The 143,632-nt window shown below is 43.6% G+C and overlaps 4 protein-coding genes across 5 annotated transcripts; 2 read left to right on the forward strand and 2 right to left on the reverse strand.

The window, feature by feature from the left end:
- Nucleotides 1-448: 448 nt before the first annotated feature.
- MTMR10 (myotubularin related protein 10) lies at nucleotides 449-45,467 on the forward strand. 2 transcript variants are annotated; one of them, XM_082842457.1, is made up of 16 exons: nucleotides 449-603; nucleotides 1,145-1,205; nucleotides 11,658-11,794; nucleotides 13,583-13,655; nucleotides 14,445-14,587; nucleotides 20,906-20,996; nucleotides 27,171-27,354; nucleotides 29,285-29,372; nucleotides 29,454-29,542; nucleotides 31,910-32,040; nucleotides 33,150-33,219; nucleotides 33,821-33,891; nucleotides 37,819-37,988; nucleotides 39,093-39,263; nucleotides 40,505-40,687; nucleotides 41,775-45,467. In XM_082842457.1, exons 1-16 carry the CDS (start codon nucleotides 544-546, stop codon nucleotides 42,369-42,371), a joined length of 2,319 nt encoding a protein of 772 aa, XP_082698583.1. In that variant the 5' UTR covers nucleotides 449-543; the 3' UTR covers nucleotides 42,372-45,467. The 2 variants fall into 2 exon arrangements, with proteins under 2 accessions (XP_082698583.1, XP_082698584.1); XM_082842458.1 differs by lacking the exons at nucleotides 449-603; nucleotides 1,145-1,205; nucleotides 11,658-11,794; nucleotides 13,583-13,655; nucleotides 14,445-14,587 and adding an exon at nucleotides 15,230-16,290.
- Nucleotides 45,468-45,861: 394 nt separating this feature from the next.
- FAN1 (FANCD2 and FANCI associated nuclease 1) lies at nucleotides 45,862-73,725 on the reverse strand. The gene is made up of 13 exons (XM_082844491.1): nucleotides 72,323-73,725; nucleotides 69,627-69,767; nucleotides 66,538-66,739; nucleotides 64,747-64,980; nucleotides 60,362-60,493; nucleotides 59,616-59,724; nucleotides 58,389-58,508; nucleotides 54,910-55,074; nucleotides 54,311-54,458; nucleotides 50,555-50,658; nucleotides 49,825-50,019; nucleotides 49,088-49,216; nucleotides 45,862-46,406 (listed from the first exon to the last, which is right to left on the reverse strand). Exons 1-13 carry the CDS (start codon nucleotides 73,575-73,577, stop codon nucleotides 46,269-46,271), a joined length of 3,072 nt encoding a protein of 1,023 aa, XP_082700617.1. The 5' UTR covers nucleotides 73,578-73,725; the 3' UTR covers nucleotides 45,862-46,268.
- An 18,827-nt stretch (nucleotides 73,726-92,552) lies between these two features.
- Nucleotides 92,553-108,763, reverse strand: MPHOSPH10 (M-phase phosphoprotein 10). Its single transcript, XM_082851026.1, has 11 exons — nucleotides 108,664-108,763; nucleotides 106,131-106,809; nucleotides 105,425-105,579; nucleotides 104,727-104,898; nucleotides 102,368-102,509; nucleotides 101,433-101,500; nucleotides 99,854-99,991; nucleotides 97,258-97,368; nucleotides 94,401-94,508; nucleotides 93,134-93,364; nucleotides 92,553-92,775 (listed from the first exon to the last, which is right to left on the reverse strand). Exons 1-11 carry the CDS (start codon nucleotides 108,750-108,752, stop codon nucleotides 92,626-92,628), a joined length of 2,043 nt encoding a protein of 680 aa, XP_082707152.1. The 5' UTR covers nucleotides 108,753-108,763; the 3' UTR covers nucleotides 92,553-92,625.
- Nucleotides 108,764-109,289: 526 nt separating this feature from the next.
- Nucleotides 109,290-134,990, forward strand: MCEE (methylmalonyl-CoA epimerase). The gene is made up of 3 exons (XM_082851104.1): nucleotides 109,290-109,349; nucleotides 117,699-118,036; nucleotides 134,618-134,990. Exons 1-3 carry the CDS (start codon nucleotides 109,310-109,312, stop codon nucleotides 134,768-134,770), a joined length of 531 nt encoding a protein of 176 aa, XP_082707230.1. The 5' UTR covers nucleotides 109,290-109,309; the 3' UTR covers nucleotides 134,771-134,990.
- Nucleotides 134,991-143,632: the final 8,642 nt, after the last annotated feature.

Below are 143,632 nucleotides of genomic sequence, written 5' to 3' on the forward strand. Positions count from 1 at the left end.
GCCTCCCGAGACCCCTATGACCCCCGCCGGCCGCCGTAGGTCCCTGCTGGCCGCTGAGACCCCTCCTCGGGCCGCCTCCCGCGGCTCCTCTGACCCCCGCGGGCCGCCGTACGTCCCCGCGGACCGTTGTGGACCCTGCCGGCCGCCATAGCAGTGCTCCCACCCTCGCCCGGACCGGCCTTTCAAGATGGCTCCCGCGCCCCGCTCCCCCCCGGCGCTCTCGCTGAGGGCCGGGCAGCGGCGCAAGGCGCCAGCCTCGCGTTCCGACTCCCGCGCGGCCTAGAGGCCGGCAGCGGCCGGCCGCCGGCCTGCGCGCTCCGTCTCTCGGGGCGGGGCGGCACGCCGGGCCCCTTCCGGGGATGGGCCCGGGCTCCTCCCCGCTCGGGCGGGCGCTCAGCCGTGTCCACGCCCGTCAGCCCGCCCGGCCCGGCTGGCCGCAGACCGAGCCCGGGCGGCCGCGCGGGGAGCTCTCAGCCAGCGGGCGTCGGGAGGCGGATCCCGGGCCCCGACCGGGACGGGCCGAGCCGAGCAGGCGGCGGCACCATGTTCTCGCTCAAGCCGCCCAGACCCACGTTCAGGTCCTACCTCCTGCCGCCGCCCCAGGTAAACAGCCGTCTCCCCGCGGCGCCCTCTCCTCGCGTTTCCGGGGAGCCGAGCACGGGCAGGCCCAGGAGACTGCCCCGTCCCCCGTCCCCCGGACCCCGGCGCGGAGAAGCCGCCTTCCCGGGAACCCCGCCGGCTCGGTGGAAACTTGCAAAACTCCGCCGCAGCCGTTCTCGGCTCCGAGACGGGACTCCAGGGAGCGATCGGAGTTGGGATTTATTTAGCCCTTCGCCTGGCGACGGTCCCCGTCGTGACCGCCGGCAGGATCGCATCGCCTGTGGGCACTTAGTGGAAGGGGTTACTTACCTGTCGTAAATGTGAACACCTGGAAGCGGCACTGGCGGTTGTAGTATTTTTATGGCCAGACTCTCAATTCCATCACGAGCAGATCCTTACAAGAGTTCGGTAAAAATGTGTAAGAATTTAAGTGGGGGGAATACGTGGCTGTCGCCTGTGTCATCACCTAGAAAATAAAATTTGCTTTTATCTCTCAGGCGGGAAAAAAGTTTTGATTTTGATTTGTTTTGCTGATGTATTTCAGACTGACGATAATATTAATTCAGAACCGAAGATTAAAAAACTGGAGCCTGTTCTTTTGCCAGGTAAACATGAGTGTTCTAACAGATACTTTAGTAATGTGTTTTGGCCTAAGATTATTCCACCAGCTAGTACCATGTGGTTAACTTTCCTCATTTACTTTAAACTTTAGCCACTTAAAAATCTAACGACTGAGGATGGAAAAAAAAAAGGATTGGTTAGAACTAAAGGACAGCAACAAAAAGTAATGATTAATTGGTGTTTGTCCTTGAAAACTTAAGCATCGTAGAAAACTGTCAAGAATACCACTACCTTATTTCCTTTTCGTCTCCTGAAATGGTCTTTTTTAAAGCGATCATGAATTGCTTAGGTGGTGAAAGGACTTTTTGCCCTTCTTGTCCATCTGCAATTTCATGCATTCATGGTTAATAATCAGATCACATTTCAATAGTATAAAAAGCGACTTTTATTATGTCTGGGTCTCTATACCAATAACAAAGCTTAGTGAACTTTGAATTACTTACTTGGCAATTGTTTTTTGAAGGTGTCAGCTGTGTTTGCAAATCTTGTTTCAATTTAGAATAGGGCTTCCCAGCAGAGACACTATAGACGTTTTGGGCCTGATAATTCTTTGTTGTAGGTTTGTCCTGTGCATTGCAGGATGTTTAGCAGCATCCCTGGCCTCTACTCCCTAGATGTCAGGAGCACCACCTCCTCTACCTCCTACTTGTGGGAACCAGAATGTCTCCAGACATTGCCAAACCCTTTTGTTAGGGGGTGGGGGGAACCCTAGGGGCAAAATTTTCCCCCTGTGGAGAAGCACTGGTTTAGAACAAAATTGACGTTAGAAGACCTTAGAGGTAGAGGTAGGAATTGATGGTAAATTGGAGATTAGTTTTAAAGCGTATAATGCATTTATTTGATTGGTATTTTGAGTTGTCTAATAATTATATAACAGCTAGGAAGTCAGTTGTTTAATCTGATTATTAGGGAAAGTAGCCAGGAAAGCCTGTTTTAAACATGAAATATAATCAAATACCAGTTTGTGTGACTACTATCAATATTTTAAAATCTCAATTGTTACTTAATGCTAAATCTGATAAAATGATTAGAACTCTATAGGTAGTAATTGAACAAATAGGGTAACTTAAAATTTTGTGCTTTAAAATTTTAAATATTAAGTAGGAACAAACAAATTTAAAACATAAACCTATGGTTCCCTATTATAGATGTTAACTCTTAAAATTGTTTTAAACTTTATTTGGGGAGTTAGTTATAACTATTTTCCCTTTATTTTGTTAATGCTTTTTAGCCAAACAGTATGTACTAAATAATCCTTTGTACTTGTCCTGGAAGTGAACAATAGAATTAATAAGTAACCTTTGCTCCCTGTGTGTGCTCTGTTTTGGTCTTAGTCACTCCAGGCATTTAAACAACCCAGCGGCAAACAGTGCTGTTCCTGAATGAGTGCCTGTGAGCTATTGAACTTTGGGTCCTTTTACCCTGAACAGGCCCTGGTCTTTGATTCCCCCCTTCTGATATTTGATTTGATTTGACACTAATAAACCACATGGTCTTAGCTACAAATGATAGTGCTTGATTTTCTTTAGTTAACTTCTATATTTAAGCTTTGCTTGTGAAATTGTTACAAATATCAGTAAGCTCAAAGAACTTTACATTGAGGGATTATCTTTTCTATAGAATTAACTAAAAACTTACCTTTCTGTTAAAAAGTCAGCGTTTTCTGGGGAAGTTGTAAACCCATTTCCTGACTGTCAGTGGTTTACTTGTCTTAGAAATCATAGCTAAGTCTGGATCCCCTGACCCGTGGTAGCTTTTCTTCATTGGCTCTGTGTGTGCATACGTGATGGCTTTGGCCCCCAGCATTCTGTTTGCACCTAACCTATTCCTCACAGAACATTTAGTCAATGCTAAATTAGTGTGTCTTTGCCCTCCTTCCCCACCCCTTCTGTTCTTACCTTCCCATCCTGGTCTTCCCATTCTTTCTGTCTGACCAACCCCCCCCCCCCCCCCCCCCCCCGTCATGGTCTCTGTGCCCTGCTTCCCCTCTAACCTCACCAACTCCCACCAGAACCTCTGTTGCTCCCTTTTCAGCCTGTGAAATCTGAAGACAAGTGGAGAGTAACTGAAGCATTGGTGATCTATAAGACCTGGGCTGCACTAGGGCTTTGCCTAAGAGGGCTTCATAATATAGTTCTGGCCTTCATTATAGTCAGAAACCAAGAGAAAACTTGGCCAAGTCACCTGCGGCTTTGCACAGACCCGCGAAACAAGGAAGTAATTGTTCAGAGGTATAGTGTTGGATGTTATGCTTTGGCAAAATGCCTTGGGTTCAAGGATATCCTACTTCAGTTGCCCAAAGTTTGAACTTTTAATTCAATAAGCAGATGAAAATTGAAACACAAAATCAATTGTTTATTTGCAGTTACCAAGTGCTCTGTTGAACTTAACGAGGCTGAATTTAAAATGATCTTCAGCTTTTATTAAACAAAGAAAACAGAAGAAATTGACTAGGAATTTAATTTAGATTGTGGTTTATGTTAGTAATATTCAGCTTGCCTGGTTCATGAAACTCCTTGAGATGGAGATTGTATCTAATTCAGTTTTGTGGTACCCAGTGTCCAGCATAGTGCATCGAGATGTTGGTTGAGTGAATGACAGTGAAAGGACCCCTCAGACCAGCTGCTTAAATTGTTCCCGTAGCCATGCGTGTGCGCGCACATACACAGACAAACAGACCAACTCTCAGGTTTAGGAGGAAGGGGAAGACTCTTACTTTATGCCATGTGTCTTGCTCTCTCCCAAAGCCACACTTCTCAAGAAAATTGTACCTGAGCCTAGAACTGAAATACAGTGCTCTGTCAAAGCACCTGGCCTTTGCCTAGGCTTTCTCTTCATCTTCCTGTCATTACCTGAATCTCATTCTTTGACGATTGTGTTGTGTGTGTAAAATCACCCCAGTCCTTTTGAAAAGAGGGAGAGTATGAATTCTAAACTGTGTATGTGTGTGTGTGTTCCAGCATATGTTTGTGAGAACAGGTGTTGCCACACTAAGCTTGTGTCTGTTTGGGTAGCTGCTGGGCTGGTGGATCCGTTCACTGAGTCTGTGAGCACCTCCTGGGTTCCTGGCTTCATGCTAGCTGGGAAGGTGCTGGAGGAGGAGTGGGCTTGAATTGCAGCAGGGATGGGGTTAAGCTCCATGCTGCCTGTGGACAAGGCAGAAGACTGTGACCTGGACCAGTGGTTCCCAGATTCTAGTCATGGCCTGGCTGACATCAGATCTGGATGAAGTTTTTATCAGCCCTTGGTCAAATTGAGAAAATTAAGAAAAATGCAGGTTTTTTCCATAAAGCTAAATTGATTTGCTTTAAATTCTGAGATTATGTCCTTCCAGCTTCTTTGGTGTAGATATGTTCTTCTAGTAGTAGCTGTGACTTTAAAAAAGTTTTTAAGTTAGCTCTTGTGTAGGTTCCCTGAATTATTTTTGTAGTATACCTGTTTTGTGGAATCTGAACTGGAAATCACTCCATGAAATTATTGTAATATTATAGGTACAATTTAATGAACACTCACACAGAGAACATCAGTTGCTTTATCTGCCTGGAGTCTTTCCACCATCTTCTGAGAAATGCACCCTCTCTCTTCTGACAAATTCTCCTTCCCCATCTCCACCCAGCCTGGGGTTCTCGTGTGGCCAGCAAAGATGATAACCCACCCCCAGACTGCTAGCGTGAGCACAGGTTTGCCTCTGGATGTTTTCAGATTGGTACTGAGGAAAGAGATCCTTTTCTATAGCGCCATCCGTGGCTGAAGCACCAGCAGACTTGTCCAAAAGAATGACGTCACGTGTTGAGAGCGGCAGAGGCAGAACACCGAGGGAGAGTTCTGATGGTCCCATTTTCCTTGAAGTCCAGCTGACACCAGAGCCACAGAATATTTCTTTTTGCCAGGCTAGTTCCGGGCATGTTTCTTACACTTTCAACTAAGATCCTTAACTAATATATGATATAGCTTACAGGTTACTCCTCATGACAGCCCTGTCAGGAAGGTACCAGTTTATCTTCCTTTGACAGGTGAGAAAACTATACAAGTCATAGAGGTTAAGTAACTTGTCTAGTGTTGCCCAGCAAGCAAGGGCAGAGCCAGGATTAGGAGCCTGACTCCCAGGCTGTGTCTTTAACCACTAAGCAGCAGGGCCTGCCTGACTGTGCTGACACCAGGGTCCAGATTTATGCTTTGGGATTGGATAGCCGGTGGGTTGGATGTCGTCCTAGAGGGAGTGCTCTAGGTGAGGTAAAAAGAGCTCTGTCCTCGGCTCTGCCCTTTCCACAGCAGACAGATTTGACCCAGCTTGACAAGCAACTTTCAAACGATTTCAGCTGCCAGAAAATGGAATGTCTCGGGAGTCAGTGGACTTCCTGTCTCTGGCCGAGCTGAGCAGAGGCTGGTGGAATGCCAACGGCTTTGTCGTGAGGGGATGAGATTTGCAGCGAGTGGGGCTTGGTGGGCTTTCTCTCTCCTCTCTCTCTCTGGGACATGATTTTTTTTTTTTAGTATTTATTTATTTATTTTGGCTGCACTGGGTCTCAGTTGCGGCACACGGTATCTTCATTGCGACATGTACACGGGATCTAGTTCCCGACCAGGGACTGAACTCGGGTCCCCTGCATTGGGAGCACAGAGTCTTACCCAGTGGACCACGAGGGAGGTCCCTGGGACGTGATCATTTTAGGGATCTGTGGGGTGGGAGGGGGACGGCCTGAAGTGCTGTGGCCACGGCCTGAGTTGATGGTTGAGTGGGTACTGACTGCTCATTCCATACTGCTTGGTAGAGGGGGAGCAGCCGAAGAAGAGGGCTCCTGCCCTGAGTCTCAGTTCACTGGCAAGTGCTTCAGTGGAGGAGAGCCGAGGTTGTGCAGGCTTGGAGGAAGGGCACCTGAGCCGCATTTGGGGAGGGCCTGGCAGTCGGGAGAGGATTTGTGCTCTGCCCCGTGGTGCCCGCTAAGACTCAGCCTCTGTGCACAGGCGAGGGTCGGCTCGGCCCTCCCTCTTCCATCTGCAGTGCCAGCAGCACTTCCATTAGGAGATTAACTAGTAGATCGATAATGAATGCGCTGATTGTCCGAGTCTTTTGTAATCAGATCAGAAAAGGATACGACCTAGGGCCATCCGGAAAATGAAAATAGTCATTGTTGGGCAGCTGTCTTGTTTATTGCTTTTTTTTTTTTTTTACATGTTCACTGTTTGGACCATTTATGTTCTACTGTCCTCTACCTCACTGTACGTCTTATTTCCTCAACTAGATTGTGAACCCCTTAAAGCAGACTGTCTCTTTCAGGTGTTTTTTGTTTTGGTTTGGTTTTTTGTAGATAGGCTTTAGAGATCCTTGTAGACTGAATTTCGTAGTATTTTAACTCTTAGATACCCTGCTTTTGAAAGACAGAAGGCCTTGTAACTGCTCCTTGGAACCATGAACGGTTTATCCAACTGCGGTGTCTTAGCATTGGGTCTGTGCCTCACCTGGACAACCTTCTTCTGAGCGTTTGGAGCTGTCCATTCCTCCAGCGCCTGTTAGAGGACCTCAGGTCACCTCCTTACTCCTGACCTTGCAGCTCCTGCTCAGAAACTCTTCGTGAATCCCCTTAAGGAAAATCCTGCTTAAACCAAAAATAAAATCCAAAGTCTGTAACCTCTGTAGTTTGCTGACACTCACCTTGCTGACCTCTTGCACTGTTTCCCAATGTTGATATCTGCTTCACTCAGACCCAGATGCCTTTTTCCTTATTCAGGCCTTTGTTTTTGTGATCATGTGTTCTCTCTGTCTTAACCCTCATCTGCCTTCAAGATTTTCCTCTGGTTTCTTCCTGAGGTCTGCACTGCTGACCTTCCTCCAGCCCCCATCGTGGGTAGCTCTTACTGGACGTGGTACTTGATTCCATGCTTTTTTGTATCATGCGTGACCCTGTGAGTACCAGGAGCGGCCTCCGATGTCTTGTGCTCAACTTGTACAGAGTTTCAGCTTCCCTTAGTAACTGTTAGGCCACTTTAATTCCTGAAGTTCGCTGCAGCTCAGGTGACACTTGGACTACCCTGGCTTTAATGTTGGAAGTCCTGCACGCCAGGAATCCCCAGTCCCAGGCTGTCTGGGATGGTCACTCACTGAATGTAAAGCCACAGACTGAGCTATGCCTGGGCCTCTGCACATTCCGTAAGTTAGCTACTGTGTACAGTGAGGCTTTGTCTTAAACTATTTTTCAAGCTAAAATTTATGGGAAAAATTATTTTAATTCATCAAACATGTATTGACTTTCTAAATGTGTAAGGTATTATGAAAGATAATGTGACATAATTTTTGGTTCTCAGGGAGTTAAAAACTTCCCTAGCTATACCATTTAGAGACTTATTAATTTTAATTATATTTCCTTTCTTATTTATCTTTACAGATGAAAGGGTCTTGAGAAAACAAACTTTGATGATTTGTTGATTCCTTCCCAGGTTATAGTAGAACGTCTTGGCCCATCATCTTCTAATTTAGACAATTTTTTCTCTGGTGCTTTTTGCATACCCTGCACTGAAGCTCGCTTCCTGCTTTTTCTTTCGTGCGGCTCCTATCGCTTCCTGCCCGTGGTGTGCTGGCAAGTGCCCGGTGCTGAGGGTCCTCCCACATGGCTGGCAGCACACTGCCCTCCTGCCGGAAAAGCCCAGGAGGACAGTCTCTGGGAGCTTTGAAGCTTCAGTTCTAAGTTTCCTCCTCAAGGTCACTAATTTAAAATGTAGCAAGAACCGTCTGGGCGCTCTTCTGTTTCTGCATCTGTCCCCTCTGGGAAGAGGCGCTCTGAATCCCCTGTTTCTCTCCCGCCTGTGAGCTGGTTTCCCGGCCCGCAGGACTGCAGTTCGTGCCTGGCAGTAGCTGAGGACAGTTCCTACCCAGGGTTTCCACTTTTTTTATAAAGTATGAGCAGAGAGCCGTGCTGCATGATCCATGTATTTTAGAGAATGGTTCCATGTGAACAAAATTTAGTGTCGTCAACTAAAACTCAAGCCAGGTTAACTTGGTGCTTATTTTATTACATGCTTATGATAATAAGAAGTCCCAGTTCAGCATCTCCCCGGAAATGCCCTCCTTTTCTTCTTTCCCTCCATCCCACCCTACTTCTTTCTATCCCCCAGGCCCATTTCCACTGTCCACTAAGAAAGCTATGTAACAGTTTTCCTTCAAAGACCATAACCCAGTGGGTCCCTATTTTACTGTTGTTGCTGTTGTTTCGTATATTTCTTGTCCATCTTCTTTTCTTTAGTAGTTTTATTTTTAAATAAACTTGGATTTGTAAAAGGGTACAGATAGTTAACACATACTCTTCACCCAGCTTCCCCTAATGTTACTATCTTATAACCTCGATAAATTTAGCTGAACTAAGAAACTAACAGTACTGTTAACTAAGCTGCAAGTTTTATTGACATTTCCCTAGTTTTTTCACTAATGGCCATTATTTTAGCGCCCCTGCCAGGACACCATGTCTCCCTAGTCTCCAGCCTGTGACAGTTTCTCTGTCTTTACTGATGGATGATGAATTCTTTCATCTTGGCTCCTCTATCCTTTTGAAATGTCCTCTCTCTCTTTCTCTCTCTCTCTTTCTCTCTGTCTCTGTCTCTCTTTCTCTCCCCCACCCCCATTCCCCCCTCTCTTTTTCCCTTCCCTACTTTCTGGCATTCTGGAACTATCAGAAGCTCCAGATTCAGTATGTCTTTCCTCTGCCCCAGCCCTGGAGTCAAACATTTCTCCACTGAGTCCTGGTTCATTTTATTGGAGAATGGTATTTAAATACCAAGATCTGAGTGCCGAATGTGGTTTGTTACTGGAGGCGTTTTCAGGAGACAGAGTAGAAAATGAACACATGCACACTAAGCCATGTATGCACACACCTCCCTTTGTTTCTTTACCTCTCCATCTTTGTATATATTAAGATATACCTGAGTTTATACCGATGTCTCAGACTCTAATCTAGCCCCACAGAGTTCCTTCACAGATTTGTGCTTAATTTTGCTTTTTTATGATGGAGAATGGGGAGCAGAGCAGTTAGGCCTGGATTTCAGCTTTACTTCTGCTGAGTGCTGCGGCTCATTGGTGAGAAAGGAATCTTTTGACCTGACTGTGGCAGACACATTCTGGGGGAAGGTTGTTGGTCCTCAGTGCTGCTGAGCAGGCCTCCCAAGCTCTGAGGGCACTGTACCATTGCAGGTGGAAAGTGCCTTTCCTCTGACAGGATATGCCTGAGTACTTCTTCCAAGGCTTGTTTCACATAATGTTAAGAGTTGTCACTTAAGCGACCATCTCTAGCACAGAGCTGGGCAAGCTTTTCCTGTCAAGTCCCAGACAGTAAATGTTTGAGACTTTTCAGGCCGTGAGGTCTCTGGTTGCAAGCACTTAGCTCTGCCTTTGTCCTGTGGAAGCAGTCATAGACGGTACACAAATGAATGTGCATGGATAGGTTTCAGTAAAGCTTTATTTACAAAAACCAGGGGGCTGCATGTGGGTTGGCCAAGCCCTGGACCCATTAAATGCCTTCTCCTCCTTTCATCTTTGTCACATTCTCGCTGCCTTTGTGGACTGGATATGTTACATTTGTGCCCTTGGGAAGAGAGTCGGGTTGGTGGAGAAGAGCTGCCCAAGCACGTGCATCATAAACGTGGTTGGCTGACGGCACTAGTGTGGCCGTGTGTCCTGTCCCACAAGCCCTCCATCTCTTCCTTCCCACTGGTAGATTTTGCAGCTCTCTGTGCGTGTGGTAGGCGAGCAGGGGTGGCTCTGGGACAGTTTTCTGACTTCATGTGCATTCACCCGCCAGCACTTATCTCCTGACCCTCTTGGCGCGTGGCCGTGTTACGTCACTGGTTTCTGTCTGTCTGGAACCACTCCTGCTCCATTGGTGGTGCTGGTCTGGTGAACCTGGAGTAGTGAAGTGGTTCATTCACTCGGGTGTTCAGCACTCATTGACCAGGCCCCTGCCCCATGCTGAGCCTTTGCCTTGCAACTAAAATGTCAGCATCAGAGAAAAACCAGTCCATTTTTGACCCTCATGGGGCATGTGATCCTGAGGGTGAGACAGGCAGTGGTTTTGAAATATGTAGAGTATGCATAATTGCACCTGTGGTCATTGCTGGGAATTACAGGTAAATGATGCTGTGATTGAGGGAGTTAATCTAGGCACGGAGAGTTTTTAAGGCATTCCTGAGAAAGCGATTGGGCTGAGGCAGAAGGAAAGCACATTCCAGGAAATGGGCACAGCATGTGCGAAGACCCCATAGATCTTTGCAGTCCGGCCCCTGAGAGGGACTAAAAGGCCAGTGTGGCTGGAGAGGGAGAATGAGAACAGCGGCGGGGCTCAGGGTGCGGGGGGTGGTGGGGAGGAGGGCGGGAGGCTACGTGGAGGAGGCTTGTCTGCAGAAGAGACAATTACTCCATTGGTCTGAGCCGAGAATTTGACATGGGCACGTTTGAATTTAATCCTCAGGTAAATGTTAGGGTTCTGTTCTTAAAACTCGTCTTGTACGTTTAAGAACTTTGAATAAAAGTTATTTTTGCAGTTCAAATTTATTATAACATTTTATGTAAGAGAGAGGATTGTTTTGAGACTCTAGTTGCTCTCTGTGAATTGGTGGGTGTTTGGGGCTTGTCAGCAATGGTTCTGTCCATCACTATTAGAGGTGTTTGTACTGACAGAAATAGGCAAAGTAGCACAGTACCCTAACTCTTCTACCATGGACCCTAGAGAATGATTACTTAAAAATGTCCCTGGGTCTGGTTGCATTTTAGAACTTGTAATTAAGGATTAATGATGACCAAGCTTTAAATCAATTGCAGAAAATTATTCTCTTCAAAGAACATTAAAACTTTTGTTTCAGTTTCTTATATTTATTTATTTAGTCTTCCATTTTAACTCTAAAACTATATTTTAAAGTTTTATTGCCAACTAAGTTATAATGTGAGTGCAGAGGGAAATTCAATTTGTCTTTATGGAATGTATGTTAAAATAAATAGATTGCATTATTAATTTTGAGGTTAATACTGCATTGTTTCTCATACTGAATTGTCTTAGGAAGGAATCTAAGATATCGGTTTGGGAGATCAAGTCACATGTTAATAAAATACAAATACCCCATCAAGTAATACTCTGAAGGAGACAGTGCAGCTTATTTCTTCTCCAGGGCGCCTTTCGGTAAATAAATAATGAGAGACAGCATGGCATAGTAAAGAATGCAGACTCCAGCTCAACCCTTCTGGTTGAACCATCTCAGACCCTTAAGCTCTTTGTGCCTCAGTTTCTGTATCTTACAAATGGAGCACGATGCCCCATTGTGACTGTTACCGATGTGAGGTCCTGGTTCAGTGTTTCTTCTTATCATCATCATGAAATCTTCCTTCTAGGTCACACAGCGACTGTTGACATTTTTGGTGTGGTTGTAGCTCACACAATGATATGTTTCTTTTTGTAAAGGAGAAATTGTCGTAAATGAAGTCAATTTTGTGAGAAAATGCATCGCATCGGACACAAGTCAATACGATTTGTGGGGAAAACTGATATGCAGTAACTTCAAAATTTCCTTTATTACGGATAATCCAATGCCATTACAGGTGTGTTTGATTTGTATGCTGTTTAATCGTATCAGGGCTTTTGACTCTGAGCAGTATGTATTATCAATATTATATAAAGCACAGATATGGGAAAATTATAATAAAATTACTAATAAGTGATTAATATAAGTTTGGGAATGTATTATATTAAAATTCAAAATAAAGTTTAAGGAGAATGTTGAGACTTGAGGAGTATAATTAGTGAGATGGTTTTAAGTCACATTGCTGTGTTTATCCTCTGTGATCTTTGCTTATATATCCTTTTCAATAAAGGAGTTATTCTTTCCTTCTAAATATTTTAACCTATCTATAAAAACAAAGGTATCCTTTTTTACTACTCATAAAGAGAAAAAATTATATAGCAAATAATTTCATAGATGCTGCACATTTTACATATTTTATAGTATCTTTAACTAGTATTTTTCCAAAAAAGTCAAATTCTCATTTCAAATTTCTAGTAGTTAGAATGAAGAAAAATATTGATAAAGTTTTTCTTTAATAACCCTCTTGCTATTTTATATTCTTACTGGAAAACAACAGTTCCGTATAATTTGAGTTTTCAAAAAGTCAGTCATGGGCTTCCCTGGTGGCGCAGTGGTTGAGAGTCCACCTGCCGATGCAAGGGACACGGGTTCGTGCCCCGGTCCGGGAAGATCCCACATGCCGCGGAGCACCTGGGCCCGTGAGCCATGGCTGCTGAGCCTGCGTGTCCGGAGCCTGTGCTCTGCAACGGGAGAGGCCACACAGTGAGAGCCCCGCGTACAGAAATAAATAAATAAATAAATAAATAAATAAAGTTATTCGTTTGCCTAACTTAAAAATCCTGGACTTTCCCTCAACAACTATTTTGTGTTTTGATTTGTAAAGTGTTATATATACACTTTTACTCCCTAGACCTTTATTTGTAATAGTAATATTTGGATGTTAACTCTAAACTTTTGACTGAAGCATGTAACTATGGATAAGTGTATTTCAATCTATTGCAATCTGTAGGTATATTGAGACTAAATTTAAGGCATTTACAGATACCCAGTATGTAGAGACACAGCTTATTTGTCTGTAAACTTGGGTTTTTCCTTTTATTTTTGGCTTTATTTCAATCTTTGGCTCCAGATTTCACTATAATTGAGACCCATGTACCTGGAATAGCTTAAATCCAATACCACTAATAGGAAAAATAAACCAGTGTCCTACCAACAGAAGGTTAATAGCATCAACAATGTCCTTAGTCTGAAAGTGTGTATAAGAAATGGGTTTAAAAAATAAGCTGCAGTTTGACTAAAGATTTTTATTTTGAGTAGACTTTCTGCTGTAAAAAGTTATTTTCTGCTCTAAAATCTCCATTGTGAAACTCAAGCCATGATTTTACCCATTAAAATCTGATGACTTTCGAGCCCCTTTTTTATACTATTTTAGTGACAGTTTAACCAGAACTAGGTATGCAAGTGTTTGCCTGTGAAGTGATTGACAGTATAATATCACATATCCTGTATGTTATAATGACATTGTTGTATATAACTTGACCTAATTTTATTGTTGAAGTGTGGGAAGAAAGGTGGAGAGAATGTGAACACAGTATGTGTTTCTCTCTTCCTCCCCTTACTTTCCTACTGAAGTGTGTTCTGTGATAACTATAGCCTTAGAATTGTCATAGCTGCACAGGCAAAAGCTTTTGTTCTTTTTAGAGATGGTTGTTGCAATTTCTTATCACACCTAAAAGTAAGGCTCATATTACCATCGTGAAGTTATTGGGAAAATAATTAACATGAATGTATTTTTTTATTTCAGAAATTCCATTATAGAAACCTTCTTCTTGGTGAACATGATGTCCCTTTAACATGTATTGAGCAAATAGTCACAGGTATGTTTTATTCTTCACTCAGCCCCTAAAAGCTGGTTCTACTCGGGAATTCTTGCTTGAAGAGTTACACCTCTCAAATACTTGGGCTGGAGTTTTATTTCTGTAGGTTTTTTACTTTTTCCCTTTTTTTTTTTTTGAGTCCCAGGAAAATTAATCAGTAAATTATTTTTAAATGGAGATATAAAATATATGGCTTTTAAAAAATATTTATTTATTTATTTATTTATTTATGGCTGCATTGGGTCTTCGTTGCTGCGTGCAGGCTTTCTCTAGTTGCAGTGAGCGGGGGCTAGCTACTCTTTGTTGCGGTGTGCAGGCTTCACATTGCAGTGGCTTCTCTTGTTGCGGAGCACGGGCTCTAGGTGCACGGGCTTCAGTAGTTGTGGCACGTGGGCAAAGTTGCTCCATGAAATGTGGGATCTTCCTGGACCAGGGATTGAACCTGTGTCCTCTGCATTGGCAGGCGGATTCTTAACCACTGCACCACCAGGGAAGTCCCAAAATATATGACTTTTTATATTTTCTAGTATTTGTCCTCTTTTTAATTAAAATTTTAATCATTAAATATAGATGGTGGTGGTTTTGTGCAAAGAAATATCTTTAATATCATCCAAAGTAAAGTTAAAACTGATCCCCCAAAGTTCTAGGAATTATACACAAATATGAAAGATTCTAGAGAAGCAGTACTAAGTGGTGAGTGACCTTCCGATTGTTTTCAGTAAGAATTTGTTAAAGTGTACTAAAGAGTGAATATCAAGAAAGGAATTTTTTTATTTTTTTATTTTTTAGTAAATGACCACAAAAGGAAGCAGAAAGTCCTGGGCCCAAACCAGAAGCTGAAATTTAATCCAACAGAGTTAATTATTTACTGTAAAGATTTCAGAATTGTGAGATTTCGCTTTGATGAATCAGGTCCTGAAAGTGCCAAAAAGGTAATCCTGTTAAGTTTTATCATTGGTTTTGCACTATATTTACCAGTTGCAGTTCTGTATGGAAGTTCTCATTTCTCAATTGCTCAGTTTTTTGTTTTTTGGTTTTTTTAGGGGAAGTTATTTGATATCTCCTTATGTAAAGTCAAAGCCAGGAACGTTAATAGAACTGTTTCCTTGGACTAGTTTATGACTGCTTTAAAGTATTCTATGTAATTTTTTAATCAGCTCCTAAAATATGAAAAGCTGTCATGCATATCTTTTACATTAAGACCATTACCAGCCGTTTTTTTTCTTGGTTAAAAAGATTGAAAAGATGGTGATGTATTGTAATTGAGGTTTGTAAGACTTTTAATTCAGTACCTCAGAGCTTTATCAATAAACTAAAAGCTATACTTAGGTTACATAAGGGTTAGGTAAATGTGTAGTTATAGGAGGGGTCTAATAAATATTAGTGCTTTAGAGAAATTTTAGTGAATTAATTTGATATTCCACACAGGCGGCTGAAAGCTAGGGACTTTTTAATTGGGTTGTTTTTCCCCTGCCTTCCGGGGAATGTTTATTGCAAACTCGTGGAGTAACATTCAAGGGCAGAAATTCCTCCTTCTTTGATTCCAGATTTTGGGTTTAGCAGAGGAGTGAAGCTGGTGGTCCTAAAGCCCCCCGGGCCAGTCTGTGGTTCAGCAAATGCAGAGAATAGTAACAGAATCTCCAGAAGCCTGCTCTCATGTATCGGGAATAGAGGAACGATGAGGGAGCTTTTGTGCCACCAAAAAGGGGTGCATTTGTTTTCCATGGTCAGTAGACTTACTGCAGTAAATTTTCTGTTGATATCAAAATGTGGCTGTCAGAAAGATCTTAAGGCAGCTGTCTTCTTATGGTTTGGTGAGGAGGTGATAGATTTATTTTTAGAACCAGAGTCAACAGTTTCTTTATAGGAGGGCAAACACGAAATGAATGTCTGAAAATGTCTGACCATTGCAGCTAGGCTATGTAGCAGAATGGTGGTGGGATCTGTGGCTAAACATTTTCAGGTAGAGTGTGTATAACTACTTTCTTCATGCTGCAGGATGGGAAATTCAGCAGATAACTTTTAAGACTACTTTTAGCCATTCAATTCTGCAGTTGGTGATTTTGGCATTTTACTAACTTGAGATGCCTATTCTTATGTAGAAAGACTTTAGAATTAATTAGGTAGTAGACTGTGTATAAAATAGTTTAGCCAAGTTACTTTCTTGAACTCAGATATAGTTGTAATTTCATCAGAGCATCAGGAATCTGCTTGTGAAAACGTTACCTTCAGGATGTGTATCATTTCAAGAACAGGGACACCATGGAACTTAGGAGATGGGGTTAGGACACGGTATTTTTAAAATAAGAAATTGATACAGTGGCCCAATATTCTTTTAGAAAGTTGATATCTCTCCCATTTTCTCCTCTATTTTTCAGATGACAGTATTTCAGTCATTGCAAAGCATAATTATCTGGCTCGTTCTTGCACCATCTAGAGTACTTGTTGGTCATGTTTGATGTGTGAGGCAGTACACTAAGTTTAGTTGAGGAGATAAAGCATGAACAAATGAAAACAACAGTACAAAGTAGCAGCATAAAAGATGTTCCCACATAAATGATTAGCTTCCAAATGAATGAAACACATAACAAGTGCTGTGGAAATTCAGAATATCCCTTCCCTGTTGTTGCTGCTGGTAAGTGCTATAGGGGGCCTCATTGAACCGTCTACTCAAAACAGGCTAGGCTGGTCCAATTTTTTATGCCCTTTCCCAAGGCCAGGTTTCTGGCAAAAATTCTTTCCCCACTGTTGTAAAATATCAAAAGCAGTTACCTCAGACCCAAAAGAAATACTCTCTTTGTATTTGTACAATCATAAGGGGGGAAATACAGAAAAGAAACAGTGGCATTAAGAATATAAATGGAGAAATTTTTCCCTGATTTACATGTTTTCAAACACAAAGGGTTAAGTCATGTATGGCTGCCAAAGCTTAACGGCTTCATGAGTTAAAAACAAAAATTCTAGCACACCGTGTTATTTCAAGTGAAAGTTTTCATCTAAAATTAGGTAACAATTGGGGAATTACAGCTTGATTCTCCCTCCTGGAAATTTTGAATGCTAAATTTTCTCTGGAAATGCTTTGATTTTTGTGAATTGTTTTAAAATGACGAGATGCATGTTCAGAGTTCTCTGGTGGGTAAACCATTGATTATTTTTGGAAATACTGAAAGCAGTTATATTCCTATTTGAATTAATGAAATCTCGGAATGCTAAATTGGTTCACATTTTGTTAAATATTGCTCTAAAGCCTTCTGGTAATCTAGCTGGTGTTTCCTGAGTAGTATTATGACAAAATTAGATGACATTCATCCTCATTATTCTTGGATTGTAAATAAGGATTTTTGGGAAAGGTCTATGTAAAGAAAAAAGGAATTTGGATATCTAGAATTGGACATCTGGCCTCAAAGCAACTTTGAGCCACCATTTCCTTTTGAAGAACCTTTGCTGAGGGGCAAAAGATTGTTTTTAATGATTTATCACTTACATAAAAAATATATAAAAGATGGTAAGTGAAATATATGCCCCTTGTCTCCACTTCATTCTCAAATTAGTTGGCTCTGATGAACCACTTGTTCAGGCATAGTTTCTAGAAATAAAAATTCAACTCATCTATTTAAAGAACAAGTTGGCCTTTCCTGAATTGCCATTTTTGCCTTTAATCTGAGACTTACTCCTCGGTGGCTTTCAGACCACAGAAATACAGGAAACCAGTTTTGTTTGCCCACGTGCCAGCACTGGCTGTGTGTTAATCTTCTCCAGTGCTGTGCCCCCAGCTGGTCTGGGAGGAGAAACCACCAACCGTGGGTACTTCTGGCTTCTGTCCAGACAAGAATATCAGCCTTGGTACAAAAATCACCTCAAAAGTAGTTTACTTTTTTTTCCTCCAATTAAATATTTACCATAATTTAATGGCTTTAATAAAGATTTTCTTCATTTTCTCTGATAGCCAGGCCAAATGAACTATTTCAGGGGCAGTTTTTAAAGATGTAGAGAGAGGTTTTTCTGAAATTTTTTCAACACTTAGGGAGTACATTGTAAAATTAGAATAATTTTACATGAAAATGAGACCTACTTTTTTAAGTCAAACTCTTAGTGATGGAATCTAGGAATGTGGGTGTAGGCTTTTTAAATAGTGTGTACAAAAAAGCTCAAGGAAGAGGACTTCTGGGAAAAAGCTCAAGGAAGAGGACTCCTGGCTTTCTTGATCTTCTCAGAGTGTCCTGCAGTGACAACAGGAATGTAACCCGGATGACACAAGTTGTGTGTACCTTTGTCAGGGTTCCTAGAGGTACCCCGTACTGAGGTTACCTGAGCTAAGTCCTACACACTTGTGGTTACACTGCTAAACAACAGCTATAGTTCAGGCTGTGTCCCCTTCCCCCCCAAAATCAACCATTGTGCAAGTGATTAAACTGAGTTGCTTTCACATTATTACAGTATTTATAGTCTTCTTTAAATGTGGATGCCATTAAATAAGCTCATTTGTTTCCTAACCTTTATAAATGTGAGGTTGTGCTATTTTAAGGGCTTTTTAGAAATGGGCTACGTTGGGTTTTGCCTAGCAGATAGGCTTTGTGGCCATAAAAAACATATTCCATCATCAGTGATGTGTGCATTTCTTTTGTGTAAACAAGGCCCATGACTGCTTTCTGAATGTCTCAGAGAAAGTGATATCTAGTATTATTGAATTGGAGCATTTTCCTGACTATATTAGTAACTTATTTTGTGAACTAGTCTTTTTAGTGCAGCAGCTGTTAAGCACAAAGACCCTCCAGAAAGCTACTGATGAGATGGCAGAAATGCAGGGGTCTTCAGGGCTTCCTCAGATCTGTGCAGAGAGACCTCTCCTGGTCTCCTTCTCTAAATTATTAACCTGCTCTCTTCTTCCCTCACTGTAACACTGTACATCCTCTTCCCTGCTGGATTTATTTTCCCCTTTGGCACTTATCATTGTCTAATTTACTGTAGTCTTTCCTGTTTCTCTGGTTTAGTGTCTGTCTTCCCCACTAGAATGTAAGCTTAATGAGAACGGGATTTGTGTCTGTTTGTTCACTCCCGCATCCGTAGGACTTAGGACATGGTGGCGGCTCTGTAAATACCTGGTGAAGGAAGGAGACCTGGTGCCTGCCCTTGAGTAATTGAACTTTGTGGTAGAAGTAAAACAAAGAACCTATGTCCTCCTTTTTATCCACTCTCATGACTATTGGGTGAAGACCTGGAAAGTACCGCTCCATAAGCACAGTTAACTGAAGAGATGCTTTCTATTGGAACTAATGTTATTCAGAGAGAACGGGAGGGTTTCCACAGTCAATACTGTGCAGTTGGCTCAGTCTGGGAAGGCTGGTGAGGACAGACACAGCGTGGTTGGCTAAGCAGCGGGGAAGGGTTTCTCGAGCAGAGTGTGGCCGAGGGGATGGCTAGGACTGAGTGAGACACGATATGTGCTTCTAGACCAGGGACGGCTGAGGGGTGGTGGGGAGGGCACGGGATGGCTGGTAGAGGAGAGCTGGTTTGGTGAAGAATCTAGAATAAGAAGGTTTAATTTAGTATGCAGGTATCTGGGAACCACAGCAGATTATACGGAGAACAAAGTTGTTGGTCAAAATTTGATCTTTGGAAGAGAACCCTTAAGTGTTGTTGATTTTTATTTATTTATTTATTTTTTAAGAATGTAGGGAAACCCACAAAGATGCCGTAAGGCGAGTATGGCTTAAGGTTGTGACTATGATGGTGTAGAAAAATGGGACAGAAATGAAAAAGAATCTTGAGGGAAGTGCAACAAAGCTTATAAACTAAATATGGTGCCCAGAGGAACAGGAAGTGATGAGGACTTTTTCAAGGTGTAGATTTCAGTAGTTTGCTGCTGGAAGAAGTGCTTTAAAGACTGTTGAGCAGGTAGGGGATGGGAATGTAGGTCACTGTCTCCTAAATTTCCTCGGTGGGACTCTCATAGAAAGCTCTCCCATAGGCATTACATAAGTTTCAAGGAGCTTTCTTTGTTGTTGTTGTTGTTGTTTTTAGTCAAAACTAAAACTAATGATAACTCTGTTCTCTTAGATGTATGTTTCAATTTAGTAAGACAGGAAACATTTATTCTATCGAAGACTCTTAAAATATATTTTAAACAAGCAACTGACACATACTTAACCAGTCAATAGAATTTGCATCAACCCACCCCAGACACCGCTAATTTGACATGGACTAACAATTAACTAAACTTCTTGCTTGCTCACTGTTAAAAGTATATCATTCTGGCTTAATGCTTTTTCTTCTAAATGATGCTTAATCTTTTGAAGTAAGAACATCTATTATTCTCTCCTTGCATATGTCTTCAGTTTCTTCTGTCTTCTTTGCTCATTTAAGAGTGTTTTCTCCCATGGTCTAGTCCAGGGCTTTATGGGCACAGAGCACTATCTTTCATTCTTTCCAACAGCAGTAGAGGGTAATCGCAGCCATGTTTCCACACGTGGCCTCCTCCCGAGGCCAGGTGTATGCTAAGGTTATTCATCCTCACCGCAGCCTAGGTATTATCTTCATTGTACAGGTGCGCAGATCGAGGCTCCAAGAGATGAGTTGACTTCACACAGGTTACATGGCAGGTGCTTGGTAGAGCTGGGATTCAAGCCCTGATCTGTTGGATTCCAAAGCCCACACTTTTTCCACCATAGGCATAGTCTCAAACCATTTTATTTAAACACAGTTTTTTTGATGTACCTCTTTGAGCCGCCCATGTACCTCTGGATTTCTTACTAATTTTTTTTTGTAAGAAAAAATTGTAGCTTTTCTATTAAGTTTAGATTTTTAATGCATGAGGTAAGAACATTAAAAGTTCATACCTAACAGTAAGCCTTCCAAATTGATGGTATTAAATCATTATAGTCCATAAAAAATGAAACTTCTCTTTTTCTTTTTTTTAGGAGTGGATATGTCACTGCCTTTTTGGAGAATGCTTCATTAGTTTTCAAGTTTTGTTTATCTGAATAAAAGTACATTCCTGTTAAAATTCAACTCAGCAAACACTTACTGAATACTTAGCATGTAGTCACTAAAGATTAAACAGTGTCATGGGGCACAACAATGAATGAAATCCCTGGCATTAAGGAGCTCTTTCACACTCTAGGTCAATAGGAAAACATGGAAATAAGTCTATAATCCCTGCCCCAGATGACGCTCCCACACTCAAGGCCTTATTGTACATTTCATTTAACTAAGTGTGTTGAAATCAATTCTAAATGTAGAATTTTTCCTAGGTATGCCTTGCAATAGCTCATTATTCCCAGCCAACAGACCTCCAGCTACTCTTTGCATTTGAATATGTTGGGAAAAAATACCACAATTCAGGTAAATATGAAAATATTAACTATTGTGACTAACTTTACATTGTCTAAATTTTATTCTTATGTTTTATGAGACGCCTCCAAGTACATGAGCTTTAATGATTGTAGAGTTATTAGCTTCATAACTGTTAGAGAAGTAAGCACTATATACTAAAAGAGATAACATTTGTCAGATAACATTTAAAAAGTGACGGGGAAGAACCTATAAGCAACTGTAAACACAGGCTTATGAGAATCATGTTAAGTATTTTGCCTGTAGTCACTGCCTTGTATTTTATGATGAAGGAAGATACCTCTCCCTCCCCGCCTGTTAGTTGGTAACTTGAGTTAAAGTAATCTTATCTTTTAAGAAAACTGGCAGAAAATTAAAAGATATTTGAAACTCATGATCTTTTTTGGTAAGGTGTGATTTCATGCAGAAGCTGAAATGGCTAAACTTTTTAGTGGACTTCATTAAGATTGTCAAAATATTGATTTTATATTTCTGAATAAGATTCATGAAAGGAAGATGAGCATTCATCCAAAAGACAAGTGTATTTTAAACGGTTTTTATAAAAGTGAATAGTTCTGTACACGTATATGTCAGTGATGACATCACCAAGGAATATTCCAAGTGATCGTGTAATTCTGTGCATTCTTTTTATATACAAAGAATTGTAATTTTGATCAACCAATTTTCTTTTTTTTTAACCTCATAAAAGGCTAGAGAAAAAGCAATGAGGTCATGTCTGACATTAGCTCCTCGTAGGTTAGTGACCACATGTCCATTTGCCTGCTGGATCATGTGCTCTCCCAGTCTTCAAGGGAGAGAGATGACTCAGCTACACGTTTATAGTGAAAGGGCCGTTCACTCCAGCCAGCATGGTCTGGACGGGCAGCCTGTAAATTACTAATTTTACTGGTCCTTTACATTTTGTTACCTCAGAACATATATAGTAATTTAAATAATCTGTATAATAAAAGTATATTCCAGTATCACTGTATTGTAAATTCATTAAAATGTAGGAACAATACACAGTATCTGCAGGTGCATATGGTATAAGTACACTGTAAACGCCACAGAGATGATATGCAAAGGTCATAGCTTTTATCTTATGGTACTAACAGAAATGGGGTAACGAAATACTTATAATTTAATTTTTCTTATCACAGTGCAACTAATTGTAACCTAGCCTTGAACAATACAACTAATTTTTAAAGTTCATTTCTTAACATAAAGAAAATTCACTTATTGTCCGAAAATAAAGTATTGTAGATCCGCACTAGTAGCTAGGCAAACGTTCCTTTGGCGCATCTTCAGCTGCAGACCGTGATCATCAGGGTTATCCTCAACAGGACTCTCACCCAGAGTTGTGAGAGAGTAACTGAGAGAAAGCTTCAAGGGGCACAAGAGTCGTAGGAGAGCCTTTGATTCCCACTTGCATTTGTTGATGATCAAAACCAATTCTGGATGATACCTTTTTCCTAGTAGATGATACCTTTTTCCAGTCCAGGGTACAGACCCATGAGTTCTGCACAATGTTCAGCAAGTACAGGGAACTTCATTATGTGTTTGGTGACGTGATGCCTGCTTCAGTTACTTCTCACGGTTGTCTTCATCCGTTCCTCGTGGGCATCTCTGGGTTGATAGCAGTTTATTCAGTCCATAGCTTTCCTACTACTGGTTTCCTTATTCCCGTCAGTCACTTCTCTGTATCTTCTCATATGTAGCTTGTGGAGAAAATAACGATTGATAAGTAACACTTAAAATATTCAGGAACACTTTTATATTGCATCCTTCAGACTCCTCCTCCTTGACAGTCACTTCATAAACATAACACTTGGCCAAAGTTTTGTTAAGATTCCTCATAGGGTAACATCCTTTCATATCCTTCCATGCTGTTGCAGAAGCATAAACTGCACCTTTAAGAGCAAAAGAAGCCTGAAATTTCCACACACTGCAGTCAGAATTCATTAATTTGTGAGTGAAAGAGGCCCAATAATCCACTCTTGAACTTCTGGATGACACCTTGATTCATTGGCTGGATTAAAGAAGTCCTTTTTGCAGGCAGGTAGGTGACAAAGCTGTTTCCACAAATAAGATGTGAAGCTAGAGGATGTCCCCTGCAATTGTCTAAGAATCTGGCCTTAGGCCTTCTGAGGTTTTCTTTCATGTTCGGCATCACTTGAGTGAAAAGCCAGTCATCCAGGTTCTTCTGCGAGGATCCTGAAGTATGGGGGATGCCCAGCACCCACAGGCTTCGGGACGCTCCACACGCTGACACTGTAGGCGGCACTGGCACAGACAGGAACGATGGTTCTATTTTTGCTCTTTTAACTTGAAAGAAACCACGAGGATGCTGTTTTCACCAGTTAGCTTATTATTGGACAAATAATGTCCCCAAAATACAGATCCATCTTTGTTATAAAATTGATAAGATGTCAGATTATACTTCTGGACTAAAGAATTGAAAACCTCAGGTTACCTGCAGCCTCAGTGTTGGCAGCTCCACTGCATGACAGACACCTGCTTGCAGATGCGGTGACATAATCTCAAGGTGCAGTGTAGGCTCACAGCAGAAGATGGACATTTTCAGTGACGTTATTTTACTTCGTAATTTTATCCTTTTTTTTAAACATGGGTCTTAGTAGTAGGTTTTCCTTTAGATGCTTATTTGAAAACCACTTACAGAGGACAAAATCCATTTGAAATAGTGTAGAAATTTTTAAAGTTTGTTGCTTGTCAGTTTTTTTAATATTTACAGTGTAGCTGTAAATGGTTGTGATTGGTCCTCGTGTCTCGGGAATAGGAGTACACCAGCCTTGTGCACCGGAATCCCTGGGGGAGCTTTTAGAAAGACAGCCATGCCGGCCCCACCCCAGGCCCATAAAGTCCAAATCTCCTGTCCGAACCACTTTGTTGGCTCCGCTCTCTTGAACTTCTTAATGATCGCAGTTCTGTTTTTCCCTTCTTCACCCTTCTTTGTGACTTCTCATTTCTGCAGTGTCATCAAAGCGATAGGCTTTCTTTTCATTTGTTGACAACTTTTATTGTCTTTACTGTTGCTTGAGGCCATTCTAAATATGGAGGGGGCTAGTTAAGTGGAAACTCTAAGATCATTTCAACTCGATCTAGGATTAGACTTGTGAACTGTGTCACAGAAGATAATGACGGTCAGGAGGGCTGACCTTGTTTCATTTTCAGTTGGCTGAGGAGGGGTGTCCTGAAACCTCAGTCAGGTAACCGTCAGGGGAGCCAGATCTTCCTAAGACAACTGGCTTGGCCAGTCTGTTGCTGCAGCCCCTGTTAGTAATCCACTAGTAGAGCAGGCCACAGGCATCGGGCCTCTGGGACCTTCTGAAAAGCATTAAAATTTCCAGACTTTCTAATGGCAGATTGGGTACCTGCTACACATTCCATAATAAGCTCTCACTGAAGATGTTGAGTATATCAGAAATCTGGTCCTGGTTGCTGAGAAATGGACAGGTTCTACACAAGTAAAACTTGTGAAATAGCAAACAGTACTAGAGCTTGTAGTTGCTCTCACTTTGTGTTCAGAAAAATTCACCTATTGTTAGTTAGATCTTGAGACTTTATATGTTTTGCCAGAGGACCAATCTTGTAAACAGTGAGCATGTTCTCAGCCTAGCTTCCTAAGTCTGTAACCTCAGAACACTGAAAAGTATGCAGGTCTGGACTCCCAGCTAGGGCTGAGCTGCCAAGTATTTACATAGCTCTTTACAAAGTTCTAGTGTGTTTTGGTGGTGGTGGTCATTGCATGGCAGGGACCTCTGTGCAATGTTGAATAGTAATGATGGTAGCAGGTAGTGTTTCTGCTCCTGGTTCTAACAAGGATGATGTTTGCTGCGTGTTTCTGATAAGTACCCTTTATCAAGTGAAGGAAATTCCCTTTTATTCCCAATTTGATAAATTTTTCTGTATTTTATATCATGAGCACGTGTTGGACTCTATCAAATGTTTTTCTGCACTTGCGAGGGTTTTTTCCCCTTTAATTTGGTCATATGATGAATTCCTTAGGTTTTCTAGTATTGGCTAGCTGCTGTGGTTTTTGGTGCTCTGCTACACAGCGTGTGAAATGGGAATTGCCTGGAAGTTCCACGCAGGTTCCGTGTTCTGGAGAGATCACAAGTCCCAAGTTCCCCAGCACGTCCTCTGGTGGTGGTTACTCCAGAGCAGGCACTGAGACAGAGTGGCCCACCAGAATACGGGCTTAGAAGTGGCATTTTCATTTTTAACAAGCTCTGTTAAAATCAGAATCATCATAATTATAATTCTGATGCCACTTAAAGGATAAAATGCAAAAGTGCTAGCCCGGCACCTGAGACCCTTTATAATCTAGAGTAGCGCCGTCCAGTAATGGGAATGTTCTGTCACCTGCATCGTCCAGTAGAGAAGCCACTGGCCACATGTGGCCATTGAGCACTTTAATGTGCCTGGTGCAACTGAGGAACTGATTTTAAAATCTTTGTTTAATTTAAATTTCAGTTGAAATTTAAGCAGCACGTGTGGCTGGTGGTTCCTGTCTGGTGCAGCATGGGTTGAGAGGCTAGGCCCCGTCGCATTTCCCAGCCTCCCTTCCGCCACCTCTGGCACCCTTACTGTGCTCGCTGTAGTTCATTACTCGGTGCTGTGCCGTCCTTCCGCATGTCTTACCTCCCGCTCTGCCTAGCACGCCCGTCTCCTCCTCACCAGCCACCTGCGAGCATTTGGATTGGCTGGTTCCTCAGGACTCTGCTCAGAGCTGCTCGGGTCGGAGACCTTCCCGTCCCAGCCTGCAGCCCCAGCCACAGTGGGCTTCCCTCTCCGCCCGCATCGCTCTCGTCCACCCGGCGCGCTGTCACCAGCGCCTCAAAGTAGGGGTGAAATCTTAGCTCGCTTGTCAGTTTTCAGGCCTTAGCACGTGGTAGGTTCTCAGAAAATACCTGTTTTGCACCAGGTTTAGTAAATAGTCCACGGGAACGGGCGTGGCATGCTGAGGGGACGAAGAAGGGTTTTCACGGCTGCAGGGGGATGGGAGTTCGGCAGTAACGGGCAGGAACTTTAGTTACAGGGCAGGTCTGCGAGGGCTCTTTAAGAGAAGCTGTTTAGGTTTGCTGGATTCAGTTGGAAATGAGTATGATTGCACAGTTGGGGGCAAGGTTAGCGTCCTGAAAGCCTGATTTCAGGAAGTGTGTCCTGTGGCAGCTGCAGGCTGGTCTGAGTGCAGCAGAACATCGGTCGGGCTGTCAGCTGAGAGACTGGCCGTGGTTGCAGCCTGCACAGGGAGACCCTGGGCCAGGAGAGGGATGGCGTCTGTCACCCAGATCCGGCTGCCTGTGGGGACACCTTCTTTCTCTGTGGTCACTCTGAGGCCCTCCTGAGGCTGTGCGCATGCTCCCAGCAGGTGGCCGTGCCTCTCAAGTGGAGAAGGCTCCTTGCTAAGGAAGGTCAAGTCCAGGCCCCCTGCTGAGTCTCCAGTGGACTGGCACTCTGGTGGAGGCTAAGGAATCTATGTCACCTTATCAAAGAAAAATCATGTAGATATAGGAGACCAAGAATGTCATAGCGAGTCATACATAGAGAAGGGTTAAGAAGTAAACACTGGAAAGATGAAAGATTCGGACAGCTTGAGAATGGAGTTGATTGTTGGATGCGTTTATTTTTCCAGGCAAAATGTGGGGAGAAAACTAGCAGTGACTTGGATTTACGCCATAGCTTGGGGTAGGGAGTTGAGGGACGCTTGTGAATGGTGTCCGTAAACCGGTAGGGATAGGAGACAATTGGAAGTTAAGGAGGAAACGTGAGCAGCAGGCATCGGTCACCCTTTCAGGAGGTGGCCAGTAAAAGGGAGGGGAACTGTGTAGCGTAGTAGCGAGAGTGGTCTAGTGTGGTCACGTGAAAGCCCTTTCAAAGCCAAGTTTGCCCGTTTGTGAGTGAAGGCGTTGAAGGCAGAGCCAGCGGAAGGACAGGGTATCGAAGGTGCTGCAGGGTGGGGACGAGCTGGACGAGGACGGGACACAGTGGGCTGTCCTGCGGGGGGGCCGCCCCTTGCCCAGGACGGCCGGAAGGGGTAGGGGGGCTTTGGAGATACCGGAGACAAACAGGGAAGAGGTGCCACATTGCAGTGTGTTTGTGACAGGAGGCACAGAGAGGAGAGGGAATTTGAAGCAGAATTAATACTATTGCTTTTTCTTACAGCCAGCAAAGCTAATGGAATACCCTCAGGAGGTGGAGGCGGCGGTGGCATTGGAGTTGGGGGTGGCAGCAGCCAAAAAACTCCTCTGTTTGAAACTTACTCTGACTGGGACAGAGAAGTCAAGAGGACAGGTGCCTCCGGGTGGAGAGTTTGTTCCATTAACGAGGGCTACATGATATCCACCTGGTAAGTCCAGCTTTGACAGTGTTGTTCATGGCTGGGAGTGACTTCTTAGGAGTAATCATCAAACTCTGCTGTCATTGATAACTTTCAAGTATGGCTAATGGAATATTTATTTTTAATAATGTTTTAATGAATATTTTGTTTTTAAAGATAAGGACTTTTTTTTAAAACATAATTGCAATGTCAATATCCATTGAAAGAAATTGATAATTCCAGTAGTATTGTCAATCATCCAGTCAGTGTTTATTTGCGTTCGTATCTTGTACGTGTCTTTTACGGTTGGTTTGTTCAGATCAGGGTCACATTGAACTTGCATGATCTGTCTCAGGCTTTTTAATCTATGATAGTCTCCTTCCATCCCTCTTTTTTACTTGCCTTTTTTTTTGTTGTTGACAAAACTAGGTCAAATGTTCTGTGGACTTTTTCCCTTTCTAGATATTTCTGGGTTTATCACTGTGGTGTCCTTTAATGTGTTCCTCTGTCTACTGTATCTGAAATGTTAGCTAGCTCTAGGGGCTTAAATAATTACAGCTGACCTTTGAACAACACGGATTTGAACAGCGTGGGTCCACTTCCACACAGATATTTTTTTTAACGGTAAATACTACAGTACTGCAGGATCCCCGTTGGTTGAATCTGCAGGTGCGGAACCACGGGTGTGGAAGAAGCACATACCAACTATAAGTTGTATGCAGATTTTCGGCTGCGCAGAGGGTCTGCACACCTAACCCTGGCATTGTTCAGTGGTCAGTTGTAATTAGATTCAGTTCCAGGTTTGAGGCAAGAACGCTTCCTCAGGTGGGCTGGGCACCCCCTGTGGCATCATGGGGGCTCCAGGCATCATTGTGACGCTGACTGACCTGTGGGCCCCACGGCAGTCAGCCTGCTCCACCCAGTGCTAAGTTCCCCTTTTATAGAATGGGTTTAGCTGCCCAAAATGGTTATTCATTAGCAGTGAGGATCATTGCCCAGATCCATTATTTATTGAGGATTGCTATTGTCATATTCCAGTTCTATCGAACTCTTCTCTCAGCAGCTCTTTAGTACCTGAAATACAGTTTGTATGAGGAAGGCAGTATCAATGTTTACTTTTTCCCCTTTACTTAACCAGTTTTCAGAAGGAGCTGTTTCCTAGAATCCTCCAAAAGTGACCAGAAAATTGTTTTTTAATTTTTTACTTGTTTAATATTGTTTAGTATTCAGATTTGGGGGATGTTTTGTTTTAATGTCATTCAGGTCCTCCTTAGTTTTTTCAGATAAGCAGTGTTGTGAACAAAGTACGAGGACCTTCTAGGAGTGCAGGCTTGGGAGCACACGGCTTGAGTCTTCCTCTGCCTCCCCTTGAATTTGAACTTTGTGGCCAGCGTGCATTATGTGTTGAGAAGCCTGTGACAGGGCCTGCCTCTGTCCCCTACCTGGCCATGTGAGCAGAGGAAGGAAAAGAGATGTCTTCAGGTGCAGTGAGCTTGACTGGTAGTAACCGCTCTCTAACCCACATCCCGGAGTCCACCTGCCTTTGGGAGATGGGAAACAGAGAAGGGGGAGATGAGAAGGGGGTGGAAGCTTCTCGGGAGATTTGTGGGCTTGGTTTGGTTTGGTGTGGTGTGCCTGGTATCTCCTACCCATAGCCTGTCGAGAGAACGATGATGGACATGTTTTTCAGAAATTGCATATGTTTGATTAATAGTCATTCTGGAAAATATTTCAGATGCTTCCTTTGGATTGTTCCCCTGCTATGAGTATAACGACTGTGTTAATTGAGCACCTCGCACGTGTTTTAGACTGAGATGTCTAGGCTCATCAGTGGCACCCACGGTGCCCACTGCACGGCCACTGAGTAGGGTGCACGTTAATTAAATGTGGGGTCTGCAGAGCACGCTTATCCTGCCTGAAGCACAGGCTCTTACATTACGATTCGTGTTTTCCTCTCCAGCCTTCCAGAGTACTTTGTAGTGCCAAGTTCTTTAGCAGACCAAGATCTAAAGATCTTCTCCCATTCTTTTGTTGGAAGAAGGATGCCAGTAAGTGATATCTGTTGGATTTCATTAATACTATTGTCCATTTTTCCACCCAGTTAAGTAAAGGCTCTACTTCTCTCCTAGTTCTGGTGCTGGAGCCACTCGAATGGCAGTGCTCTTGTGCGCACGGCCCTCATAAAAGACATGCTGCAGCAGAGGAAGATCGACCAGAGGTGAGCGGGACACAATCCTTGGTACTTGGGCATCTTTCGTTGTCATAGCGAAGTACAGTAACCTCCTGACTAGCTAAAGATAGCTGGGAAGCACTGTGTGTTCCATACAAGAATTACTGTGGAGAAAATTGAATATATTAAAATTAACATTTAAGTTATATTAAATGTAATTTAATACTTTGTCTTATAAGACACTTGAAGGTCTTACGTTGCTGACACTTTTCTATAATGTTGCTTCTAATGAACTTTCAAAGTGCAGTGATTTCCAGTTGAGACACTTGAGGACAAATCAGATTTTTCGTGTAGTTCAACATGTCCTAGGTCTGCCAAGTCACGATAACTAAAAGTGGTGTAATTGGCTACCGTGAGCAAGTTTGTCGTCATCTGCCGAAGTCCCCAGTGACCTCCGTGTTGGTGAAGCAGGAGGCCTTTTTCAGGCGTCCTCACACAGTGGGCACCGCTGTTGGCCAGGCTCTCCCCGGGCCCCGGCTTCTGCCCCCCTCCACCTCCTGAAGCTCCTCGTCCCCGCTGCACTCCATGCCCCTGCCAGCCCGTCCTCCTGTCTCCAGGCACGACAGAGCTTGTCTCAGGCCACCTCCCCTTCCCATTCCATATTCCCTTCTGAAAGAAGTTCATCTGCATCAGTGGCTTTAGTGACTGTCAGATTTGTATCTCCAACCTAAGTTGACACTTTCCACGTGGAGGTCTCAAAGTCCCTTTAAATTCATGTTCAAAACCAAACTCAAGTATATGGGCACCACGCACCCCCTGCCCCCACCCCAACCCCAGCCTGCTCTCAGGAACCGAGGAGTCATCCTGATGCCTGTCTTTCACTTCCCTTCACGTCCAGTCCGTCGTCAGATTCTGTCCTTCACTTTTCAGAAACCTTACCCCTCTCCTTCCACCCCAGCTCCACCTCTGCCAGTGTGTTGGAGGGGCCTCATCCTTCCTCCCGTGTCTCATCCAGGACCATGCCCTGTCCCTTCTGGGCTCCGGCCGCCCTGGGGTTTTGCTGGTCTTTGGTATCTCCTGACTTTGGCTGTGCTGCCCCCTCCTCCTGGACCACCTTCTTCATGCTAGTCAATGAGCACTCCGCACACACACAACCACACACACACACCCTGCCACACACACACACCCTGCCACACACACACACACACACACACACACACACCCATCGCTTGGTACTCGCTCGTTTTCTGCACCTGCATTCAGACATCACTTCCTTAAGATAAGCCTTCCCCTGTCTCCCAAATTAGATCTGGCCTCAAGTTACACATTCGCTATATCACTATAATTTTCTTCTTAACACTTATTTTGGTTTCTCATTGTACGTGTGTGTTACAGTTTGATTACTGCCTGTCCTTACGCGACCGTGAGGTGACAGAACTGTGTCTGTTTTGCACACCATTGTTCAGCTATATTCAGCACCCAGGAAATACCTGCAATTGAATATTTATTCAATACTTGTCCAATAAATGAGGAACAAAGGAAAAGATCTTAGAAAACAGGCTCAGAGAGCCTCAGAAATTGTGTATCACAGTCTGTTATTGGGACAGCCAGGTCGTCCGTTTTTTCCACAGTGCCATAACTGACAGCCACATTTGCTGAAGCAAATAACTATCAAGTGACCCTCAAATGACCCTTCAGTTTTCTGGAGAGGGTGACTGCAGTCCCACAGGTCCGTATTCTCTCGTGGATTTAAATTTCGCTTTAATCACGTTAGTGATTAATGTCCATTCTGTCCTACCTTGTCCTGCCTTGTGGACATGTCGCTGATTAAGTGCTCCGTCAGGCTGCAACACGGTTAACTAGAAAACCTTAGAACCGGTGGCAGTTTTAATTATTTAACTTAAGCGAAGAATTACTTTAATTCCCTTTGTTTTTTCAGCTATTCTATTCTTTGTAACTAGGACAGATTCTCTTTGTTGTCCAACCTCATCTCCACCCTTTTTCCCTCAGACACGTCACCATCGCCCCACTGGCCCTCGCTAGGTTTCTCCAACAGCCAGGCTTCTGTTCTACCACAGGATCTTTGCACTAGCAGCTCCTCTGCCTGGAACACTGTCCCCCGTCTTTGCACAGCTCCTGGCCATTTGGGCTTCAGCTCCGGTATCATCGTCACGGAGGAGCGTTTTCTCACCACGTGACCCGAGCTAACCTGCATCCACTCTGTTCCATCACCCTCAGCGTTCACCACGGCCTGTCGTCTCTCCTCTATCCCCCTCCCCCCACCAAGAGCACAGACTGCATGTCCCTCTCTCTGTCCCCAGCCCTCCGAGCAGTGCCTGGGCTCACAGCAAGCACTCAAAAAATATGTTTTGAATACATGAATGAGTAGTGACTCAAGGATTTTGTCTTTATTAGGATTTGTAATGCCATAACTAAAAGTCATCCGCAGAGGAGTGATGTCTACAAATCAGATTTGGATAAAACCTTGCCCAATATCCAAGAAATACAGGCGGCTTTTGTAAAACTTAAGCAACTGTGTGTTAATGGTAACTTCATTTCTATTTTATATATATGTAAATAATGAATGGGTGATTATATGAGGCATGTCAGGAAAAGTGACATTACTTAAAAATTTAGAAATAGGTATATATTTAAGTAGAGGCTCGCTGAAATATTTGTACAAATTACTATTGTATGAGAATGTCAGGAGCTCTTAGAAAATGAAGTTTAAGCTGCTTTTAGTTTTGTAGGAAAAGTGTACCAATTAAGTCACTTTCAGATCATGAAAGGTCTGGTAGGATGCTTCTGTAAAAGTGTCTGCTCAGTAGAACAGCCTACTACCTCACAGACAAACTTACGAAGACCTTAATGTATTCAGTTATATTTTGAGATACGTGACTTGACATGAATTTCAAACAGAGCCATGTTATAATCTGTGCAGCCTCAGAGTTCCCATATGTCTGTTAGAGCAGATGCTTATGGGGTGCTTTCGATGTACCCTGGAGGGATGACTCACTTGAAAGCACCTTTGGTGTGAAGTGTGCACAGAGAGAGAGCCCCTTGTCACCAGGCGGCAGGACTGGCGCCGCCTTGGAAGGAGAGCTGGGAGGGGGTGTGCTTAAGAAACACGGTGACTGTGTCTTTCAGCCGCCCCGTGAGCAGCATGTGGCTGAAGCGTGAGGCGAGGGGCACCTCGAGACAGGCCAGGACAGGCCCCACCAGGAAGCGGCCCCGTTTCCTGCAGGGGGCAGCCACCAGGACATGAGAACCGGACGCTGGCAGCAGGGAGGGAGGCAGGGGCAGGCCTACAGTGAGGAAGCTGAGGAGGGGGCCGGGGTCACCTAAGCGCTTGCTTAGGGGGCGGAGGCCGGCAGACTCTCCAAGCTTTCCCCGGGAGAGCCACAGGGAAGGAGATGGAGGTCTGGGGAACGCTTTGTTTTGTTTCTTATAGAATTGTGACGTGCCTTAAATGTTTTTATGACTAAATGCAAAGGCGTAACACTTTCTTAAAGCCAGCTTTTAAATGTTAAAAACTGATGTATCACCTAGCTCTCAATTTGATCATGAAAAATAAGCTTAAGAAGCCTGAAAGTGTTACATGCCTGTATATATGTGCGTGTGTATAATTATATATGTATCATTATATTAATTACAGAACCATTTGAAGAAACTGAAGAGAAATGGCTGTCTTCACTGGAAAATACACGGTGGTTAGAATATGTAAGGTGTGTACAATTGCTTTCCTTTTCTCTTAACTTATTTTGAAATAATTATCGAGTCACAGGAGGTGCAAAAGTATTACAGAGCCATGCACTCCTCACCAGCCCCCCGGTGGCAACGGCTTACATAAGTAGACTATGGTTATCAAACCGGGAAACCGACAGTAGTACAAACTACAGTTCTTATCCAGTCTCCCCAGTTTATACGTGCTCTCATGTGTGTTTCTGTGCAGTTTTACCGTGTGTAGATTCACGTGACCACCAGCACAGGCAGGATGCAGAGCTGCTCCGTCACCAAGGCTCCCACCCCCAGCCCCAGCATTTCCATCCCCGTCCCCTGGGAACCACTGATCTCTTCCCCGTCTCTATAGTTTGGTGATGTCAAGAATGTTATGTAAATCAACAAAGGTTAATGAATTTCCCTGATATAAAAATCAAACTGTACTCTGTTGATGAATCGTATAAATACTGAAGAAATTCCAAAAGGTTATAGAGAATATAAACATGTATTGTGAAAGATCAGATTTGCTTGACTTCACGTACTTTAAAAAATATATTCGTGGTGGAAATTTGGTTTTTAACAGTATTTTTCCGTTTCTCTTTCCAGGGCATTCCTTAAACATTCAGCAGAACTTGTGTATATGCTGGAAAGCAAGCGTCTGTCTGTAGTCTTACAAGGTAATTCATTACTGACAACACTGGTCCCCCGGCCAGCCATCTTGACTGGAGATCCACACCCAAGTAATTACATGCGTCTTAGCCATCTCCTACTTACTGCATGCCACCAGATAGATACACTACAGATCCCGCACATTATTAAACAGTGGCACAAAGACCTCAGACAGAAGAACAGAAAGGAGTCAGACTTTTTGCCCTGTGTTAAATCTGCCTTCCTGTATTATGGCAAGGGTGGGTCACTTCCCTCATTGGATTCAGACAGAGTGTTAATCTCAGCAGAGCATCCTTTCTCTCTAATCTTGCTGTCTTTCTGATTCATACAAATTTTAGTTGAAATGCCTCTGGCTCATGCTAGATTGTGACTTTAAAGAAACAGTTTGGTATCAAGAAATGGACTGAACTGAGTAGCCAGCAATGTGAATTTTGTCTAGTGTTTGGTAGGAGTAGATGGCAATTAAAAAAAAAAAAATCTTTCAGTTAAGCAAAGAATAATTGTATATTAAATAACTTTACAGCTAATAGCATTTTTAAGCTTACGGATAAAGTTTAATAAACCACAAGCTACCTGATTTTATAATATATTCATGCATAGTTCATGAATATGCTGTGCTACTGAAGCTTACAGAAGTAGTTTTACCAACTGTCAAATTCAACTGACTTTAACAAAGTAAAGTGACAAGCCTTAGGGGGAAAAGAAGAAGAGTAAGTCACTGTTCCCAGTAATCCTTAGCTCATGCCGGCAGCACGTATGTAATTCACAGACGCATGGAGAGCCAGCCATTGAGAACCCGCACCTCTCGCAGCCAGTGGTGTTCTCATCCTGTTCCAAGACGCTACTTAGCACACTTCTTCATGCATTTGTTGCCATGTAACATACCTCAGAAGCGATACTGAGCCTGCACTTTACTAACACTTTATTTTAGAATGTGTTTTCTAAACAGTTTATTGAGGTATAGTGTACATACTATAAAATGCACCTGTTCTGAATGTGCAATTCAGTAATTTTTAGTAAACGGAGTCCAGTTTTAGAAATTTTCCATCACCCCGAAAAGATTCCTTGTGTCCCAACCCCAGGCAACCACTAATCTGCTTTCTGTCTCTCTAGATTTGCTTTTTCTGGAAGTTTCATATAAATGGAATCATGTAGTATGTGGTCTTTTGCCTCTGGCTTCTTTCATTTCACATACGTGTTTTTGAAGTTCGTTCACGTAGCATGTCTCAGCAGTTTGCTCCTTTTTATTTCTGAGTAGTGTACCATTGTTGTAAATACCACATTTTATTTATCCATTTACTTGTTGGTGGACATTTGGATTGCTTCCACTTTCTGGCTGTTATGAATTATGCTGCTTTTAACATTCACATAAATGTCTTTGTGGGGACATCTGTTTTTCTTTATTTTGGGTAGATACCTAGAAGTAGAACTGTTGAGTTATATGGTACGTTTATGTTCAGCTTTGTAAGAAACTGCCAAAGTGTGTTCTAAAGTGACTGTACCCAATTCCCCTTCCCCTCAGCAGTGTGTGAGGGTTTGTTTCTGCACTTCATCGTCTACTGTTAGGAGTGCCGTCATTCTAGTAAGTGTGAAGTGGGAGTTCATTGCAATTTTTATGTTCATTTCCCTAATGCATACCATGTGCTGATTGGCCGTTCGTGTATCGACTTTGGTGAAATACCAGATCTTTTGTCTATTCTTCGGTTAGGTTGCTTTATCATTGAGTTCAAAGAATTCTTTACAATTCTAGATACAGGTTCTTTGTATCTTTGTAAGATTTGCAAATATTTTCTCCTAGTCTGTGGTTTATCTTTTCACTTTCTTGATGACTTTTGAAGCACAAATTTTGAAATTTTGACGAAGTCCAATTTATCCATTTTTTCTTTTATGAATCATGTCTTTGGTGTTATATGTAAGAACTCTTTGCCTAATTCAAGGTTACGAAGACTTTCTCCCATGTTTTATTCTGTAAACATTTTATAGTTTTAGCTCTTACATTTAGGCCTATGATTCACTTTGAATGAATTTTTGTGTATAATGTGAGGTAAAGGTCTATATTCATTTTTTTTGCATGTGTGTTTATTGCATTGTCCCAGCAGCATTTATTGAAAAGACTGTTCTTTCTCTATTGACATGCCTTGGCAAAGGTCTGCTGACCGGCTCTTTATTTTTGGACTCTCAGTTTTATTCCATTAATCTGTATGTCTGTCCGTACGCCAGTACCACATTATCTTGAGTGCTGTAGCTTTAGAGTATGTTTTGAAATTAGGACATGTAAGTCCTCCAACTTTGTTTTCAAATTGTTTTGCTAATTCTAGGTCCTTTGCATTTCTGTATAACTTGTAGGATCAGCAAAAAATCCTATTGGGATTTTGACAGGAATATGTTGAACCTGTAGATTGGGGAGAATGCCATCTTAACAGTATTCAGTCTGCCAATCCATGAATATCTCCATTTATTTGGGTTTTCTCTCACGTCATGTCAGCAATGTTTTATAAGTTTTTAGTGTACAACTCTGGCACTTATTTTGTTAAATCTCCCTGTAAGTATTTTCCTTTTGATGCTATTGTGAATACAGTTGTTTTCTTAATTTCAAGTTTTTTGTGTACTCCTTGTGATTGTGTATAGAATTCCGGCAACCTTAACTAAACTCATTCATTAGTTCTAGTAGTCGTTTGTGGATTCTTTAGGGTTTTTTTTACGTACATACACGTGTTGTCTGCAGACACAGTTATTGCTTTTTCCTCTCCAATCTGGATGCCTTGGATTTCTTTTTCCTGCCTAAGTTCCCTGTGTAAGCTTCCAGGACAATGTGCAGTAGAAGTGACAAGAGCAAACGTCCTTGTCTTGTTGCCCATCTTAGGAGGAAAGCATCCAGGCTTTCACTAATAAGAATGATGTTAGTTGTAGGTTTTTGTAGATTCCTCTTATCGGGTTGATATTCCCTTCTATTCCTAGTTTGCTAAGAGTTTTTATCCAGAATGAATGTTGGATTTTCATCACACAGATGCTTTTTATTCATCTAATGAGATGATTGTGTTATTTTTGTCCTTATTTTTTTATTACGGTGTGTTAGATGTTAAACCAACGTTGCATTCTTAGGATAAATTCTTGCATTCCTGAGATAATTTGGCTTGCTTATACTTTGTTGATGACTTTTATATCTAATCATAAGGGATATTATTTGATAGTTTTCTTCTGATTTCTTTGACTGGCTTTGATATCAGAGAATTACTGGCCTCATTAAAAAGGACACCAGCTACAAAAGATGCAAGGGAAATATTTGCCACCATTTTGGATGGTGGTGGACAGTTCCATTTCTCTCATTCACCTCTGAGTCACCATATGAAGCTGTCAGTAGAAAGACTGCATGATATTTAATATCCTTGGCGCAGAAATAGAATGGGCTCTGGAAAGATTTCTACCACAAATCAAGTAAATGTAAAAAGTGTGAGAGAGGACTTCCCTGGTGGCGCAGTGGTTGAGAGTCCGCCTGCCGATGCAGGGGACACGGGTTCGTGCCCCGGTTTGGGAGGATCCCACATGCCGCGGAGCGGCTGGGCCCATGAGTCATGGCCGCTGAGCCTGCGCATCCGGAGCCTGTGCTCCGCAACGGGAGAGGCCACAACAGTGAGAGGCCCGCATACCGCAAAAAAAAAAAAAAGTGTGAGAGATATGCTTCTAATTATCTAGAAAACATTCAAATATAAAAAGCCACCTCCTCATTAAACATTACTTTAGTTGATCTAAATCTTGATCTAAATCTAAAAGTTTATAATGTTTTAGAGTGGCTGGGCCTGAATAAAATTTCCTAACATGGGTGATTTTGAAGGCCGCCCAGGCACAGAACACTGAAGTATATACTTTGCCTCTCCATCCTTTCTCTCTTAGCATTTTTCTACGTACTAATCATTTTCTTTCCATCTTATTGACAGAGGAGGAGGGAAGAGACTTGAGCTGTATTGTAGCTTCTCTTGTTCAAGTGATGCTGGATCCCTATTTTAGGACAATCACTGGATTTCAGAGTCTGATACAGAAAGAGTGGGTCATGGCAGGATATCCATTCCTGGACAGATGCAACCACTTAAAGAGATCGGAGAAAGAGGTAACAAAACCTTCATGCCTATTATCAGTCCTTCAGTGTGCACAGGATAAAACCTTTCGTTATATGAAGAGATGCTCCATCCGTAAAGAGATGAGGAGACTTTTTACATCTTAGCTTCTTGGGCCAAGACTGACTCATGGATTAGAGTCCAAGTTGAGGTACTTATGAAGATTCTCATAACTATATAGATAAAACTCTTTAAAAGTTGCCTGTTGAATTTCTCTAAGTTGAAAACTGCTTGAAGAAATGCTGCATTAACTCTTCTGCAAGCAGACAAGGAGCATGTTAGATATTTTGAAAAATCAGCTTTGGAATATCATAGTTTCTTAAAATGGGGCACGTACGTTAAGAATGGCAAGTTGAGGGGGCATCTTTGTAAGAGCTGCGGGGTTGGTGGCTGCATGGGGTCCTAGTGGAGCTGTGACAGGCCCTGCAGGTGTCTTGTGGTCAGGGTGGCTCCCGAGAGCACACTTTGACTCGTGCTGTCTCATGTAAAACAGTCTCTGTCATCTGAGGAAACCTCAACAGTGAATGCTTCACTTCTGAAACGCTAGGACTCGGGGAAGCACTGGGCAGGAGGCAGTAGCTGTCACAGTGGCTGTTGTAAGCTGCTGTACTTGGGGGTGCACCACGTGACCCCGAGGCCACGCCAGCTGTTTTCTGAAACTCCGAGAAGGTTTCCGGACACTGAGTCTGCAGGGTCCACCAAAGAGTTGTTTCTTGGTCTTGGGGTTTTGTGGTTTTTTGTTTTGTTTTAAACATTCTAAAGAATTGTTTCCAGGATCAGCTGGAACACGTGAAACAAGTATTTCACTGTCCCCCATTCACATGGCCACACCCTGCCCGTCTGTTGACTTTGCCACTTCAGCTTGGTGGACTTGGTGGGCAGAGGAGGGCTGTGATGTGTCTCAGACCAGCCTAGTTCTTAGGTTAGACATGGCCGTCTAATGTGCTCACGTACCCTTCGATCAGCTTCGGAGCCAAGTGCTCAGGCCTCGCTGTTTTCTTATTAATCTCTTCCTTCATATCAGCAAGAGGTTTGGAAATAGATGTGAACACTGAAGGGCAGCATTGAGTAATCCCGTTTCAACGTGTGTCCGCCAGGCTCCCGTGTTCCTGCTGTTCCTGGACGCCACGTGGCAGCTGCAGGAGCAGTGCCCAGCGGCTTTCGAGTTCTCCGAGACCTACCTGGCGGTGCTGCACGACAGCACCCGTGTGGCCCTGTTCGGCACCTTCCTCTTCAACTCCCCGCACCAGCGCGTGCAGCAGAGCTCGGTGAGTGGCGCCCGCCGTGGCCAGGATGAACTGCTTTATTGAGATAGCATTGAAGTACAATCAGCTGTGTGTTTAAACTGTCTTAGCTACCATTTTATGCGGTCATTTCTGAAGGAATTATTTATAGATGGTTAAAAATCCAGGAACTTGAACTTGTTTCATTTTTATCAGTGAGCATTTTATGTATTTCTCTCTGATGTTTATTGTTCATAGTAAGCCAACTGAAAGATGTAAATCGTTTTAACTGCTGTAAATGTCATGCTTTTGTATTTATATTTTCACATTTGGGCTGTCTGAATGGGTAATGGATAAGATCCTGTTTGAGGACATTTGTTTCCTAGGTCAGCAGAATAAAAGTTGTACAAAGCAAATTATTTTTCTTCAAGAGTCCTGTGGAGAAGAATTTGAGAGAGGAAATGTAGGCGTGACGTGAGACTGCGGTTCTCTCAGGGCGCTGCTTACTGGATGTGCTTAGACCCTCATGCCGCGTGGCAGTCACCTTTACGTTAGGACCATTGGTTTCTAGTCCCAATTCCTTGACTGAGAGGAAGAACCATGAGTAAGGAGGGTCTCAAGCCAAACATGAAACTATCTAGAGCTTCTGGTTGCCCCTGGTGGAACCTTCCGGAACCACAAGTTCTGTCTCACCCACATTTGGAGCAATGAGTATAGCCGACAACTGCTGCAGTGGCCACTGAGGGAGACGGAAAGGACAGCTCTCGTGGGCCTTCAGGAAGACTTTGGTGGGAGGGGGGCTGCCCTCACAGTGAGCTGTGGGATCCTCAGGCCCGGGTCTGGGAAGGTGCTGAGGCTGGATTCCTCATCCATGAAACCGCTCCATCAAATCACTAGTAGAGCAGACATTCTGTGAGCTGAAGCATCATGAGGAGCATCCTGAAGAAATGCGTTGTTCAGGATTGGGGGTGTGGACGTATAAGGAGATGGATTTATTCAGGCCGTGGCACCAGGGAGAACTCCATTCACGAGTCATACTCACCAACACACTCATTGTCCAGGGGCCCAGCTCCCCTCTCGGTGCAGGGGTCCACGCGCTCCTCCGCGTGAGGCGCCAGGAATGTCTGTTCTCGGGAAGCGGAGCATGCTGCTCCAGTGGGATTGGAGGCGCTTTCGTTCAGACAAGCTCATTTGTATGATGATGAATGACCGTCAGAAATGAACTTACTCTGAGAAAATCTTAGTTTGGCATCTTTTCACAAATGTTCAAATATTTTATTTTGCAGGAATTTGCTATAAGCAAAAATATCCAATTGGGTGATGAAAAGGGTTTAAAATTCCCTTCAGTTTGGGACTGGTCTCTTCAGTTTACAGCAAAGGATCGCACCCTTTTCCACAACCCCTTTTACATTGGAAAGAGCACGCCTTGTGTACAAAACGGTTCTGTGAAGTCTTTTAAACGGACAAAGGTAAGTTACAGAAATGCACTAACAGTAAAAAACCTGGTATTTGCTCACACATAACCCAAAACATCTTTTTCAGAACAGAGTATTAAAAGTCCAGTCACTTCCCCTGACAGCATTGCCAGTGTAGGTTTGGAGGGGTCATTCACTTCCTCACTCAGATGACCCCACCCCGACTTTTCGTCTCGCTGTCTGAGGCCCACACAGCCCTGGTCGTCATCTCAAGAGTCAGCAGTTGCAGCCCTATATCCAGGGCCCTGCTCCTGAAGCCCGTCCACTCAGCCTGTTCTAGAATCAGCAGGTCTAGCTTTTTTCTGACCAGAAATCTTAGAAACTCACACTTCAGCAAATTATACGCAGACCTTGTTTTACTGCACTTGCTTTATTGCACTTTGCAGATACTGCATTTTTTACAAATTGAAGGTTTGTGCAAACCTGGCGTTGAGTTCGTCCGTCGGTGCCATCTTTGCAGCAGCGTTTGCTCACTTTGTCTCTGTGCCACATTTTGGTAATTCTCACAATATTTCAAGTTTTTTCATTATTATTTTATTAGTGATGGTGATCTTTGATCAGTGATCTTTGACATTGCTATTGAAAAAAGATAACTCACTGAGGGCTCAGATGATGGTTCACATTTTTTAGCAATAAAGTGCTTAAATTAAGGTATGTACATAGTTTTTTTTAGACATAATGCTATTGCACACTTAATAGATTACCATATATTGGAAACGTAACTTACATATGCCCTGGGAAACCAGAAACTTCGTGTGACTTGCTTTATTGCGATACTCGCTTTACTCCGGTGTCTAGAACCGAACCCACTGTATCTCTGAGGTCTGCCTATAATGAAGAGGATATATCTCCCCCCACCCCCATGCAGGCTACAGCCTAGGCAGAATCAAGGCCTAAAAGTGTTAAACTCCAGTGGAGGAGGATTGGAATAAGTATCACCAGGGAAGGAACAAAACATTCTTTAGGTTGAAATTCTACCAGTTTTTCCTAATACCGAGTTTATATTTACCATTACACTTCTACTGTCTTTCTAAAAAGGGAAGCTCCAGGAAAATAATGCTAAAATCTCTCTTCTGTACAGAAAAGCTACAGCTCCACACTAAGAGGAATGCCAAGTTCCTTAAAGAATGGAATCATCAGTGACCAAGAGTTACTTCCCAGGAGAAATTCATTAATATTAAAAGTAAAGCCAGACCCCCCTGAGCAGAGCGACAGCCAGGACAGGGGTGCGGAGCAGTACTTCCGAGAGTGGTTCTCCAAGCCTGCCGACCTGCACGGGGTGATTCTGCCGCTTCTGTCCGGAATGCACATCAAACTGTGGAAACTCTGCTACTTCCGCTGGGTCCCTGAGGCCCAGATCCAGCGCGGGGGCTTCATCACGGCCTTCCACAAGGTCTCCCTGCTGGCGGACGAGGTGGACGTGCTGAGCAGGGCGCTGCGGCAGCCCCAGGGCAGCCCCCCGGAAGCCCCCTGCCCTGAGCTGGCCCAGAGCAGGGTGTACTTCCGCGCTGGCAGCCCGCACGACGCCCCGGGGACGCCGGACTTCCTCTCCTCCTCGTTCCCCTTTTCCCCAGTGGGCAATCTGTGCAGACGGAGCATTTCAGGGACACCGCTAGGCAAGTTTTTAAGTGGGGCCAAAATATGGTTATCTACTGAGACACTAGCAAATGAAGACTGAGGCGGAGTGGCTTTCTGAACATCGTGAGGGAGTGAGAGACCTTCTCCTCTGAAGTAAAACTGCCGGCCGAGGCATTTGAAGCTCTAATCGTTCTATACGTTAAGAATAACAGTTGAAATTTGCACTAATACTTTAAAACATGTTGAATTATGCTTCCTTCACAATATTTTGAAAAGATAGGCATAACTTTGTTATTTATGTCCTCTTTCTATCATTCTAGGTCTGGCTCATTTTTAGATCATTTGCAGGCAGACATTCCCATGATCTTATTACTGTGGTCAAACTAATCAGGTTTTGTCTGCGACATTTATTGTCTACATCCATTTTTCCAACCACCTCCTAAAGGTTCCCTGATCCTCAGTTGGATTAGCAGCCCAGAGAAGCAGACATCAGGAGAGTTAAGAAATTAGTGTTTGGTATATTTTCAAGGAGCATCCAGTGAACCCCAGTGGGCGTTAGTAGGTATTTGTGTATTTATCTGGTCACTTTCTATTATCTCTAGTTGAGCTCACCTGAGAGTTGTGTGTTCTCACACTGTAATTTATTTTAGATCACTTTGGGACCGTAGATCACTGTGTTTTAAAATCATGAGTTTCCTTAGGACTAACTTTAAAATGATATGCACTGTTGACTTTAAAAGCATTTACTATAGATAATTAAATTTAGAAGTGCCTTTGACATTAATATTAAGATATGAAGAACACAGAGTAAAACAATTTCTTTTTTAAATTAGGGTGTCAAAGTCCCACTGCACATTGGAAAGAGGCTGGTCACACTCGGCATTGTACCGACAGCCAGGAGTCCCCAGAGGCACACATCCCTCTGAAAGTCACCGAACACAGTGGGTCTGAGGCAGGGTCCAGGTCGGGGCGGCAGCATCACTGACACCCACCCTCAAAGTAGAGGCCCCGTCACAGTCCAGTGGGGAGCACTCCCGGGGCACTTTGCCTTGGAAGTCAGTGATGAGGTCTTGAGTCAGGTCACCTGAGTGCACAGTGCTTAGGAAGGGAGGACAGGAGACTAACAACGGACTTCTCTCAAAATACTGCCACTGTAAAACGGTGAGAGCACCCCCCCCCCCCAACCCATGACAGGTGTTCAGAGGCACAGACAGAGGTGTGCTCTCGTCTCAAATTCCCGTTTTCAGGTTGTGTCACAAGAGCCGAGCCAAAGCTGTGGGCCAGAGCTGGAGCTTACTGTGGCCATGCTGGTCACAGCCTCCCCAACACCCCTGACTTCTGTGTAAAAGATGGATGTTTTCAATGTGGCTGTTTTTAGAGTTTCTGAAACTGCCATCTTAAGCTTTTTAAAAAACGTTTATAGTAAAGTATCTAGTTAGCTTATGTCCTTTTTTAAAACGATTTTTTTCAAAACAGTGTGTTTTACCTTTATATGTAACAAATAGATGTTTCTATTTGAATTATTTGCCTTTTAAAAATGGTTGGATAATGTCTCTGAACTTACAGGGACAGAAGTTCCTATGCAGTCTTAGGAAATCCATTGTGTGGATAAGCCCAGTGTTTTGCCAACTTGTCTAGAAAGTAAGGGCTTTCTTAGTTTATATAAATAGCACTGTTGCCATTAAACATTTTACAGTCCTTGATTAGAAACCAGCTCCGGTCCCCTGAAAACCCCACAGCATATCCTGCCACTGGAAGTGTAATAATTCTTCTTCCTTTTTCATTAGGCTGCTTTTTTATTATTACAAATTGTTCTAAATTTGTTAGTTTTTTGGGGTTGAGCATTTACTTCTTTATAGCTTTCTTCCCTCTCACATTTATTTTAACCCTTTTAGTAATTTTTTTTGGTTAACTTGCAAGTTTAAAAATGATTAGGTACTATTAATACTGTTTTAAAATAGAAAATGTGCATATTTTTGTACGATAATCAAATGTAGTACAGTATAGTTTTTTGTTTTATTTTTGCTGAACAGTTGTTATATAATGATTATTGTGCTACAGTTTTATCGTGCATAATATGAAAAACAACTATTACAGCCTTGAGTCCTGGCCCCTGCAGAGCTGCCTGGCACCACTCCTGGCACGGAGGACGTGTGGGGACAGAGTCCAAATGTGGTTCTGGACGCGGACACGGAGCCTGTGCTGACAGAGGGCCACACAGGCGTCAGGCAGCTCCGGACTCGCTAGGATCGGACTTAAAGGTGTACCATGTCTTACTGTTTTGTGATGGAAACCAGTTTTAAAACCAAAAATTTCTAACTTTATTTAAGAAAGTATATTAATCTGTGCTAACAGAGGGTGAAAAGTATTCAAGGCGTCCTTCAACAAAATCTGCTTGCTGTAGCAGTAACCTCAAGCAGTTAAAACTTGAGAGAAAATGAAAACCTTTGTGCCTAAAATTGACTATGACTTGGGTTAAAGTAGGATGTGCATGAAGGTGAGAGACCCTGCTTTTCAGCAGTGGTGAATGTGAAGGAAGTGTTGACTGCTAATAAAATTTCCACAGGAATCACTGCCTTCGTTGTCAATACGAGTCCCCTGCAAGAACACAGAGCATCAGGAAGCGAGGGTGTTTTCTTCAGCCGTGCTTGTGTGTCGTCCACCCGATGCTCTGCCTGCTGTAAAGCAAGGCAGAGATGGGTAACGTTTCTAACCTCAGTGCACAGCTGGCTGTTGTCACGGCCATGTGGGTGTCCTTCCATTTAACAAATTAAAAAGCTGGGGAGCACCATTTCCTTAAGAAGGTCTTGGAACTAGTCTCTGGGAGCGGGAGCCTGGCCCGCCATGCCTGGGCCTACCGTTCTGATGAACCCCTTCCTGCGTCCACCTTCCCCGGCCCAAGGCTCTTCCAACAGTGACGGGCAGCCCTGTACCTGCACACCTTGGCGATGCCGCAGGTCAGTTCCAGAGCCCCACAATAAAGCAAGGATCTCGATAAGGCAAGTCACGTGAATTTGCTGGCTTTCCAGTGCATATAGAAGTTATATTTCCACTATACTGTAGTCTTTTAAATGTGCAGTAGCATTATGTCTAAAAAAAGTGTTCTTACCTTGAAGTATTTTAAAATACTGTCCTGCTAAAATATACGAACCACCATCTGAGCCTTCAGCAAGTCATACCATAACAAATATAATGATGATGAAGAAGTTTAAAATATTGTGAGAATTACCCAAATGTGACTCTAGACCTGGAGTGAGCAAATACTGCTGGAAAAATGGTGCTGATAGACTCGCTCGACACAGGGCTGCCCCAGACCTTCGATTTATACAACGCGGTATCTGCAAAGCACAATAAAATGAGATCTGTAATGTATACAGGAAGTTGCCTCTAGTCGTTAGGGACGTTCCCAAGGAGGACGACGAAAAGGGACAACTGCCTTTGATAACAGCTGTCCCTCCCTTTGGTGACACAGGCCCAACGAGAGCAAGCACTGACAGAAATAATAAGGAAGTTAATGAGAATTTGTTTCTTAATTCCTAAAAAAATCAGAGTTTCATCTGTTTATGCCCTTGGATAATCACAGAACAAGAATTGTAGCAGCCAAATGTGTAAGGGCAGTATAGAAAAACATAGATAAATTAAGGAATCTCCATTTCCAATATACTTTTTAGAAAGACACATTGTGTATGCTCCTTTATAAAAGACACAAAGCTGTGAATCATCTCCTTTTGGGGGGGGGGGGTTCCAGCTTTCCTGTAAGTCAGATGCATCTAGCTCCTGAAACGGCCACCAAGGTTTTGACCTTTTTAAAAGTTCATTACCTGCTGTATGGAATCAGTGAGTGTCCTGAAGCCAATACCAAGGTTTGTGATACACAGACACTGTACAGTGATGAGTCCTTACACTGCCAGGTTTATTACGACAACAACAAAATTAAATAAGATGTAGTGACACTTGACGCTTCTGACGCTCTCAGATGCTCCCAAGCCCACGGCTCTCAGTTGGGGCCCCTGCTCTTGGCTCCGACTGCAGCCACATGGCAGACCTCCACGTCCGCCCCCAGCCGGTGCAGCTCATCCAGCCAGATCATCTGCTTTTGCGAAAGACGGTCACTGGGGCCCTTCACTTCCACCAGCTGGGAGACAGAAGGGTCATTCAGGTAAGCTACGGTCGTTTCCACTGACAACTATTTAGATGGCGTATCCTCTATGCTGCTGTACTTACATGTGTATAGCAACTAAACATACACATATGAAATTCAATGAGAAAGTTTCCTTTTCTGTAGAAACTAGACAGTTCACAGAGAATTAGGAAATCGATTCGTAATACAGCAGTTGAAAAATAGTTGTAAAGCACACACTGCACTGTTACTCTCCTGCTTAACACGCCTCAATCACTTTTTGTTAGGTCTGCAATTAAACCCAAACTTCTTGCCATGACCTACAAAACTGTGTAATCTGGCGCCTGCCAACCACACCAAAGGCTTCCTCTCAGTTTGCGAGACAGACAACATCTGCCCAACCAAAGGGTAGACATTCATCACGCTTGCTGTTCCCACCGCCTAGGACACGTCTCCCTGTTCTTCACGTGTCTGACGTCTTCTCCTTCCGTGCTCAGCTTAAATTCATCTCTAAGAAGGGTCCTTCCTATGCACTTCTTCATGGTGTTTATCACAAGATAAAAACTGCTCATTACATATCAGCTCCATGAAAGCGTAACTGTCAGTTTTGTCCACTGCAGATCACCAACATTCAAAACAAAGCAATAAAAACTATCCAAAATGAAGTATAGAAAAAAAATTTTTAATGAAGAGAGCATTTCAGCAACCTAAGACTAGTTTAATTAGAGTCCCCAAAGAGAAGAAGACAGAGAAAAATATTTGAAGAAATAATGGCCAAAAATTTTTCAAATTTGATGGAAACTAAACCCAAAGATCCAAGAAGCTCAGTGAACCCCAAGCACAGAACCATAAAGAACACAACCCTAAGAAACATCATAACTAAATTGCATAATCAGTGAAAAAATGAATCTCTTAAAAGCAGCCAGAATTTTTAAAAGCCAGAGGGGAAAGACTACTGATTTCTCGTTGAAAACAATACAAGCTAGACAACAGTGGACCAATATTTTAAGGTACTGAAAAAAAACTGTCAACAGAATTCTTTGCCCAGAAAAAAATATCTTTCAAAAACAAAGACTTAAAGTCTTAAAATATCAATATATGAAACCTAAATAATTCATTACTAGCAGACCTCCATTTCCAGAAATGTTAAAGGAAGTTCTTCAGTCAAGAAGAGAATGATAGTACATGGAAATCTGGATCTATATAAAGGAATAACAAACATTAGAATTTGTATCTACATGAGTAAATATACAGAGTCAGTCAGCTGTAGAAAGCAAAAATAATGTGCCACAGGGTTTATAACATGTCGAGGTATAATGTATGAACACAGCACAAAGGCTGGGAGAGGAGATATAAAAATATACTGTTGTTATGTGCATAAAAATATACTGTTGTTATGTGCATGATAAATGAAGATCCCACGTGCCGTGGAGCAACTAAGCCCATTCGCCACAACTACTGAGCCTGTGCTCTAGAGCCTGCGAGCCACAACTACTGAGCCCGAGTGCTGCAGCTACTGAAGCCTTCACACCTAGAGCCCATGCTCCACAACAAGAGAAGCCACCGCAATAAGAAGCCTGCACACTGCAACAAAGAGTAGCCCCCACTTGCCACAACTAGAGAAGCCTACACGCAGCTATGAAGACCCAATGCAGCCAAAAATAAACAAAATAAACTTATAAGTGTATCCTTTAAAAAAAAAAAATAGATGACAGGTTTAAAGCCAAACATGAATAACATGAAATGTAAATGTTCCAAATACCCAATTAAAAGGCAGAGGTTGTCAAATTAGATTAAAAAGTAAGACCCAGGTAAATGCTGCCTACAAGAATATATAAGAAACTCAAATATAAAGAAAAAATATGTTAAATGTAAGAGAACAGAAAAAGTATCACATTAAACTAACCAAAAGAAAGCTGGAGTGGCTATATATCAGTTCAACTTCAGAGCAAAGAACGCAGGAATAAAGGAAGGTCATTTCATAATGATAAAGAGTTCATTTCATCAAGACACGACAACCCTAGGTTTATACATCGAATAATATATGAAGCAAACATTGATACAACTGCAAGGGAGAAAGAACCAAATCCACAATTACAGTCAGAGACGTCATACGACACTGGAAGCATGATTCATTAAAGAACAGAGCAGTTCTCAGAAAGGACTTGCACCAGAGGTTTCTTTCATCTCAAAACTCAATAATAAGGAAGCCACCAGCCTGTGATGGGCAGCAGGGTGAGGCAAGGGAGGCATCCAGCCTACAACACGTGAGGAAGTGCTCACTCCTGGAGCTTAGAAGACAGCTCCCAACCGTCCTGGCCGCCTGGAGCTCACACCTGCAAAATCTCCACCCCTGAGCGTGGACTTGCTGCTAACAGTGGACACAGCAAAAGCAACGGAACTTCACTGCCAAGATCAGCTGCTAAGAGACTGACTTCCGTCTTGCTCACACCCTGGCCCTTCTCACTCACCTGCTCGGATGAAATACGCTGCCATCGGGGGAGCTGCCTGCAGAGAGGCCCACATGCCAGCACCGAGGGCACCTCTGCCAACAGCCACCGAACAACCCCAGCCCTCAGTCCAGCAGCCTTCAAGGGATTCGGCCTTGTCAACCACCATGCTAGAAATGCCTAGATTGTGGCATTAAGTTGATCATTAAAGTTACCAACATGACTTTCCATTCTGGCTCAACTGACCTTAACGTGGTGACTTTGGGAGCTCCACACCACCAGGTCAGGGAGGCCCCCTCGGCAGTGTCGGAAGTCCATGGCCAGGCGCCGGCACACACCACTGAGGATGGGGCCCCCCAGGCAGGACACAAGATCCTGGACACGAAACACAGGGACAGTCAGCCCTTCCCCGGGACGGAGACCCTGAAGCGCCCCCAGTGACTGTGAGATGGGGCAGGGACTCCATGTGTCATTCAGCAGAGATGCGTCCAGGAACACCAAGTGCCCTGCTGCTGCTTGTGCTGGGGCTCCAGAGCCAAGGGCTAAAATGCCCCCGGCAAGCTCTGGGGACCACTTCTCCTTGGGTCAGTTACCAAGCTTCTGCCCGGTCGGAAACATCCGGGGAGCAGCTAAGGAAGAGGGAATTTGGGGTAAGCACTCAGGAATGTGACAGTGATGACCCTCAGAGGCCAGCAGTCACAGGACAGGGATGGTGTCCGCCCTCCAGGGGCCACAGGCCAGGCCAAGGGAAGCTGCCAACCAAATGGGCAGAAGGCATAAGGGGGGCTTGTTCAGGCTTGTGATTGTTCCTTCAGTAACAGAGGCCTGTGGGCTGGGGTACCACACGTACACACAGACACGTACGTGTGTGCGTGCATATATACCCACACACATACACGTGCATGTAGGCATGCGTGTGTGTGTTTTGTTACAGTTGCCAAAAGGACACCCTGCATCAAGGAATCCTGCCTGCAGACCGTCACCTGGGCTTGCTGAAGAGAAGCAAAGCGATCCCAGCTGACAAGGGAGGCCACCCTGCCTTCCTGGGCCTGCCACGCGGCTGCCACCCAGGCCCGCAGGCTCTCCGCGGAGGCACCGTGAATCTGCCGCAGCCGGGTCTCGATGGCCGGTGCTCTGCTGGCGAAGAAGCTGTCCGTGCAGAGGTCCAGCGGGGCCGCCTGTGTGCAGGGAAAATAAGCTCACACTGTGCCTGGGGAGGCCGGAGTCATGAGAAGAGTCGAGATCAAATTTGGAAACTGGCCAATCTGATGAAGTTGACACATTCTTTTTCTCAAAAGACATGTAAAAATTACCTAAGTAATCTGATATAAAAGCAACTTATTACACTGGGTTTTTTAGAGTAATAATTTGCAAAAGGAGCTTTTAGGTTAAACTGGTGGAACGCTTAGCCGGCACATGTGACAAAGCATATGGGAGCACCTGGGCCCACCTGGGTGAAGCTGAAGAAACTTACACTAAATGTTTCAAACGGAATGATTCCAGTAAAGTAGGCTTAAAGTTTAAAACTTAACATACTCACATTTTTAATTGTATGAATCACATTTTAAAATTAAAAGCTATTCTTATGGTGGAATTAGCACCAGGATCCAAAAGAGGGGCAGGTTTCTGATGGCTGCAGAGGCGGGGCACCCAGGCGGGAGTGACTCACGCGCGTGCAGAAGTGTCTGCTGCCTGAAAACGTGCCATGATTACCTGGTAGGCGTTTCTGAAGGCGTCTGGTATCCCGTCCATGAAGATGACATCCCATAGGAGGAGGCCGTACAGCGTGCTGAAGGTGGACCCTTCCCCGTGAATCCCTGAGACAAAGTCACACACACACAAGAAAAATCCATTTCTTCTGTTTTTTAAAAACCACTACCATATCCTACTGCCTACTCAATTTGAAGAAAATAGCAGATATTTTACATTCAAACGCAAATGCTGTTTTTGTTCCATTCCTAGGTCATTTTTTTACATTATGTTGCTTATATGCAGAAGCCTTGTTTAAAGGCAAAAAATCTTAGTAATCATGAGAAAATTCAAATGCACATTTTGGAGCTAGAGTGGAAAAACCTAAGGAACACGTTTAAAAATAAAAGCAGATTCCCTCCTCAGGCTCTGGGGGTTCCATTCGGTGGGTTCGGAGGCGGGGGCATCCCCTGAGGGGCTCTGGGGCAGGGGGCCCCTCGGCCTCACTTGGAAAAGCCCTCTGGGAAGGAGTCTGAGCGCCCTGGGAGCCTGTGCCCTCTGACCCCATTCGCCTCCTCCACCCAGTACTCCTCTGCCTCGGCCTGGACACCGTGCCCAGGGTTTCTAAGACTTGGGGTTTTATAGAAAGCTTCCGCGTCAGAGACCACCCAGTCCAGACGCCCCCTTCACCCCACATCCAGACCACACGATGGGGCGGTGACCTCAGAGGCCAGGCCCAGCCCCAGCCCCAGGCCGTGTGAACGGCAGAGCAGGGTCCGCAGGGCCGGAACCTCCCGGAGAGAGCCGAGCCCCACCTGGCCCCTCAGCACACCTGACGCCGGCGCCCCCTGAACAGGCTGTGGCATCTCTCCGGCCAGTGGGCCCCAGGCATCGCACATGAGGTCAGAGGCAGCACAGGTCCCATCAAGGCCCACTGGAGGCAGCCCTGGCCCACCTCCCCATCCAGGCTGCGCTGTGCGCCCCCTCAGCTGGCCCCTGCCCCGCAGGCCGTCCTCCGCTATCCGCTCGGGCCGCCAGCTGAAGCCTCGCCCTGGAGCCCTGCACCCTGCCGGGCCCAAGGGAGGCAAGCCTGGCTTTCCACCCTGGACAGCAGCATCCCTGAACCCTGAGCCGTCGGCGTGCGTTGGTGCTGTTAAGTCCAATCATTTGGGGAGATCCTTATGAGGAACTCTGAAAGAAACTTCCCCAGAGGGTCTGAGGTTGCCCTCACACCAAACCTTCTCCAGAGGAAAGACCCACAGCAGGGTTCTGCTCAGGTTCACTGCATCAATTTTAATAAAGGAAAAAAATATTTTATAAAAAAATTGATATTCCAGAATCGGAACTGTCCGTCCGTCTTTCAAGCTCATGGCTAAACTGAAAGCATTCGCTGCGTGCGGCTCACAGCCGGCAGCCGCCTGCCCAGGGCCTGCTCCTCCTCCCTTGACGCCGGGTTACAGGGCTCCCGCCACCGCCGCGGGGACCGATCCTGCATTCTGTTCTTTTATTCCTAACCCTCCGGGTCTCCTGTATCTCTGTCCTGACTGGCGTGTGCACTTCGTCCTCAGTAGCATCACCTTCCCGGTAAGTGATACAGACATCACACAGGTTCATCTTAACCATCACCTTGGACACGCAGCAGAGAGAGGCCCGTGTGTTACGAGGTCCCCTCCTCGTTTTGTGTCCTCACTCATCTGAATGATCACATCACACGCCAGTGAAATGATGTCCTGATGTCCTGAAGACACCTGAGTGTTCTTCAACCTAGTGACCCTTCAGCACAGACATGGGGGGGGGGTCTGGCCTGGACATGTGGACCGAACCCGTGGGCCCCCTGGGAGTAACCACAGGAGCCAAGGTCTGGGGTCTGCTTCCAACATTAGGGGGGACGGCGGATGGAGGAGGGCTGGGTGAAGCAGGAGGCGCGGGGAGCTCGGCACACCTCTCTGCTTTCCCATAAAGGCATGTTCCGCAGCTTCCATGATATTAATAACAAGTTATTTTTTAAAAAAGGCTAAAGCCCCCCCGCCCCAGTCCCTCCAAGGTAACCGCCCAGCCGCCGTCGTCGTCGCCCTGACGGGCAGCTGCAGCTTCCTCTGCGGTTCCCTCACGGTTTTTATGTTACTTTTCTATTCAGTACATTCACTAAGGACAGAGACTGACCAGTTCCTTTTACCAATTCTAAGGCAAATTCTCACGGTCTTTTCTTTAGTCTGGCCTTAGACAAAGCACTGAATTTGCAGCTCCTTCTCCAAGGCCAAAATGGAAGAAAGAAAAGGGAAGAGGGCTCACGGGGACACACAGAAGCCGAGCCACCTCCAGTGGACGGAGGGACAAGCAGACGATCTTAACACAGCTCTGTGCTGCTCTCAGGTGAGCAGGCCCGCGGGTGACGACCCTGAGAACCCAGCGCAGGCCCCACACGCGTGGACAGATGGGCGCGGCCCCTCCACTGTGTCTGGACACCGGTGCCTGGGCTGCTGACAGCACACAGGCCGTCACACACGAGTCACCACACGTCTTACTCAGGTGTTTCTCAAATGGCCAGGCCCAGCTCCCGAACGTGGACCCCTTGCCCTTGGCGTCTCCTGGCTGAGACCCGCATGCCGGGGACGTCCCCAGGATGGCCCCGGGGGCTGGGAGGGGGGCTGGGGGCTGCTCCCAGCTCTCAGAGGGGACAAAGGACACACAGGCCTGGGAGGAAGCGAGGAACAGGATCCAGGTCCGGGCCCGTCCTGGCTGGCCTGCCGCATCCCCTCCCCGGCCAGCGATGCTTATCACCTCCCAGAGGCTCCAGTGCCTCTGCCAGCCGCGGGGTCTCTCCCTCCGGCGCCTTATTCCCCGAGCAGCAGAGACGCCGGGTGCCCTCTCCAGCCCTCCTCCCCTCCCCTCGATGGCCAGTGGGAGTCCTCAGCTCCCAGTTCCTGGAACCAGGCAGAATTAATTCCCACTTGGGCTCTACACGGTTCAGAAAACGGCTTCTGAGTGAAACCTACAAAGTCTGAACAAAGAGGATGCCAAGCAGCCCAGAAAGAAGAGAACCAGGGGCACCTGGTCCTGGTCCCTCTGCACATCTGGCCTGAGACACAGAGAGCATCTCATCAGCGGCTCAAAGAGCAAAGCCCCACTCACCCCTGAGGGGCCTCAGACCACCTGCCCTGCAGCCGTACACGCCCTTGCACACACACCCCCCACACACACACCCCCAAACAGACACAGCAGCGCGGTTCAGCGGGAACCAGCAGTGTTTCTCTCTTGCGAGGTCACGTCCATCATTTCACTCTGAGGCCTCAGCTCCCAGGAGACGCAGCAGAGCGGGCGCGGCTGGAGGGGCGGGTGATCGCACACGTCTCTTGGGAAGGAAGATGGGAAAAGCTCCAATTCTTACTGACATTTGCTCTCCTCCCTCACATGGGCTAGAGAGCTCATTTTACAAGGAATTTGACCCACAACTCTTCCAACCATGTCTCTGGTCCCAGGCGTGACGTCCTGGCAGGGCTTGGCCCTCCATCCTCTTCACGCCACCCACCCCCCCAGACTGCCGGGTCCTCTTGGAAGCAGCCTGGCCCCGGCTGCCCTCCTCTGACCAGCTGGCTATCGGCAGCATCTCGTGGTCCTCTGCCCCGTCCTGTCCCCCTGCCTGACACAAGCTCTGAGGGTAACCCGGCCTCCCTTGCTCCTCGTGTCCCCCCAGAAGGCGCCGCCCTCACGGGTGGCAGGTGCGGACACTGCCTGTGGGGCGGGACACCACCCACTGTGGCCACACAGTCCCAGCGTTACCCTGGTCGAAGCCACAGCGTCTGTAATGGGCCAGCGCCAGCTCCTCCACAGAGCACAGGACGGTGGCAGGGGCGGTCCCCCCAGCCTCCAGCACGAAGACAGACTTGCCTGGCCCAGACTGCGGGCAGAGCCGGCCCGTGACGGTCACCTGCGGGGGGGGGGGGGGGCAAGGGGAGGACCACCATTAGCTTTCCTCCTGCTCCAGCCCTGCACACCCGGCTCTGCTACCCCAAGGACACACTGTCCTCCGCCCCCGAAAGGCCACCCATCCTCAGCGCAGTGCCAGGCCATGTGACCCGCACCTTGGTGCCCATGAGGACGCAGGTCACAGCCTGGCCCTCTGCTCTCTGAGGCCCTGACCAGGCAGGCGGACCTGGAAAGGCTGTGAGCTGCTGACTCAGGAGTTTACAGAGTCACAGCCCCTGCCGGCCCAGCCTCCCAACACCCAGGTAAGGACGGGGGTGAGGCCAGGTCGCTGCCCACAGCAAGCCAGAGGGTCTTTGGAGTCGACAAGAAACACGCGCTGAAAACCTCTCTAAGGCTGTGTTCAGGAATAAAAACAAGAATTCATCCCAAGTGCCCCAAGAATATTTACTTACATGTTTGACGTCACCCACAGTGACTTCTGGGAGCTGACGGAAGAGGTGCGCGTACTTCTGGCAGCTGGGAGAGGCCCGCAGGCGCACGGCCCTCTGATACAGCGAGAGGCGGTGGCCTGTCCGCACGTCCGGATCCGCCAGCCCTGCTGTGATGCACTTGATGGCCTAGCAAAGAGCACGGTGCCTGTCAGCGTCCTGAAGTCCCCGTGCAGCATCCCCTCGTTTCATGTGACGGGAAACCCCACTGTTAATTAATCATTCATTTTGCTAATTAGTGGTGGGCAAAGCAGCCCTTCCAGAGACAAGGACATTCCCTTAGGTCCCATGCCGAGCGCAGAAGCAGCACAGACCTCGATGCAAATGTCTGGGGCACAAGCAGCCGTGCTCCAGACACTATGTCCTGGCCACACGTGTGGACACAGCCTATCTCAGCTGCCACACCCTCAGGAGACGGAGGAGGCTGGGGAGAGGGACCTGGTCCGGGGCGCGCTCGGGGCACCATCCAGGGGCTCGGTATGCAGAGCAGGCACCTCTAGGGCAGAAGCCCGGCCGTCTGACCACCTCCCAGTCCCAGGGAGCCTCATTTATAGGGAGAAGAATCTTAGGTTTGAGGGAGTTATGCATTTTCTAAGGTTATTCAGGGCTGGACAAATAAACAAAAATACTGAAAACTACATGGGATACTACTTCACACCCACTAGGATGACTGTACTCAGAAAAATGGACAATAAAAAGTGTCGGCGGGGATGTGGGAGAAATTGGAGCCCTTGTGCTTTGCTGGCAACAATGGAAAAACGATCCAAATACTGTGAAAAACGGTTCGGCAGTTCCTCACAAAGTCATACACGGAATTACCACGTGACCCAGCAACCTCACGTCCAGGTACACGCCCACCACGACTGAAAGCAGAGTTTCAAACAGATATTTATACACAGTAGTGCTATTCACAACAGCCAAAAAGTGGGAACAACCCAAGTGTCCATCTACAGATGAAGGATCAACACAACGTGGTCCGTTTACACAATGGAGTATTATTCAGCCTTGAAAGGCAAGGACACTGACACCTGCTACAACATGGATGAGCCTTGAGGACGTTATGCTACTGAAATAAGCCAGGCACCAAAGGACAAAGATTCCATGATTCCACTTCTGGGTATTTCATGGAAGCACCCAGAACAGGCAGATTCCTAGAGACAGAAGCAGACTAGAGGTAACCAGGAACCGGGGCAGGAGGGAACAGGAGTAACTGTTTCACAGGAGCAGAGTTTCTGTTTGGAGGATGAAAAATTTGGGGAACAGACAGTGATGATGTTTGAACAACACGGTTTTGAACTGCTCGGGTCCACATACGCACAGATTTCTTCCAATAAAGACTGCAGCACTGCACGGTCCACAGTTGGTTGGATCTGCAGACACAGGACCTCAGAAATGGAGGGCCAACTACAAAGTTATCCGTGGATTTCTCACTGTGCGGGGGCAGGGGGGCTCGGCGCCCCGATCCCCGAGTTGTTCAAGGATCAGCTGTATAATTAACGCCACTGAACTGTATACCTAGAGATGGTTAAACTGCAAGTTTTCTTTGTTATATATATTTACTACAATAAAAGAATAAAAAGTTTTTAAAAAGCCCTGAAAATCAGTGAAGATCAGGCCATCAGAGCCGGGTCCAGAGGAATCAAGCAGAGAATGAGGCGGGGCTGCCGCCAGCTCTGTAGCCCCGTGGGAGCCGGGCTGGCCGCAGGGAGGGGCGGCCTCGGGCTCAGCCTGGCCTGGCCGGCTGGCTGCTGGGCACCTGCAGGCATGAGCCTCTGCTGGGCTGGCAGGTGCCCTCCCTGGAGACTGATGTAGAGAAGGGAAGGAACCGTGACAAAGTAACAGGGGTTATGAGCATGGCCGGGAAGATTCTTGGGAAAAGGCAAAAAGGAACCAGGATTTTCCATCTGTCTCAAAGATAACCTCGGAGTATGAATGAACGCTCCTATCAGCAGACCCGAGCAAGGGGAAAGTCTATCAACTCTTTGGAACCTTTATTTCAATGAAAGAGACAGGCAGCGCGCACACACCCTCTGTCCACGCTGGGTGAGGGGCCACCAGAGGCCTCTCCTGCCCTGTCAGCCCGAGTCAGCGCCAGGCGGGGGCACCACACCCGCCTCCGGGAGAGGAAACAGCTCTCCCGGCTGGAAGCACTTGAGGTAACAAGGCACCTTTTCAGGTTAAGGCAGTAAAAATAGTATGTCATCGTCCACCACCGCGGTCAAATTTTCCAGCTCTCCATCATCCTGATTCACTTGACCTGCCCCTGGAGAAACAAAAGCTCCCAGAGCCGTAGTGCCCTCTGCTCAATGCAGACACGAGGTTGGCAGGGACAGGGGACCGCAGGTGGCCACACAGAGGGCCACTGTCGCCACCTCGGGAGGCCCCGCCCTGCTGGCTGCAGCAGCTGACAGCCAACGCTGTCCTCGGACTCACAAGGTCCCCGCCACAGAGAAGGCAGAGCCTGGAAGGGAAGGCGCCCGCCCTGCTGAGTCAGACACCACGTCGCACGGTGGGAGGAACGCCTTCCATCCATCTTTCTCCCAGGAGGCCCCGGGCAACGAGTGAATACAACCACCATTTCCAAAACTGTGTGGAGGCGGACACATCTAACCCTCCAGCTCCCTCCACCCCTAGAACTTCATCCCTGAATCCCGACACGATCCTGCTGCCGACACACCCACCAACCCCACTGTCACCCCCATATTCGCGCCCCTGCTACTTCTTCTGGGGTTGGAAGAACACAGACAAAGAAGGATGTTTAAGAAATCAACGTTCTAAATCAACCATAGTCCAATATAAAATAAAAATTTAAAAAAAAAAGAAACCAGGGGCTTCCCTGGTGGCACAGTGGTTAAGAATCCGGCTGCTGGTAGGTTCTCCCTGGTCTATCAGGAAATCGGCCAGCTGTATTTGCAGTGCCCCTCGCTAACTCTGCTCTTTGTTCTCAATAAACTCACTCTCATCTAAAAAAAAAAAAAAGAATCCGCCTGCCAGTGCAGGGGACACAGGTTCGAGCCCTGGTCTGGGAAGATCCCTCATGCCATGGAGCAACTAAGCCCATGTGCCACAACTACACTGCGCTCTAGAGCTCACGAGCCACAGCTACTGAGCCCACGCGCCTAGAGCCTGTGCTCTGCAACAAGAGAAGCCACCGCAACGAGAAGCCCACGCACCACAAGGAAGAGCAGCCCCCGCTCACCATAACTAGAGAAAGCCCACGCATAGCAACGAAGACCCAACACAGTCAAAAATTTAAAAATTAATTAATTTAAAAAAAAAGAAACCGATGTTCTAAATCAACCATAGCCCAGTATAAAATAAAAGTTAAGAAAAAAGAAATCCACGTTCTAATTACATTTAGATTTTTAAGGTATTAACAGTTTGCTATATTTTTAAATGTATGCCAAACTGAACAAAGGCTGGGCGGCTCCGCAGCTGAGTACCGGCTCCAGGCGCTTCAGGTGCTGGTGCAAGTTGAGAGCCAGCCGGTCCCACCACCGGCCTCTGCTGTCAGGACAGTACACTTTCTGGGACAAAAGGTTTTCAAGCTCCTTGACGGCTTCCTGTGGCAACAACAAGGGATGCGCATTAGACACCTACACACCAAGAGTCTGCCATTATACTGAGTAGTCAGGAAAATTGTCAAAGTATATCTATACAGCATCCCTCTGCATTCTAAAGTAAGGCTCAGGACCCGGACTGCCAAGTGGGGCCCTGGGACGTCCCTCGGGAGTGGCCTGAGCTCCGGAGGCGCCCCATGCTTCTCAGCAGGCCCCCCACCACCTTGTGCAGCTCGGCACTCTCTGCAAACCAGGTCGGCAGCATAGGCCAGACATGGTCAGACTCTGGGCAGGAGCAGTGGCTGCAGGCCCATGTGCATCTGGGAACCCAGCCGGTCACAGGGCCGAGGCTGTGACGGGCAGGGTCAGGACAGGAACAAGGGGGTCTTCACCCAAACACCCGACCTCAACAGGGGGACTTTCTGGTAGGTTTACTGGTCACGCTTCATGTTCATCTTTGGTGGTTCCCGGATCTCTTTGAAGGATCTAACGCATCTCCCGAGAAAAGGCACAAACCCCATAGACACACTCGCAGATTCCCCGAAGCCAACCCCACAGGGCCTCTGGGGCGGGTCCACAGACCCCTCGTGGGGGACCCACTGGCCCAGCCCTAGCACATTCTCTTTGTAAAACACCATGTTTCAATTACACAAGTGTCAACACAACAGAAGCTCACTCCAGCAATCTCACAACGTTTAATACAAGGAGGGATACGACTGAACTTCTCATTCGTGATTATAAATTATTTCCAGACCATCCACTACTGCTGCCAGGGAAACACAAGCAGAGGTGAGGTTTCTGCCTCAGGGGTTTGGGGAGACCCTCCCTGTCACACAGGGGGTTCTGACGGCGGCTAAGCTCCGGCTGCAGAGACCATCAGCGGCTCCCTGCGGAGCTCTGACCGTCACCTGGCCATCCTGGCGCACAGGCGTCAGCTCACAGCTGGCGGAACAGCAGGTCGCCCTCGGCCGTCTTCCTACCGACCAGGAGATGGCAGGTGCCCACGGGAAGCAGGCCCTCGTCGCATCGCCGTGTGCTGACCAAGTACTTGGGAGAAGTCAAGAGCCAGCCCCCTCGCTAAGAGCCGGGGGCGGGGGCTTGTGCACTCACCTGGTACATGTGAAGTCTCTGCAGTATTTCAACGGTTCGGGACAAAATCCTCGTATAAACCCAACCAACGGTAAAACACCGGAGAAAGAGTGGCAATTTCTCGTGGTATCTAGAACAAAGACGTACGCCAGCAGTTTAGTGCTTTGTTTATGTGTTGTAAGACAATCACAAGAAGTGACAGAGCAGACTGAATTCCTACCTTTTAAGAAGATATATTCGGAACACTGCCTGTCGTGTGCAGTTTTCTACACCACAAATCTACGCTCTCACAGCCACCCTTCCGAGGTCCCCCAGAAAGCGGTGTGAAATGAGGGCTGGAGGTCAGCAAACGCCCACCCTCGGGCCAGACACAGGGCCCCACCTGATTTTATACAAACCCAGCGTATATATACAAACCAAACGTGATTTCCACGTTTCTAAATGGTTAAAATAAGTCAAAAGGAGAAAAATAGTCTGTGGCCTGTGAAAATTACATGAAACTCACATTTCGGTGTCAGCAAACACACCTGCATTGGGACAGCCCCGCCCACTCGCTGGCGGGGGGGGGGATGCGGGCGCGCTCACAGCAGGACAGCAGAGGCCAGTGAGCATGTGGCTGGCAGAGCCTGACCACTGCCTAGCTGGCCCTCCACGGAAGAGGCTACCAACCTCTGTCCGACAGGAACCCAAGTCCCTTAGTTGTTCTAAGCAGTTAGAACAACTCGGCTAGACAGTAAACTTTGACAGGGACCCGAGAACCACTTCACCTCAGGGACGGGTGGCCTTTCAGTCCGTCCCAATCCTGCTTTGCACACCGAGCGAGCTCCCTGGCTTCCTCCCAGGCCCCGCTGGCCATCGCGGTGGAGATGTCGTTCAGCATGTGCGCGGCCGTTGCGTACCTGCAGGAGGCGGGGGGGCCAGGCCATCCAAGCTTCAGGGGTGAACGAGCACTGACACACAAAATTCCACATCCTGTCCACCACATCTAACTCTGCTTTTGAAAATACGAGCGTTACATTTTACCTCAGTAATAATTTGACGTATTACCCCACGGGAGTGGCCTAGAAAAACTCAGACAGGCTACCCAACCGGAAAGATGAAAACATTCACACCGCACTAGTACATAACACATCCCATTATATGCATGTAACACTGACCCGCGCTTCCTTTCTGACTTTTGATGCTCATTCATTCAGCAATCTGGCAACCTTGTAAACAGGTAACTGACTTCAGAATTACACACAAGCGTAGGTTTGGTCATTTAACCATTGAGCCAGAGGCAGACAGAGTGATGCTGCCCGAGCTAAGAGAACTATTGGGGATTTTCAAAAATAACCTCAGGGACAGTCTTTGGGAGACGGCAATGCTGAAGTGTTATGAACACACTTCAGTGAAGAAAGACAACTTGTCAGTTGCACCTGAGACATTCGCCCCATCAGTTCTCTAACACTTCGAGGGCACAGTCATTGTGTTCTGGACGCACACTTAAAAGAAAAAGCATGCACGAGCCATATGTGCAAATACTATCACATAAGAGTGAAAGATAGATGTAGAACTGAATCACTTTGCTGCACAGCAAAAATTAACATTGTAAGTCAACTATACTTGAATAAAATAACTTTTTTTAAAAAAAGAGTAAAAGAAATGGCCTCTACATATAAAAATTTGCTCATGAACTCTTCGATCTAACTCTCTTATAATGTGCAACTGGACAATTCTAAGGTCGATAAGAAAAGAGAAACAGGGAGAGGGTGCCCGGAGGTTGGCCCACCCGGCAGGAGTGCCCTCCCGCCCACCTGAACCAAGCCCCCTCTTCACGAGCCCATTGAGCCCAGCGCCAGCCCCATGGTGCCGCCATCGCCGCCTGCACGGTCACCAGCCCTCCCTCCCGTCTCCCAAACCTCCCCCCCAACCCCCGCGCTGCCAAGAACAGCATCCCTCCTGCACCCCGATCTCTGTCTCCTGCCCTCCGTACACCTGGCTGAGAGCACGGCTTCCCCGCAGCCCCCCTCGAGCAGGGACAGCTCTCCTCACTCAGGGCCCAGACGGATGGAAGCATCCTCCTCCCTCCCACCTCCGCCTCCAAATCCTCCTTTCCTCCTTGAAAGCCCCCACCTCCGAAGCCCACGCCTCCTCCTTGTGGGCACCTGCCAGCGCCCCCCACCCCTGTCCCTGTCCCCTCTGCCTTGGTCTCCCTGGGTCTCCCGCCACGATGGCCACGACTTCAGAATTCTCCACCACCTTCCTCCCTGATAACACGATTCTCCAACCTCTTCTCAGCCACCCACATGCCCGTGACCACTGAGACCTTCTGTCCCCAATGGACCGAGTCACCCTCAAGATGCTGACTTCAAGCATCTCCTCCACTGATCCCCGCCCCCAATCCTTCCAGCTCGTTCACTGCTGACAGCAGCTCCCCACCTTCACCAAGGCCCCACCTCCAGCACGGTCCCTGTCCCAGCCATAGCGCCTCCTGTCCTGCAGGCCCACAGACCACGCCTGGGGAAGAACACACACCGGCCACAGCCCCACCCTGGTCGGGGTGCCCTGGCCGCTCACTCCTCTGGGCCTGCACCAACTCCCCGAATCGTGCTGAAGACAATCGCAGAGCCAGGCCGGCTGGTTTCGGCACGTGCTCACACACCTCGGCCCAGCCCTGCTCGAGGGGTCCCCAGCCTCCACCATGGCAGCCTCAACCCTGCCCACATCCCAGTCCTCCCGCCGGTGCTCCGGGGCCCAGGAGGTCCCCTCCTCCTCCTCCACTGACTGCCTCTCCCTTTCTATGGGTTTATCTACACGTGCACGTGCACAAACACACACACACGAGTATCTCCTACCCTGAAGACACCAGGGAACTAGACCGCCCTGCCGTCGCAGGCCGCCACAGCAGGGGCTGCTTCTCCGAAGCCCAGTGGGCCATCCCACTCGACCTCACTGCCCTTCCTCCGGGCGTTCAATCGAGCCCCATCCTGATACACCTTCTTCTTCTCCGGGTCCGCCCACCACACACACCCCTGGTTCCCTGCCGCCGCCCATGTGCTGCCCAGCCCCTGGGCGCTGGCTGCCAAGCTCCTTCCTCCTCTTCTCCCTCAGGGACCTCATCCCCGGCCACGTGCTGGTGACTCCAGTTCCTCCCCAGGCCGAGCTCCGTCCTGGGCTCCTGACGGCACGCCCAGTACCACACGGGGCAGCTTCAGTCATGGGGCTGGGGGCATCCCCCCACGGCATCCCAGCCCACCCCCCCACGTCCCCCATCTCATCTGATGGCGCCACCACCCACACCAAAACTCACTCCTTTCCTCCCCAACATCTCGCACGTTCACTTCTCTACAATGCCCGCCACTGCCAGCCCAGCCAACACCTCCATCCGGACCACCAATGCTCAATTAGTCTCCTGCCGCCCCCCAGCCGCCACTCCACGGGACACTTTTGTAAAACGTGCACCAGATCCCTTGCCTGCCTAAACCCCTTCCCGAGCTCCCCATCCAGCGGATATGACCCAGTCGGCTCACCGGGGCTCTGAGGCCCAGCGTCCCCTGACCTGCGGTCCTGCCCAACCTCCCCTTCACAAGGCCCCTGAGGTTCCGGCCAGAGGTCAGCAAGCTCTCTCCTGCCCACGGAGCCTGGGCGCGGGCACCCAGACCCCTGCAGGACCGGCTCCTCCTCATTCTCAAGCCTCAATTCCAACCTTTCGGGGACACTCTCTGCCTCGCACTATCTACACAGGACTTCTCCAGCCTGCCCCGCAGTTATCATATTATTCTGTTTTCTTTCCTGTCTTCCCCAGTAAAGCGTAACCCCACGGCGGCAAAGACCCTATCTGTTCACACTGCAACTCCACCACCTGGCACGTAATAGGTACTCAACACTCAACCCATGGGCACTGAATAAATGAGAAAAGAAAAGAAAGGATCAATTATTTCAAGTACCAAGGTGGTGGGAAAGGTTCCTCAGGCCAGGTGTCACACTACTGGTGTTGTATAATCACCCTTCCTGAAGTCACTTCAACCAGATTTCATTTCCGTGCTACAGCCCTCTGCATAACAAAAGAATGTTGACTTATTTTTAACATTTATAGGATACTACTTTCTAAAAAAAAGACATGATGGTTTATTTTTTCTCCCTAGCCTCCCCACTTCTGAACTTGTCAACCATGGTTTTGTCAACCATAGAACTGAAAAGCAACCTCCCTTAGATACGCGGTAATGATGACAATTCTACCACTAAGATGCACTGAGCAATCCCCACAGGCCAGGCTCTAAGCACGCTTCACATATCAGCACAGATCTGTGGGAATGTACTATTATCTCCCCATTTTGCAGATGAGTAAACTGAGGCACAGAGTAGCTTCATGGTTCATTAGAGAGACTGGAACCTGGCTTCAGAGTTCTCACCAAAGAGAACAGCACCAAGTCACTAAAAACAAAGATGTAAAAGGACATGAGACAAAAGAAAGCACAGTCAGAAGAAATATTCTTACTAGAAGATTTGACTAAAAAAGTTATTCTAACTGAACACAAATAGGATATTGAATTTCCTGATAACTATGGCAAAATGGGCTAAAATCAGTTTATACTGACCCTGTTTTGATACAATAATCTCAAGAGTTTATTTTTTAAAGCACATACTAGACAATACTTAAACAACTTTCCTAAAATCAAATATCAGAATCAATTTCTGCTAAATTTGAGTCATAAACCTTAAATCAAGAATCAAAAGTGAGGACTTCCCTGGTGGCACAGTGCTTAAGAATCTGCCTGCCAATGCAGGGGACACAGGTTCGAGCCCTGGCCCGGGAAGATTCCCACAGGCCGCGGAGCAACGAAGCCCGTGCACCACAACTGCTGAGCCTGCGCTCTAGAGCCCGTGAGCCACAATTACTGAATCCCGTGTGCCTAGGGCCTGTGCTCTGCAACAAGAGAGGCCCGCGCACCGCAACGAACAGTAGCCCCCGCTTGCCAAAACTAGAGAAAGCCCACGCGCAGCAACAAAGACCCAACACAGACAAAAGTTTAAAAATAAATAAATTTTTTAAAACAACGATTTTGGCTATGAACTCATGTTTCTGTTGTGGATGGCAAAAAATAATAACAAAGCCTTCTACATAAATTTTAAAATACACAGATTTCATAGAGAGCAAACACGCCCTTACCTGATGAGATCCTCTCTATCCTGGAAGATTTGGGTTTTCCGACTGACGGTATACCTGGGAAACTCCATGCGGCCAAGGTTGACCAGCAGTACCGTAGAAAGCTGGCCCTGCCCGCCACAGGCCGCCTCCTCCTCTTCCACCTCGTGGGTCAGTGAAAACAGCAGCAGGACCCGGGAGAACACAGCCCGGGGGTCTCTACACACTCTCAGAGACTGTCCCGCCCAGTCTTTAGCTCTGAAAAATACATGATATGGAAATAACTCTCTGGCTTTTAAGCATTTGGATGTCAGATTTCACAAATTATTTCAAGCTAAACAGCATGCATTATTCTAAGCCTGAAGCAAATCTCCCACCTCCAACTGTGTGACTTAAAGCATTTCTTAACCTCTCTGGGGCTCAAAGCCCCACCTAGGAACACGGTGAGGATTAGATGAAATTGTATCTGCAAATGATTTCACGCACTGTTTGCCTCAATAAAAGAGCAGGATAGGGTATACGCTGGTCCTGAACATGTGAAATACCAGGAAAACTCATGAAAGTGTTATCTATTTGACACTAGCAATTCTCAAATCTTGACTCCAGTGACACTTGAGATGAAATAATAGGTATTTATGTAGAACGTCGCTACCAAAGGCTCTTGGTAAGGCGGCATGTTAAGCCCAGGGCCCTCCGGCTCCAACAACTGCAACACCACACACGGCAGGGTTTCGCTATTGACATCCGGGCCGTGTAACTCTTTCCTGGGGGTGGGATGCCCAGGCTGTGAACTAGAGGATGCTCAGCTGCATCCCTGGCCTCCGTTCACTAAATGCCTGTAGCACCCACTACCCACCTTAGTCAGGACAATGAAAACGACTCCAGACGATGCCGGGTGTCCCCTGGAGGGCACAGTCACCCCCAGCTGAGAGCCACTGGTCTAGTGGAGGACCTCACACTTTCCTACCAGCCCAAAAGCCATTAAGTCAAAAGCAGAGTGGCATCCCAGGGGTGTGCGGAGATCAGTGCCACCGCCAGAGCCGAGAGGACACAGGGGTGGGATTCCCATCACACCACCATTTACTTGAGGACCATTCACCGACAGAGACTGCCAGAAAACACCCTCCGCCTCCATCTCCATGCAGAGTCCCGAGGAGGTCCAGGGGACCGACATTCCAAACTCCTATAAGAACAGTAGTTAAAACTGCATTTTTCTTGAATAATAAAATATTAGAATTTGCCAAGGGCCTAGTGCCTCTAATCTCTTGCCTCCTGATTTTTCTTGGTCCTAGAAATCAGTGTGGTATTTTAAGAATTAGGAATAATAAAGCAAGAAAGAATCCAGTCTTTATAATAATGGTTCACCGCCTTCTCAACCTAACTGCAATTGAAAAAAACAATTACAATCTGAAAACACGTACCACCCATCATAAGAGTTAATATGTGCTATCAGGACTTTCCTGGTAGTGCAGTGGTTAAGAATCCACCTGCCAATGCAGGGGACATGGGTTCAAGCCCTGGTCCGGGAAGATCCCACATGCCATGGAGCAGCTAAGCCCGTGCGCCACAACTACTGAGTCCTGCGCTCTAGAGTCCACGAGCCACAACTACTGAGTCCTCATGCCACAACTACTGAAGCCCGTGCACCTAGAGCCCGCACACCGCAACAAAGAGCAGGCCCCGCTCTCAGCAACTAGAGAAAGCCCATGCGCAGCAACGAAGACCCAACGCAGCTTAAAAATAAATAAAAATAAATAAATTAAATACGTGCTATCAACATTTCAAATGTTTTTACTATAACAATAGCCACAAAACCTTTTCAAAATCACTGCACCAATGCCAGGCTGATTCTTGCGCCAAGTGCAGACTGAAGGCTGTTTGGCCAATTTGAGAAACGCATTCACCAGCTGCTGCTTCTGCCCATTGGGATTCACCAAGTGGAAGGTCTTTGCCAGGGCTTTCAGTTCCGGAGCAGAAAGGAGCTCGAGCACCTCAGACAGTTCTTGCAACTCAGACTCTGAAATATTAAAAAAAAAAAAAAATTTAAAAGTAGTTTTAAATAAGCTTACTGTTTTCTAGATTTATTTACTTTAAGAAGAAAATTCACATGCAAATAAAATGAAATGCTACTGTAGAAATTTTAGTTTGCCAAACTGATTGTTAAAAACTATGGAAGGGCTTCCCTGGTGGTGCAGTGGTTGAGAGTCCGCCTGCCGATGCAGGGGACGTGGGTTCGTGCCCCGGTCTGGGAAGATCCCACATGCCGCGGAGCGGCTGGGCCCGTGAGCCATGGCCGCTGAGCCTGTGCGTCCGGAGCCTGTGCTCTGCAATGGGAGAGGCCACGACAGTGAGAGGCCCATGTACCGCAAAAAAAAAAAAAAAAAAAAAAACTATGGAAAACAGATATTTCACAAAGGCTATAAAACAACAGAACTTCTCAAAGAAAATCTGAATAAAATAAAGACCCACATGGATAGCCACTGGTACATCGCTCACAACAGAACCTACGGCTGGGCCTCTCCAGAGCAGGTCAGAGTCAACTGTTCATCAGCTGTCCTCTCTCCACACAGGCCCGGGGCTGAGAAGACTTTCATGGGGTCACTTGCTCGGCACACATGTGTGCATCACACTATTAGGGGACCCAGACAGCAAGCCTGACCCCCGGGATGCAGCTGAATCAGAGCCGGCTGGTCTCTGCCTTCACTGCATCCACAGCTTAGGGCAGGGCCATCTTCCTCCAGGCAGCAAGTCCTCACTGGGTGTACACTGCCTGCCAGGTAGCACCTGCCCAGGGCATACAGTGAACAAGCTGCATCTGTGCCCACAGGGAGCTTACCTCCTAGCATAATAAATATGTCAGGGGTGACAACTGCTACAAAGAAACACAAAGCTGGCAGCAACATGGACGGACCTAGAGATGATCATATTAAGCGAAGTAAGTCAGAAAGAGAAAGACGATTACCATATATCACTTATATGTGGAATCTAAAATATGACACAAATGAACATATCTATGAAACAGAAACAGAATCACAGACATAGGGAACAGACGTGTGGTTGCCAAGGGGGAGGGGGGTGGGAGGGATGGATTGGGAGTTTGGGATTAGCAGATGCAAACTATTATATATAGGAGGGATGAAAAACAAGGTCCTACTGCATAGCACGGGGAACTATATTCCATATCCTGTGATAAACCATAAGGAGAAGAATATAAAAAGAATACATATATGTATAACAAGCACTTTGCTGTACAGCAGAAATTAACACAACACTGTAAATCAACTATACTTCAATAAAATTTTTTTAAATAAATAAATAAAAGGAGGAAGAATGAACTAGGAAAAAAGAAGAAAGAAAAGCAAAGCTGGGCAAGGCAAAATGGACTGGCGGGAGGTGGCCATATTTGACACTAGGTGGTCATGCAAGTCCCTGACAAGGTGACACGGAGCAGAGCTGGATGACATGAGGGGGTCAGCCGAGTGGGAGCAGGCACAGGCTCTGAAAGAAGGGTGCACTCAGCCAGAGCACCCAGGGAGCAGAGTGAGGGGACGGCCAGGGCTACACCCCACTGGGCTGTGCAGACCACGGTGGGACCTGGGCAGGACTGAGGGCAGCGTTAGGCCACTGGGGTTCTGCTTTTGTTGCTTAACTGTCATTTAAAGGTAAGTCAAGGCTCAGGGCTACCCTGGTGGAGCAGTGGTTAAGAATCCACCTGCCAATGCAGGGAACACGGGTTCGAGCCCTGGTCCGGGAAGATCCCACATGCTGTAGAGCAACTAAGCCCACAAGCCACAACTACTGAGTCTGCGCTCCAGAGCCCGCGAGCCAACGAATAGTAGCTCCCGCTCGCCGCAACTAGAGAAAGTCCGCCTGCAGCAACAAAGACCCAACGCAGCCATAAATAAATAAATAAATACATTTATTAAAAAATAAATAAAGGTAAGTCAAGGCTCACCTGGCTTGCCTGTTAACACCTGTAGATTTCTGGAACCTGCACCTAATCTTCCGGGTCAGGTGAGGACACAAGTTCTCCAGTGCCCCTGATGGCCTGATGGGAGGGAACCTGGGGTCCCGCTGCCTGATCCCTTACAAGCCCTCACATCCACGGAGCCTCCAGGCCTCTCCCCCAAGGCTCCCCACTCCCCGCAGCCAGGCCCACCACGTCACCCTAACTGCACTTACTTACTGCTCTGCACTACAAACTCTGCCGCACAGAAACCGTCTGGCTTTGGCTTGATTCCCCTATTTCAGTCTAAACTGTGAACAACTTGAACCCAGGACTCACATCTTTCATCCTCCTTATACCCACGTTTCCAGTACAATATTGTACTCAACACATGTAGGGACCTAGTGAAAGCTACTGATGAGACCACCAAGGTTACCTCATATTCACATGGGCTTAAATCAGTGAAACAATTCCTGAGACAATCAACCTGCAAATTATAAGAGCTGCCTGTGTATGCATGGGGGGCAAATTAAGGTTTTAGAGGCGATACTAGCTTCAAACAAACCAGCTTTGTTCCATCATAAAGATGAGAAAACTGGGTAAGATGAGTCAAGCTCCTGCTGGAAGGAGAGCCAGGAGGGATGAGTTTCCCCTGTGGACCCAGACACCCATCTATCCCTAGGTGACTTTACGGGACTAAGCCTGGGACCATCAGAACACAGCAGCAGGCAATCTTTTGTTATCCTAGGAGTCTTAACTCAGGCTGAGGATGGCTTTAACAACACATGAATAATTTGTTGTCCTAAGAAGATTCAAAACTCAATTTAAAAAGACACACACAATTACTATTTACCAGGCACCAGTCAGGAGATGACACCAAACTAACATCACCCTCATTCTGCAGAAACTGGATTCCCTACGTCGGATTTTCAATTTGGTTCCCCTGGACAAACCGTACCCGTCTGCAGGAAGCCTGCATGCGTCAACTCTCTAACCACCGGGGTTAAGTCAGCGGAGATCTCTTCATATTCCAGTTTGTTCATCTTAATCCAGCCGAATTTACGTTGAAAAAGTCTGACATATAACTTCTGACCGCTAGCTGCAACAAAGTTGACAAAAATAGTGAAAAACCTTCTATTTCTTCTCGAAAACATATACTATAATTTACTTTTGTAAACTGAGGTGAGTAAAACAGGCTGTTAGAAATACACAGAGGCTGACTCAACGGATCTTCCAAGAAAATCGTTTTCTTCCTTAGGAAGACGTAACTTATTTCAAACACAGAGTCCCGTGGCGATGTCTCCATGACCTGTATGCCTGTCACTGCAGGACAGGAGAAGCATGAGGACGCAAAGCCAGCCCTGCCCCCCCAGTTGTGCAAGTATTTGGAACTGAGACTCCCTTTTCTCTTCTATTATAAAAAGGAGGGGGGGGGTGGGCAGTAATACCATCTTCCCAAAGTTGGTGAAAAGATTAAACACGATGAGGTATTCAATAATTAGTGTATAAACCATAAAAAAAGTTCCAAAGTTGGTAATGATTATAGGCCATTTAAAAACCTAAGACCCGGGTTCCCCACTTTCTAGCCAACATTTCTACTCCCTCAAGAGAAACCCCCCAGGGTTCCCGTTATTTTGTTCTCTCCTTTCGGTTTAATATGCATTATTCTATTTTTGGCTGAAAATCATCTGAAAAGAATTTTCCAAAAAAAGTCTAGCTTTGGTGGGGTGGCCATCTCTAAGGCAGTGATCTCCACCAAGCTACTTAATTAATCTGGTCTCAAGTTTTCCTATTACCCAAATTATCTTTAAATTTCTAACTCTAAAATGGTATGGGGACTTCCCTGGCGGTCCAGTGGTTAAGACTCCACACTTCCACTGCAGGGGGCGTGGATTCGATCCCTGGTCGGGGAACTGAGATCCTGTATGCTGCATGGCGCAGCTGAAAATTTTTAAAAATAAAATAAAATGGTATGACTGTATTTGTTGCATCTTCAACATTTATTTCCCTTTTTTCTTTAAAGAGGCAAAATCGACTTGCAGTAGTTATTTTTACAACAGAGACACTGCAGATGATTCTCTGTGGAGAGCAAGCCACAAGAATCTGCAGAACTTACACTAGGAAACTGCTCCTACTTCTCAATCATACTGAAGCCAGGGGCCACCAGCTATTCAAACAATTGCTCACATGAATGCAAGCAGCACCCAACCAAAGATCTGTGACCACCCCGGATACGACAGTCAGTGGGGGTCATTCACACCCACATCGGGGGAGGCCAGTGCAAGTAGAGATGGAAGCTGTGTGGACACTTTATAAACTGTGCAAAGGGCTTCCCTGGTGGCACAGTGGTTAAGAATCCACCTGCTAACGCAGGGGACATGGGTTCGAGCCCTGGTCCAGGAGGATCCCACATGCCGCGGAGCAACTAAGCCCGTGCACCACAACTGCTGAGCCCGCAAGCCACAACTGCTGAAGCCCACGCGCCTGGAGCCTGTGCTCGTCAACAAGAGAAGCCACCGCAATGAGAAGCCCGCGCACCCCAATGAACAGTAATCCCCGCTCGCTGCAACTAGAGAAAGCCCACGCGAAGCAACGAAGACCCAATGCAACCAAAAATAAATTTATAAAAAAGAAAAAAAAAAAGAAAAGAAAAAAATTTTTTTTATTATGTTAAAAAAAAAAGAACTGTGCAGAGAAGTATCACCCACATGTTAAAAACTAACACAAGCAGAGCCATAGTTTCCTTGTGTGAATGTAAAACCGAAGCCTTTCTCTTAACCATTATTGGTAACACTCAGGATTTCTTTTTTTTACTCTACTGGGACTCAGGCCTGCTACTATTACTAGAGGTCAGCGTGGCCCCCAAGTAAGCTTTTCCTACTCAGGAGGTACTCAGTGGCACAGAGCCATCAAGGCCCTTTGGATGAGCAGCCATCAAGGGCCGGGTGGGGGGGGGGAGGGGGGGTGGCGCTCTTGCTCCAAACCTGCGCTATTGGCTCACAGCCACCGCCGGCTGCCAAGGAGCTGAGGCATGTTTTTAAACGTACTAATTTACAAAATTTAAAAAGACCAAAAAAGTTTTTAATGTACCAATTTAGCTTGAAAGTCTCCACTTCCTGCACACCCTGACTTTAAAAGGTAGAGTCCAGGCAACTAAAATATTGTTGGAGGAAAAAAATATGCCTGAGTATACCTTGGTTTGTTTTTTCCCTGTATTTTATTTTCACTTTTGAGGAAATGGCCTGCAAAAACAACAAAACCACCTAACAGTCAGCTTGATTACGTGCCCGAAATGCAAAGTACACTTTCCTAAATCACACTGTATTTTTTTTTTCTAATCTGGGAAAGGTTGTTTTACAACCATCAAATATACAAAAACAGGACAAAGAGCTGCTTCCAATACAACCAAAGTACAGCTTGTAAGGATGATACTGCAGAAGCAGACATCACCAGGCCCAAAAATCTTGTCTCTTTTACAGGCATATCTTTCTCTAGATGAACTCTCATTGGCTGTGGGGCCCATGAGTACTCCCAGGGGACTCCCAAAACCACACTGACTGCTTGTGGTCATGAGATTCCTGCCTATCACATCTCAGACCAAATCAGGGCAGCAAAGGGGAAACAAAGCCTCGAAAGCAAACAGGTTCAAGATACCTGATAATTGATGAAATTTAGTTATAATGCCCTTCTCGTGCTCATCAAAGAGCATCCTGTCTTCTTCATTCTCAAACACGGCTTTCAGCACCACGAGGAAACTCCGAAGGTAGTAAGGATGGTCCGGTGGTGCTGGACTTGTCACACGGGAAACATCACAGCTTGACCCCTGCTCCAAAGGAGTTCGGTCAGTGCTTTCATTCTTTAAGCCACTGCCACCTTCTGGAGGAAGTGCTTGGCTGTCACTCCATATCGAAGCATCGTGTGTAGAATCATGAGATTTTGCCTCCCAGTGTGATGACTGGGTTGGAGCTTGTGAAACAAAAGTCATTTTTACCTCTTCACAACCACCTGCTTCACAGTTTTCAACACCTTTATCATCTGTTCCTTTGATACTCTCCTGCTTTGCAAGATGGTCCTCTGAAGCAGACTTTAATTTATGTCCAAGAGTTAAATTTGGTGAAAGTAACACGGGAGCATTATCTGAGAAGGTGGGGGTGAGAGTTGACCTCCCACATTCCTGTGCAGCCGTTAGGCCTTCAGCTTGCACCATTGTAGAGCCTCCCACGATATGTTCGGGAGTGCCTGGTTCCTCCAGAGAATTACAGGCAAACATGTTTTCCTTTTGAGAACTATTCTCCAAAAGCTGATCCTGGCCTTCCATCTCTGAACACTGACCCACCAGGCTCCTAACCCCTGTGGACGAGAAACTCTGTGGACTCTGATTGGCGAATCCCTCATTCTTACCTATTGATCTTTTAGCCTTTATGTATCTTCTGGACAATTTAGATGACAGGCTTCCCAGAGGGATGACTTTCACATTACGATGTCTCAGCCCATCTTGATTTCTGCACACTGCGTCATCATTACTCTTAAAATAGGGGCTGGTCTGCTGTTTTATGCCCATTTTTGCTGAATCACTTTGGCCAGGGGTTAAATTCATCTTTGATGGTGACGACTTCTCTGGCGTTACATCTTCTAAGGCAATATTGGTCAAATCTACTGTGGACACATTTGAACTTAAGTCAGCATGCCCAGGGTCAGCTGGAGTGATGTCACCGTTGTTAGCACACATTTCATCAAGGTGACGGTTTAGGTCATATCTTGGCACCATTTTACTACAAATGGGGCAGGCAAGTTTAACAGGTGGTACATTGTTAAAAAACGCAATAATAGAGTTAGATTCATTTTTTTTAGTTTTGCTGCTTGATAAACTTCGAGGTCTTTTTCTTGAGGATTTCCCTACAGACATCATGAGTATTAGAAAAGCTGGGTGTTTCAAGTAGTAAAACACAAGAAATCAGCAGGGAAAGATAGCAATGATTTACTTTTACTCCCCTGAATTGAAATGATAAAAAGTAGGATTCTATTGGACTTCATGTTATTCATTTAGTCAGTTTCTTCTCCCTACAAAATAAAACGCATGTGGATTAATAGCATTTTATGAATTCCACAACACAGGGGGTAAGCTCTAAAACGTGCAATGGCAGAATCCCATGGGATGAGAAAAACCCTGCGCTTGGAACATAAGACCAAGGCCTACTCTCAGCTGTCCACGCGACCTCAAGTGTGTCCCTTAGCCGAGAAATGACATGGGGATAAGTTCTAAGACTTTAAGATCGAATATCAGCCGTTTTAAAAAGGGAACATCTGACTATGCCAGGTTCTTTCTTAAAAGCACCGCATCATTAACTTTTTCCAGGAGAGAGAATGCCTATGCCGCCCTCACAGGCCTGCACAAAGAATCGCCCAAAGTCTCGGGCATCTGTCCAATGCTTGGACGCCCCCCCGCCCCCGCCGTCCCCCCGCAGCTCTGGCCGCCGAAACTAAGGCTCGGACTCAGCCACGCCCGCCCTCCCCGCGGGGCCGCGACCGCACACCTGGGATGCGCACCTGGGATGTGCACCTGGGGCTCCGCCGCCGGCTCGGCTGACCTCCTCCCGCCCCCTCCCTCCCTTCCTCCCCCCCTTTCCCCCCTTTCTGTCCCCGCCCCCACCCCCTCCCGGCCTCAACGCCCCGAGCCGCCAGCTCTCCCCACCTCCCGCCCAGCGCCCGCGACCCCGGCCCGGCCGCCCCACGCGTCCTACCTGCTCCGCGCGCCAGGCATTCCCAGCCGATCCCCGCGGCTCGACCGCCACAGGCTCAGTCAGAGGAGGCTCGAGCGATCGATCGCCCCTCCCCCCCACTTTAAAGGCATCCCGGGTCCAGGGAGGCTTACCTGGTGGAGGTCAACCGAGACTCTGCCCCGCCTACCCTCCGCACCTGGGGGAGGCGGGCCGCCGGGAACGCTGGTCGGGGTGCATTTGGAGTCCGAGGAAACCGGCCTCCTGGGAGGAGACACAGGCGTGGACTCGCCTTAGCCGGAAAGCGCGTGCTGGGGTTCCCGGAGGAGATGCCGTTCGCCGCCTGAAGCAGTAAATTTAAACATAAATGTTTCCTTTGCAATAGATGCCCATAACCTCAAGAGCAAAGAAATAGATCAAGAACAAGGACCTACTGTGTAGCAGAGGGAACTATATTCAATATTATCTTGAAATAACCTATAATGGGAAAGAATCTGAAAAAGTATATATACTTTTATACATACTTATATATATATATACATATAAAATCACTTTGCAGTACACCTGAAACATTGTAAATCAACTATACTTCAATTAAAAAATAATAAAAGAATGATAAAATGTAGTCAGGTAATTAGGGAGTGGTGAGTTTGGATATTTCTTACATTAAAATGTAGTTTTATTTGTGTTAATATAGTTTAATATAGCCAGGTTACATAATTTAAAATAAGCGCCATGGGGCTTCCCTGGTGGCGCAGTGGTTGAGAGTCCGCCTGCCGATGCAGGGGACGCGGGTTAGTGCCCCGGTCCGGGAAGATCCCACATACCGCGGAGCGGCTGGGCCCGCGAGTCATGGCCGCTGAGCCTGCGCGTCCGGAGCCTGTGCTCCACAACGGGAGAGGCTACAGCAGTGAGGGGCCCGCGTACCGCAAAAATAAATAAATAAAATAAGGGCTATGTTTAACAACGGCAAAATTACTGAAAGTTTATCAGTCAGCGCTTGAGTGCTGATGTCAGCTGGTTCCAGCACCCCCTGACGGTGACCCGGATGGAAGCTTCCTGAGCGCGGGGCGCCTGTCTATGGTCCTTTACCACCGCCTGCAGCAGCGGCCAGCACTGTGTGATTACCCCATAAATATGTGTCAAATGAATGCATGAATAAATGAGCAAACCAAAGAGAAAATGGACGTGAACAGGGAATTCATCGACAAATATGTATTGAGTGCCTCCCTCGTGCCAGGTAATGTCCTTGGCTCTGAAAATATGGCCGTGAACAGAATGAGGACTGGGGGGGAAATCCTGCCTTCATGGAGAATTCATTCTGATGGAGGAAGATAGAGAAAAAACAAAATATATGTAAATTATGTAGAGAGTTTAAAAGGCGAGTACTGATTAAATAAAATTCCTATTTTATGGCAAGATGAGAAAAATTTAAACATAAATGTTTCCTTTGCCCATTTGGGCCTCTGCATTAGTATTGTGTATTCTGCGTCTGCATTAATCAGACCTCCTTAGGAGATAACATTCCTTTTTTTTTTTTTTTTTTTTTTCTTTTTTTAACATCTTTATTGGAGTATAATTGCTTTACAATGGTATGTTAGTTTCAGCTTCACAACAAAATGAATCAATTATATATATATACATATATTCCCATATCTCTTCCCGCTAGCGTCTCCCTCCCTCCCACCCTCCCTATCCCCCCCCTCCAGGCGGTCACAAAGCACCGAGCTGATCTCCCTGTGCTATGCGGCTGCTTCCCACTAGCTATCTACCTTACGTTTGGTAGTGTATATATGTCCATGCCTCTTTATCGCTTTGTCACCGTTTACCCTTCCCCCTCCCCATAGCCTCAAGTCCATTCTCTAGTAAGTCTGTGTCTTTATTCCTGTTTCACCCCTAGGTTTTTCATGACATTTTTTTTTTTAAATTCCATATATATGTGTTAGCATACGGTATTTGTCTCTCTCTTTCTGACTTACTTCACTCTGTATGACAGACTCTAGGTCTATCCACCTCATTACAAATAGCTCAATTTCGTCTCTTTTTATGGCTGAGTAATATTCCATTGTATATATGTGCCACATCTTCTTTATCCATTCATCCGATGATGGACACTTAGGTTGTTTCCATCTCTGGGCTATTGTAAATAGAGCTGCAATGAACATTTTGGTACATGACTCTTTTTGAATTATGGTTTTCTCAGGGTATATGCCCAGTAGTGGGATTGCTGGGTCATATGGTAGTTCTATTTGTAGCTTTTTAAGGAACCTCCATACTGTTCTCCACAGTGGCTGTATCAATTTACATTCCCACCAACAGTGTAAGAGGGTTCCCTTTTCTCCACACCCTCTCCAGCATTTATTGTTTCTAGATTTTTTGATGATGGCCATTCTGACTGGTGTGAGATGATATCTCATTGTAGTTTTGATTTGCATTTCTCTCATGATTAGTGATGTTGAGCATTCTTTCATGTGTTTGTTGGCACTCTGTATATCTTCTTTGGAGAAATGTCTATTTAGGTCTTCTGCCCATTTTTGGATTGGGTTGTTTGTTTTTTTGTTATTAAGCTGCATGAGCTGCTTATAAATTTTGGAGATCAATCCTTTGTCAGTTGCTTCATTTGCAAATATTTTCTCCCATTCTGAGGGTTGTCTTTTGGTCTTCTTTATGGTTTCCTTTGCTGCGCAAAAGCTTTTAAGTTTCATTAGGTCCCATTTGTTTATTCTTGTTTTTATTTCCATTTCTCTAGGAGGTGGGTCAAAAAGGACCTTGCTGTGATTTATGTCATAGAGTGTTCTGCCTATGTTTTCCTCTAAGAGTTTGATAGTTTCTGGCCTTACATTTAGGTCTTTAATCCATTTTGAGCTTATTTTTGTGTACGGTGTTAGGGAGTGATCTAATTTCATACTTTTACATGTAGCTGTCCAGTTTTCCCAGCACCACTTATTGAATAGGCTGTCCTTTCTCCACTGTACATTTCTGCCTCCTTTGTCAAAGATAAGGTGACCATATGTGCGTGGGTTTATCTCTGGGCTTTCTATCCTGTTCCATTGATCTATCTTTCTGTTTTTGTGCCAGTACCATACCGTCTTGATAACTGTAGCTTTGTAGTATAGTCTGAAGTCTGGGAGCCTGATTCCTCCAGTTCCTTCTTTCGTTCTCAAGATTGCTTTGGCTATTCGGGGTCTTTTGTGTTTCCATACAAATTGCGAAATTTTTTGTTCTAGTTCTGTGAAAAATGCCAGTGGTAGTTTGATAGGGATTGCATTGAATCTATAGATTGCTTTCGGTAGTAGAGTCATTTTCACAATGTTGATTCTTCCAATCCAAGAACATGGTATATCTCTCCATCTATTTGTATCATCTTTAATTTCTTTCATCAGTGTCTTATAATTTTCTGCATACAGATCTTTTGTCTCCTTAGGTAGGTTTATTCCTAGATATTTTATTCTTTTTGTTGCAATGGTAAATGGGAGTGTTTTCTTGATTTCACTTTCAGATTTTTCATCATTAGTATATAGGAATGCCAGAGATTTCTGTGCATTAATTTTGTATCCTGCCACTTTACCAAATTCATTGATTAGCTCTAGTAGTTTTCTGGTAGCATCTTTAGGGTTCTCTATGTATAGGATCATGTCATCTGCAAACAGTGACAGCTTTACTTCTTCTTTTCCGATTTGGATTCCTTTTATTTCCTTTTCTTCTCTGATTGCTGTGGCTAAAACTTCCAAAACTATGTTGAATAAGAGTGGTGAGAGTGGGCAACCTTGTCTTGTTCCTGATCTTAGTGGAAATGCTTTCAGTTTTTCACCATTGAGGATGATGTTTGCTGTGGGCTTGTCATATATGGCCTTTATTATGTTGAGGAAAGTTCCCTCTATGCCTACTTTCTGCAGGGTTTTTATCATAAATGGGTGTTGAATTTTGTCAAAAGCTTTCTCTGCATCTATTGAGATGATCATATGGTTTTTCTCCTTCAGTTTGTTAATATGGTTTATCACATTGATAGATTTGCGTATATTGAAGAATCCTTGCATTCCTGGAATAAACCCCACTTGATCATGGTGTATGATCTTTTTAATGTGCTGTTGGATTCTGTTTGCTAGTATTTTGTTGAGGATTTTTGCATCTATGTTCATCAGTGATATTGGCCTGTAGTTTTCTTTCTTTGTGACATCCTTGTCTGGTTTTGGTATCAAGGTGATGGTGGCCTCGTAGAAGGAGTTTGGGAGTGGTCCTCCCTCTGCTATATTTTGGAAGAGTTTGAGAAGAATAGGTGTTAGCTCTTCTCTAAATGTTTGATAGAATTCGCCTGTGAAGCCATCTGGTCCTGGGCTTTTCTTTGTTGGAAGATTTTTAATCAGAGTTTCAATTTCAGTGCTTGTGATTGGTCTGTTCATATTTTCTATTTCTTCCTGATTCAGTCTTGGCAGGTTGTGCCTTTCTAAGAATTTGTCCATTTCTTCCAGATTGTCCATTTTATTGGCATAGAGTTGCTTGTAGTAATCTCTCATGATCTCTTTTATTTCTGCAGTGTCAGTTGTTACCTCTCCTTTTTCATTTCTAATTCTATTGATTTGGGTCTTCTCCCTTTTTTTCTTGATGAGTCTGGCTAGTGGTTTATCTATTTTGTTTATCTTCTCAAAGAACCAGCTTTTAGTTTTATTGATCTTTGCTATTGTTTCCTTCATTTCTTTTTCATTTATTTCTGATCTGATTTTTATGATTTCTTTCCTTCTGCTAGCTTTGGGGTTTTTTTGTTCTTCTTTCTCTAATTGCTTTAGGTGCAAGGTTAGGTTGTTTATTCGAGATGCTTCCTGCTTCTTAAGGTGGGCTTGTATTGCTATAAACTTCCCCCTTAGAACTGCTTTTGCTGCATCCCACAGGTTTTGGGTCGTTGTGTCTCCATTGTCATTTGTTTCTAGGTATTTTTTGATTTCCTCTTTGATTTCTTCAGTGATATCTTCATTATTAAGTAGTGTATTGTTTAGCCTCCATGTGTTTGTATTTTTTACAGATCTTTTCCTGTAATTGATATCTAGTCTCATGGCGTTGTGGTCAGAAAAGATACTTGATACAATTTCAATTTTCTTAAATTTACCAAGGCTTGATTTGTGACCCAAGATATGATCTATCCTGGAGAATGTTCCATGAGCACTTGAGAAAAATGTGTATTCTGTTGTTTTTGGATGGAATGTCCTATAAATATCAATTAACTCCATCTCGTTTAATGTATCATTTAAAGCTTGTGTTTCCTTATTTATTTTCATTTTGGATGATCTGTCCATTGGTGAAAGTGGGGTGTTAAAGTCCCCTACTATGAATGTGTTACTGTCGATTTCCCCTTTTATGGTTGTCAGTATTTGCCTTATGTATTGAGGTGCACCTATGTTGGGTGCATAAATATTTACAATTGTTATATCTTCCTCTTGGATTGATCCCTTGATCATTATGTAGTGTCCTTCTTTGTCTCTTCTAATAGTCTTTGTTTTAAAGTCTATTTTGTCTGATATGAGAATTGCTACTCCAGCTTTCTTTTGGTTTCCACTTGCATGAAATACCTTTTTCCATCCCCTTACTTTCAGTCTGTATGTGTCTCTAGGTCTGAAGTGGGTCTCTTGTAGACAGCAAATATATGGGTCTTGTTTTTGTATCCATTCAGCCAATCTGTGTCTTTTGGTGGGAGCATTTAGTCCATTTACATTTAAGGTAATTATCGATATGTGTGTTCCTATTCCCATTTTCTTCATTGTTTTGGGTTTGTTATTGTAGGTCCTTTCCTTCTTTTGTGTTTCTTGCCTAGAGAAGTTCCTTTAGCAGTTGTTGTAGAGCTGGTTTGGTGGTGCTGAACTCTCTCAGCTTTTGCTTGTCTGTAAAGGTTTTAATTTCTCCATCAAATCTGAATGAGATCCTTGCTGGGTAGAGTAATCTTGGTTGCAGGTTTTTCTCCTTCAACACTTTCAATATGTCCTGCCACTCCCTTCTGGCTTGCAGAGTTTCTGCTGAAAGATCAGCTGTTAACCTTATGGGGATTCCCTTGTGTGTTATTTGTTGTTTTTCCCTTGCTGCTTTTAATATGTTTTCTTTGTATTTAATTTTTGACAGTTTGATTAATATGTGTCTTGGCGTATTTCTCCTTGGATTTATCCTGTATGGGACTCTCTGTGCTTCCTGGACTTGATTAACTATTTCCTTTCCCATATTAGGGAAGTTTTCAACTATAATCTCTTCAAATATTTTCTCAGTCCCTTTCTTTTTCTCTTCTTCTTCTGGAACCCCTATAATTCGAATGTTGGTGTGTTTAATGTTGTCCCAGAGGTCTCTGAGACTGTCCTCAGTTCTTTTCATTCTTTTTTCTTTATTCTGCTCTGCAGTAGTTATTTCCACTATTTTATCTTCCAGGTCACTTATCCGTTCTTCTGCCTCAGTTATTCTGCTATTGATCCCATCTAGAGTACTTTTAATTTCATTTATTGTGTTGTTCATCGTTGCTTGTTTCATCTTTAGTTCTTCTAGGTCCTTGTTAACTGATTCTTGCAATTTGTCCATTCTATTGTCCATTCTATCTCCAAGATTTCGGATCAACCTTACTATCATTATTCTGAATTCTTTTTCAGGTAGACTGCCTATTTCCTCTTCATTTGTTAGGTCTGGTGGGTTTTTATCTTGCTCCTTCATCTGCTGTGTGTTTTTCTGTCTTTTCATTTTGCTTATCTTACTGTGTTTGGGGTCTCCTTTTTTTTTTTTTGCAGGCTGAAGGTTCGTAGTTCCTGTTGTTTTTTGAGTCTGTCCCCAGTGGCTAAGGTTGGTTCAGTGGGTTGTGTAGGCTTCCTGGTGGAGGGTACTAGTGCCTGTGTTCTGGTGTATGAGGCTGGATCTTGTCTTTCTGGTGGGCAGGTCCACGTCTGGTGGTGTGTTTTGGGGTGTCTGTAGACTTATTATGATTTTGGGCAGCCTCTCTGCTAATGGGTGGGGTTGTGTTCCTGTCTTGCTAGTTGTTTGGCATAGGATGTCCAGCACTGTAGCTTGCTGGTCGTTGAGTGAAGCTGGGTGCTGGCGTTGAGATGGAGATCTCTCGGAGATTTTTGCTGTTTGATATTATGTGCAGCTGGGAGGCCTCTTGTGGACCAGTGTCCTGAAGTTGGCTCTCCCACCTCAGAGGCACAGCACTGAGTCCTGGCTGCAGCAACAAGAGCCTTTCATCCACAGGGCTCCTTAATTTGGGATGATTCGTTGTCTATTCAGGTATTCCACAGATGCAGGGTATATCAAGTTGATTGTGGAGCTTTAATCCGCTGCTTCTGAGGCTGCTGGAAGAGATTTCCCTTTCTCTTCTTTGTTCTCACAGCTCCCAGGGGCTCAGCTTTGGATTTGGCCCCGCCTGTGCGTGTAGGTCGCCGGAGGGTGTCTGTTCTTTGCTCAGACAGGACGGGGTTAAAGGAGCCGCTGATTCGGAGGCTCTGGCTCACACAGGCCGGGGGGTAGGGAGGGTCACAGACTGCAGGGCGGGCCTGCAGCGGCAGAGGCCGGCGTGACGCTGCAGCCTGAGGCGCGCCGTGCGCTCTCCCGGGGGAGCCGTTCCCGGATCCCGGGACCCCGGCAGCGGTGGGCTGCACAGGCTCCCCGGAAGGGCGTGTGGCTAGTGACCTGCGCTTGCACACAGGCTTCCTGGCGGCGGCAGCAGCGGCCTTAGCGTCCCATGTCCGTCTCTGGGCTCCGCACTCTTAGCCGCGGCTCGCGCCCGTCTCCGGAGCTCTCCCAAGCAGCGTTCCCAATCCCCCCTCCTCGTGCACCAGGAAACAAAGAGGGACGTAAAAGTCTCTTGCCTCTTCGGCAGGTCCAGACCCCTCCCCAGACTCTCTCCCGGCCAGCCGCGGCGCACCAACGCCCTGCAGGCTGTGTTCACGCCGCCAACCTCAGTCCTCTCCCGGCGCTCCGACAAAAGCCGGAGCCTCAGCTCCCAGTCCCGCCCGCCCCGGCGGGCGAGCAGACAAGCCTCTCGGCTGGTGAGTGCCGGTCGGCCCGATCCTCTGCGCTGGAATCTGTCCGCTTTGCCCTCCGCACCCCTGTTGCTGTGCTCTCCTCCGCGGCTCCCAAGCTCCCCCACTCCGCCTCCCGAAGTCTCCACCCGCGAAGGGGCTCCTAGTGTGTGGACACTTTTCCTCCTTCACAGCTCTCTCCCGCTGGTGCAGGACCCGTCCCTATTCTTTTGTCTCTGTTTAGTTTTTTCTTTTGCCCTAACCAGGTACGTGGGGGGTTCCTTGCCTTTTGGGAGGTCTGAGGTCTTCTGCCAGCGTTCAGTAGGTGCTCCGTAGGAGTTGTTCCACGCGTAGATGTATTTCTGGTGTATCTGTGGAGAGGAAGGTGATCTCCGCGTCTTACTCTTCCGCCATCTTCCCGGAACTCCATTCCTTTTTAATCTCATCAAGGGTCACAACTCCTTAGGAGAAAACCTTCCTTCTTAATCTTCTAAGGGGCCACAATGACCCATGACCACTACTCACTTGGTATAGATCTAGACTGTGTACACTGTCAGTAATACGTCATTTAAGGTACAGCCCTGTGTCTCAAAAACTTATATAACTGTGCCTTAACCTCTAACAGGCAGAACAGTTCTCGGAGCTTTCTGAGAGGCTATTCCCGGGTTATAATCCTCAATTTGGCTCGGATAAAATTTTCTATTTCTTTTTTAGATCGACTGATTAATGTTTTCATCGACGGTGCTTTGAAGAGAAATCAAGCAGAAACATCGTGGTGGGGGGCGGGAGGGGCATTACAGTTTGAAAGAGCGGTAAGGAAAGGCCTCACTGAGAAAGTACCATCTGAGCAGACTTGAAGGAGGGAAGGCAGTGGATGTTCCAGAGAAGAGAGTTGTAGTCAGAAGAAACAACCTCAGGGAGTGTAACAGAGAGGGTGCCCCAAGGTAGAAGCTCGCCTAGCAAATCTAAGGATACCCAGAAGGCCAGGAAGACTGGAGCAGAAGTGAAGGAAGAGAGATAGCAGAGGACAGGACTTGTAGGGCAATGGTAGTGAACTTTTTTCTGTAAAAGGCCAGGTAGTCAATATTTTAGGCTCTGCCAGCCATAGGGTCTCTGGTCAAAGTCTGCAGTGTGCAGTGTGAAAGCAGCCATAAACAGTACATAACAAAAGAGTGTGGCTGTGTGCCAATAAAACTTTATTTACAAATAGAGTCAGCTGACCAGATTTGGTCTCTGGCTGTAGTTTGCTGACACCTGATATAAGGCCTTGTACATCATTATATGGATTTTAGCATCTGCTTTGAGTGTGTTCAGCAACATATGGTTGGGGTAGGGGAGGCAGGGAAAACAAAAGGCGAATGGAGTAATCCAAGGACGGTGGTGCCTGGGGTTAGCTGACAAAAAGTAGTTAGGAATATTACCCAGCCATGAAGAAGAATGAATTGATGACATTTGCAGCAACATGGGTGGACCTAGAGATGATCATACTAAGTGAAGTAAGCCAGACAGAGAAAGACAAATATCGCAGGATATCACTTGTATGTGGAATCTAAAAAAAAAATTATATAAATAAACTTATATACAAAACAGAACAGACTCACAGACATAGAAAACAAACTTATGGTTACCAAAGGGGAAAGAGGGAGAAGGATAAATTAGGAGTTTGGGATTAGCAGATACACACTACAAGATAGATATATATACAAAATAGATAACCAACAAGGACCTACTGTATAGCACAGGTAACTATATTCAATATTTTGTAATAATCTATAAGGGAAAAGAATCTGAAAAAAAATATATATGTATAACTGAATCACTTTGCTGTTCACCTGAAACTAACACAACATTGTATATCAACTATACTTCAATAAAAAATTTTTAAAAATGAAGCAGTCAGATTCTGGATACATTTAGAAGGTATAACCAACAGAATTTGCTCATGGTAGAGAATGTACGGTATGAGAAAATTCAAGGACTGCTCTTAGGTCTTTGGCCTATCACCTGGGAGGATGAAGGGGAAAGGTTTAGAGGTCAGTTTTAGATGTGTGTCTTTGTCCATTCAGGCTGCTACGACAAAATACCACAGATCGAGTGGCTTATAAACAATGGAATTTTATGTGCCACAGTTCTGGAGGCTAGAAGTCTGAGACAGGGTATCAGCATGGTTGGGTAAAGGCCCTCTTCTGGATCCCAGACTTCTCACCATGTCCTGACATGGTGTAGTGGAAGGAGCTAGGGAGCTCGGGGGGGGGGGGGGTGTCTAAGGACACTAATCCCATTCATGAGGGGCCCAGACTCATGGCCTAAGCAGCTCCCAAAGGCTCCACCTTCTCACACAATCCCAATGGGCAGTAGGATTTCAACATATAAACCTGGGGAAGGGGAGAACACAAACATTCAGACCACAGCCACATGTAAGTTTGAAATGCCAGTTAGACATTCTTGTGGCTAAAAGATACTTAAATTTATTAACTAAAGCAGGCCAGGAAATATAAATTGGGGAGTCATCAGGGTCTATATGGTATTAATATACAGCACCAAGGAATGACTGTGGATAGAGAACTGAAAGGTCAGAAGGCTGGACACTCTGATAAGAACAGGAGGGAAGGTGAGGATGAGGCAGCAAAGGAGTCTGAGCTGCATCCAGAAAACAGGTGTGTGGTATGTGCTGAGGATCAGGGGGTGTCGGATGCAGCTAGAAGGAAAGTGAGGTGAGGTCTGCAAGCAGGCACAGATCCAGCAATGTGGATGGCACTGTTACCTGACAGAAGCCAAAGCTGTGGAATGGTGATTGCAGAGGATTCAAGAAAGAGTGGGGAGACAGGAATTGGAGACAATGTGGGGACCCATTCAGTACCCTGGAGTTTGTATGAAGATTATTTTTGGTTTTTTTTTGGTTTTTGCGGTACGCAGGCCTCTCACTGCCTTGGCCACTCCCGTTGTGGAACACAGCATCCGGACGCGCAGGCTCAGCGGCCATGGCTCACGGGCCCAGCTGCTCCGCGGCATGTGGGAATCTTCCCAGACCAGGGCACGAACCCGTATCCCCTGCACCGGCAGGCGGACTCTCAACCACTGCACCACCAGGGAAGCCCATGTGTGATTACTTTAAGCTGAAGACATTGGGATTCAACAGAGGCAGAAAGAAGCCTTCTAAGAGCTTCTTTTTCCTGATGGAAAGCAAAAACTTCTGGGAAATGAGGCTGCTGTGAATTCCCTCTTCAGGGTGGCTTTTATTACCAGGAAGGAAACCAGGAGTAAATTCCCTCTCTGGGGGAATTTTATGGCCAAGAAGATGGAAAGACCCCTTGCGCCTTAATTTGCAATTATTATCACATACTTTGTTTTTTTTTTTGTTTTTTTTTTTGCGGTACGCGGGCCTCTCACTGTTGTGGCCTCTCCCGCTGCGGAGCACAGGCTCCAGACGCGCAGGCTCAGCGGCCATGGCTCACGGGCCCAGCTGCTCCACGGCATGTGGGATCTTCCCGGACCCGGGCACGAACCCGTGTCCCCTGCATCGGCAGGCGGACTCTCAACCACTGCGCCACCAGGGAAGCCCATCACAGACTTTCTTATCTCCCATTTGCTCTTGTAGAAACCCATTTGCTTTTCCCTAACAGCCATTTCTACCCCCTTTCTTTTCCCTGCTAAATTAGGTGTATAAATCTCTAACTTTAACCACTTACCTAGCTGCTTCTTTTATAAACTACAATATGTATATGAATAATTTCTTCTGTTAATCTGTCTTTTGTCAGTTTAATTCACAGGCCCCTAGGGACTCAACCTAAGACGGTAGAGGAAAAGTTTTTCCTCTCCAACAGCAGAAAGTATAGATGACTCTTTCAAGAGGTTTAGCAGTGAAGGAGAACAGACAGGTAGGGCAGAACTAAAGGGGGAAGTGGGGTTAAGAGTATTATTATTTAACAAATTGTTGGAGAGGGTGTGGAGAGAAGGAAACCCTCCTACACTGTTGGTGGGAATGTAAGTTGGTGTAACCATTATGGAAAACAGTGTGGAGGTTCCTTAAAAAACTAGAGTTACGGGAATTTCTTGGTGGTCCAGTGGTTAGGACTCTGCATTTCCACTGCAGGGGGCCCGGGTTTGATCCCTGGTCTGGGAACTAAGATCCTGCATGTCCCACAGCATGGTCAAAAATCCCATAAGCTTCATGGGGCAGGCAAAAAAATCAAAAAACAAACCCCCAAAAACAAAAAGCAAACTAAATATTGGAACTTCCCTAGTGGCGCAGTGGTTAAGAATCTGCCTGACAATGCAGGGGACATGGGTTCAAGCCCTGGTCCAGGAAGATCTCACATGCCACAGAGCAACTAAGCCTGTGCGCCACAACTACTGAGCCTGAGCTCTAGAGCCTGCGAGCCACAACTACTGAGCTCACGTGCCACAGCTGCTGAAGCCCACACGCCTAGAGCCCATGCTCTGCAACAAGAGAAGCCACTGCAATGAGAAGCCCATGCACCACAATGAAGAGTAGCCCCCACTCGACGCAACTAAAGAAAGCCCGTGCGCAACAACGAGGACCCAACGCAGCCAAAAATAAATAAATAAATAAATTTATAAAAAATGAAAAACTAGAATTACCATATGATCCAGCAATCCCACTCCTAGGTGTATATCCAGAGAAAACCATAATTTGAAAAGATACATGCACCCCAACGTTCACAACAGCCAAGATATGGAAACAACCTAACAATCCATTGATGGATGAATGGATAAAGAAGATGTGGTACATATATACAATGGAATACTACTCAGCCATAAAAAAGAATGAAATAATGCCATTTGCAGCAACATGGATGGGTCTAGAGATTATCATACTAAGTGAAGTTAAGTCAGAAAGACAAATACTGTATGATATCACTTATACGTAGAATCTAAAATGTGACACAAATGAACTTATCTAAGAAACAGAAACAGGCCCACAGATATAGAGAACAGACTTGTGGTTGCCTAGTGGGAGATGGGTGGGGGAGGGAAGGACTGGGGATGTGCGATTAGCAGATACAAACCACTATATATAGGATGGATAAATAACAAGGTCCTGCTCTATAGCACAGGGAACTATAGTCAATATCCTGTGATAAACCATAATAGAAAAGCATATAAAAAAAGAATGTCTGTATGTGTTTAACTGGGTCACTTTGCTGTACAGCAGAGATTGGCACAGCATTGGAAATCAACTATACTTCAATAAAACAATAAAATAGAATAGAATAAAAGAAAAGAGAATACCAAAGACAGGAGTGGAGGGGTGTAGGGAGGCAGAGAGAGAGTGTGGTCTGCAAGGGGCAATGAGCAGCAAGGGCATCTAATCCATCCACCTCCAGGCCAAATGAAGACTGGGGGAAAAACAAAACAGAAAACTGCCACCATTTGAAAAAGCTGCTGAAGAAGCCATGTCCTCGGGGGAAAAAAAAGACAGGGAGTATTACCAGAGAAAGAGATCATTTTATAAAGTTAAAAGGGTCAGTCATGAGGAAGACGTAAAAATCATAAATCGTTTCCAATAACAGGGCTTCAAAATACAGGAAGCAAAAACTGACACATCAAAGGAATAGACAAATGCACAATCATAGAGATTTTAATATCTTTCTCTAATTGGTAGAATTAGACCCCCCTTCCCCCCCAAAAGTAAGGATATAGAATAACTGAACGGAACTGTCAAAGCTCTGGACTCATTGAAATACAGAGCTCTATGTGTACCTGTAGAGCACATATTTTTTCCTTTTCCCAGTGGTATAAGTTTAATAATTCTGAAACTGCTTCTTATATCATCTAGAAGCAAATGAATAAATATACTGAAGACAATGGGAGTAAGATTTCTTACTGTTGGAAAAGGTGTTACAAGTACAGAAAGAATGAAACTAGAATATAATGTGCTGTGGTACTGGATTAGAATTGGAGGTATTGATATGAACCCATGCATGAAATACATCACACACACACACACACACACACACACACACACAGTTTCCCGGCTGTGTCTTTTAATTGGACCTAGTAGCAACAGTAGCAGTGAGCATACCTAGCACCTAGACCTTTTGTTTCAAAATACCATTCTCCACTAAGAGGAGCCAGGGTTCCTTGGAAAAATGGCCAAATCCAGGAAAAGTACAGGATAAAGCCTGGGATGTTTTGTAGCACCACAAAGGAAGGAAGTGCTCAAAGAATGATGGGGACCTATCATGACCCAGGAATCACCTTGAAGGGCCTTCCACTGTAAAGTCAGGGACAATTGGAACATCAAAAGTGATAAGAAAGGATTATAAACATTAAATAATATAGAAACCTGAGTCTATACTGATATAAATAAATGAGAAGGGAAAGCTCTTCCTTGCAGTAGAATGTCAATAGATACAGAAGAAATGATGGGAGTTAGAAAATCATCAGTGGACACTCAAATTTGTGAGTGAAAGTTTGGTGAGGAGCAGGGTATTTACAGTATCTCCACCATAAATTACTAATTATTAAAAAGAAAAGATAACTTTATAGTGGGAAAGCCTGACATCACTTTAACAAACTAATCATTTTCCTCACCAGCTTCACTGGGACAAATGGATATCAAACCTCTGTTGATGAGATACTACAGACACATCACTGCTATGGTTTTCTTGCCAAAAATGCTAACCTGAATCTAATCATCAGAAAACAGACAAATCCAATTTTGAGGGACATTCTATAAAATAACTGGCCTGTATACTTGAAAAATGTTACAGTTAAGAAAGACAAAGGCTCAGAAACTGTTCCAGATTACTAGAAGCTAGAGATGTAACAACTAAATACGAGTGACCTTGGAATGACCCTGCACTGGGGAAAAGCACTATAAAGGATGTTATTGGGACAACTGACAAATTTGAATATGGACGGTGGATTGGATAACTGCACTGTGTCAATGTTAAATTTCCTGATTTTGGTGATTATACTGTGGTTATATATAAATGATTATTCTTATTCTTAGGAAATACATAATGATGTATTTAGAGGTAAAGGTCCATGATGTCTTCAACTTACTCTCAAACTGTTCAGAAAAAGAAAGAATAATAAAGCCAATGGGGCTAAATTTATTGGAATTTTCCTGGAACTTTAAAATATCAAAATTAAAAGCTAATTAAGGGACTTCCCTGGTGGCACAGTGGCTAAGAATCTGCCTGACAATGCAGGGGACATGGGTTTGAGCCCAGGTCCAGGAAGATCCCACATGCTGCGGAGCAGCTAAGCCTGTGCGCCACAACTACTGAGCCTGTGCTCTAGAGCCTGCAAGCCACAACTACTGAGCCTGCAAGCCGTAACTACTGAAGCCCGCACTCCTAGAGCCCGTGTTTCACAACAAGAGAAGCTACGGCAATGAGAAGCCCACACACCGCAACGAAGAGTAGCCCCTGCTTGCCGCAGCTAGAGAAAGCCCGCACACAGCAACGAAGACCCAACGCAGCCAAAAAAATTAATTAAAAAAAGCTAATTAAAAACGATACAGAAAATAAACACATAACAAAATGCTCAATCCCATTAGTAGAGAAACATAAATTAAAACCACACAGATTCATCGTATTATACCTACCAGAATAGCAAAAAAAAAATTTTAATTCCCCCCAAGTGCTGACAAAGATATGATTAAGTGCAAATTTGTACGACTTTGAGAAACAATGCCACGTTATCTTTTGGACTTCCTAGCCAGCAATTCTAAAGTACCTCAGAGGCTAGGGCCTACACTAGCACTGTGATGTTCAAATGGGATTATTCATAATAGTGTAAAACTGGAAACAAATGTCTTCAAGAGAATGGTTAAATAAAACTGTAGTATGTTCATACAATACTATGCAGCAGTGAAAATGAATGAATAGGATTATGGATAAATTTGAGGGATGTCAACAGAGAAAAAGCAACCTATCGATATAATATTCTATTTTCATAAAATTCACATATTAGGAAAATTAAACAATGCATTGACTATGGATATGTGACTATATGGTAAAACACAACAAATGCAAAGGAATGATAAATGTGAAATTCAGAACTGTGGTAATTCTTTACCTCTTTACACAGATGAGTGAAGCAGACAGTGCATTGTTTTGTTTTTAGGTAAAAGGTAATTTCACAGATGTTCTATTGTGCTTCTAATTTATATAGAAAATGAAATGTATGTAAATATTCTACCAGAATACACACTTCATAAAGTTAGGAACTGTCATCTGTTTCGTTCAGTTATAACCCTGGTACCTACAATAGTGTCTGGCACAAATCAAATATTTAGAATGAATATAATCTTTATATCAAATGTGATATTAAAGAAGCAAATGGATTGATATATCTCACCCAGATGTGGGGGGAAAATGTGGAGATAAGTGACTTTACTCTGCAAGTATCAAACTTGGACAGATAAAAATGAATCATCGCTCCAGGATCAACATCCTGATCCTGACAGATTATCATGAAACAAATAATCATTACGAGTTTGGGATTAAAATATACACACTACTACATATAAAACAGATAACTAACAAGGACCTACTCTATAGCACAGGGAACTATACTCAGTATTTTGTAATAACCTATAATGGAAGAGAGTGTAAAAAAAGAATATATATATATATATACACATATATGTAACTGAATCACTTTGCTGTACATCTGAAACCAACACAACACTGTAAATGAACTATATCCCAAGAAGTTAAAAAAATAATAATCAAGGGAAAGAGAACTAAGCTAGCCATGAGTGGGAACTGGAAAACTGTTTTTTGTTTTGTTTTGTTTAAATATTTATTTATTTATATGGCTGCATCAGGTCTTAGTTGTGGCACGCGGGATCTTCGGCTGCAGCATGTGGGATCTAGTTCCCCGACTGGGATCAAACCCGGGTCCCCCGTAGGGAGCGCGGAGTCTTAGCCACTGGACCACCAGGGAAGTCCCCAAACTGTTCTTAGGAAGAAAATAGCAACTCCTAGGGTCACTCCAATCACCACTAAAAATCCTGACACTTTCACTAAGGCTAGAGGGAGACCAGGTGGTTACTCCAACTGTTTTGTTTAGAAGACAAAGGCACAGTAGGGGAGAGAACTGTGTCCTGAATAAGACCTGAAACAAATGACAGTTCAGTACTGACTGGGGCACCCTGAGGGGCCAGCTTCTTTGTCAGCAGGACCGCAGATCACAAACCTCCAGGCTCCTGACGACTGTGACTGTCCCTTCGCTATTGCTTCAGCTTCAGCTTCGTTCTCATCCTCTACCCACATAAGGCTTAAGACATTTCTACCAAAAGCATAATGTGAGGGCTTCCCTGGTGGTGCAGTGGTTGAGAACCCGCCTGCCAGTGCAGGGGACACGGGTTCGATCCCTGGTCCGGGAAGATCCCACATGCTGCGGAGCAACTAAGCCCTTGTGCCACAACTACTGAGCCTGCACTCTAGAGCCCATGAGCCACAACTACTGAGCCCGTGAGCCACAACTACTGAGCCCATGTGCCACAACTACTGAAGCCTGCGCGCCTAGAGCCTGTGCTCCACAACAAGAGAAGCCACAATGAGAAGCCTGTGCACCGCAACAAAGAGTAGCCCCCGCTTGCCACAACCAGAGAAAAAGCCTGTGCGCAGCAACAAAGACCCAACGCAGCCAGAAACAATAAATAAATAAAATAAAATAATAAAATAAAATTTTTAAAAAAGCATAATGTGAGACCCTATCAGACAAAAGGTGGTCTTCCCTGGGTGGGAGGTTGAGACAGGGAGCACCCGGTGGTCGTGGAAGGCTCCAAGGACCGCCAGTCTGTCCTCCCAGCAAGCTCACCTCCTCTCACGGCCGAATCACCCCCATCCTCCTTCATCTGACAGGGACAAGACTCCCCAGCCTCCGCGAGCCTCTGCTCCCATGACATGAGATCACTTCCTAAGGGGAAGAATGTAAGGCACACGCATGGAAATCCCACTGTTCTGTGAAAGGATGACAGGGCAGTGGGAGAAGAAAATCAAGGCCTCTTGAAGACACGTGAGGACCTCTGCTGTGGACAGCTGGCTGTGATGGGGTTCCCAGCATGCAGGCCTGCCCCCTCACTGGCTGGGCCTGGGGTGGGCACACCGTGGGGAGGGTCTGGGAAGAGAGGTCCCGCCACATACCCAGATGAAGGCTTGCTCTTCTCAAACATCTCCATCCATGCAAAGAAAAGTTCTCAAAAATTTTATTACAAAACAGAACAATGACAGAATATAAGCTTACATGTTACTATTCACATTACATGCAAAATCTATTACAGCTTTAATTTATGAACAGAAATATACTGTTTTTTCTCCTTTTTCTTCTCTGTTCTCTTTGCATCATTTATTTGCATTTTTACTTGATCTTGTAATTTAGAAAAGAATGCTTGTGATGATTTTAAGGCTTTGTCTTTACCTTCATCCTGCAATTAAAAAAATACAAGTTCACGTTGTAAGATGTGCTTAAAGATGAAAAAAACCAAATGATTAGAACAGGGCATCAAAGTATAAATATGAAAAAGAACTAGACAAGAATATGAAAACTTACATCAGTTAGTGCAGATATTATATACATTTTACGCTGCAACAATGGTCTCACAATGTCAGGTGACCGTGAGGACCCTGCATTAGAAACCCGGCCAGTCCCCACGGCCTCTCCCGTCCCCTCCACTCCGCAGGTGGGCAGCGGTGGCTGGCTCGGCTACTCCGCCACCCGGATCACCTAAAGCTTGCCATCCGCTCCCCCTTCCCCCTCCAGCAGCTTTCCTGCCCCATCCTCACCTTTAACAGTGAAGCTCTGCCTGTCTTGGTTAGCTGTTTTAACTTCTCGGAAGCTACTGCTTTGGTGTATTTCCCTGCTCGGTCTGGGTTGCTCTTTTCAAGAAGTCTTCTCCGCTTTTCTTTCTCCTTTATTTTCAAATGCTTTTGATATTTCTTTTTCCTCCTTTCTCGTTTCTTGTCTGTAGCTGTTTTCTCAGCAGCTGTTTTTGTATCTCCAGCTTTATTTTTCTCCTATTGAAAAACAACCACAAACACACTCATTAATCTAAACTAACAACTCAGGAAATTAGAAGAGAAGCAACTCAATGGAATGTGGCTGATGGGCTGTACACCGATGGCCAAGTGAGAAGCAGAGCATCCCTGCCTACACTCTGAAGGGCTCTGGTCACTCAGCTCTCTAAGACCCAGGATGCGTTCTCTGACGGCGACAGTTCAGTCCCAACACTCCTTCACAAAGGCAGCCTGGAGAGCAGGGGTGTCTCCCTCCTGGAGAAGCATGGAGACCCCAGCCGGGGCTGCAGTCACCTGCCCGCAGCAGCCCAGCTCTGAGCTGCTGGCAGCCATGGGGGGCTGATGGCAGGAAACCTAGCTGGTGAGGGTCCATTTCCTCTGCCAGCCCAGCCTAGCAGAGGTGGCAGAGGCTCTGAAGGGGTGAGTGTGGGTGGAGCAAAGGGATGAGTGTGGATGGAGCAAAGGAGTGAGTGTGGGTGGAGCAAAGCAAATGAGCACAAAAAAGGAGGGCCATGCTGCCAGGTGCCAGGAGGCCGAGGCCTCGGCAGAAGCCACCATTACTGTGCAAGGCGAGAGCTCCCATGCTCACAAGGCAGGGACAGCCTGCATGTGGTATGTCCAACTCCTCCCAAGATCCAAATGCTATTACTGATAAGCATTACATGGATACAACACAAAGGGGGAAATGCTGATTAATATCAAAGGATTGCTAAATATATGCAGTTTGTTTTAAACCTAACACCTAAGCTAACAACCTCAAACTTCTAATATTCAAACTGAATTATAACAATATACTGATGTTGGATATTTACAATTAGCTTTTATAATATTTCTCAATCTGTATCTCACAATAATGCCTGATTACAGAAGACTTGTATTTGAAGATTCTATATTATTAATTTGATTACACTTGGAAACTGCTGAGCTATGTTGGAATAAAGACTACAAGCTCAAGAAAAACGAGCTTAAATGGAGATCTGACTAGAAACGACCAACTTATAGACAGAGATTTAAAGCTTCAACACTGGCTTCTCACCTTGACTTCCTCTGGGGCCAGGAGGGCTGCATCGCTGACACTCACTGGGGCGACCTCCTCCATGGTGACGGCTGGCAGATTCGACACAACTTTAATCTCTGGGACAGGCTAGAAAAGAGACAACACACTTAACAGGAAGTCAGAAGTGGTCCTCACATAAAATATTTAAACTGTGAACCTACTGAAGTATATAATACATACAATACTTCATGGAGATTATTTCTATACTTTTTCAGGACCTGTCTGCCATATTCAAACACACGTTCTTTCATCTGTTAGTAAATCATTTCCACCTGCCATGTAGGTGTATATTCTCAAACAATCCTATCCACCGTTTAACAGAATCTATTCGTGTCTCTAAGTGTTATCTTGCCTTTGGGTATAGGAAAAAAGCTCACTATAAGAAATACATGGAAAACGCTGCAAGGAAAGGTGCTTATTGGAACAACATGTTCCAGCAACTAAAAACAGATGTTATAAAGAGAAATATGAAATGATACTAAGTTGTTTTGGAAAATGAAGACAGTGCTGAAATAAACACAACCTACAAATTATAAAAACAGGAGGAAAGAATGCAACACTAACTGAAGGGCCATTTGTTTGTCCTTTAGTTTTTTTTTTATTCTTGAAAGAACTGCCCAAGGGATTCAGAAGTTACAATGGTTGCACCCCACTCACGGTAGTAAAAGGGCAATGGTCATGGAAGACTTACACTACTGCTCTGTACACTAGTCCTGCCCATCTTGACGCAGGGACAACGGGGTCCGCAGTGGAGTAAAGGATGAAGTGGGAAAGAGTAGGTGTCCTGAGCGAACATGAGACTGAGCCCCAGGAGACAGGGCTCTGTCCCAAAGCACAGTGCCATCCACCTCACAAGCTCATTTCCTATCACAGTCCTGCCCACGTTCCAGTTAACTAGGCAGATATGCACCCCAGGATCCTTCATAAGGAACAAAAACAAGCCCTGAAGACAACAGGGTCCTGGACTCCAAATAAGAGAAGAATGTCAGAGTGTGAAAGAAATCATCTCTCCCCCTGGACCACTGTTCATTTATTTATTAGGAGCACTGTATTCCATTCTACAATTTAAAGAGAAATATAGAGAAAATGGAGACAACCCAAAAAATAACAGAAACTGATGACTGGTTAACAGTCATGGAGATGACCTGTGAAATACCAACCTGAATATGAAAAAAGCAATATCAAGAGGAAGCTAGACCAGAAATGACATTTCTGACAAGGAAAAAAATAAGAAAGGCTTTTATACTGTGGCCCAAGATTCCAAGGGATGTCTGAGGACTTCCCCATAGCCGGCTCCAGGCTGGTGTGAAAACACAGCCGCAAAAAAAAAAAAACACAACGGTGGGCTTCCCTGGTGGCGCAGTGGTTGAGAGTCCACCTGCCGATGCAGGGGACATGGGTTCATGTCCCAGTCCGGGAGGATCCCACGTGCCGCGGAGCGGCTGGGCCCGTGAGCCATGGCCGCTGAGCCTGCGCATCCGGAGCCTGTGCTCCGCAACGGGAGAGGACACAACGGTGAGAGGCCCGCGTACCGGAAAAAAAAAAAAACAAAAAAACCCCCACACAACTGTGGGGCTTGAAGATGAGTAGTGAGCAATGACTCATCCACCAATGAGTGCACCTGTGCCATGGGGCTATGAGGGAGAAGGGCAGAGACAGACGCGAGAAGAGGAGGTGTCAAACCTGAGACCCTACAGATGGAAGAGCCCGGAGGGAAGGAAGGAGACCAGGGTGGCCGGGGAGCAAACCACGGGGACCAGAGGGATGGGAAGGAGTCATGTCCCGCGGGGCCTTGTAAGCAGGGAAGGGATCGCGTTCTCCACATGAGTAAGACCTTTCCACAGCACGACCTGCTGGCCGAGAAGGTGGAGACATCCCTCTCCTCTCTTCACCTGCTCACTATACACGGTCAGACCAAGCACTCTGAGACTCTCAAGATGGGCCCCACCACCAAAAACGTACCATCATGTAAAGGACACCAAGATTAAACAAAAACAAAGAAGCAGGTGATGACCAAATACTCACATAGGAAAAGTTACCTGACCATCAAAGGATCGGAAAGGACCTCGGAGGTCACCACCTCCTCTGTACAGACAGAACGTTAGGCAATCTGCCTACATCACGAAGCCACTGAGGGGCAGACAGACTCGGGTCTGACTCTGGACTAGCCCTTGATGCTCGACTTCCCACTTCCAGACAACACAAGTGACCTCCGGGGGCACCAGGCGAGCAAGCACCAGGAGGCTGGTGCAGCACGTTCTGCAGGCTCACAGAGGCCGCTGAGCAGGAGGGAGCTGCGGAGCAGATGGGCACTGAGCTGTCCGGGCGGGAGTCCCAGAGGCAGAGGGGGAACAGCACGCAGTGGGGAGAGCAAGGGCCCAGGAGTTAGGGCTCACTTCCTGCCCCGAAGCCTTGCTGTCCTCATCTGCAAAGTGGAAGGAGTAGTATCTGCCTCAGGTTCTGTGGGTTAAGAGTTAGTGGACATGACGGACCTCATCTGACAGGTGGCAGGTGCTCAATAAACGCCAGGTACAGACACCACACACGCTCCCAAGACCATCACACAAGCAACCAGAGACCAGACAAGGAAGAAGGGTGGGAACTGAGGAGACCCTGTGGCTAAGGTCAAGGGTCTGGCAGGGACCAGCAGGGTGGAGCCAGAACTGTCATGGGACCAGACACGAGCCTTCCTCATGGGAGGCCCTGCCTGTAATTTATGGGGAATTCCCGCAGGTTTGTATCCTGAAACCAAATAAAGCATGAGTCTCACAAAAGCTCAAAGAGGAATTACAATCACATCTGCTCTGTCTGTTCACTGAGATGTAAACACACTTACCGGCTTAGGGATGAAATGGAAGTTGGAGAGGGCATCCAATTTTAAGAAGAGGGAATCCATCATCTTCTGAATTTCTACGTGCTCTGGATTTTCTTCCTCTGCTGATTTTTGCTTAGGAAATAAGTTCAATGTTATCAGACTAAGCAGCGTCACAGGCATCACAGGACAAAACACTCAAGGCCGATAAGGGTATCACCAGTTTCTCGTCGCCAGGCTTCAGCTCCAAAGAAACATTCCAAGGCAAGATCGAAGTCACCAATACAAGGGCGGCGCTAGCACCCACCCAAGAAGAAATATGACGTGCACTTGAGAAGCTGTCGCAACTATATCACTAACATTTAGAACATACAGTTTAGTTCCCTTGATGTTTACTTCTGTCAGTAACTAAACTACTCCCACTAGGATGACTATTTAAAAAGAAACAAAACAGAAAATAAAAAGTATTGGCCAGGTTGTGGAAGGACCGGAACCCTTAGGCAGTGTTGGTGGGAACGTAAGATGGTGCAGGCACAGTGGAAACGAGTCTGGCAGTGCCTCCAAAAGTTACACAGAGAATCACCATAGGAGCAGCAATTCCACTTTTAGGTATATGCCCAAGGGAATTAAAGCAGGTACTCAAACAAGTACATGGACACACATGTCCATAGCTGCATTATTCACGAAAGGCAGAAACAGCCCAAATGCTCATCAACCGGTGACTGGATCAGTAAATCGTGGTACACACACAACAGAATACTATTCAGCTATAAAAAAGGGGACAAATTACAGACGCGTCACAATCCTGAAACATTAAGCTAAATAAAAGGCATCAGACACAAAAGGTCACAGGTTGTATGACTCCATTTACATGAAATATCTAGAGTAAGTAAATCCACAGAGAATGAATGCAGATTGGTGGCTATCAGGGGAGGGGTGACGAAAATGTTTTTGAATTAGATACAGGTAGTGGTTGCACGACACCATGAATGCCCCTGAACTGCTCTCTTTAAAATGGTTAATTTGTTATGTGAATCTCAACTCAATTAAAAACAAGAAACAAAGCAAAAAACAAAACTAAGGAGTTAATGAAGATTTTGTAAAATTATCCAAATATTCATTTGGATTGCAGGGACAAACGTATATGTAATTTGTTAAAGATTTTTCTGATTACATCACATTGGAAAAAATTGACAGCAGTTTTCATTCCACTAAGAAAAGGTAAATTTCACACTTCTCTTTCTCCATGCTCCAAATGCTATTCTAAGAAGCCAAAAGTTTTTGTTTGGTTACTTATTGATGAACCCATGAAAAACCACTATCACCACTACCACTCATCACTGGGAAGCAACTGGCTCTTTACCCCGGTTGCCCTAATGCCACAGACACACCCAGGTCTGTGTGTCCAGTGTCTGTCAGTGCCCCCTTCCAGCCACGTCCAAGCACATACTACTGCTTTTTACTCCTTAAACTTAACACATGTTTTAAAATCCTAACCACGTCCTTTGCCCTCATCCCAGGTTATATCTGTGAAACAATGCATCTGACATCCAGCATCTTCCTGACACACACAGATCTAAGGGTTAAGGTTCATTCACATGCTGTTTATCAGCACTCTGCTTATTACCTCCAGGGTAGCTGCTAAACTTCAGGAAATTCAGATCATCCTTCCTTGCCAGACTAACTTTTAATGGAATGAATGAGGCTAGGATTAGCCTAAATTGACTCCACACTCAAAAACTTGTGAACTGGCTGCTGATGTCCAAGACAGAAATAAAATTAACATTTAAAGACCTGATACGAGCTACATAATTTCATTTTTACCTCTCATGGTTACCAAATACTTTCTGTATTTACTGAATCTCCTCATAGTAGCTGGATTTTCACTAAGCATTGACTGAGGTTGTACACATCTCCCTTCAACTACCACCTCGGGTGGCAAGGCAGCCGGGAAAAATTTTAATTCAAATCCTTCCAGTTCTTCAGCTTCATGGTGGCATTAGGGCCCTATCTGCTGTTGCTGCCTAAGTGGCATTAATTAACACAATCTGGATGGAATCTTAAATGCTCTTGCAGGATAAAAATGCCACTTCATCCCCAGGCACATACTGACCACATTCCCAGCAAATCAAATGTGAAGGAATAATTCAATTTGTCATATTGGGAATACAACATTTTTGGAAATATGACTTTGTCCTATTTAACTAAAAGTATCTTTTTAACACTCTAAGTAAAAAGAAACAACAACCAAAAACTCACCAGACCTAAATACACGAAGGAATTCACAAATAATCTTATAAAATTTATCAACAACTTCTAAAGTACAAATGAGAAATGGTTTCTAAATTGTAGCATAATTGCTGGAAAGTTAATAATTAGCTGTGAAAGTATCAGGTGACCAATGAGTAACTGCAAAACAAATCCCCTCTGCCCCTGACACTCAGTGGGAACACTGCAGCCCCTCTACTCCTAGCAAGCTCTGTCTCACACTAAACAAGGTGACCCCAAAGTTCAAGACTTCGGTATTTCACACATTTCGACGAGCAGGTAGAACCTGCAGAGGTGGCTCTCCACCTCTCCTCCCTGAATGACAACGGCTTCGCCTTAGCAGTGTCCTTACCTGGTTAAGTTTGATGTACTCCTGTTCATAAATTTCAGCAAGGCTCAACTTACTCTTCTCATGGTCGAGTGTTAAACGCTTTTTATACTCATATGCATCCTCTTTAGGTTTTTCTTTACGTACGACATCATCCCAAGCCTAAAATATGAAAGACACACAGAACACAAATTGACAGATAAAATCTGTAACTTCTTTCTAGGCTCCCTTAAGAATCTTCCTCTGGAGGGACTTCCCTGGTGGTGCAGTGGTTAAGAATCCACCTGCCAGGACACAGGTTCGACCCCTGGTCAGGGAAGATCCCACATGCTGCGGATCAACTAAGCCCGTGTGCCACAACTACTGAGCCCACACTCTAGAGCCCGCAAGCCCCAACTACTGAGCCCATGCGCCCAGACTACTGAAGCCCGCGGGCTTAGAGTCTGTGCTCCACAACAAGAGAAGCCACTGCAATGAAGAGTAGCCCCAGCAGGCCACAACTAGAGAAAACCCGCGTGCAGCAACGAAGACCCAACACAGCCAAAAATAAATAAATAAATAAATAATATAATAAATAAAAAAAAAAGAATCCGCCTGCCAATGCAGGGGACATGGGTTCGATCCCTGGTCTGGGAAGAACCCACATGCCACAGAGCAACTAAGCCCGTGCGCCATAAGTACTGAAGCCCGCACGCCTAGAGCCTGTGCTCCGCAACAAGAGAAGCCACCACAGTGAGAAGCCCGTGCACTGCAACAAAGACCCAATGCAGCCAAAAATAAATAAATAAATTAAAAAAAAAAAAAAAAAGAATCCTCCGCTGGAATATTATCTTTCCAGAGTAAGCAAAAGCAAACTGCAGCAAAAAGGAAGTCATTTTCACCATTTGAGATGACTACTCAAGTCACAGTAAGTATTATGCAGAAAGGGCATCACTCAAGTACCCTTTTTTGTTTTAAATACGTCTCTCTCCTGGTTACCAACTTGAACTCCACAATTCCTCATCGTGGTTTGCTCAACAGTTAAGACAAGAGTTTGCTTCATTTCAACTTTAAAGATTTACTGCATACAGTACCCATCCTTCAAACCCTTCCTATTTTAAACAAACAAACACATGTTATAAAGCCATCTCAGGACTTCCCTTGTGGTCCAGTGGTTAAGACCCCTCGCTCCCAGTGCAGGGGGCCCGGGTTCGATCCCTGTTTAGGGAACTAGATCCTGCATGCCACAACTAAGACCCAATGCAGCCAAATAAATAAATAAATAGTAAAAAAAAAAAAAAAAAAAAAAAAGCCATCTCTTGGTGCACGTGTCATGTACCCAAGTTTTACTCTAAGTTTACAAAATAAGATCAAGTTTTAAACAAAAACTCTTTGGTCACCCCATTCTCCTCAGGCACGACACCCGTCTTTGTTGTGTGACGGCAGTGCCTCACACAACAAAGGGCAAGGACACTTCTGGTGTAGACTTAGGGCTTTTAAATGAAGAACTGATAGAACAAATATTCTATGAAAATAAAGTGTTATTCCTACTCCCAAAATATTCTTACATATTTCTAAACATTTCAGTGAATTTTGAATTAAGTTAAATTTCATTGTTACTGACCTGATCTTTTATCCTCTGCTTAATGATATCTTCTAGTTGAACAGTGGTTTCCTCTGTGATCACAGGTGCTAAAGGAAACAGGACATGTGCTCATTAGGTATATAGAAACTAAGCAGTGGTTCGAAAAGGGTGGTCCTTGAACCGCAGCATCACCCCCATCTGGGAACGCGTTAGAAATGCGAATTCTTGGGCCCACCCCACACCTCCTAAATCAGAAAGTGAGGAAGAAAAAGGGATACCTCTGTGTGTTTTAACTAGCCTTTCTGATGCTCCCTGCAATTTGAGAACCACAAAACTACAAAATACATACGGTAGCAAATGCTAACACTTTTAACCCATGCACCTGGGGACTTGCCCCCTCTTTTCCATTCTCTAGCACTAAATAAAACAGAAGTTCATTTTGAATGAATTTCTTAACGGGTACAAGAAAGAATTCAATGAGGTAATCAGGGTTCTGGCTGGAATCACAATTTAATCACTGGACAATGACAGCAGGCACTGTAAGCAGATCACTAGCAGGACTGATTATGGACTATACATTAGGCATCGCTAGGATATTAGTAATTCTTGGGTGGATTAATGGTATTGTGGCTGTACAGGGGAATGTCTTAGTTCTTAGAAAAAAATAAAAGTACTCAGGACTAAAGTGTCATGATATTGGCTACTTACTTTCAAATGACTCGGGAAAAAAAGTGCACACACACGGTCACACACATAAATGGGGGGAGAAAGCCAAATATAGCCAAAACTTAACAACTGTTGAATCCAGCTGAATGGCATACATATGTCCACTGTACTATTTTTTCAACTTTTCTATATGTTTACAAGTTTTTAAAATAAAAAGTTTGGGGAAAAGAAATATTACTCCAAATCTATGAGAACCATAGAAAAGGCACAGACACGAACAGTTGCAGGAGCCCGGTGGCCACACGCACCCATACGGATGGCGTGGTCAAAGTGCAGGGTCTCTTCTAGGAGGCTGTTCTCAGGCCGCTTCTGTGCTGTCACTTCCCCTTGAAGTTGCCAAGGTTTCTTTTCCAACAACTGTTTTTCCAAAGATGCAATTTTTTCATTCATCTAAGAGACAAAAAGAGTTACTACGTGTTTAGGGAAGAAAACTAGACTTACAGTTGAGTAAAAGCAACTAATATTTTTAATAGTGGGAGAGCAAGAAATGTACTGTTCCTGAACACAATTCTGTTTTGTCCTTGCCATCTTTTAATGATGCCAGTAGTGACCTCCTATTCCCGTCCCCTGAGGTGGGATGAGGAGAGGTGGATGACCTCTTTCCCCCACTGATTTGGAATGCCATGTTTATAATTTACTTACTTCTCCCAGCAGCATTTGGGTATATTTCTGGGCTCTGTTCTAGTCAAACGACCTATGTATTCACAAGCTACTATCAATTTTAATTATTAGAGCATTCCAAGACTAAGTAATTTTTTATTAGAACATCAATATTTGATGGAGCCTGACCCTCCTGACTCCACACCCACAATCCAAATTATGTCTTACTTCTGGAAAGGTGGCATCTATAATGACCTCACAGTGTATAAAATGCCAGCCTTTTCAGCTACCTTACTGAATTATTGTTCCTAATAGCTTTTCAATTCATCTGCTTGGTTTTTCTAGTATTCTCTGCTTTTACTACTTTTATTCTCTGCTTTTAATACTACTTTTCTAGTATTCTCTAGTATTTTCTAGTATTCTCTAGTATTTCTAGTATTCTCTATTCTCTAGAATTCTCTAGTATTCTAGTAAAGCATATTAATGCTTTCACTTCAGTTTTTCTCACCTCTTATCATTTTCTTTTGTAGCTGTCCTGGCTAAATAACACTTCTACAAGAATCTTAAGTAACAGTGGAAATAGTAATAGTGGTAGTGGGAATAGTCTTATTCTTGATTTTAAAGGGATGTTTCTAGAATTCTACCATTAAGCATGATGGCATCTTTTGGCTAGATGTGTTTGTATTTCACTAGAAGTTAAAAAAAAAATGAGGAATGGATATTGAATTTTATTAAATGTCATTTTTGACATATACGGAGGTGACCATATGGTTTTTCTCCTTAACCTATTATAACAAGTATTAAATTAATAGATTCCCTAATCCTGAATCAAGAGGATGAGGCCCACTTCGTTGTGGCAGCATTATTCTTTCATTGAGCTATTTTGGATTTTTGTATCCATATTCATAAGTGAGACTGTATGTGTTTTAATGTTACCTTTATCAGGTTTGGATATTCATGTTACAATAGCTTCACAAGAAAAGTCTGGAAGCTTTACTCTTTATATGTAGGAACTGATCAAACAGCACTAAATCATCTACTTCTTGAAGGTTTGATATAATTCCCCAGTAAAACTAAACCTGCTTCTCTTTTTTTTTTTTTTTTGCAGGGGTGTGGGGAGGGAAGGACACTAACTCAAGAACAAAGTTCACATTTTCTTTCCATTTTTTTTTTTCTTCTGGGAACAATCTGACCATCACGTATTTAACCTCAGATTCTCTTTTCTTCTTGGCTGCACCATGCAGCATGTGGGATCTTAGTTCCCCAACCAGGGATCAAACCCACAACCCCTGCAGTGGAACTGTGGAGTTAACTGCTGGACTGTCCAGTTAACTGCTGGACCACCACGGAAGTCCCCCCAGATTCTCTTTTTAAAATGATTCTTTTGATATCCTTGGTATCTTTGGTTATTTGCCTAGTCTCACTTCGAACTGTGTGATCTAATTTTAAGATAGTTAAATGATAAAAGCCAAATATTTGGAGTCAGGCTGTACCTACTATTTTCAAATAACACTTTGTTCGTCTGAAATTGTCACAAGGAAATAATTTTTATCGACTTTGGAAGATGTGTTTGAGATGGTATTAGTTAAAATTCTGGCTACCTGGCAACTCGCAGAAGCCATCTGAGATAGGCAGTATCCTTAAAAGCAGGTGAAAGAGTTACCAGGAGAGGCTCACAGGACAGCTAGTTAGGAAAAACATGCCCCAGGTATAAAGACAGCACGGAGAAAGAAAAGAAACAAGTTTTACAGACAGGCTCCAGATTGAAAGCCACAGCTTGGGAAATGCAGCATTGATTTTTGCAAACTAGTTGCTTCCCACATGGTTATCTCTATACAGGGTGCTACAGAAGGCGGCTGCAAGTTTTTTTTTTTTTTTTTTTAAGGACAGTTAAGTGTTCCACCAAAAAAACACAAAAAACAAAACAGGGTAGATTAGTTAGTAGTCTGTGATTTCCACAGTCATGTCAAGCATATGAAAAAATCCCTTAAAATTCCTAATTATTACCTTTTCCTGTCTTATTTCAAAAGAGGATTTGACTTCATCAGAGTCTTTCTGTATATTTAAGACATTTGTATCTTCAGTTTCCTCATCATCTGGCAAAGCAAAGGTCACTCTTTTCAAGGTTTCTTTGTGTTGTTTACTGTCTCCACTTTCTTCAAGGTCATTATCTTCATCCCTGTAAGACCAAAACACTTATGAAAGGAAACACACCACTTTCTGTTAGAAAAACAAAAAGAAACAAACTTAGTAATTTAAGTTCTTCTTTTGTAGATTTAATGCAATTAAATATTCAGAACTTCTATAGTCATTCAGTTACTAAGGAACAGAAGGAATTATTTAGGTGAAACAGAACAAAGTGTCCAATATACAGAAAACAAATTTTTCATCAATCTATAATACAAACTTATCTCACCAAAGTAACAACAGGGTATTTTTACTGACACAAAAAAACAAATCAGAGCTCCTGGTAAGAAGGGTTTGCGTGCTAGTGCCAGTGACGCTTAACTGCACTAGATCATCTCTGACGTCCCTTCAAATTTGGAGACTTTCCTCTGGCTATCCTGAGGTTCTCTGATCTTAGAGAATCTACTCTCTGATCTTAGAGAATCCCAATTCTTAGGACAATCACAGCTGACAACCAGGAGTACACAAATAGGATGGGGTACCTCCAGCTTACAGTGTAAAGGATTCAAAATACTCACATCTCAGAAAAGCTTTCTTCTCCTTCTTCAGCAATTTCTTCCTCTTCACTTGAAGCCAGTTCATCACCATCATCATGGACACTTGCTATGTCTTCATCACTTTCAACTGGATCAAAGAAATCTTTGTATTTCAGGTTTCTGGAACTTTTACCTGACTAAAACATAAATACTTTTAAGACCTTAAATCAAGGATAGAAAAATACATTAAATCATGCATAAATGTGTATGCATACTGTACAGGGGAAATTGGCAACTAAAAACACTACCATAAACCGTAAGAACTATTAGACCACAACAAACTGAATGGCAGTATAGATTGATTTATGACTGATTAGATAGAGCACGATATTCTTTTCTCTAAATCTTCTAACTACAATTATTTCCAAAATATCCCTGCCTAAATAAAGTATACAAATGCCTTCCTTTCACTCTTATTTCTAGTGTTTGATGAAAATCCATGTTTGAGGGAAAATTCTGAATCTCTCTAACATGTGTGACTGTGGTTCTGAAGCTACAAAACAAGTGTTCTGTGATAAGGAAACAATGGCTTTGGTTTAATTTTTCCAGTCTTTTTTTTTCAACTGATCTAAATATTTCACTTAAGCCCTGGTGAGTTTTGAAGTATTTTAAACCTCTTCTGGAGAAACAGAACCCCAACTAATTTGAGGAGGCAGAAAGAATGCTCTGTCCTCTCCCAAAACTTTACCTTAAGATCCTGATTTCCAAACAGTCCTCCGTCTTCATCGGAATCGACATCTTCAAAAAAATCAATATCCTCCTCCTCTTCATCACCTTTTTGTTCCTCTTCCTTTTCTATGTTTTCTAAAAAGTTCTCCATTTCAGACAGTTTGAAGAATTTATCATCTACTATGGACTTTTCTGTTGGTTTCCTAGGCACTTTGTTTTGCACCTTGCTCTGCTGTTCCAATTTGCTGATATCAAAGTCAAGATCAGAGTCCTCATCACTGAAATCTGGGCTTTTCCTCAGATCCAATTTGCTTGAGTTTATAGCTCTCTCATCCTTTTCAGGATCATCACCACTCAGGTCTGACACTTTCTCTTCCTCCTCTTCCAAATCTTGTTCTAGGTCCTCCTCACCACCGGCCTCCATCTCTGAGGCATCCTCTTCACACTCCTGCACCTCATTCTCTGAGAGAAGACTGATGTCTTCATCTTTAATGGCTTCACTAACTGCATTCTGGAAGTACTGTAAAATTGGTTCATTCTGCAATTCCAGTTGTTGCCAAATCTGCTCATCATCAAAATTATTTATCATCAGTCTTTGTAAAGGACTTCCACGTTTCCTGTCGTTCTCTAGTATTTTATTAAAGTCATAAAGTACTTTTGTTAAAGAAGTAAACTTTGATGCCAGTTCATCTTGAATGCTATTAAGGGGACAGGGAGGAGTTAAATTAGATTTATAATTATAGGTAACAATTTCACAGCACTCAGAATTTTTAAAAAAAGCCCAACTCTTGGGCAAAATCAAATTTTTAAAAAACTGAAGTATGGCTGATTTACAATATTATATTAGTTTCAGTGATTCAGTATTTTTACTGATTATACTCCATTAAAAGTTATTTCAAGATAATGACCAAGACAATTCCATTGCTATACAATATATTCTTGTTGCTTATCTATTTTATGCATAGTGGTTGGTATTTCTTAATCCCACACCCCTAACTTGCTCCCCCGCACAACTGGTAACTACCATTTTGTTTCCTATATCTGTGAGTCTGTTTCTGTTCTGCTATATAAATTCATTCGTATTACTTTTTAGATCCCACATGTAAGTGATAACACACAGTATTTGTCTTCCTCTGTCTGTCTGACTGACTTCACCAAGCATAATATTCTCTAGGTCCATCCAGGTTGCTGCACATGAAATGTCAATTTTAAGTATGTATAGATTCTGGCCCCCAACAGTGTATTATCTTGCCAAAGAACCACATTAGTATATAAAAGGTGTCAACCAAGTATCTGTGAATCTGCTATCTGGATTTCAGACAGGGAAACTGTGACAGATCTATTTGCCTAAAGATAGAAAGTGAATCTTAACCTTAAATTCTCAACTCTGCTAGATTACAGGCCACTCCATTCAGTCAGCCCATAGTCAACACTTGCTTTGGTAAGAGGGGTCAGAGAATACCTCTCTGAGGATGTGACATCTGAGATGATACCTATTTATAAGGAGACAGTCTTACAAAGCTGTGAAAACATGTACTCCAGGCAGAAGAAACAGCAAGAGCAAATTTCCTAAGAGAAACGCACTAGGTGAGTTTGAGGAGCAGAAAAATGATTTAAATTTATGCTTTGGAAAGAAGCCTGTCGAGGAAAAGGAATGAAATTAGCGTAATCAGGAGGCTGATGCAGGCATCCGGGCAAAGGATGCAGAACTGCGCTGGGATTACAGCTGTGAATACGGTGAGAAATAATCAAATTCAGGATAGTATAGTTCGGAGAACTAACTGACAGGATTTGCTAATAACTGGATGTAGAACTGAGAAAAAGCGAGACATCAAGGAAGTAGCTTAGTTTCGTGTCTGAAGGACTGGAAAGACAGAGGTGCTGCTCACTGTGACAGGGAAGGCAGGTGGTGAGCATGGGGAAAGGATCTCAGGGAGGGCAGAGGACAGGGAGCAAACAGAACCAACAGTTCATTTTGGATATACTAAATCTGCGATGCTTAGAGTGTATGGCTGTAGTTTCTGTGAGCCTCAAGGTCGGGTTTCAAATATAAATCTGAGAGCCATAATTTCCTAGATCTTTTCACAGTCTTTGAACAAAATACCACGAGCTCGTGCTGGGAAGGGAGACGAAAGACAGCCTTAACTCTCGAGAAGCTCAAGTCGTGGGGTAGATAGATAAGCGACAAGTTAATACTTTCAATTAAGTCTGATGAGTAAGTAAGCACTGGGTGCTCTGGGAGCACATGGAGAAAAGCAATCCACCCGGTGCGTCTGGCGGGGGCGGGGGGCGGGGCGGCAACTGAGGCCTCGGAACAGTAATAACCCAGTTAGTTTGATTTCAACAGCACACGACTGGGAGATCCACACTACACAGTTCTTAACCATCTAACAAAGTGTGATAGGCTAGGGGAGCGTAAACTACCTGAAATCTGAGGGAAAGGGAGCTCCCCTTCCCTTTGCCTTCCCCCTACTCTGGAACTTGCCGGGGGTCCGCAGCCCGCGGCCATGCGAGTCCTGAGCTGCACCAGAGCCCGGGCTCCGAGCACTTACGTGAGGAAGCATTCCGGGCGGTCGGTGGCTTTACCGACTTCCCTCAGGCACCGCTCCAGGGTCCGCCGACGCCACACCCGCGGGGCCATGGCTGACTGCCGCTCCGAACACAGCGCCGCATGCACAGGAGGAGACCCGCCCGGAAACCACGCCACAAAGACGCGCCCCGCCCAACTACAGCCGCTAGCCGAAGGTTCCGCGGCAAACAGGTTCCGGATCCACCCCCAGCCACAGGCCAATGGCAGCCCGAGAACTTTCACCAAGGAGTGCGTGGTGGGGGGGGCGAAGGGGGCGGGGCAGAAAACCGAAAATCGCCATTGGTCAGCTCGATGAACTTTCTCCAAACTTTTTGTTTTATATTTCTGAGGGGCCCACAGGAGGTGTCGCGTCCTCCTTTTAAGTTTCTGCTTTAGATGCACTCGGTGACTTCAACATGTTGTGTAGTAAAAGAGAGGACCCGCTCCCAACACCCACGGGAACGCAGCACCACTTGTCACGTCCCCTAGCCTCGTCTGCCCCGCCCCCAGGATCTCGCCCCGCCCCCTAGTGTTGTCTGCCCCGCCCCTTCGGGCTCTTGTCCCGCCCCCCGCCGCGCCTTCGCCCTTCCGACGCATGTGTACGTCAGGAATTAGCTAACGCTTCCAAGATGGCGCGTGTGCTGAAGGCGGTGATTTCGAGCGCCGTAGGTGAATACTCCGCGCTCGGGGCTGTCCGAGGGTGGGGTGTGCGGGACGGGACGCCAGGGCCAGAGGAGGCCGCTCCGTGGCCAGCGCTCCTGGGTCTGCTGCGCTCTGCCCTCGAGATGCGTTCCTGGGCCGCTGTCAGCACCTTTAGACAGAGAGAGCCAGCCTTCCAGGCACGACTGGGTTAGCGTGGGGTTTTCCTTGTGTGTTTGCGTGTCACAGTCACCACTTCTCTGAGTGGCCGCGGAGGCGAGAGCACCCGGCTAAGGGGCAGCAAGGCTGGACCAGAAGTAAATGCAGTAAATGGCAGAGGGACAGTGAGGTTGTGTTTACCGCACCCCGTGAGAGACGGGGGAGAAACCAGAGGAAGGACAAGCCTTGTGAAAACGCAGGCTGAACTCTGGGCTCGGCCAGCATCCTGCTGAGAACTCTGGAAGGTCAGTTGTGTAAAGAATACGGAAGGAGCGTTTTTTCCCACATGGCCTAAGATATTCCTTATTTTGTATAAAATCAGGGAAGAAAGCAGTAGACTGATTGGAAGGTTCCTTGAGTTTTCTACACCACCATTAAAAAAAGTAGCCTCAAGTTTTCTGTCGCCCCAGTCCATCTACTTTTTCCTCTTTCTCTTTTTCTTTTCTTCATCCTTCATCAGAGGGGCAACCACTTCCCTTAATCTGAAATTCCCTGTTAGGAAAGAAGTGCCGAGTGGTGACGTCTCTGAGTTACTCCTGAACGTCCGTGACAAATCCTTCAGCTGAGCACCTTAAGAAAGTGTTTAAGGGGATGAACTTTCAATAATGTTAGGTTTCTCTCCTAGAAAGAGCTGTATGTTCCCCCTATTCAAACTGACAGTTCAAGTCGTCTTTCGAAGTCCCGTCTCAAACTGAACATGTTCTTTATTTATCAATCTCTGTAGTCTTTCTTACCAGGCACAAAATGTCTTATGCATCTATCATTGCAAGTCACCAGGGCTAAGTGATGAGAACCACGCAAAATGTGCCGTAATAGTTGTAGCTGTCTCAGCTGTGGATCCGTTTAAAGAGGTGATATGTATACAGGAAAAAATATAACAATAGGCTGAGCACAACTTATTAAAAATTAATCTCTAATTAATAGGTGATACTCAAGGTTTGATAATAACATGCCCTCCTGGCCCCTCTTTCCTCTCCTTGGTAAAATACAGGGCAACATCTGAGCTCACATACCGTTGCAATAGCCCTTTTCAAAAGAACTCATAAAACAGTCATCTCATCTCTTAGAAAGCTGTCTCTTAGAAAATAGACATTGCTCATAGAACATACACTGAAGATATTAAAAACTGAGAACCAAAGAATGGTAAAGAATGTCAGAGGGATGAGAAAATTAAATATCATGGTTGCACAACATCAACTTTGTTGTCAGACAGACCTAGGCTTAAGGCCCAGCTTTGCCACTCAGTGTGACCTGCAAGGAAATTAATCAGGTCTATTTTTTTTCTCTAACTGGGAAAAATCTGAGGTACTCACTGAACTTTTACTATTCTCTCTGATTTATGGCCATTGAGACTAATAGGCAGAGCTGGGCCACCCCATGATACACTCCTGCTTCAGAATTTGTGATCACAGTTTGTATAGGCAAGATTGTGTGGTAGCATTGTTGCGTAAAAGTAATGACAAAATTAACCTGTGCGTCTTTATTGGGAGAGGTCAGATCAGCGAGATGTTATGCCATGGGATCTGTCCTACACCGATGAAAGATCCCAGCAGTATGGAGAATGCCTAGAGACTGGGCCATATCTGCATTGGGGGTAATAGGTTCTATAAGATATTAAAAAGAGTTTCCAAGATGAAACAACAGTCATGAGCAGTGTGGGCGAATTAGAGGGTTACTAAAGCAACTGATTTCAACTTGGAAAAATTGTAAATCAGTATTCCTGTATCAAAAAGTGAAAAGAATACTATGCTTATAATAGCTTCCAGCAGAAGTATTCCATGAGGATGTCAGTAGTCACTAAATATTGAAATACTGTCAACAATGTTCTAAAATCAGAGCCCACACGAGTAGATTTTCAAGAGTGAAAGAAGAGTAATCTCCTTGTCATAAAACGTAGTAAGTTATGGATTGATGAAATGAAACAGTGACTACAGGAGCACTATGTGTGCCAAAACATTCTCCAAATGCAAACAATTCTTTAGTTATTAAATAAGAGTTTGAACGTAAGAGCAGTACTGTGTATAGGGTAGGTGCACAATCAACTTTTTCCTTTAAAAACATAAAATGCATTAGAAGTCAGAGATGCTTACATTTATAAGCAAGTTATTGATGTAACCTTTTTAAAAGTGACAGTAATGATAATCCTTGGAACTTATAATGTACTTTGTGCCAGGCACTTTTCTAAACCTTTTGTATGTAATATTCGTTTTAGTCTCATGACAATATTATGAGGTAGGTATTATCTTCCTATATGAGAAACAGAGGCACAGAGAGGGTAAGTAACTAGCCCAAGGTACACACCAATGGTAGGGTCAAGATCTGAACCACAGCAGTCTAGCACAAGAGCCCACATTCTTAACCATAAAGCGTGCTACCTCTTATACTTACACACAAAACCTGAAGGTGAACATATAAATAATAATTTGAATATTAGAGAAGAGGCATTTTTACATGTGTATTTTTATAAATACTTTTATTCAGTAGTTGTTGGGGGGAAATTAAGGGGAAGGGAATATAACTTCCAAGTCATATATTTATTGCAAGAGCTGAATACTAATAAAGATGCATGTTTCTTTTGTAACTTTTATGCACATCTTTGCATAAAGGAAAAGCAAAATGAAAATAGTGTATTCCAAAGGCTGGCTTTGATCTATCCTATTTTAGAGGCTTGAACCTTAGATGACTCCACTTTTTATTTCATTGTGGTTGAATATATCTAACTTAAAATTTACAGTTTTAACCATATTTAGGTATACAGGTCAGTGGCATTAAGTACCTTCATATTGTGCAACCATCATCATCTCCAGAACTTTTTCATCATTCCAAGTTGAACCTCTCTGTACCCATTCAACAGTAACTCTCCCATTATCCCAAACCCTAGCCCCTGGTAACCACTATTCTACTTTCTCTCTCAGAGTGTGACTACCCTAGGTGCCTGTTATAGGTGGAATGTGTATACAATTTATATACAATGTGTATCCTTTTGTGACTGGCTTGTTTCCCTTAGCTTAATGTTTTCAAGGTTCACCCATGTTGCGTTATATGTCAGAACTTCATTCCTTTTTAAGATTGACTAATATTCCATTGTATGCGTAGACCATATTTTAGTTATCTTTTCATCTGTTGATGGATACGGGTTATTTCCACCTTTTGGCTTTTGTGAATATGCACTTAGGAAATGGGTATATAAATATCTCTTCAAATTCCTGCTTTCAGTTCTTTTGGGTATATATCCAGAGGTGGTTGCTGGGTCAAATGGTAATTTTATGTTATGACCCCACTTTTAAGGAACATGAAACTAGCAGAAAAACAGGAGAAGCTCAGAAAAAGAAATCAGGTTAAACACACACAATTCATTCCAGTTTGGCTTGCAAAGGATTGGCTTTGTGAAAAAAGTTAGTTTTGAAAATGTAAACTGAACCTGTTAAAGACAAGAGTGGCCAAGTTACATGACTGTGAGGATAGATCTATGATGGAGTCATATGGAAGTGGGGTAACAGAACTGTTGTCTATTTAGTAACTGCAATGAGTAAAAAATTATTCCTAATCATAGTTTTAAACAGGATGAAAATACGTGTATGGTGCCTCTGGTTGAATGCTGAAAATGAATGGGTTTCTTACCAAACTAACTTGAAGGCACTTGTGATGAATGACTTTCGAAGTATGTCTGTCTCCTCAAACCAGATGTGCAAAAACTCAAACTTAAAAACTTATTACAGGGGCCTCCCTGGTGGCGCAGTGGTTAAGAATCCGCCTGCCGACGTAGGGGACACGGGTTTGAGCCCTGGTCCGGGAAGATCCCACATGCCGCGGAGCAGGTAAGCCCGTGCGCCACAACTACTGAGCCTGCGCTCTAGAGTCCGTGAGCCACAGCTACTGAAGCCCATGCGCCTAGAGCCCATGCTCCGCGACAAGAGAAGCCACCGTCATGAGAAGCCCGCGCACCCCCCACCCACTGCAACTAGAGAAGCCCATGTGTAGCAAGGAAGACCCCACGCAGCGATAAATAAATAAATAAATACATTAAAAAAACCACTTATTACATGTTCTGAAATTAGATTATGTGAAGTCTGTACAACTTTGCAAATATACAAAAAACAGAATTGGACACTTCAATTAGGTAAACTTTATAGTATATAAATTATATCTCAATATTTATGTTAAGAAAACCTCATTACAAATGATTATTCACATTCTATGACACTTTATGTACAAATTTAACATATAATTTCTTTAAACAGTAAGTACCCTTAATGTGTTTGAGTATAGACCCTTGCAGCTAAACCTTTTCTTACTTGGAGTCGATGTCGAGAAAGCCTGGTCTGAAATAAAAACAATCTGAATGGAAAGGAATGCAATGTTATTTTTAAGTCAAGGCACTAAAAGTATTTAGCAAGAAACAATATTGAAAGAAAGTTGAAATTAGAGTTAATCTACATCCAGATTTGGTAACATATCCATTTCTTGTACATCAGATTCCTGACGTGAGTGAAAGTCAGTTGTTCATCTTTACAATCCTGTTGTTTGTTTTTTTTAACACTCCTATTTTTAAGTATCTCATACCTTTATTCACACCTATGTATACATTGTAGTTTATTCATGGGAAGTAATCCTTTTTGGAATAGTCACGAATTGCACATTATGGAGTTCAAAGTAATGTAGTTCTATTGTACTTTCTGAGAGAAACCTAAAACTGAAAAGCTGTGGATTCCTATAGTTGGGGTGCAATCTGAAATAAAAATATCTTTTAAAAGTTGGCAAAAGTCAAAGGAGAAACTAATATTTTTAAAGTTCAGTTCACAACAAATTCTTCAGCAACACAATTTTTAAAGTATCTGTAAGGATCTCTATCACTGTAACCCCTTTATTCTGTTTCTTACCCCAATTTGCTTGGTCTGTAGGATTTCACATTTCACTCATAGACTCCTCACTAACACTTTTTTTTGTGGGTGTAAAATAATATCTAATTGTTTTGATTTGCTTTTCACTAATGGCAAATGATGTTGAATATCTTATGTGCTTTTTGGCCATTTTTATATCCTTTACCCTTCATTTTATAATTTATTTTATTTATTTATTTTTGGCTGTGTTGGGTCTTCGTTGGTGTGCGCAGGCTTTCTCTAGTTGCGGTGCGCGGGCTTCTCATCGCAGTGACTTCTGTTGTTATGGAGCACGGGCTCTAAGCCTGCGGGCTTCAGCAGTTGTGGCTCGCGGGCTCTAGAGCACAGGCTCAGTAGTTGTGGCTTAGTTGCTCCACGGCATGTGGGGTCTTCCTGGACCAGGGCTCAAACCTGTGTCCCCTGCATTGGCAGGCAGATTCTTAACCACTGCGCCACCAGGGAAGTCCCCTACCCTTCATTTTAAAGAAGTGGAATTATTGAATTCTCACCAGTATCACCATATTTATTTTGTCCTATTCCTAGAATATATGCTTTAGGGACCAAATAAAACCAATAAAGTGATGTTTCCTTTCACAAACTAGTTTACACTTCTAGAAGTAAGATCAACTAAAATATGGCCATAAAATCTTGATTTTTACATTATATAAAGATGTTATTATCTTTCTATTTTCCTAACATACAAAGAAGATTTTGTGTTCTGTTAAAAGGAAAAGGTATCAGTCATTCTTGTAAACTGTTCCCTCCTCTCATTTCCAAATGATAAGGAAGTTATGGAGAAAGACTGTAGTGAGACTTCTAATAGCATGAGTTGCTTGAGCTTCCTTTTCAGTGCCAGAGTTTTTGGAATGTTCCGAAAGCAAACTGGCATAGGATATAAAGCTTCACCTTCACTTGGACGTATTGTAATTTACTCCTTGACAATTGCCATATGTTCCATTGCTGGCAATAGAATGCCTGCCAGAGAACCTCCCGCTGCCCCATCTCTTGTAAAGTTATCACTGGTAAGGAGAATTCAGAAATACCCAGACTCACTGTTTGATATACTCTTAAAGTTTCACAGAGCAAACAACACTAGCGTATGTATTACTCGACAGCTCGTTGACTGTATCTCCAGTTTTTTTTTTTACTACAGATATGTTCTGTATTGAACTTTCATTGCAAATTGCACACAGAGATGCAAGGAAGGAAGGGAAGAGCAGTCTGACTGATGCTTTTGTTGGTTGTTAGCATTTTTAAAATTCACTGCCACCATGCCCTTCAAATGGTTTCTTGGTCTCCACAGAACCCTGCATGCCACTCAACCAGCAAACAGTCCCTGTGTGTCATTAACAATAAGAATGGCTGAATTTACTGTACACCTGTTACAAATGTCTTGCACTGTAGTATATTTTTTACATCAAATATCTAATTTTCACAACAAACCAGCAAGGTAGATATTTAGTGGGTAGTACCAGTATTTTTTAAAAAGCTAAAATAAAATACAATAGAACAGAAAATATTAGAGCACATCACATCTAGTAAGGATTAGGTATTCTTTTTATAAAATTTGATTTCAATGGTACATTTATGTATGTGTGTACTGGTTTGGAGTACACTTGAATTTCATGATGACATAATGAGTCCAAAGAACTGGAGTCACCAAGGAGAACACAAGACCAGGTGGGACAGTGCGTAGAGAAGAGACAGAGCTGGATGACCTTAGTATTGGGTGTCAGCCCCCCCCAGCCAGCAGGCCTCTCCCAGTGGCCAGAGCAGGACAATTTGCCTGTACACGCTCCCCTTTGCCACAGTCCAAGGAACCCTGTCCCCTCCCTGTGGAGGACAGGTGTGACAATGGAGTTGGCCTTGTGACAGTCATGCTCTAAGCAGAGACAAAGGAGCATTTATTGATTCTGAAAGAGGGAGAGTCCCCACAAGGTGATAAGAGCCACACAGGCTGTGGGCTCTTTATCTCTTGGTGAGGAAGCATTCCAGGACCGAGGCCCATCCTCCTGCGGCTGAGGAGACTGCCTTCCCGACAAGGTATATGGTCTTAAATCAGATCAAATAGTGCCACTTTAATTTCCCTGTTATCAAAAATTTTAGTAAAGGGGAATTAATTTTATGTTAGCTGAAGCTCTATAATACTAGGTACTATTTAAAGTGTTATTTCATTAAGAGCTAATAACCCTTTGTTTAAAATATGTATTCTTCAATTTGCTGTTTCATACTTTTTTATTAAGTGATGTAGTTTTGCAGGATTATATTTAGACCTCGTACACGTATATAGTTTTCATTCTGGGGAGAACCTGGCTCTTAAAGTCCAGTATTTTGGGGACTGAAGAAATAGTAGTACATGGGGAGAACACATTGCAGGCTGCTTCAGTTTCCAAATGAAAGGTTTCTTCACATTAGAAGCAGTTCTGCTTCTAATCCTTCAAAATTATAAGAACAATTTAAAAAAATCGCTCAGAGGAAACTCTCATAAGTTTAAGTACCCTCTTGATCTTTGCTTGTTTTTCCCCCAATAATGAGATATTTTCCTTAGTTGGTAATCATCCAAATAAAGTACACATTAAAAGGTATTTATAGGGCTTCCCTGGTGGCGCAGTGGTTGAGAGTCCGCCTGCCGATGCAGGGGACACGGGTTCGTGCCCTGGTCCGGGAAGATCCCACATGCCGCGGAGCGGCTGGGCCCGTGAGCGATGGCTGCTGAGCCTGTGCGTCCGGAGCCTGTGCTCCCCAACTGGAGAGGCCACAACAGTGAGAGGCCCGCATACTGCAAAAAAAAAATAAAAACAAGAAAAAGGTATTTATGGTTCTAACTTCAATGAACTTACTGCAGAACGTAAGACAAAAAGTTGGTTGTAGGTAGAGAAGAAAATTGCTTGCTATCATCATTAAATGTATGTCGTTTCACTATCACATTCAAACTTACCCTTTATAAAATGCAGAGAATAGCAAATAATCCTTAATGATATGCAGCTATCCTTTAAGTGTTATTGGTAAATATAAGTTATTATGAAAAATGTCATCCTTTGTCCTGAATTTAGAAAGCTCAGAATTAGCTTTTTAATTCCAGACAGTTATTTCAGAGCAGAGTGAGTAATTCTGACATAAGTTTTTTCATTTATGTACTCTGATTTAATTTCACTAATTAAAAAGAAAAGGTATGTAAATAATTTTTACATATATGATTATATTTTGTTTTTTCAAAAATTAATTTTAGAAGGGCATCAATTCTCAGAAGAAGGATCTCAATGCCTGCTCCATTTTTCAGGGCTTTTTCCCAGACTTCAAACTCCAGTTCCAACAGTAAGAACTTTTTCCATGTCCCTGTCGTCGCATCAAGTGGCTGGTCCTGTATGGAACCTCGGTCGACTCAATCATGTCGCAGTAGCAGTGCCAGACTTGGAAAAGGCCAAGGCATTTTATAAGAATGTTCTCGGGGCCCAGGTGGGTGAGACGGTCCCTCTTCCTGAGCATGGAGTATCCGTTGTTTTTGTCAACCTGGGAAATACCAAGATGGAGCTGCTTCATCCACTGGGAAATGACAGTCCAATTGCAGGTTTTCTGCAGAAAAACAAGGCTGGAGGAATGCATCACATCTGCATTGAGGTATTTTAACTAGTTTAATCCTTGGCATTGTAAATATCTCTTTTAAAATGTCTTTTACTTTTGAAGGCTACATATTGCCACTGTCATCAGAAACTTCCATGAAGTTCTTTCAGGGAAATGGTAAAATTGGTTCTCTTCAAGGATGGATCTATAGATATATTCTCTTTCCCTCTAGAAAACTACAAATAATAATGAAAATACGTTTTATTGAAGTCTGGGTTCAACTATACAAAGGCCCACTGAAGTTGGCCAAAACAGATTTGCGTCTTTGCTGTAGTATTTATTGACCACGTACGACCTTCCATGCAATAGGAACACACTGCTTTCGCTGTCACAAGGCAATTAGAAGAAACAAGCGACAAGACTTTATAAAGTAAGAATTTCCATATACATGCCTATTATTATAATTATTTTCTATCTTTAAAATTCTAATAACTTGTTCCTTATTACAAAGGCAATACATTTTCAATTACTGACTGTGATTTCTCAGATCTTCTCAGTTGCGTCTGCTAACAATTCCTGAAAAAAACCATGAAGTGTTAGACAAGAACATTCTCATTAGAGAGACTTTATCTGTAGATGTTCATGTTCAGATAACTGCTTTTGGAATATCAGCATTACCAATTATGCTTCAATTTAAATTATTTTGGTAGGACAAGTCTTTTGATAGAAGGAATGACATAGTTCATAGTTAGGCCTCATTCCCAATCCAGGAGAGAGGGGGTTTGGGTTCCAGCATGAACCCAAGGATTTATTCAGTTTACATTGCAAATATATTTGAGAACCTACCGCGTGTACTCCACTGAGGGCTTGGATTCAGCAGTGAGTAGGAAAGGCATGGCCGTGCCCACGGTCAGGAGGGGCAGCTGCTTACAGTGCACTGGGATAAGCAGAATTAACGTGTCTTCTTAGTTGTGCAATGAAGGAAAGATTGATTGCTCCTGGCAGGCCAAGGAGGTGGTAAGGTATCGCAGGGCATGAGTTACAATGAATGTGAAGGAATCCCCAGGTGGACAAGGGGAGGAAGGTATTCTAGGCAGAAGGAAAGCACATAGAAAGGCATCGGGTTATCATAACTACCAGCATTGTGTCCTCTGGCAGGATACGAAATACTAGACATGCCTTATTTAATTCTCGTAGCTACCCTTGAGGGCTATATTAACCCCATTTGACAGGTGAGTAGTTAGAATAGTTAACTTGCCTGCAGTCACATATGTAGGACATGGCAAAGGTGGGGTTCAAACCCAGGTTTGTTCTGATTCCAGGATCTGCACTGTTAGCCATGGTGCCAGATTGCCTTCATTGGATTAGCTGAGTTTAAAATTTCAGGTGGGGAAGCCATAAGATAGTAGACAAAGGAGCTAAACAAGGCCTAATATTTAACCTTTATCCCTTTTTTAGGAGGTTAATTTTGGCTGCAAGTCTTTGTTTCAGTGGACTTGAGGGCTTGTCTAAGTCTCCCCAGGATGAGAAGCAGGATCCTCAGCCCTTGCATGCACTCATCTCTCTCCCACACTATACTGTCTGTGTTCTACATCAGAGAACCCAGGCCTTCAAAGGAAGCCACTGTGAGTTAGAAGTTCAGTTAAGTAAAAAATAGTGGAAGTTGAGTAATGTAAAAGTGAATTCAAAAGTCCAGATTAAAGGGGGGAAATGAAAATGTTTGTCAGTATAAAATGAAGGTAGGTGATAGGAGGAGTTGTGCAGAGTGGTTAGTTAGCTGCTGCATTAGTATGCCACACACCCCATCATTAGTCTCTGCTCTCTGTAAAAAATAACATGTCTTGACTGGGTAGATTTTATTTTTCTATTCTCAGTCTAAGATGAGCTGTCCCAGGCTGATGGCTGCTGTCAGTAACATACGACTTACAGGGTAGCTCCAGGCCTCACCAAAGGCAGAGAGAGAATACAGGGCAGGTATCTTCAGGGGGTGATCTCGAAACCAAACATATCACTCCTGTTCCTGTCGTTGGTTTGGTCACATGGCACACTCGACCTCAAGTGTCGTCTGTATTCAGGCACTTACATGCCTTGCTAAAACCTGGGGCCTGGTATAATTAAAAGGAGGAAATGGAAAGTGGGTACTGGAGGCCACCAGTTTATGCTAGTTGGTAATTTTTAAAAGTGGTATTGCAGGGATAGCATGACACTTTTTTCTGAATGAAGATATGCTTTAAGGTGGAGTCATTTGAGAATCATTGTCATCTGCTGTGGAAACCTGTGAAATGAAGTTGTTACCACACGCAGGGGCTTGGTTCCCTAACTCACCAGAGAGAGCAGAATTCCTCACCGATCCTTGAACAGGAAAAACATTTTTGTTGAATGAACCTGCAGAGATTTCAGAGTTAATTATTTTACCATAGTGTAACCTAGTCTCTCCTGCTACTACAACTGAGGTCTGAAATTGTCTTCCACTGGAAGTACAAAGGTGATAGAACTCGTCAGAAAATATTTCCTTGGTCATTCCAGTTTCTGTGGCCACATAATACATTATCCCTACACTTCAGGGTGTGATGACAACTATTGTATCTTGCTGGGGATTTTGTGGGTTGGGAGTTTGGGGGAGGGTTCTGCTGGGCAGTTCTTGCTTGGGGTCTGTCCTGCGGCTGCGGTCAAACATGGAAGTGAGGCTCCGCCGGGCCGGGTGTCCCACTCACGTGCTGGTGGCTGCTGCTGGCTGGGCGCCGGGTGTGCAGCTGGGCCTCCCAGCAGAGCACATGTGTGTGATCCCTGCAGCTCCACAAGCTGAGGGCGCTTCTCAGGACAGTCGGACTTCTTACCAGGCAGTGGCCTTGCTGACTCCTTACCGGCCAGAGTGAATGTCCAAGAAGGCCAGGTGGGACTGTGTGGCATTTCCGTCCTGGCCTCGGAAGTCCCACAGCAGCACTTCCGCTGTCTGTTGGTCATAAACAAGTCCTCGAGGCTGACCAGATGCAGGGGGAGAGGAGAAGCTGAGAGGCTATGGCCGCGTCTTACAAGTGCTACAGCCATCCATGTAGTGATGTGTTCTAAACAGAAGGAATGTGTGTGAAACTTCTAGAAGGTCTAGAACGATTTTATTTTCAAATAGCCAGAAGTGGGAACCAGGACCATTCCCTCTGCAAGAGGAGGCAACCTGTCTAGCCTTTGTGAATAGATGGAGACTCAAGAGAGGGGTACTTGAAAGGTGGAAGGTGATAAATACACGTGTGTTTGGCTTTCCCTAGAGGAAGTTTGGAGGTCATCTTGTTCCGTCTCTTTCTTGCTGACGTGCGCACCGAGCCGCCTCAGTTGTCTGGCACAGCTGTGCTGACGTGCATGTGTGCTTCTGACCTTTCGCAGGCCTCTCCCTGAGGAGAAGTTTCTGGTATCGAATAGAACTACTCCTGCTTTCGCTAAATAACTTAGACAGCAAGGTATGTCACAGTGAAAACCTTAAAGGCCACTGAAAATATTTACTTATTCAACAAATCAGTACTGTTGTAAAAATGTTTAAGTGCTTCCGTGCTGGTTGGTAAATAGCTGCTGCTCTAAACCTTCTGAGTAACATCCTCCTTCCAGAAGGACCCTTCTCTAAGACCCCTCAGACATCTCCCCCCTCCACACACACACAATTCAGCAACTGAAGGCTTACTACTCAGCACAGCGGGGGGCCTCCAGGACCCTGGATAAGGTGCCTTTTGTTCTGTTTGGTTGCTGCCTTTGTCTGTTACGTTCCTGGTCGTTAAGCATTTTCAGAGTCACTGTGACTTTCACTGCATTAGGTGCCGGGACGTGTAGCTACACAAAAAAGTCCCGGTCCTCTCAGGATTGCCCGCTGCTTCACGTTTTTATGTGTGCCCTGCACTTCCCACAGAGGATTAGAGGTGACTGGCCAAAATACAGCCTATGAGATACCAAAGGATAAACCTAAGTAACAGTGCAAGTTAGAACAAAGAGGAAAATGAATCAAGAGAAAACTCAAGGTAAGATTAGTGTACCCACTCGTTCTGTCAAATATTTCCTTCTAGTTGCCAAAACAAAAGGGAAAATAAATACTATTTAAAACAGTCGTGGCCCCTTCCCCTTCTTCCCCTCCCTTCGTGCCATCCTGGAGACTTTAGGTAGAGCAGAGCCAAACACTAGTGCACGCTGCTGGGGAGAGCGGGGGAGCCCAGAGCGGGGTGCGGGGCCACGTGGGTTGAGGGGCCCCCGCGAGCAGAGCTGCCTGCTGTGGGAAAGCTGGAGGCCGAGTAGGGTACCCACGCGTAGGGAGCTTCCAGCTCAGGGTGTCCGAGTCTGAGCAGAGGATGCCGCCAGGTTTGGGGCGTCAGAGTGAGAAGGGCAGCAGTGCTGGGGGCCAGCCCGATGCAGGGAGTGGGGTCCCAAGCATGTTGGGAGCATAGAGTGTGAGAGCCTGAGCAGAACGTGTGCGCGTGTGCATGCACGTGCAGGGGGCACCTGGCGTGGGGAGGCGGGGCCTGAGCTGTGTGTGGAGTGTGTCAATGCCGGGGGAGACGATGACTCATGGGGAGGTGAAGCCAAGCGGGCTTGCGGATGGGGTGGCCGCTATGGGCAGTCAGGGCCTGAGCAGGGTGAGGAAGGTGTACACACGTTGGGGCCACTCTGTGCAGGAGGGGGGGACCCAAGCAAGGTGGCGAGGACTTGAGTACGGGGAGTGGGGTGGGAGGCCCTGATGCAGGAGGCCAGGCCCAGCGAATGGGAGCTTAGGTGGGGTGAGGAAGCAACCAGATGGGGTAGGGGGAGGACACGTGGGGTGAAGCGAGCGTTGCTGAGGGAGGGGCAGCAACTGGGTAAGGACTGGTTACGGGGGAGGTGTATCAGGTGAGCGGGTATAGCTTCCCAGTGTCGGAGATGGTGGTACAAATACACAAAGGATGTTAGATTATGAAAGAAAAAAACTTTAAGGTGAGAGACTAGCCAGGTAACTTATTTCCTGCGTGCTGGGAAATGTCTGTTCTCCAATGAAGAAGAGAGAAAACTCTACTTTTTGAAAAACTCCATTCTCATTTTGGCTTTACAGTAAACCCTAGGGAATTGCTAAGCTCTACAAGTGATCTGTGTATCACGGGTTCCCAGACATGGGGCTTTTGTAGAATGATAACATTTCCAGAGAACAAAAGAAGTGGGCAGTTTGATCAGGTTTTTTAACTTTCTCTGTTATTTAATAAGGAAAAATTTTTAAAATTCTGTCTCTTGCTAACATCATTTTAGAAAAGAAAGGGCATTTTATTACCAAGAAAAAACAGAGGAGAAGAAAAAGGAGAAATCCTCTTGGAATAAAAGAGTTCTGTCAATTAAGATATTTAGTTTTTTTAATGTTTTATTATCAACTGGTGAAAATTTCAGAGCAGCATTTGGGAAACTTTCTATATAGCCACCACCAGACCACATAGCAAGTATGGAAGCTAATGTGTGCCCTTCTGCAATAATCCCCAGGACTACACAGGAACCTTCTGAACATGATACAAAGTGAGAACAGTGTTAGGTTTGTATAATTCACTTAGTTTTTTGTTTTTTGGGAAAAGACAGTTGAAACAGAAATGTTTTATTCAGACTTTTAATTTTAACTTCCATGGATTTATATCAATTTGAAGATTAAAATCATTCATTATTGGTATCAATAAGCACTATTATAATTTTATATAAAATAAAAAGCCTATTTTTTAAGATTAATCAAAATATGCACCATTAAAAGTAGCACATTATTACTTATTCATAAATTTTGGTCACTGTGAATTACATACCTTAAGGTTTTTAAAAAGATGTTATTTAGTCCAACTTCTTGTCTTTCAACAAACAAGATTGCATTGCCAGTTTCAGATGAGGCAGCTGAGGACCAAAGAGAGTATAAGATTTACCTGAAGTTTCTGAATTCTGATTGTGACAATCCAAACATTTTTTTATGTGGAGTACTGTCACTCTTAATTTCCAAATTACAGGAGAAAATCAAAATAAATTCCCAGACACAGATACAATACCCCTGCTGCCTGTCCCCACCCTACCATACCCCCCAAAACTGATAAGAAGTTGAAATGAATAGCCCGGATATTCACCAATGACATTTAAGGTCTTACAGAGCTATATGATACACAATTGTAATTGTACAAAGGACTATAAAAGCAGATTTTTTTAGATGCATTATTATTGACTATGTTATTTTTATTACTTAGGGGGACAGACTTAATTTCCCAAATCAAATTACTTCTTATTTTTTCTAAGCATTCTTTATACCCTTAGAGTAGATAATGCATCTACTTTCAATTCAGAAAAATTAAAATGTTTTTATTTCATTCTTTTTATTATTGCCAAACAGCACATTAGGAGCACTCTTAGAAAATTGTTAATTTTATGGCAGTACTCTAAACAGAAGGATGGACATGATACAAGATCTTTAAAATCAAAGTCAATGATAGAAATAGTAACAGAAATAGAAATAAATGCTAGTACAATATCAATTAGGCATTTTCCCCCAAAATCTAAGTTATTAAATCTTAGAAGTATTTCTTGGACTAAGGGATACTGAAGAAGCAGTATACTAAAAATTAAGATGCGATATCAGGGGACTTCCCTGGTGGCGCAGTGGTTAAGAATTGCCTGACAATGCAGGGGACACGGGTTCGATCCCTGGTCCGGGAAGATCCTACATGCCACAGAGCAATTAAGCCCATGCACCACAACTACTGAGCCTGTGCTCTAGAACCCACGAGCCACAACTACTGAGCCCGTGTGCTGCAACTACTGAAGCCCGTGCGTGCCTAGAGCTCATGCTCCACAACAAAAGAAGCCACCACAATGAGAAGCCCGTGCACTGCAACGAAGAGTAGCCCCCGTTCGCCGTAACTAGAGAAAGCCCACGCGCAGCAATGAAGACCCAATGCAGCCAAAAAAATATATGTATATAAGATGCAATATCAGAAATGTGGATATTTATAATTGAGTAGAATGTTCTGTAATGAAAATATCCATGATCATATGTAGAATAGAAGTTATCAAAAGGGCACTGTGAAAACAGTCATGATTCTATTATGAAAAATTTCAAACATACAAGGAGTAGAAAAAAATGTAGTGAACTCCCATATTCCCATCACCCAGATTCAACAGTTTTCAAGATCTTGTCACACTTTATCATTTCTTCCTTTGTTAAACTGTTTAAAAGTAATTCACAGGTCATTTTACCTTTATGTAGTTTGTGTCTCTAAAAAATAAATAACCACAATGACGTTATCATATTGATCAAAATTGACAAAAATACATCTTTTGTCACCATCATATACACAGTTATAAATCACATTTACTAGATTGATTCACGAATGTCCTTATAGTTGATGTGTTCTAATCAGGACCCAAACAAGGTCCACTTATTACAAATGTTGTTAATCTCTTTAGGTTCTTTTTTAAAAAAATATTATTAACATCTTACTAGTGCAGTACATTTGTCACAATTAATGAGCCAAATCGATACATTATTAGTAACTAAAATGTATACTTCATTCAGATTTTCTTAGTTTTTACCCAGTGTCCTCCAGTGTCCTTTTTCTGTTCCAGGATCCCATCCAGGTACCACATTACGTTTAGTTATCATGTCTTTTTAGGCTCCTCGTGCCTGTGACGTTTTCTCAGACATTACTTGTTCTGGATGGCCTAGATATGTTTGAGGATTACTGGTTGGTTTTTTTTATAGAATGTCCCTCAGTTGAGATTTGTCTGATGTTTTTCTCATGATTAGACTAGGGTTATTGATTTTGGGGAGGAAGACCACAAAGGTAAAGCGCCATTCGCATTACATCATGTCAGGGGTACATACTGTCCACATGACTTATCACTGCTGATGTCGGCCTCGAGCTCCCGGCTGAAGAAGTGTCATCATGTTTCTCCACTGTAAAGATACGATTTTTTTCTTTTTCTCCATATTATAATCTTTAGGAGGAAGTCACAGTGTGAAGCCAACACTGAAGGAATGGAGAGTTATGCTCCTTGATCATTCCATAAATTATTTGGAATTTTCCTGTATGGAAGATTTCTCTGTTTTCCCCCATTTATTTATTCAGTCATTTATTCTTCAATCACTTATTTATTCAGTCATTTATTTTATATTAGTAATGAGTTATACACATTTATTTTATACTTTAGACTATAATCCAATACTACTTTATTTTGTTGCTCAAATTGTTCCAGCTTTGCCAGTAGGGCATTTTGGTTGACTCCTGTGTCCCTTTGACATACCCTATCTTTTTTATTTTTCCTCCCATGCTTCCTTATTTTCTGGCACTGCAAGATGCTCCAGACACATCATCTGTGTTCCCTCTGCTAATCTTGAACTGGCCATCTCCCCAAGAAGCCCTGGCTTCTTTCACTAGAGAATGGTATTAGAAACCAAGATCTGGGCTCAAGATGTGCTTGTTGCTACTGGGGTGTCATTGCTTCTAGGCCTTCTCAGCTAACAGAGCAATGACCTATGTGTGTGTATGCTGTATATATAGATATATCTGTAAGCATGCCTGTATTCAACCATAACTCATAAGATGTCTGTTTGACATGCTCATGAACTCATGTGTTCATACTGATGTCTCTGACCTTAATCCCTTACCACATGGACCACTCTAGCCTTCTCCCTTGCTTGTCTATGACCCCTCATTCCGATAGGGAGAAACTTGGCTCCTACCATGTGCCATCCCTTTACTTAATTGTTCAATTTCCATATGGATATATAGTGATTGTATTAATTTCCTAGGGCTGCTGTAATAAGTTACCACAAACTTGGTGGCTTAAAACAATAGAAGTTTGTCCTCAGGTTCCAGAGGCCAGAGTCTAAAATCAAGAGGAAAAAATACAGAAGGAACAAAAAAACAGAATAGAGCATAAGAGAGATGTAGAACATGGTCAAAAGTTTTAGCAGAGTATACGTGGAGCCCCAGAAAGAGAGAAGAGAGAAAATAGAACAGAAGCAATCATTGAAGAAATAGTCGACAAGGACATTACCAGTCAGAGGTAAGACATCAACCCACAGATTCAAGCTCCACAACCCGGAGCAGGGCAAATACAAATGACACCACCTGAGCGCCCCACAGTCATGTTGAAAAGCAAAGATAAAAGAAAATCTTAAAAGCAGTCAGAGAAAAACAAGACAACAGAAGTTATGAAATGACACAATATGTAGTGACATTTTTTAGGTACTGAAAAGAAACTGCCAATTTCGAATTCTGTCAATAAATCCAGCCAAGATGGTGTAACAGAGACCAGATTTATCCTTTTGCCTCAAAGAAAAAAAATTAGACAAAATATATGAAATAACCATTTTTGGCATTGGACATCCGGCAGCACAACACATTGATTTCTCAGAGAAAGAAAACAACCAAGGTAACCCTACAATTTCCCAGCTTACTGGCTGGAGAGAGTGTTTCCAGGCTGCAGTGCAGGAAGGGAGGATCCAAGTGAAGTTCAGCAGTCTCCCTGCGTTGAGGAGGTGGGAGCAGAAAGGATGGGGAGGACGTGGTGGTCTGAGTTTGCCGTATAAAGGACTGGAAAGGAGAGAGCTGCATGGAGAGTATTCTCCAGAGGTCAGCAATGCCTCTCAGCTCTTCATCTGAATAGTGAACAGTGCATGCGTGTGAGGATGCTGCCTGAAGCTGGGAATAGAACTCCTTGAAAGGATTAGAGGGGACAATCCTTACACAGAGGTTGAAAAAGCCATGTTCTTACCAACCATAGTGGAGAGACCTTGTAATTCATGAGACATTGGGTAGAGTATTCAGAAGAGCTTTGCATTAGTTGTGAGGAAAATTAGTCCTAGACTTTGGGCTGCTCTGATCCTTCAGTAGGTGAGTGGATAAATAAGCTGGTACAACCAGACAGTGGAATATTCTTAGCACTAAAGAGAAATGAGCTATCAAGCCATGAAAGGACATGGAGGGATCTTAAATGCATATATTACTGAGTGAAAAAAGCCAATCTGTAAAGACTGTATATTGTATGATTCCAACTATATGGCATTCTGGAAAAGGCAAAACTATGGAGACAGTGAAAAGATCAGGGGTTGTGAGGGTGGGGAGAAATGATGACTAGGCAGAGCAGAGAGGATTTTTAGGGCCGTGAAAGTACTCTGTATGATACCAAAATAATGGATACATGTCATTATACATTTGTCCAAACCCGTAGAATGTACAACACCCATAGTGATCCCTAAGGTAGACTGTGCACTTTGGGTGATAACGCTGTGTCAGTGTAGGTTCATCAGTTGTAGCAAATGTACCATCTGGTGGGGGATGCTGATAATGATGGAGGCTGTGCATGCTCTTGGGGCAGGGACTGTGTGGGAACTCTCTACTTCTCAATTCTGCTGTGAACTTAAAACTGCTCGAAAAAAATAGTCTTTGGGACTTCCCTGGCGGTCCAGTGGTAAGGATTCTGTGCTTTCACTGCCAAGGGCATGGGTTCGATCCCTGGTCGGGGAACTAAGATCCTGCAAGCCACGCGGCATGGCCAAAAAAAAAAAAAATAGTCTTTTAAAAAATAACATAACCCCCTGTCACCCTAGAATTCTAACCTTGATGAAAATATCCTTTAAAAATGAAAGTGAACTGAAAACATTTTTAATTAAACAAAAATGAGAAGATTATGCCCAGCAGACCTGTGCTACAAGAAATACCAAAGAAGTTCTTCAGGATGAAGGGAAATGATACTAGGTAAAAACTCAGATCTTTAGAAGAAATGAGGAGCACCAGAAATGGTAAATATGTAGTTTAAAATAATAACTTTTTTATTACCTTAAATTATGTATGAGACAACTGACAATTGAAATTTTTTAAATGCATTATAGGGTTTATAACATAGAAGTAAAATTTATGACAGTAGTATAAAGGATGGGAGTTGGGCAAATGGAAGTATACTATTGTAAGTTTCATATATTATACATGCAATGGTAGACTCAGATAAGATCAAAATATACATTGTAAACTCTAGAGCAATCAATAAGAAAATTAAGAGATAACTAAAATATAATTAAGGAGATAAAATCAAACACTACGAAAATACATGTTTAAACAAGAGGTCAGGAGAGGAGGAACAAAGTATTAATGAGACAGAAAAAAAGTAAGATGATAGACTTCAATTTAACTATATGAGTATTACATTAAGTTTCATTGGATTAAACATTAATTAAAATGCAAATATTATGTATCTGGATTAATAAAACAAGACACATCTGAAAATGAAATTAAAGCAATTTCATTTACAATAGCATCAAAAAGAACAAAATACTAAGGAATAAATTTAACAAGAGAACTGTCAAAATTGCACTCTGAAGACTATGAAACGTTGAAAGAAATTAAGGGCCTGAATAAATGGAAAGATATTCTGTGTTCGTGGATCAGATGACTGAGTATTGTTAAGATGTCAATATTCCCTAAATTAATCTACGGTTCCAGTGCAGTTGCTCTCAGATTCTCAGCTGGCATCTTTGCAGAAATGGACAAACTAATTGTAGAATTCACATGGAAATGCAAGGGATCCCAAATAGTCAAAGCAATCTTGAAAGAGAAAAACAAAGTTGGAGGATTCACACTTATTGACTTTAAAACTTACTACCATCAAAGGTAAACAAAATGGTGTGGTACTAGCATAAGGATAGAAACAGAGATCAATGGATTACTCTAGAATTAAGAGTCAGACATAAACCCTCATACTTGATTTGCAGTGAGGGTACCAACACCCTCCAGTGGGGGAAGAATAGTCTTTTCAACAAATGGCATTGGGACAACTGGATATCCACATGCAAAAGAATGTATTGGAACCCTTACCTCACACCATATGAAGATTCTTTTTATAGCTGGACACAACACAGTGACACTTGGATAGGTGAAAGGCAGAACTCTTTGTTACAGCTCCAAAAGAGAGAAGGCTGCCAGGTAGGGCACGTGGGGTTGTACTGGGGACAGGGTAACAGCAACTGGAGCTGTAGAAGGTAGCTGAGTGGGACAAGTGGAGGGGGGTTAGCTAGGTTTCATGGGCTCCCTGTAGATTAGCTAATATGAGTAATTCTGTGGGCTCTGGGGCATGGGGACTGTACCCAGTTGTCTGGTACCTGTCTCTGCAGCAACTAAGGTGGGCACATACTGGCCCCAGGATATGAGAGCCTGATAAGGGAGGTGATTGGCATGCGGGCCTAACCAGTTGCTCCAGAATGAGAACTGACCAGCCTCTACCAGGGCCTCAAAACTGGGTTAAGACAGCATTTCAAAAAAAAATCCCCCAAAGTTATATAATACCATATAAAAATTAACCAAAAATGGATCAAAGACCTAAACGTAAGAGCTAAAACTATAAAACTCAGAAAAAAACATAGGTGTACATTTTCATGACCTTGGATTAGGCAGTGGTTTCTTAGATATGACACTAAAAGCTCGTGATAAACAAGAAGGTTGATAAGTTCGGCTTCATCAAAATTAAAAACCTTTGTGTAACGACAACTCATAGAATGGGGGAGAATATTTGCAAATCATATATCTGATAAAGGACTTATATCCAGAATATTCAAAGAACTATTACAACTTGTCTTTATCCTTAATAACCTTTTATCTGCTTGATGTGTCAGATACTGAGAGGTATGCATGTTTAGTTTGTTTTTTATTTTTCAAGGCAATACTGTTAGGTACATGAAGATTCAAGATTGTTTTATCATCTTGGTCGATTGTTTTTAGGTTGTGTTTTTACTTCTGTTAGTATGTTTCATTGTAAGTTCTGTTTTATCTGATATTAGTGTTGCTATATCAACTTTCTTGTGGTTAATATTTACCTGGTATATCTTTTATCCATCCCTTTACTCTTTTCTTGTGTGTGTGGTTTTCTTTAGGTCTATTCCTAGAAGACATTTATATTCTAAAAAGGAGCATATAGCTAAATTTTTTTTGTTGTTTAAGTATATCTCTCTCAATCAACAAATATATTTAAAAATTTTTATATTTGTATAATCTCATTTTATAATTCATAAATTTAACCTGTCTCCATTTATAATAACTACTAATGTACTTGAACTTTTTAACTTTTTATGGTTTTTCTTTCTTTTCTCCTTTTTGCCTTCTATTGAATTGAGAAACTTTTTTTTTTAATTCTTTCTTCCTCTGCTATTTTAGAGATTACAAATTCTAGTTCGATTTGTTTAGTAGTTAGCCTTAATTCTTTTAACTTACAGAAAACTTCAAACACAAAAAATGACAGTCATATAATGAACTCTCATGTACCTAAACCCAATTTCAACAGCTATCAATTCATGGATAATCTTATTCCATATATACTCCCTCCATCATATTATCATACTTCCATTTTCTTATGGTAAGGTGAAGACATTTCTAGACGTTATGTAATTTCATCCATAAATATTTTAGTTGTGTGTATGTGTTTATTGCATTTTTTATGTATTTATACAAATTCATAATGGCACCCAAAACAAAATTAATGGTAATCCTCTAATATCATGAAATACCTAGTAGGTATTCAAATTTGTTCTTCTATAACTTTTTATAGTGTGTTTGAATTAAAATCCCAATAATGGGCACACAGTTGCTGCTGGTTGGTATATCTCCTTTGAACCTTTTTGTTGTCATTTAGTTGTGCGCGTGTGTGCGTGTGTGCGCGTGTGTGTAAGCAGGGGTCTTGAATGATAACTTAGCTAGTTTAAAATTCTAGATTGACATAATTTTACCTCAGTACTTTGACATCACTCCCGTATCTTCTGGTCTCTGTTCCTACTAGTAAGAATTTGTTCAGTTCAATTGTAGGGAGTTGTTGTTTTTCCCTGAGAGCTCTTCAGATATTCTCTGTATCACTGATGTTATTCAGTTTCTCTATTATATGTATAGGTATTGGTTTGTCTTTATTTATCCTGCTTTATTCTCAGGTGCACTTTTAATTTGAGGACTCAAGTGTTTCTTCAGTTATGGAAAATTATCAGTTATCTATTCAAATATTGCTGTTGTCACTCCATCTGGTCTCTCTTTCTTTAGCTCAGTTTTACTAGAATATCTGAATCTGTCTTCCATATCTTTTAATATTGCTTTAACATATTTTTATCTAGCTTCACCAGTCCCTGCTATGTGCATATGCCTTCAAATGCCAGTGGAATCTTGTCCATGAACTGTCACCAAACTCTTTTGTTCAATAGGCAACACTAGAGAAGGACAAGTTATCCTCTAACCATTAAGAAGAGTCCAGATTTCCCTTCTTATAACCTAAATGTTTATTAGTAGGGGAACGATTAGGTCACCTTTCGTATTTCTATAAAGTAATTAGTTAGGACACTATGTAGTAGGTTAAAAGTTGTTGACCTATATGTACTAACATGAAAAAATTGCTAAGATATATTACATAAAAAAAGCAAATACAAATAATGCATACAGAAAGCATCATGTACCCCTGTACACACATGCAGACACACACAATGTATGTGTGTAGGTGTGTGTGTGTATATATATAAACTTTAATTGATATACATGTTAGTTAGTCAGACTGCAAAGTTCAGAGCCAGCTATGAAGTTTAGAGGACACACGGTCCTCCAGAAGACCGCCCTTACTCGGTATCACCTGCAAATTTAGGGTTTTCCAAAACCACCCTCATGCTCAATAACACCCTAGAAATGCTCACAGAGCCCCCCAAAAGCTATTACGCTCATTCTTATGGTTTATTACAGAGAAATGATACAGACCAAAACAGCCAAAGGAAGAAACACAGAGGGCAGAGTCTGGGAGGGCTCTAAATGCAAAGCTCCCATTCTCCTCAGGACACGTGACCGTTCTGGCATTGATGTGTGACAGTACGCCTTGAGTATTGCCAACCAGGGAAGCTCACACAAACTGAAATGTTGAATTTTTCTTGGGGCTTTACTACTTAGGCATGGTCGATAGATTGATTGCCCACATGGTTCAACTCAGTCTCCAGATCAGCTGATATCGTGTGACCCTTAGCTCCTACCTTAAATCACATGGTTTCTGGCATGGCCAGCCCCTACCCTAAGACTATGATGGCCAGCTCTACTTTAAGATCCAGATTGGTCAGCTTCTACCCTAAACAGAGACTCTCCTATCAGGTTATATAGGTTATCTCCCACAAGTCAAGGGCAAAGACACTCCTATCAAGGTTACAAAAATTATCTCCCAGAAGTCAAGGCCAGATCCCTCGTAGACAAAACCAGATTCTTTACTACTTCATACATATGTAAGGATTATAAATATATTTTAAGATTTGGAAGAGCATACATCAAACTGAGGACAGTAGTTACCTCTGGAGCAGGAAATATTATTAGTGGTAGTCAAGGGGTTCTTAGCTCTACCTGTATGTTTAAATTTTCATGTACTGTATAATTTTTAAATTATCTTTAAATGGAAAGACTGAATTTAGACTAACTTTGGGAAAATGGAAAAAGAAGTCAAATTCAGTAGAATGAAATTCATTATATGCAGATACAAAAAGGGAAGCTATCAGGAATCCTACTGTTCTGAGAAAGATGAGACTAGACCAGCTATTTCAAAATAGCATGAAATGACCATCATAGTCTGGGCATGACTTTGAAATAGCTATCAGGTTTAAAAAGAAACATTGTCAGGAATGTACAAGTAGAATGTACTCTGAAGAAATTATAGTTTATTTATAGTAACATTTAGTATCCTTATCAGTGGTTTGACCAGTTTTAGAATCCAGTATGTAATCCTGGGCTCTTTGAAAGTAAGATTGTATAAATATGAACATTTGTTAAATCTATATTTGGGTACATGGGTGTTATTCTCTCTGGATTTTTTTTATTATTGTTTGTAATGCTATTAGATCATTAAACTCCAGGGTGATGTATGACTGCCTAGGAATACAGGGATTCTTACTATCCCTTTCTATTCACTTACTGGGCTCCAAGTCTAGGAGGATGATTTTCCAAGACAGGAGAATTACTCTTCCATCAGGTATTTAGAAACAGATTTGCTCCTTTCCTAGACTGCTAATAAGTATGAAGAAAATACAAATGTTTTAGAAAAGACTTGCAAAATTATAAATGTTTGCATTTTTTTAGAATGGAGAAAAACATTTTGGTGACAGTTTAATAGTGATTTTCATGTATATGAAGTTCTAATCTCAAAAGTAATAACCAGATAGTTTGTCAGGTGAGAGGTTTGGAGATCAGGGAAGCACTCATATTTGCTGAGTACATTCTATAAACTGTGCTCAAAGCTTCTTATCTGTTATTTTAATCTCTTGGCCATTTATATGGCAGGCCTCATGTCCCTCTTATAAATGAAGAACCCAAGGCTCTTAGGAAAAACAATTTATGCAGTATCGTCAACAATACTGCTAGACGAACATGCTATGAAGTGTAGCATACATTATTTAGGTTGTAAGAAATGTTTACTAATGGTGAAAATTCTTAAGCATTGTGCTTGCTTACCTAGGAAAATTTAGCAACTTCTTTTCCTTCTCTAGAAGTGTTAAGCTTATTTCTGTGCTGGTTTAAGAATGGTTCTGCCCAAAGGCAGAGAGCTCGCAGTTTCTTCTAAGCCTTACGGTATTATAATTTGGTATTTTTATGATCTCAAATGTGTTCTTATTTATTTCCTTTTCTCAAGGTGGATAATATAAATGCAGCTGTGATGGATTTGAAAGAAAAGAAGATTCGTATTCTAAGTGAAGAGGCCAAAATAGGAGCACACGGAAAACCAGTGATTTTTCTCCATCCTAAAGACTGTGGTGGAGTCCTTGTGGAACTGGAGCAAGTGTGACTTCTATTCTCAAGAAATTAAATTAATTGCCCTGAAAAAGCCTTATCAAAATGTGCTTTGGCATTGAGTTCTTCACTGCTTCCATCACTTAAAAGTTAAATCTAATCACAGAAAGAGACTTTTAAAAATTATATGTGTGTATATATATATATATATACACACACATAAAATATTTGCTAATTACTTTGGTTTTTTTCCTGATTTGGAGAAAACTTTGATTACTAAGTACTTATGGAATATTATTAAAATCATATTCATAGAAATAAATTATTCCTGTTCTAAAACGGGGTAATTGAGTACTGTGTGTGTGTGTGTGTGTGTGTGTAAGAATGGATGCACAGAGGACACCTGACAGCTGTGCATGGCTACATATCTGGGACAAAGTGATTTCTAAGGATGTTACAGAGAGTTTTTTAGAGCAAACTGTTTAAGGTTAAGGAGTTTTTACCTCAGAATTTTTGCTCTTCTGGAGCAGCTCAAGTTCCTTATAGGCCAGTATTTTGGGTGCTAGTGCTAGATGTATGAACAAGAAGTGCTGTGGAAAATTTGGTGCCTGACCTAGTGGATGCATAGATAGATGAATTTTTTTTAAAATCAGTAAACATGGAAAGGGCAGTGTAGTTATCTGTCAAGTACTAGGATACCACAGCAGGTCCTAGAAGAATATACAAAATGAATAGAAACCCACTGCCATGAAATTTATGGTCCAGTTGGGAAAACTACTTCATGAACTAAATGTACTTATAAAACAACATGAATGAGTTGAAAAGAAAAGGAAAGGGAAAGGAATATAGATCTCAGAGACTGTGCTTAGTTAGAGGCATATCAGGTTTTTGGTCGGACTCCCAAAGAGAAACAAGTATCAGATGAATTTCAGGGATCACAGATGTATGTATGGAATGCACAATGTATGGGAAAGTGGTTGGTCTTAAATTCATGGATGATTAGATGTTGAGTGATGAGTAGTGTGCGCACGTTGAGCTTGTGGTTATGGAAGACAGGTATAACATCTAGTTATACTTGTCGTTTAGAAGTTACAATAAAAAATTATAGCATTATCTGACATTCTCAGTGCTTGTAGAGGTAATATTTAAGATAACTGTATCATAGGGGGAGGGGGATAAAGGGACTTAAATGGTGGTTAAGTTTCAACATTCCACCTGAAGAGATAAATGCTAATACTAGTAGACTGTAATAAATGTCATATGTATATTACAATCCCTAGAGTTACCATTGAAAATATTAAACAAAGAGATATACTCATGAATATAGCTAATTCAGAATGGAATATTGAAGAATGTCCAAATAACCCACTTGAAGACAGATAAGGGGAAACAGGAAAAAACAATAAAATGACAGACTTACATCCTAACATATCAATAATTACATTAAATGTAAGTAGCATTAATATTTAAAACAACTAAGACCAGGGAATTCCCTGGTGATCCAGTGGTTAGGACTCTGCGCTTCCACTGCAAGGGACCTGGGTTCAATCTCTGGTCAGGGAACTAAGATCCCACAAGCCATGTGGCGCGGCCAAAAAAATGAAATAAAACATAAAAAGACCATGTAAAATATGCTTTGCGATCATAACTGAATCAAACTAGAAATCGATAACAGGAAAATCTCCAAAAACTTGTAAATTAAGCAACATGCTTCTAAATGACCCATGGGTCAAAGAGGGAGTTTCAGGGAAATAACAAACATTGAGCTGAATGACAATATGTAATCTGTTTTATAAAGTTCACTTTGTGAATTTAATTCATAAATTGACAATAAAATTATCTCATAAGCAGAATAAAATTTGGTAGCAATGTTTGCAAAATATGACGTGTAGTAGATTCTATCGATAGCCTCCTAGCCTCTATTCACCATTTTCTCCCTAATAGAATCCTGACTTTGTTAGATACCAGTGCTTAGTCCCTCTCCACACACAGATAAGGCCTCAGGTAAAGTCCCCAAGTTGGACTTACATTCCATCACCCTTCCAGTGACGGGTTCACAGTGTGTGATCTGTATCTGCACAAAGAGCGTGAATAAAGGTTTCTAGAGGCTTCTGGGAATGTTCTTTTCCACTTTTCAGTGAGAGTCATGAGAGATCAGTCTGTCCAGATGTAAACAAGCAAACAGGAACCAGAACTATAGAAAAAACACTTAGGTCAGGGTAACTCTGGTTGGCAGAGCAGAGAAACAAAAAAAACCTTTTCAATGACATTTTCAAAGAAATTATTATTGAGTAACAAGTTGAATCTATTATAATGGTGGGGGGTTTTTTTTAGTTAAGAAAAAACTATTTTCACTGAAAAGTTATTTCTGAAAACTAAAAATATTTATCCACTACATCTACGTAATTTAAAAACCTTTATATGGCTTTTACAAACATTAAAAACAAAATAAGCAAACTAATTACTCTTATTACAATACTTATTCAGATATTTTAATAAATGCCTTAGCCATATCTATCTGCAAGACCTCATTACTGTATTTTTCTGAAAAATTCAATTTTTTTCAGTATGATAATATTTTAAAATACATGATTGCCTAAGTTTTCATCAAAATTATAATTTAGAGTTTATATATTAGAAATTGTTGACATATCCAATTGACTCTTCTGTGTAGAACATTTATGTTTTTTCCTTTTAAATAGTCTTTATTATTTTTTAGAGCAGCTTTAAGTTCACAGCAATATTGAGCAGAAAGCACAGAGTTCCCATATAACCCCTGCCCCACAAATGCATATATAGCCTCCCCCACTATCAACACCCACACAAGCATGGTACATTTGTTACAGTTGATGAACTTAGACTGACATCATTATCATCCAACATTCATAGTTTACCTTAGGGTTCACTCTTGGTGTTATACATTCTCTGGGTTTTGGCAAATGTAAAATGACATGTATCCATCATTACATATTATACAGAATAGTTTTGTTACCCCACAAATCCTCTGTTCTCTCTATATTCACCTTTCCCAGCAACCACTGATCTTTCTACTGTCTCCATAGTTCTGCCTTTTCCAAAATGTCATATAATTGGAATTATGTAGTACTTAGCCTTCTTAGATTGGCTTCATTTCACTTGAGAGCTCATTTCTTTTTAGTGCTGAGTAATATTCCATCATTTGGATGTACCACAGTTTATCCATTCACCTACTGAAGGACACCTTGGTTGCTTCCACTTTTTGGCAATTATAAGTAAAACTACTGTAAACACAGTGTGCAGTTTTTTTGTGTGGACATATTTTTCAGCTCATTTGGGTAAATATCAAGGATTTGTTTCATTTTGTAAGAAATTACCAAACTGTCTTCCAAAGTGGCTGCACCATTTTGCATTCCCAACAGCAACGAAAGAGAGTTCCTATTACTCTACATCCTTGCCAGTATTTGGTGTTGTCCGTGTTCTGGATGTTGGCCATTTTAATAGGTGTGTAGTGATGTCTTGCTGTTTTAATTTGCATTGCCCTGAGGACATAGGATGTGGAGCATCTTTTCATATGCTAATTTCCCATCTGTATATATATATATATATATATATATATATATATATATGTATATATGTTCTTCGGTGAGGGACCAGTCATGCGTTTTTCCCATTTTTAAATTGAGTTTTTGTCGTTGTTGAGTTTTAAATGTTCTTTGTTTATTTTGAACAACAATCCTTTATGTCTTTTTGTTTATCCTTTTTGTCTTTTGCTAACATTTCAGTCTGCGGCTTGTCTTCTCATTTTCTTGACATTCTCTTTCACAGAGCAGACGTTTTTAATTTTCATAAAGTCAAACTTATCAATTCTTTCTTCAGCTTATCAGTTCTTTTTTTTTTTTCCCCATGGATCATGCCTTTGGTGTTGTACTTTAAAAATCACCACCATGACCAGTGTCACCTAGGTGTTCTCTTCTAGGAATTTTATAGTTTTACATTTAGGTCTGTAGTCTATTTTGAGTTAATTTTTGTGAAGGGTACAGAATCTGTGTCTAGATTAATTTTTTTGCATGTAAATGTCCAGTTGTTCCAGCATCCTTTGTTGAAAAGATTATCTTTGCTCCATTGTATTGCCTTTCCTCTTTTGTCAAAAATCAGTTGACTGTCTTTATGTGGGTCTATTTCTAGGCTTTCTATTCTGTTTCATGGATTTGTCTGTTCTTTCACCAATATCACACTGTCTTGAGTACTATAGTTTTATAGTAAGTCTTAAAGTCAGGTAGTGTCAGTCCTCTGATTTTGTTCTCCTTCAATATTGAGTTCTCTATTCTGAGTCTTTTGCCTCAGCACATAAACTTTAATATCCCTTTGTTGATTTCCACAAAATAACTTTCTTGAATTTTGATTGGGATTGTATTGAATGTATAGATTAAGTTGGGAAGAACTGACATCTTGACCTATCCATGAATATGGAATATCTCTCTGTTTATTTAGGTCATCTTTGATTTCTTTCACTAGAGTTTTGTAGTTTTCTTCATATCCATCTTGTACATATTATGCTAGATTTATACCTATGTATTTCATTTTGGGAGGTGCTAATGTAAATGTTAATGTGTTTTTATTTTCAAATTCTACTTGTTTATTGATGCTATAGTAAAGCAATTGACTTTTGAATATTAACCTTGTGTACGGCAGCCTTGCTATAATCATTTAGTAGTTCCAGGAGGGTTTTTTGGTCAATTCTTTTGGATTTTCTACATAGATGATTATATCATCTGTGAACAAAGACAGTTGTATTTCTTCCTTCCCAATCCGTATACCTTTTATTTCCTTTTCTTGTATAATTGCATAATTGGAATTTCCAATACAATGTTTAAAAGAAGTGGTGAGAGGGGACATCCTTGTCTCCTTCCTGATCTTAGCGGGAAAGCTTTGAGTTTCTAACCATTAAGTATGATGTTAGTGGTAAATTTTTTGGTAAATTTTTTTTATCAAGTTGAGGAACTTATGCTTTATACTTTGCTTGCTGTTTTTTAAATCATGGATGAGTGAATTAATTAGTCAGGGTTCTCCAGAACCCATATATATATATATGTATATACATGGTTATGGAGGCCAAGAAGTACCAAGATATTCTGTCTGCAAGGTGGAGAACCAGGAAAGACTGGTATAATTCAGCCCAAGTCCAACGGCCTGAGAATTGGGAGGCTAGTGTTATAAGTCCCAATCTGAGTGTAAAAGTTCAAGAACCAGGAGTGTGGATATCTGAGGGCAGGAGAAGGTGGATGTCTCAGCTCAAGCAGAGAGAGTGAATTTTTCCTCCCTCCACCTTTTTGTTCTATTTGGGCCTTCAAAGGATTTGATAATGCCCACCCACACTGGGGAGGGTCATCTGCTTTCCTCAGTTCACCCATGTAAATATTAAGCTCTTCCAGAAACACCCTCACAGACACACTCAGAAATAATGTTTTACCAGCCAACTTAATTTGTAGTACTTATGATAAACTCTCTCTCTATTACTCTTTCATTAAAGTCTATTTTGATATTAATATAGTTACACTTGTTTTCATTTAGTTAGTCTTTGCTTGGTCAGTCCTTTTACTATCAATTTTTTCGTTTCCAAGCAGTTTGGTTTTTTGTTTGCTTATTATTGAAGTATAGTTGATTTACAATATTGTGTTAGTTTCAGACGTACAGCAAAGTGATTCAGTTATACATATATATTCTTTTTCATTTTAGTTTATTACAAGGTATTGAATATAGTTCCCTGTGCTATACAGTAGGACCTTGTTTACCTATTTTATATATAGTGTATTCAAGCATTTTGAGCATGTGTCTTTTACAAGCAGAATATAACTAAACTTGTTTTTTTTTTCTTTGTGTCCAATTTGAAAATAATTTTCAGTTGGAAAAGTACCTGTGCACACACACAGACACACTCACAGACACACACACATGTTTATGTATCTTCCCATACTGTGGCTGAGGATCAGAGAAGTCTCCTTTACTTGAAATAGATTTCATATTTCTGTTTCCTGACGTTTTACTTTTCAGGGTGATTTATAATAGGAGGAGGCAAATAAATCTGAACTCCATCCTCTTAATACCGGCAATGCATCTCTTACGTATTATGATTTTTAAAAGTATCTTGTGTATATAGTCATAATCTCTCATCCCTTTTTGTCCCTAATGTTGATCTTTCTTATCATAATTGCAAAAGGTTTATTTTCCTTTCAAATAATTAGTGTTAATAAACTCTTTTCAAATTACCCAGTTTGAGTGGGTCATCAAGTTCCTAAGATATATAATCGTTGTATAAATGTATTTTATCATTGAATAAATGATAAATGTTTTTCTTTTTAAACTTTATTTTCCCGCCCATAGCAGAACATTTTCATCTTTTGGGGGGGCTACTCAGCATCTTCTTAACACCTTTCCTAAGTTCCTAAGTTTGGAGGAACTTCTTATCTTTTGAGCTCACGTCTCCCCAAGGCAGAAACCAGAAACTCACATTCTCAGCCTCCCTTGCATCCAGGGCACATGCGTGTGATCAGTCAGACCCCATAAGATTTTATTCAAGGAAGGGAGCTCAAGAAGTAAGCACCATGAAACCCCTTCCAGCCACAGTAATGGTAGACATCCAGCTTGAAATACAGAGAGCTGACATGCCCGTGACTAACAGAGGTGGCAACAGGCATCACAGGAATTCTCCTGTGTGGGGTCCTGCAGTGTTGTCTGTGCACTGCTTCTGCCATATAGCCTCAAGCACGAGCCTCTGGCCCACCTGCAGATTCTGCGATTTATCCTATGTCATTTAATAGATTCCTTTTCTACTTCAAGTAGCCAGAAGAGGTTCTGTTGTTCCCCTCCCAGAGGATTTTACTCCCAGCTTGCTGTTCAGAGACACTCTCCCAACTCCACCAAATCAAAGCTTATTTAAATTTACCAAAGTTTTTTTTTCTTTATAAATTTATTTATTTTTGGCTGCGTTGGGTCTTCGTTCCTGCGCGCGGGCTTTCTATGGTTGCGGTGAGCAGGGGTTACTCTTGGTTGCGGTGTGCGGGCTTCTCACTGTGGTGGCTTCTCTTCTTGCGGAGCACGGGCTCTAGGTGTGCGGGCTTCAGTAGTTGTGGCTCGTGGGCTTAGCTGCTCTACAGCATGTGGGATCTTCGCGGACTAGGGCTCAAACCCGTGTTCCCTGCGTTGGCAGGTGGATTCTTAACCACTGCACCACCAAGGAAGTCCCTACTAAAGTGTTTTATTGACTTATCTTCATTAATGTTTCTGGCATTTTATTACTTCCTCCTGGATTCACTTTTCTCCTTATATTATCCTTTAGTAATTCTTTCTGCAAAGGTGGAAAATTCTCTAAGTGTGTCTGAAAATTTCTTTGTTCCATTCTCTCTCTCAAAAGATAATTTTCCTGGGTATGGAATTCAGTGCTCAAATTACACAGGTATTTTCCTTCAGCACATTAAAGCTCTTATTCATTATCTTTGTGTACCAAAGGCTGCTAACAAGAAATCCGACGTAGTCTAATTTTTATTTATGTATAAGTAATTTGTGATGTATCTGTTTTCTCTGGCAGCTTGTCCTGTTCTTCTTTTTCTTTCTTTCTTTCTTTTTTATTTTATTTTATTTATTTTTTTGGTAGCACAATATGTGGGATCTTAGTTCCCCAACCAGGGATCAAAGCCATGCCCCCTGCAGTGGAAGCACGGAGTCTTAACCACTGGACCGCCAGGGAAGTCCCACTTGTCTCTTTTTTCTTTATCCTTGATGTGCTGAAGTTTCACTCTTTGTGTGTGTGTGTGTGTGTGTGTGTGTGTGTGAGAGATGAACGTGCATGCATGCACACACATCACTCTTTGCAATTTCTGTTCAACACCTTGTATATTCAGCCCATGTATTGAATTGTTAATTTCAGTAATTACTTTTTTTTATTTCGAAGTATTGAAATTGTTCTTGTAACAATTCCTTCTTTATTTCTCTGAGGTATATGTATTTTAAAGTCCTTTTCAGATGCTCTATTATCACTGTTCCCTTGGTTCTTCCATTAATTGTATTGTCTTACATTCGTGGTATAAAATTTCCTCAGGTATATGCTAATTTCTGGTTCTGCACTGACGTTCCATGAGAGAATTCTCCCCAGTGTGTTCTGAGTTGTAAACTACTCCCTGTAGGCAGACAGCGAGCTGGAGGCAATACTGTGCAGCCAACATCAGACCTGGGCCTCAGCCTCCAAATGGCTGCAGCCCCTCCTGCTTCTCCTGTGCATTTTCTTTCCTTTCCTTTTCTTTTTAAAGAAAAGATTTACCATTTCAAGTCCAAGGAGTTTCTCTTTTTTGACTCCAGTCTTAGCTATGAATGGATTACTTTGCTCTAACAATATTTTCTACACAGATGTTACATAGAAGGGAAAGATTTCAGCACGTGGTCAAGCTGCTCTCTTGACAGTAGCTTTTTGTCTGTTGAAACCACTAAATAGTGAGACTTCAGAGGCCAGGAGCCAAACCTGGCTGCAGACTGCCGTGGGGATGGCAGTGTGGGAGCAGCTTCGGGGCCTCATTTGGGCGGGGCGGTCCTCTGTCTCAGGCTGGCAGCACCGTGAGGGTCTCCTCTCCTGCCTGCTCAGCCCTCCCTGCTGGCATCTGCTGAGGTGCCTGTGATTCCTGGATCTCTGGTCAACCTCCAGGTCTCAGCTCAGTTTGTCCTGGGCCGGGGCCCCTAGCTGGGGGCGCCGTCTGCCTTCCCCAGGCCTGCTCCCTGGGAGCTCTGCGAGGCTGCCGCCCCAGGCCCCTCCGCCCAGGAAGCCCCTGGCCTGTCCTTCCTCCACTGCTGCACATTGAGGCCCGGGGAGCCCCTCAGCGGGTGGTTCTCAAACTTCCACGTGCAGCAGAATCACCTGTAGGGTGTTAAAATATAGGTTTCTGGGCTCTGC

Source organism: Leucopleurus acutus, assembly GCF_964270905.1.
Source record: "Leucopleurus acutus genome assembly, chromosome: 1".
Lineage (NCBI taxonomy): Eukaryota > Metazoa > Chordata > Mammalia > Artiodactyla > Delphinidae > Leucopleurus > Leucopleurus acutus.

Excerpts from the sequence above, each read along its gene's own strand:
- MPHOSPH10 (XM_082851026.1), bottom strand. The coding sequence starts at position 108,752 with ATGGCCCCGCGGGTGTGGCGTCGGCGGACCCTGGAGCGGTGCCTGAGG. Across the intron at positions 99,992-101,432 it reads AGCAGAGGATAAAAGATCAG|GCTTGGGATGATGTCGTACG; the intron begins GTCAGTAACAAT and ends TTCATATTTTAG. Across the intron at positions 97,369-99,853 it reads AGTACATCAAACTTAACCAG|CAAAAATCAGCAGAGGAAGA; the intron begins GTAAGGACACTG and ends TTATTTCCTAAG.
- MCEE (XM_082851104.1), top strand. The coding sequence starts at position 109,310 with ATGGCGCGTGTGCTGAAGGCGGTGATTTCGAGCGCCGTAG. Across the intron at positions 109,350-117,698 it reads GGTGATTTCGAGCGCCGTAG|GGCTTTTTCCCAGACTTCAA; the intron begins GTGAATACTCCG and ends TCCATTTTTCAG. Across the intron at positions 118,037-134,617 it reads TGCATCACATCTGCATTGAG|GTGGATAATATAAATGCAGC; the intron begins GTATTTTAACTA and ends CCTTTTCTCAAG.
- FAN1 (XM_082844491.1), bottom strand. The coding sequence starts at position 73,577 with ATGATGTCTGTAGGGAAATCCTCAAGAAAAAGACCTCGAAGTTTATCA. Across the intron at positions 60,494-64,746 it reads GATAGAGAGGATCTCATCAG|GTACGCAACGGCCGCGCACA; the intron begins GTAAGGGCGTGT and ends CGCCTCCTGCAG. Across the intron at positions 46,407-49,087 it reads CCCAAAGTCACCACGTTAAG|CTGGTGGAAGTGAAGGGCCC; the intron begins GTCAGTTGAGCC and ends TCTGTCTCCCAG.
- MTMR10 (XM_082842457.1), top strand. The coding sequence starts at position 544 with ATGTTCTCGCTCAAGCCGCCCAGACCCACGTTCAGGTCCTACCTCCTG. Across the intron at positions 11,795-13,582 it reads ATAATCCAATGCCATTACAG|AAATTCCATTATAGAAACCT; the intron begins GTGTGTTTGATT and ends TTTTTATTTCAG. Across the intron at positions 13,656-14,444 it reads TATTGAGCAAATAGTCACAG|TAAATGACCACAAAAGGAAG; the intron begins GTATGTTTTATT and ends TTTATTTTTTAG.